Source organism: Chlorocebus sabaeus, chromosome 17 (assembly GCF_047675955.1).
Source record: "Chlorocebus sabaeus isolate Y175 chromosome 17, mChlSab1.0.hap1, whole genome shotgun sequence".
Lineage (NCBI taxonomy): Eukaryota > Metazoa > Chordata > Mammalia > Primates > Cercopithecidae > Chlorocebus > Chlorocebus sabaeus.
The window spans coordinates 53,190,997-53,335,175 of record NC_132920.1 but is presented as its reverse complement, the minus strand read 5'-3'; the positions used below and the strand labels follow the sequence as shown (position 1 = coordinate 53,335,175).

At 41.1% G+C, this 144,179-nt stretch overlaps 1 protein-coding gene, 1 long non-coding RNA gene and 2 pseudogenes across 5 annotated transcripts; 1 reads left to right on the top strand and 3 right to left on the bottom strand.

Annotated features, from left to right (window-relative positions):
• Window positions 1-25,314: 25,314 nt before the first annotated feature.
• LOC103221341 (uncharacterized) lies at window positions 25,315-27,539 on the bottom strand (annotated as a pseudogene).
• A 1,110-nt stretch (window positions 27,540-28,649) lies between these two features.
• Window positions 28,650-29,176, bottom strand: LOC119626749 (replication protein A 14 kDa subunit pseudogene; annotated as a pseudogene).
• Window positions 29,177-32,401: 3,225 nt separating this feature from the next.
• LOC140708945 (uncharacterized) lies at window positions 32,402-47,914 on the bottom strand. The gene is made up of 3 exons (XR_012089257.1): window positions 47,822-47,914; window positions 39,523-39,757; window positions 32,402-32,866 (listed from the first exon to the last, which is right to left on the bottom strand). It is a non-coding gene; the product is annotated as an uncharacterized lncRNA (long non-coding RNA).
• Window positions 47,915-58,055: 10,141 nt separating this feature from the next.
• Window positions 58,056-135,594, top strand: ELOVL5 (ELOVL fatty acid elongase 5). Of its 4 annotated transcripts, none has more exons than XM_007972230.3 (8): window positions 58,056-58,158; window positions 107,403-107,468; window positions 111,152-111,339; window positions 126,745-126,822; window positions 127,734-127,905; window positions 129,652-129,776; window positions 132,254-132,388; window positions 133,727-135,594. In XM_007972230.3, the coding sequence occupies exons 2-8, from the start codon at window positions 107,411-107,413 to the stop codon at window positions 133,868-133,870; spliced, it is 900 nt and encodes a 299-aa protein (XP_007970421.1). In that variant the 5' UTR covers window positions 58,056-58,158; window positions 107,403-107,410; the 3' UTR covers window positions 133,871-135,594. The 4 variants fall into 4 exon arrangements, with proteins under 4 accessions (XP_007970421.1, XP_007970422.1, XP_007970420.3 ...); XM_007972231.3 differs by having other exon boundaries at window positions 58,154-58,619; XM_007972229.3 differs by lacking the exon at window positions 58,056-58,158 and adding an exon at window positions 102,731-102,778.
• Window positions 135,595-144,179: the final 8,585 nt, after the last annotated feature.

Below are 144,179 nucleotides of genomic sequence, written 5' to 3'. Positions count from 1 at the left end.
GGAATGTTAGGGGCAGGCACAGAACATCCTAAAGACTGAGATAAGGCAGATCCCAAAATTATTACTACTTTTAGAATAAAATAGTAAAATAGATAAGACGAAACAAATGAAACTAAACATATTTTACTTAGATCCATTATCTCATTAAAAGTTGCAAAATGGATGTAATCTAATTATTTTATTCCTTTTTCATTTATTAGTTAGAATTTTTCTATAAAGAACTTTTCTTCATCCACTCCTTGTGTATCTTGAGGTACAGTTCATACAAGAAAGATAGAGAAATTCTATGTTTATCTGCTTTCCCGCTCCATACCTGGACTGTTCATTTCTCCAAGGAGCTTGGGGATTTTTTTGATGAGAAACAACGTTTAGAGACTACAGTCTGGCCTTAAAGGTGCCATTGCTCCTGAATTAATTATTTTGTATAAGCCTTTTCTGTGAACAGTTAAGAAATATGAATTTTTTTAGAGAAGAAAATGCAGACAGTCCCCGACTTGGTTCTCAACTTTAGAATGGTGCAAATGCTGTATGCATTCAGTAGGAAATGTCTTTGAGTTCTGAATTTTGATCTTTTTCCTGTGAGCAATATGTGGTACAATTCTCACTCGCAATGCTGGGTGGCGGCAGCGAGCCACAGCTCCCAGCCAACTACATGGTCACAGGAGTAAACAGCCGATACTCTACAGTGCACTATTGTGTTGACAGCATTTTTTGAATATTGAATCTTGTGCTTCCAAATCTTATCATGTCTACAAAATGCCCATCCGTATTCTCCTGCTTCTGATGAGAAGAAGAGGAAGGCAAATTGCTTCTAAGTTTCTCAAGATAAAACTCAAGAGTAATTGCCCAGCATGAAGGTGGCAAGCCAGTAATAACCATTGCATTTGAATTAGGACTTTCACATCCACAATCTCAACCATCTCAAAGGATAAGAAGTGAATCAGTGATGCAGTGAAATCGTCCATATTGGTTAAATTCACTGTTGTTAGGAAGAAAAGAGCTGGGCCAACTGATTATATGGAAAAATACTTGTCACATGGATGGAAGACCAGATACAGAAGTACCAGATATAGTTTAAGTACCACTTAAACTGCAGACAATCCAGGCTAAGGCAAGAACTCTTTTTTTTTTTTTTTTTTTTTTTTTTTTTTTTTTGAGACAGAATCTTGCTCTGTCACCAGGCTGGAGGGCAGTGGCACGATCTCAGCTCACTGCAATCTCCGCCTCCCAGGTTTAAGCCATTCTCCTGCCTCAGCCTCCTGAGTAGCTGGGATTACAAGCGCCCACCACCATGCCCAGCTAATTTTTATATTTTTAACAAAGACGGGGTTTCACCATGTTAGCCAGGATGGTCTCGATCTCCTGACCTCGAGATCCGCCCACCTGGTCCTCCCAAAGTGCTGGGATTACTGGCGTGAGCCGATGCACCCAGCCCCCACTCTTTTTTACACACTAAAAAACATTCTGATGATCCCACCTATATGCAAATATTTATAGCAAGTCATGGGCCGTTCCAATGCTTCAAATGGCTCATAATTTTCATAATGTGAAGATCAACAGTGAGGAAGCAAGTGCCATATTGAATGTCCTAAAGCTTAAAAGAAAAAAAAAAAAAAAAAAACTGCTGCATAGGATAATTGTGGATGAGAAATATTTACCAGAACAAATGTTTAATGCCAGTGAAACAAACTTTTTTCTGAAAGTGTATGCTGGAGCATACATACATTCATCGTACATCCAAGACAATGCCAAGATTCAAGGCATACAAAGACCATGTAATGCTGCTTTTGGCTGGAAATGTTTCAGAGTTCAAATTAAAGCATTTTCTAACCTACAACTCGGAGAACCCTATAGCATTCAAGAATGTGAACAGGCAAATGCTTCCCGTTTCTTGTCACCAGTAAAGAAAGCCTGGATGACCAGGTTTTCTTTTTTTGTTTAAAAAAAAAAAAAAAAAAGAGTAAGGAGGAACCTATAGATTAAAAGAAATGTAAGAGACATGTTAACGAAATGCAGCATATGGATACTACTTGGACCTAAACAAAACAACAGCAAAACCTTTTTATAATATAATTGAGGGTCGGGCGCAGTGGCTCACACCTGTAATCCCACCACTTCGGGAGGCCGAGGCGGGCGGATAATTTGAGGTCAGGAGTTGGAGACCAGCCTGGCCAACATGGTGAAACCCCATCTCTACTAAAAATACAAAAATTAGCCAGGTGTGATGGCATGCCCCTGTAATCCCAGCTACTCAGGAAGGTGAGACAGGAAAATCACTTGAACCCGGGAGGCAGAGGTTGCAGTGAGCAGAGATCACACCACTACACTCCCGCCTGGGCCACAGAGCGAGACTCAGTCTCAAAAAAAAAAAAAAAAAAGACAACTGAGGAAATTTGACAACTGGCAGTTTATTGGTGACATAAGCAATTTTATTTATTGTTTTAGGTATGATCAAGATATTGCATTTTGAAAACAATTTCTAAAGCTACATATCAAAGTTATAAAAAATGAGATTATATACTTTTTTACTTTTTAAATCATTTTATTCCACAAAATAATTTAACAGTTGGAGTGAGGGAGGGAAGTTATAAAAGAAATAAGATTGGTCATGATTTGATCATTGTTCAATCTGGGTGACATGTTCATTGGGGAAAGGCCATCATTATACTGTTTTATCTTTATATACTCTTGACTTTTAGTAAAAAGGTTTTTTAAAAACTTCTAGTGTTGAAACTCTACCCCAGGGATTTGGATTTAATAGATCTAGAGTGCGGCCCAGGCACTAGGATGTTTTTAAAGTTCTAGATGATTCTAGAGTGCAGTCGGCATTGAGAAGTCCTATTCCAAGCTGAATTTCTTAAGAACAAGAGCTGTATCTTGGTCATTTTTACATCCCAAGCACATACAACAGTACTAGGCACATAGTAAGATCCCAATAAAGTTGAATGTTTAATGAAATTGTACGGATAGAACTCTTTTATTTTTATCTAACTCCAGAACAATGAGAAAAAGACTGAAAAAAAATTATGACCTCAAATGAAGACCAGGTTAAACAAATCGAGAAGCTGTGGTCTGCCCGAAGGACCTCTGCACCAGCTTCCCTCCCCTCTCTCTGTGCTGCTCAATCTCCTCCTTCAATCAAGAGAGAAATTGTCTTTATTTAGGTCCACTTTATTCAGCCTCCAGACAGGCTGGATAAATTATAATAAACAAGTTTCAGGGGCAAAAAGCATCAGAAATAAGCATCAGAAAGTTTGTTATATGAAAAGAAGTCTTAAGACATCGTTTATATTTTTAACTTACTGTCTTCCTAGAGTTCAAGTTATCAGAATCATCAACGAAAATCCACTCTTAACTAGCCAACAGATCTGTCATTTTTGCAGGAGTAGACGGAAGAGCAAGAATTACGGAGCTAGGTTTTAAATCCACAGAGGGGCTTCCAGAGAACTGGCACTACTTTCACTTTGCACCTGTCCACCCAGGGCTGCATCTGCCACCAGTTGGCGCCTTAGTGGGACAGCCAGCTGCAGGTGACTGATGACTGCTGGCAGGGACATCTGAAGCCAGGTCCCTTCCTTTTCAGATATTTTTTTTTTCCAGCTGCCTGCTGGACATCCCACAACCACTTCATCCTCATCCAAAAGTGACTTCATCATTTTCTCCACCAAATTTGCACATCTTCTCACTTTCTCTAGCTCTAAGATGGCACCTCCACACACCCAACCTAGAAAACCATGTTTCCCTCACTATTCTCCCTTCCTCAGAACAAGACATTGAATCAATTGCCAGGTCCTGCTGGTTTTACTGCCTGTATATTTCCCACCTCTATGCCCACTTCTATTTTAGTTCAGGTTCTATTCTACATCTATTTGCAGATATTTCTGCAAATCTGTCCTCCACATTGTTACCAGAATAATCTACCTAAAATGATAACATGTCCATGTTATCATTTTAGAAGGATCTGCTTGCATAGATCCTTCAAAGGAACTCCTGTATTCTCCAGATCAAGTATAAACTTCTTAATGCAAGGCCCTCTGTGATCTGGTCTTTGCCTACTTATACAGTCTCATCTCTCACCACTTCTACTAGGCACTTTATATGCCAGAATATAAAAATACTTGCATATCCTCATACACATCATGTTGTTCCTTGCTCTTGTGGTTTGGCTAGAATCGTTCCTCGGCCCATAATGTCCTTCTCCTCTGATTTCTCTTCCTCTCCTCAGTCTTCACGACCTCACCCACACCTTCCTCCTCCCCTAAATCCCAGCCAAGCCACCTTATAGAAAGTCTTTGCTCATCGGAACATACACACGTACATATACATATATATCACCCAAGCTGGATCCTGTGCCCTTCCATATGTGTCCATAATATGCTGGGCATATTTTTATCACTGTAATTATGATAATTCTATTGATTCTCCAGTCATTTGTTTGTAGATCTACCCTTTGCATTCGATGAGGAGCCCTTTGAGGGCCAGGACTGTGTGTGAGTGCTCCTGATATCTCCAGGGCCTGCCCCACTTCTTGGCATCCAACAAGCACCACATATTTTTGGTTTTGAATGAATGAAGGTGGGTAGGATTAGGGCAAAGCATGCATGCCAGTGAGGAAAGTATTGCAACTAAATGATTAAACCCTGGATTAAGGCAGGAGAAACAGGAAAGGAGACAAAGAGAAAAGGCTAAGTGAATTTAGGAATCAACTCAATAGACTCCATAGCAGAGGAAGAGATCAAATGGTGTCTTTCATTGGTGACCCCTGGGGAGATGGAAATACAGAAAGAGATGGATTTTGGGGGAGCGGATACAAAACAGTTAGCTCTGTTTTGAACACATTTAATCTGAGATATCTGAGAGACAGCTGGTCTGAGAGATGGGAGTTGTCAACATTGAATGGTACTGAAGCCATGAACATGAGTTGGTTTGCCCAGAAAAAGTATAAAGACCGAGGATAAAAGACCATCAGTTGTTTTTGATCTTCATTTAAACCTTCTGTTCTCCCCCCTTTAATGTTCTCCTTGATATTCATTTTAATCTGATTTCATTTGTACCAAAACTGATGTGTACTAGAAGGAAGAAGAATTCAGTATGATTTGCCTATCTGTATTCACCAGCGATAGTTTAACAAGGGAACATCTCCTGAGACAAATGTATCAAGAATGAGATCAGACAGCAGAACTTTGTGTTTGCAAAGGAAGACAGGTAGTCCTTCACAGACATTATCTTGGATGGCTGATATTAAAAAGTCCTGAAATTAAAAAATAATTATTCATCTCTCTGTAAAAGTATGTCCTCAAACTATTCATATACATAACCTTGAGTTATTTACCATTTCTAAATCAGTATTACAAGATTTTTTTTAAAAATGTGTACCACTTTTATGTAGGGCTACGCTAGACACTAAAGTATACTTAGGTTCATAAAAAATAATCTCTGGCCCCAATCTAGCCCAGATAAAATTAAAACTCATGAAGTGTGACTTGAACTTTAAGAGATAAGGTAGGAAAGGAGATGTATATTTTAGATTTTGTTTTTCCTTTATTGCTTTATTCACCCAGGATTTCCTATGAATCTACCATTTGTCAGTATTTGCTAGGTAGAACCTGGTCACATGGTTATGGTTGTTTCTCTCAAAGAACTTGCAGTCTACTAGAGGAGAAAACATTATGGTTTGTAAGATAAAAATTATGGAATTAAATCCCAGCTATTCAGGAGGCTGAGGCAGCAGAATCGCTTGAATCTGGGAGGCGGAGGTTGCAGTGAGCTGAGATCGCACCACTGCACTCCTGCCTTGGAAACAGAGCAAGACTCCGTTTCAAAAAAAAAAAAAATTAGGGGATTAAAATAGAGTACTAACAGGAAAAAAGTTAGATGGTTGAAAGAACAATATCAATGATGACAGAAGTCAAAGAGAAGGATAAAGGGTAGGTAAGTGAGAAATTATACAAGATATAAATAGAAACAGGAAAGGCACAGCCACATTTAACAGTATGAAAACACAGGTATAAAGTTTCAAACATTAAGTGGTCTTTTGGACTCTGGCATGTTCCCTTTGGTGGATTTGTGGAGGGCTTAACTGACTGTATGGGGTTGTATTATTATTGAAGATTATAATCTATGAACTGCCTGGAAGTCTTTTTTTCTCTTTTCTTCTTTTTTCCTTTTCTCCCTCTCATTGTTCTTTCTCAATCCATATGTCAAAGATTATTCTTGTTCTGTAGTTCATACTTTTAAAAAATTTTAACCCTTTGTTTAGAACACAAATGCCTACTATTTTATGAGCTACATGGGAAAGACCGATAACTGCATATGATAATTGCATTATTGATGTTCAAGATTATTGTAAATGGAAAGTTCATACAGATTCTAAATTGCCCATTGAAATCTCCGCTGAACCTTTAAAGAAGTTAGAAAATATGACAAAGTCTGATAATCATTTACTCATCTTGTTTGTCCTCCTTGTCCATCATAATAAATTGTAACTGGCACACAGATGTCCAGCTAAACTACATTGACCAGTCTCACTTGCAGCTAATGTGGCTTAGAAGCGATGTGTGCCACATCTGAAACTGGTAATCAACATGCATTTCTCTATGCTTCCCCTTCATCTCATAGGCTGGAACATGTATTTGTCTATGACCAACTTCAACCATACAAATGAGGACAATGTCTTGAGAATGGCAAGATAAGATAGAAAGAACCCGGATCCCTGAATGACTATGTGGAACAGAGGCACCTTGTTGATCTGAACCCCACACCTTGAGTCTAATATATGAGAGAGAAACAAACCTTTAATAATTAAGCCATAGGATTGTTGAGTCTCTCTTACAGCAACTTAGCCATTAATTTAATGTAAGAACTGACCAAATATGCGAAGTGTTATTAATTGCACAGTCACTTGAAGGGGCAAATGAGTCCAATATGAGAATAAAGATATGCTGTTGGTAACAGAAGGCAAACTTTAATCACTTCACCTCAATCTTAATTGGTTCCACATTAAATGTTTTGTTGTGCTAAGAGAAAAGTGAAGTGACTGCTTCACACGATGGAAGATACAATGCCTAATCTGTGATTTAGTTTCAGGATATAAAATAGTGATTATCTACATGTACCAAAGACTGTTGTTAGATTAAAGAGAATTATTGAAGTCAGAGAAATGCTTGTCCCAATTGGTCTGTGAAATTTTGTTGCCCTTTGAAAAGCAACTATGATACTAATGTGAGAAGTAAACATTCTGGAGGTACATAGTATGTGTCAAGGGAACAACACAAGTTTAAAGAGAGGAAGTAAATGGAATGTTTGCAAATTTTATTCGAAAGTTGTCTCTTTTCTATGGTCTTTAAACTAACTTCCAACACTTCTGTCTATACTTTTAGACTGGGTCAGAGAGGAGTGTTGAAATATTAAAATCTTTTCAATGACTTTCACATTTTCTGTGTAATATTGGTATGCTGGTGTAGTGAGAACCTATCTGTTAAGATTACCTACTGGTCATTTTAACATACTTCATTGAAAAAGCAGGAACTGGGAGATGGAACCCACAAAACATTCTCATCCCCCAAAAGAAGTTCAGCCCTCATCAGCTGCTTCATTCTGTACTTCCACAATCTTTTCCCCATCTGTTTTCCCAACAGCTTAACGTCGAAGTCTTTAAATATTTCCAAGGCGAATGAATTGTTGCTTTGAAGTCTATCAAGGCTTCATGGTTTTTCGTAGATATTGATAAACTGAGTCTAAAAGTTATATAGAAATGCAAAGGACCTAGAACAGCCAACACAAAATCAAGTTAAAGGAATTGCACTACCTGATTTTAAGACTTATCACAAAGTTACAGTTAGTGTAGTATTAGCAAAGGGATAAACAGTATAGCCAATAGGACAGAATAGAGCCTAGATGTAGAGCTACACATATGCCAGAGTCGAATGATTTTTAATAAGATATTAAGTCACTCAGTGGAGAAAGGAAAGTCTTTTCAATATATGGTACTGAAATAAGCATCAAAATTAGGGCCCTGGTAGGGGTTGGGGGAGCACTTTACCTCTTTATTAAGCCACATGCAAAAGTTAATTCAGGATGTATCATAAACATAAATATAAGAGCTAAAACTATAAAGCTTCTAGAAGATAATATTTTTAAAATCTTCACAACTTTGTGTGGGCAATAGTTTCTTTAGAGAGGATGCGAGTATTAACCATAAAAGGAAATAATAAATTATGACTTCATCAAAATTTAAAACTTTTATTCATCAAAAGACACTTTTAAGATTAATAGACAAGTCAAAGTTCAGGAGAAAGTATTTACAACATATAAATCTGGCAAAGGACTTTTGACTGGAATATATAAAGAAGCCCTGTAATACAACAATAAAAAGACAACTCAGCTTTTAAATGAGCAAATATTTGAATGGACACTTCACAAAAGAAGATACATGAATACCCATTGAGCACGTGAAAAAGTGCTTAAGAGTATTAGTCACTAGGGAAAAGTAAATTAAAACTGCAGTAAAATGTCATTACAAACTCACTAGAATGGTTAAAACATAAAAGACTAAAAACACCAGTGTTAATGAGGATGTGGAGCAAGCAGAAATTTTGTTGTTACTGGTGGAAATGTAAACTGTTTGGCACATTCTTCAAGAGTTAAACGTATATCTGTCCTATGATCCAACAATTCTAATCCTAGTTTCAAAAGAAATGAAAACATTTGTCCAAATAAACCCTGAATAAGAATGCTCATAGCAGTTGTATTCATCAGAGCCGAAGACTGGAAACAGCCCAGGTGTCCATGAGTGGAATAAAATGTAGTATTTTCATACAATGCAATGCTATTCAATAATGAAAAGTGACAAACTACTGATACATGTAAAAATCTGAATGAATCTCAGAAATTTTATATTGAGTGAAAAAAAGTCAGATACAAAACAGTACATACTGTGTGATTTCAGATATATGAAGTTCTACAGCAGAAAAAAAATCATGATGAAATCAGAACAGCGGTGGCTTCTAGAAGTAACAAGGATTGACTGGGAAGGGCATGAGAGAACTTCTTAGTTGATGAAATACATCCATATCTTGAGAGGGGTGTGAGCTGTATGGACATGTGCATTTGTTAACACTGGTTTAACTACGCACCTCAGATCTCCTTTACTTCACTGTCTTTAAATAATATCTCAACTTTTAAAAAAAAAATCGTTTCCTGTAAACCACAATATCATACATTCTCTCCTTCTTTTATCCTTATATTTTCATTAAAAAGTACATTAAGCCTTGAAGTTTATTCCCATGCATATCTACCTCCTCTTTTGGCCTTTTGGACCATGGAAAGAGTTATGATGAACATCATATGAGAAAAGAGGGTCACTATGTCACTAGTCACAAATAACAGCTGACCAGAACACCAAGTAAATAAGTCAAATTACCAATTTCAAATAGAAAGAGGCAAAAAATCAAAAGGGAACCTACTACATTTACAAAGTGCAAATAATAAAGGCTAATGGACTATTATTTAACTATTTTTAAATGATAAAGCTAAATATTTGGAAGAAACAGTCTCTTTTTTCATTCTAAGGAAACAGTGTATTAAATGACAAGTCAATCTGAATCACTACTTCTAGGCTTCATTAGGAACCAGTTAATAATGTACAAGATATTTAAACAAAAATTCAATGTGCAACATCAATTTTTGTTTATCCTGAGAGACCAGATATGTACAAGGTACATAGTTTTTTGTTTAGATTTTAGCAGCACATAGTATGGAGGATGCACCTAGTTTTTGGTGGATGAAATTTAGCAGCCTTCTCAGTGGGCAGAGTATTTAAAAGTATTCCTTAACTCGTTTCCTTATAATGTTCCTTTCCTTTTATCAGGATCTTCTATTCAGACCACAGTGGATATTTTCCCAGTTGTTCTTGATTTTCATAACTTATTGTGGCATGAATTCTCTTCTTGCCCAAACTTGAGCCGGGATCCTTTGAGCCTTCCTCTCGACTAAGGCCCAAACTTGACCTATAAAGACTTGAACAAACACTAACATAGCTTCTAACAGCTCCAGCTTTCCTTAAAGTGCCTGCTGAGAACACTAGAGATTTGCAAAAAAAATCTACTGTTTGTTCCAGTCAACACCCAAAGATAGGGCCTCTGTCCACCAGTCATTGTGGGAGGGTAGGAGCCTAACTTCAGTAAGCACCAGTTAGAAAACTCAGATGAATTTCACATGGACAACCTCCCTTTCCTGCTTTTTGTAAGTTTCTTCACTTCCCACATTCTACTGACCCCCTGCTTACTCACTCCCTATTTCCTTATTCTCCATTTAACTTACACAGTCACCTCTGGACAAATCAAAGTTGAGTTCAATCCACACTGTACTGTTCTTCCTATTGCAATAGTATATTACTGATTAAAATCTGTCTTTACCACTTTAACTGGTTTTTAGCTTTGTTTATCTTTAACACATTTAGTAGTCACCAAAAAGGAATTGAGCAGAGCAGAGCCTGCAAGAGACTTACAATCAAATCAGAGATAGGGCACATATACAATAAATACAAACACCTACTACAGCATACCAACAAGAGGTAGGCAAGAGATTTTGTAGCAGAATCATAGAATTTGATCAAGAACATCTTCTGGAAAGGAGAAATTTTGAGAAAACAACAAGAGGACATGTACAGTTTAGAAAAGAGCAAAAGGTCACATCCAACTAGTCTCAGCCTTATCAGCACTGGAAATCAATGGTGTGCATAGGTATGGTTTGAGCAGAAGACAAGGTTAGTGAGAGTGACAGGGTGAGGGCTATAAAGAAAAGAGGGAATAGTGAGAGCAAACCCAAGGCTGTGAGAAAGTCTGTAACCCAGGGAATGCCAGAGCATCCCTTAAGGATTGCCATCCTGAACTGCAATGGCCTCTTTCCCAACATGGCCATGAAAAGTTTTTGCCCAGTCCACTGGAGGATTATGTGCAAACTGGGAAAGGCCTTTTGGATTCAGGCAGAGACTTTTCGGAGTAACTTCTGAGAAGGGTGCCAGGGGATGAGGACAATGGAGTTCAGAAACAATGAATTAGCAGATCTGGGCATTTCAAAGTGCAGCTTTTTTGTTAGGGTCCTAGAAATGTGTTGGGGATTCTTACGACTTGATGGCATAGTTAGTACTCATCTTACTTGTAAACATTCCTAGCACTTTCATTAGTCCCCAAGTCCTTCCACTCAGTTTGCTTCAGAATTATCTCTACAACCATCTCTTCATTTCCAGGGAGCTCTCTAATTTAGATCTTCACTAGCTCACTCTGTAACCATCAACTGCAGAGGTTTCCTAAGCATTTCACTCTTTCTCGCTCTCCTCCCACCCCATCCCAATATGTCATTCACCCTGCTGTCAGAATCATCTAAGACACAGATCTGATCTTGTCACATCCCTAATAAAACACCTTCAGTGTCTCCCTATTACTCGACTGATACAGTCCAAACCGTCAGCACAGTTATAATCTGGCCCAACCCCTCCTCTCCTCTCAGGCCAGCCCTCTTCATCCTTTTGCATCCCCTATATCCCTCACTCCCTGTCTTCTAGGTGCAGGACGATTGCCATTTTTCAAACATGCCAAATGTTTTCATTGGCCATACCTTTACTTGCATAGTTCCCTCTGTCTGTAATGACTTCATCCTCACAACCCTACCTCTAACCAGCACTATTTAGACTCCTTGTCACCAGCTTAAATGTCCCTTCCTCCATGAAACCATCTCAAGTCCTCCAGACAAAATGAGATTCCTCTGGTCTGTTCCCAAATCCCTTGGCTTTGCAATTCTCCCTTTATAGCAATTCTTATTGCTTCTGTCTTTATTTAACATTGTAAATATATCCTTTGTTTAAATAGTATTTTACAAGATTATAAAATTTGTGAAGGTAGAAACAGAGTCACACACACAATTTGACACACAGAGATATGCGGCCTCAAATTATCATTTTCTCAAGTGTCTTAATCTTTTCTTTCCATCTAGGTTGTCAATTGCTTGAGGAGTTAAATACTTTTATTCTTCGCTACCCTCGTTGCTGCAACCATCACTATTGTGCTGAGCCTAAATTGTTCTAGCATCTATAAAAGGATGGATTAGATCACCTACTGGGTCCCATATCTAGGTCTAACATTTGGTAATTCTAACAGCAAACAACAGGGACCCAAGAAATACTTCATACTGGTTTTACAAGGGCTTCTTAGACAGTGTTTAGACTTAGGAATTGAGTAGCAATTCCCTTTTTTAATAGAAAAGAGGAATAGAAGCAATGAAGATCCTCCATCCTTTATGCCCAAATGTATTGACAATCTACTGTGAATTTGACACTGATCTAGGCACAGGGTATACAGTAGAGAACAAAATCACACCACGGCCCTGCTGTCATGGAGCTCACAGTCCAGGTGGGAAGACAGATGATAAATGAAAACATAGACGGCATGATCAGGTAGACCAGTGTAGAAGACAATGACTACATTACCACTACTGCTATTAAAAACAGCAGCAAGAATAATACAAAGCTAAGTAAAGAGCTAGAGTAATGAAGGGCAATGCTATTTTAGAAATAGCCATCAGGGGAGGTCACGCTAAAGGGATACTACCACAGCAGGTAGAGCTGCGTGCCAGGCAGTCTCCAAGGTCATCCTCATCATTATCTTAGGAGGAAGACACCGCAGTACGTAGAGCCCAGTGTTTTGCCAAGGACAGGCATGCTTGATTAACCAATGAAGGAAAAGAGCTTCAGAAGATAAGTAAAAGAAATAGATAAATGTGCAAACAAATTATGATATAGCTACAGAATAGAATGTTATGTAGTCACCAAAAAATGGTATTTTATTTTGCTTTTATTTTTATCTCGAGATAGGGTCCTGCTCTGTCACCCGGACTGGAATGCAGTGGTGTGATCATAGCTCACTGTAACTCCAGAGTCCTGGGTCTGGAGGGATTCTGCCACCTCAGCCTCCCAATTAGCTGGGACTACCCACCATGTCCAGCTAGTTTTTAAAACTTTTTGTAGAGATGAGGTCTCACTGTGTTGCCTACGCTGGTCTCCAACTCCTGGCCTCAAGCAATTGTCCCGCCTCAGCCTCTCAAAGTGCTGAGATTATAAGAGTTAGCTGCTGCCCCCGGCCAAAATGGGAAAACGCTGACTCAATAAAATATTGAGTGACAAATGATACATATGTATGATCTCATCCCAATTAAAAGTATACATTTATGTGTACAAAATGTACACTAGAGGGAACATCATGAAATATTTTTAAGCTTTCTTTTTTCTCTTTTTTTCTTTTTGAGGCAGTCTCGCTCCTTCACACAGGCTGGAGTGCAATGGTGCCATCTCTTCTCACTGCAACGTCTGCCTCCCGGCTTCAAGCAATTCTCCCATCTCAGCCTCCCCAGTAGATGGGATTACGGGCCTGTGCCACCACGCCTGGCTGTTTTTATTTTTATTTTTGTATTTTTAGTAGAGACAGGGTTTCACCATGTTGGTCAGGCTGGTCTCAAACTCCTGACCTCAAGTGATCCACCCACCTCGGCCCCCCAAAGTACTGGGGTTGCAGGCATGAGCCACTGCGCCTGGCCAGGCTTTCTTATTTTTCCCAGTTTTACTGAGGTATAATTGGCATACGAAAAACAAGGAACATAATTAAAGTCTTCAAGTTTGGACATACGTATATACTCAAGTTACCATTACCAAAATCAAGGTAATATATCCATCACCTCCAAAAGTTTCCTTTTTTTTTTTTTTTTTAATAGTTCTTGGCTTTTGTTTGTTTGTGGTGTGTGTGTTAAGATTTAACACGAGGTCTACCCTCTTAAAAAATTTGCACAATACTGTGTTGTTAACTATAGGCACTAAGTTACACAGCAGATCCCTGGAACTTACTCATCTTGTATATCTATAACTTTATACACAATGAACAACAACTCCACGTATCCCCCTCCCCACATCCCCTTGTAATCACTATTCTATTGTCTGTCTCTTTAGATTTGACTGTTTCAGATGCTTTAATAAGAGGAATCATGCAGCATTTGTCCTCATGTGCCTGGCTTACTTCACTTACCATAATGCCTTCCAGTTGCATTCATGTTGTCACAAATAGTAAGATTTCTTTCTTTTTAAAGCCTGAACAATATTCCATTGAATGTATATGCCATATTTTCTTTATTCATCCATTGACGGACATTTGTGTGTTTCCATATTTTGGCTATTGTGAATAATGCTGTAATGAATATGGGAGTGCAAATTTTCTGTGAAATCCTGATTTCAGTTCTTTTGGATATATATCCAGAACTGGGATTGCTGGATCAAAAGGATATTCAATGTTTAATTTTTTGAGGAACACTGTGATTTTATGAGAGAGAGAGGTTTTCCTCCATAGTTCCCAGCTCATAACTCTCACAGCCTTTATTAGAATGTCAGAGTACTTTAGGCCTCAAAAAACAGAATATTTCTCTCTCTCTCTCTCTCTCTCTCTCTCTCTCTCTCTGTCTCTGAATTTCTCCAGAACCTCCTTTTACCTGCCCAAAGCAGGACTCTAATCTTCACTGCCTTTCTGATCGTGGAGCATAATAACTTCATTCCAGAAGGGATCCTGCCCCCTACACTGGCGGAAAAAAATGCTGCAAAGAAGCCAAGAAGAATCTAATACAGACAGGCCTTGCTGGGTTTCCTCACTCCAACTAACACCAGATCACATCCTTTTTGCCCAATCATATTTTGGCACCATTGTCCGTACTTCAGTTATGCATATCCAATTAAGTCTCCATCAAGAGGATAGGATTTGGAGAAATTCTGGGTAGCTGAACGCGTGGAGGTTTGTGGAGAGTGGTGCACCCAGGGAGGGCATGGAAGCTCCACGCCCTTTCCTCATACCTCACCGTACATATCTCTTTATCTGTATCCTTTGTAATATCCTTTATAATAAACCAGCAGATCTACATGTTTCCCTGAGTTCTGTAAGCCACTCTAGCAAATTAATAAAACCCAGAGAGGAGGTCCGGGGAGCCCCAACTTGAAGCCAGTCGGCCAGAAGTTCTGGAGGCACAGACTTGCGACTGGTGTCTGAAGGGGAGGGAACCCTGGGGACAGAGCCCACCACCTGCAGGATCTGATGTTATCTCCAGGTAGATAGTGTCAGGATTGAATTGGAGGACACCCAGCTGGTGTCTGCTGAAGAACTGATTGCTTGGTGTGCGGGAATAAACCCACACGTATTTGGTCATAGAAGTCTTCTGTGTTGATTGGTGTGGTAGAAAAACAGAAAAATACACAGTTTGAGTTGGTTTTTCCACAAATAAACTTCAATACTGTTTTCTGTGTTAGCTGTACCATTTTACACCCCCACCAATAGTGCACAGGGTTTCAGTTTCTCCACAGCCTCACCAACACTTGCTATCTTTGGGAGGGTGTGTGTGTGTGTGTGTGTGTGTGTTTTCATTGTAGTCACCCTAACAAGTGTGGGGTGATATCTCGTTGTGGCTTTGATTTGCATTTTCCTAATGATTGTTGATGCTGAACATCTTTTCATACACCTGTTAGCCTTTTGTGTATCTTCACTGGAGAACATCACAAAATATTAATAGTCGTCTCTAGTTAGTAGAATCTCAGGTGGATTTTATTCTCCACCTTAGACTTTTAAAAATATTTTAAGCGTTTCTATTTTTAGTATGTTGCAGTTATACTTTTTCATTTTGCTTCTTATTTTCATTTTTAGAATAATATGTGTGCATTAAAAATAACCCAAATTGCATAGATGTCCATAAGGTAAAAAGATCTCCTGTACCCTTGTCCCCTGGTTTCCTCAGACCTTTCATGCTAATGATATTTTCCAACATGTTTTTCTGTACCCTTAGATAATTTTTTAATGCATGTACAAGCATATATAATATTTATATAATATTATCTCTTCCCTCCACAATTAGAATTATTATGTAATCTGATTTTTTTAGTGTATTTTAAAAAGACAACTATATTCGTGTGTCAGAACATAAATACCTCATTCTTTTTCAGCCACTAGGTAGAATGTTCTTGTTTGAATAGTCTACAATTTATTTAAACAGATTGTTTCCAAGTTTTTGCTATTGCAAACAGGGCTGCAAACAGCAGCTCTACAAGCCTCTCAACAGCCAGCAGAGTTGGCGGACATGCTGGGCATCAGAAAGAAAACCAGTTCACTAGCTGCATGCTGACCTGCATTCACTGAGGCCAAATACTCCTAACTGAAAGTGTCTTTATAGCTCGGTTTCTCCACTGATTTCTAGGTTAAGAGATTATTTCTCAGGCCGAGCACAGTGGCTCATGCCTGTAATCCCAGCACTTTGGGAGTCCGAGGCCAGTGAATCACCTGAGGTCAGGAGTTCGAGACCAGCCTGAGCAACATGGTGAAACTCCATCTCTACTAAAAATACAAAAATTAGCCAGGCCTGGTGGTGCATGCCAGTAATTCCAGCTACTCGGGAGGCTGAGGAGGAGAATCACTTGAACCTGGGAGGCAGAGGTTGCAGTGAGCTGAGATCATGCCTTTGCACTCCAGTCTGGGTGACACAATAAGACTCCGTCTCAAAAAAAAAAAAAAAAAGATTATTTCTCAGAGCCCTTCAGCTACAGAGCAATTTCTGAGATAGGCCAGAGGGTTCGCTGTTATCAGAAGCAACACCTGCATGCCCAAGGCAGGTGTATTCTAGTCTGCATTGGAAACAGACCTCGTTTGCCTTCTCGGAGGCTCTTAATAGCCTCCTTCTTTCTCTAGGTTGAAACCAACCACTAGGTTGGCCTCCACTTTCAGACTTGAAACATCACACCCTGGGGCATGGGATTTGGCTTCTTGAGGAGCCACTGAAGAGCCAGATGACACAACCCAGAAGTGTGGGGGAGTCCTGGCAGAGCAAACCTTCACCCATGAGAAATGAGAAATGAGAAATGAGAGACAAAGGGCAGCTGGGAAGAAAATTGTCTTGGATTTTGAAAATTCTTGGAAATTTGAGAGAAAATTCCTGCTTTTCTCTCTTTTGTGGACTACTTGGAGATGCAGTTCTTCCTTCTAACTCCTTCAGAGAAATCTTGCATACTGGGTGAAAGTGCTCGCCCAGCCACCTGCTGAGTCTCTGCATTTTGTTGTAAAGCAGTAGCCAGTGAGGAACCACTGCATTGCTTCACAATTTTTTTTGCCTTACTTCTTTTCATTGCTCACCCTCGAATCCTTAGATTTGGACATTCCAAAGAAAGTATTAGCACTTGGTTCTTGCCTCAGGCTCTGCCTTCTAGAGAACCTGGGTTCAGACATACTTTAACAGGAAAAATACCAGGTGGAATGGTGTGCACCTGCAGTCCCAACTACTTGGGAGACTAAGAAAGGAGGACCACTTGAGACTGAATAGCCAGTGCACTCTAGCCTGTCTCTAAAAGCAAAATACTGCTCTGTGTTTCTCAGGAAGAATGTTCAGAAATAGAGAAGGTCTTGTGTATGTGTATGTGTATGTGTTTGTGTTTGTGTATGTGTGCATGTTTGTGACAAATTTTTATGCCTTTTTTTCATTAAAATGTAATAAATGAGGCTGGGCACGGTGGCTCATGCCTGTAATCCCAGCAATTAGGAAGCCTGAGGCAGCCAGATCACCAGCCTGTGCAACATGGTGAAACCCTGTCTCTACTAAAAATACAAAAATTAGCCAGATGTGGTAGTGCACTCCTGTGGTCTCAGCTACTCTGAAGGCTGAGGCAGGAGAGTCATTGACCCAGGAGGCAGAGGTTGCAGTGAGCCGAGATCACGCCATTGCAGCTTGGGCGACAGGAATAAAACCCTGTCAAAAAAAAAAAACTCTAACAAATGCTAGTCTTGATTGTTCAAGCAATAAAATATCAATGCTACAAAAATAAACCCCTTGTACGTACATATATACACTATCTTATGAATGTGTATGCGTAGTTACATACCTATTTACATTTGCACACTTAGAGAATTATCTGGAAGATGAATTTCTAAAAGTGAAAATATGAGGTCAATTTTATTTTGATAGGTATTGCCAAATTGGCCTTTAATTTTTTCACTTAATTTACCTTTTGCCACAGAGGGCATGTTTCCCGAATCCCTTATTAAACTTTTTAATCAACTGGGTGGTTTTAAAATTTCCTATTGGCATTTCTATTAACATCTATTAATGTTAGGTTTAGAACTGATGTTGTAACAATTGCAAAGGACAGAGTGTGCATGTTTGGATATCCTCAGCAGAATTTTCAGGTTTTCTTCATTTAAGTCAGGTGTACTTCTTACTATTGTAGTTAGTTCTGTAATTAGAAAAAAGGGATCATACGAGGTCAGGAGATCGAGACCACCCTGGTTAACACGGTGAAACCCCGTCTCTACTAAAAATACAAAAAATTAGCCAGGCGTAGTGGTGGGCGTCTGTAGTCCCAGCTACCCGGGAGGCTGGGCTGAGGCAGGAGAATGGCGTGAACCCGGGAGGCGGAGCTTGCAGTGAGCCGAGATTGGACCACTGTACTCCAGCCTGGGTGACGGAGCAAGACTCTATCTCAAAAAAAAGAAAAAAAAGAAAAAGAAAAAAGGGATCATTTCTTCCATTACACTGTCTAGGTTTTTTTATCTTTTTTTTTTTTTTTCCAATTTTTAAAAAATTTTAAGTTCTAGGGTACATGTACACAACGTGCAGGTTTGTTACATATGCATACATGTGCCATGTTGGTGTGCTGCACCCATTAACTCATCATTTACATTAGGTATTTCTCCTAATGCTATCCCTCCCCCATCCCCCACCCTATAACAGATCCTGGTATGTGATATTCCCTGCCCTGTGTCCAGGTGTTCTCATTGTTCAATTCCCACCTATGAGTGAGAACTTGTGGTGTTTGGTTTTCTGCCCTTGTGATAGTTTGCTCAGAATGATGGTTTCCAGCTTCATCCATGTCCCTGCAAAGGACATGAACTCATCCTTTTTTATGGCTGCATAGTATTCCATGGTGTATATGTGCCACATTTTCTTAATCCAGTCTATCACTGATGGACATTTGGGTTGGTTCCAAATCTTTGCTATTGTGAATAGTGTCACAATAAATATACATGTGCATGTGTCTTTATAGTAGCATGATTTATAATTTTTTGAGTATATAACCAGTAATGGGATCGCTGGGTCAAATGGTATTTCTAGTTCTAGATCCTTGAGGAATCACCACACTGTCTTCCACAATGTTTGAACTAGTTTACACTCCCACCAACAGTGTAAAAGCATTCCTATTTCTCCACATCCTCTCCAGCACCTGTTGTTTCCTGACTTTTTAATGATCACCATTCTAACTGGTGTGAGATGGTATCTCATTGTGGTTTTGATCTGCATTTCTCTGATGACCAGTGATGATGAGCATTTTTTCATGTGTCTGTTGGCTGCATAAATGTCTTCTTTTGAAAAGTGTCTGTTCATATCCTTTGCCCACTTTTTGATGGGGTTGTGTGATTTTTTCCTTGTAAATTTGTTTAAGTTCTTTGAAGATTCTGGATATTAGCCCTTTGTCAGATGGGTAGATTGCAAAAATGTTCTCCCATTTTGTAGGTTGCCTGTTCACTCTGATGATAGTTTATTTTGCTCTGCAGAAGCTCTTTAGTTTAATTAGATCCCATTTATCTACTTTGGCTTTTATTGCCATTGCTTTTGGTGTTTTAGTCATGAAGTCCTTGCCCATGCCTATGTCCTGAATGGTACTGCCTAGATTTTCTTCTAGGGTTTTTATGGTTTTAGGTCTAATGTTTAAGTCTTTAATCCATCTTGAATTAATTTTTGTATAAGGTGTAAGGAAGGGATCCAGTTTCAGCTTTCTACATATGGCTAGCCAGTTTTCCCAGCACTGTGTATTAAAAAGGGAATCCTTTCCCCATTTCTTGTGTTTGTCAGGTTTGTCAAAGATCAGATGATTATAGATGTGTGGTGTTATTTCTGAGGCCTCTGTTCTGTTCCATTGGTCTATATCTCTGTTTTGGTACCAGTACCATGCTGTTTTGGTTACTGTAGCCTTGTAGTATAGTTTGAAGTCAGGTTGTGTGATGCCTCCAGCTTTGTTCTTTTTGCTTAGAATTGTCTTGGCAATGTAGACTCTTTTTTGGTTCCATATGAACTTTAAAATTTTTTCCAATTCTGTAAAGAAAGTCATTGGTAGCTTGATGGGGATGGCATTGAATCTATAAATTACCTTGGGCAGTATGGCCATTTTCATGATATTGATTCTTCCTATCCATGAGCATGGAATGTTCCTCCATTTGTTTGTGTCCTCTTTTATTTCATTGAGCAGAAATGGTTTGTAACTCTCCTTGAAGAAGTCCTTCACATCTCTTGTAAATTGGATTCCTAGGTATTTTATTCTCTTTGTAGCAATTGCGAACGGGAGTTCACTCATGATTTGGCTCTCTGTTTGTTATTGGTGTATAAGAATGCTTGTGATTTTTGCACATTGATTTTGTATCCTGAGACTGCTGAAGTTGCTTATCAGCTTAAGGAGATTTGGGGCTAAGATGATGGGGTTTTCTAAATATACAATCATGTCATCTGCAAACAGGGACAATTTGACTTCCTCTTTTCCTAATGGAATACCCTTTATTTCTTTCTCTTGCCTGATTGTCCTAGCCAGAACTTCCAACACTGTTGAATAGGAGTGGTGAGAGAGGGCATCCCTGTCTTGTGCCAGTTTTAAGGGGAATGCTTCCCTTTTTGCCCGTTCAGTATGATACTGGCTATGGGTTTGTCATAAATAGCTCTTATTATTTTGAGATACATTCCATCAATACCTAGTTTATTGAGAGTTTTTTGCATGAAGGACTGTTGAATTTTGTCAAAGGCCTTTTATGTATCTATTGAGATAATCATCTGGTTTTTGTCATTGGTTCTGTTTATGTGATGGATTATGTTTATTGATTTGTGTGTGTTGAGCCAGCCTTGCATCCCAGGGACGAAGTCAACCTGATTTTGGTGGATAAGCTTTTTGATGTGCCACTGGATTCGGTTTTCCAGAATTTTATTGAGGATTTTTGCATCGATGTTCATCAGGGATATTGGTCTAAAATTCTCTTTTTTTGTTGTGTCTCTGCCAGGCTTAGGTATCAGGATGATGTTGGCCTCATAAAATGAGTTAGGGAGGATTCTCTTTTTCTATTGATTGGAATAGTTTCAGAAGGAATGGTACCAGCTCCTCTTTGTACCTCTGGTAGAATTCGGCTGTGAATCTGTCTGGTCCCAGACTTTTTTTGGTTGGTAGGCTATTAATTATTGCCTCAATTTCAGAGCCTGTTACTGGTCTGTTCAGTGATTCAAGTTCTTCCTGGTTTAGTCTTGGGAGGGTGTACGTGTCCAGGAATTTACTCATTTCTTCTAGATTTTCTAGTTTATTTGCATAGAGGTGTTTATAGTATTGTCTGATAGTAGTTTTATTTCTGTGGGATTGGTGGTGATATCCTCTTTATCATTTTTCATTGCATCTATTTGATTCTCCTCTCTTTTCTTCTTAATTAGTTTTGCTAGCAATCTATCAATTTTGTCGATCTTTTCAAAAAACCAGCTCCTAGATTCATTGATTATTTGAAGGGTTTTTTTGTGTCTCTATCTCCTTCAGTTCTGCTCTGATCTTAGTTGTTTCTTGCCTTCTGCTAGCTTTTGAATGTGTTTGCTCTTGCTTCTCTAGTTCTTTTCATTGCGATGTTAAGGTGTCGATTTTAGATCTTTCCCACTTTCTCTTGTGGGCATTTAGTGCTATAAATTTCCCTCTACCTACTGCTTTAAATGTGTCCCAGAGATTCTGGTATGTTGTGTCTTTGTTCTCACTGGTTTCAAAGAATATCTTCATTTCTGCCTTCATTTCGTTATTTACCCAGTAGTCATTCAGGAGCAGGTTGTTCAGTTTACATGTAGTTGTGCAGTTTTGAGTGAGTTTCTTAATCCTCAGTTCTAATTTGATTGCACTGTGGTCTGAGAGACAGTTTGTTGTGATTTCTGTTCTTTTATGTTTGCTGAGGTATGCTTTACTCCCAACTATGTGGTCAATCTTGGAATAAGTGTGATGTGGTGCTGAGAAGAATGTATATTCTGTTGACTTGGGGTGGAGAGTTCTGTAGATGTCTATTAGGTCTGCTTGGTGCAGAGCTGAGTTCAAGTCCTGGATATCCTTGTTAACCTTCTGTCTCATCGATCTGTCTAAGAGTGGGGTGACAGTGGGGTGTTAAAGTCTCCCATTATTATGTATTATCATAAAGACTTAGACAGTGGGAGTCCAAGTCTCTTTGTAGGTCTCTAAGGACTTGCTTTATGAATCTGGGTGCTCCTGTGTTGGGTGCATATATATTTAGGATAGTTAGCTCTTCTTGATGAATTGATCCCTTTACCACTATGTAATGCCCTTCTTTTTCTCTTTTGATCTTTGTTGGTTTAAAGTCTGTTTTATCAGAGACTAGGATTGCAACCCCTGCTTTTTTTTTTTTTTTTTTTTTTTTTTTTTTGCTTTCCATTTCTTTGGTAGATCTTCCCGCATCCCTTTATTTTGAGCCTATGTGTGTCTCTGCATGTGAGATGGGTCTCCTGAATACAGCACACTGATGGGTCTTGACTCTTTATCCAATTTGCCAGTCTGTGTCTTTTAATTGTGGCATTTAGCCCATTTACATTTAAGGTTAATATTGTTATGTGTGAACTTGATCCTGTCATTATGATGTTAGCTGGTTATTTTGCCCATCAGTTGATGCAGTTTCTTCCTAGCATCAATGGCCTTTACAGTTTGGCATGTTTTTGCAGTGGCTGGTACTTGTTGTTCCTTTCCGTGTTTAGTGCTTCCTTCAGGAGCTCTTGTAGGGCAGGTCTGGTGGTGACAAAATCTCTTGACATTTGCTTGTCTATAAAGGATTGTATTTCTCCTTCACTTATGAAGCTTAGTTTGGCTGGATATGAAATTCTGGGTTGAAAATTCTTTTCTTTAAAAATGTGCAATATTAGCCCCCACTCTCTTCTGGCGTATAGAGTTTCTGCCGAGAGATTCACTGTTAGTCTGATGGGCTTCCCTTTGTGGATAACCTGACTTTTCTCTTTGGCTGTCCTTAACATTTTTTCCTTCATTTCAAGTTTGGTGAATCTGACAATTATGGATCTTGGAGTTGCTCTTCTTGAGGAGTATCTTTGTGGTGTTCTCTATATTTCCTGATTTTGAATGTTGGCCTGCCTTGGTAGGTTGGGGAAGTTCTCCTGGATAATATCCTGAAGAGTGTTTTCCAACTTGGTTCCATGCTCCCCATCACTTTCAGGTACACCAATCAAAGGTAGACTGGTCTTTTCACATAGTCCTACAGTTTTTGGAGGTTTTGGTCATTTCTTTTTTTTACTCTTTTTTATCTAAACTTCTCACTTCATGTTATTAATTTGATCTTCAATCACTGATACCCTTTCTTCCACTTGATCGAATTGGCCACTGAAGCTTGTGCATGCATCACATAGTTCTCATGCCATGGTTTTCAGCTCCATCAGGTCATTTAAGGTCTTCTCTACACTGTTTATTCTAGTTAGCCATTTGTCTAATCTCTTTTCAAGGTTTTTAGCTTCCTCATGATGGGTTCGAACATGCTCCTTTAGCTCGGAGAAGTTTGTTATTACCAATGTTCTGAAGCCTACTTCTGTCAACTCGTCAAAGTCATTCTCCATCCAGCTTTGTTCTATTGCTGGTGAGGAGCTGCAATCCTTTGGAGGAGAAGGAGCACTCTACTTTTTAGAATTTTCAGCTCTTCTGCTCTGGTTTCTCCCCATCTTTGTGGTTATATCTTCCTTTGGTCTTTGATGATGGTGACCTACAGATGGGGTTTTGGTATGGATATCCTTTTTGTTGATGTTGATGCTATTCCTTTCTGTTTGTTAATTTTCCTTCTAACAGTCAGATCCCTTAGCTGCAGGTCTGTTGGAGTTTGCTGGAGGTCCACTCCAGACCCTGTTTGCCTGGGTATCACCAGTAGAGGCTGCAGAACAGCAAATATTGCAGAACAGCAATATTGCTCCCTGATCCTTCCTCTGAAGCTTTGTCTCAGAGGGGCACCCAGCTGTATGAGGTGTCAGTCGGCCCCTACTGGGAGGTGTCTCCAAATTAGGCTACACGGGGGTCAGGGACCCACTTGAGGAGGCAGTCTGTCTGTTCTCAGAGCCCAAACACTGTGCTGGGAGAACCACTGCTCTCTTCAGAGCTGTCAGACAGGGACGTTTAAGTCTGCAGAAATTTCTGCTGCCTTTTGTTCAGCTATGCGCTGTCCCCAGAGATGGAGTCTACAGAGGCAGGCAGGCCTTGTCGAGCTGCAGTGGGCTCCACCCAGTTCAAGCTTCCCCGACCGCTTTGTTTACCTACTCAAGCCTCAGCAGTGGTGGATGCCCATCCCCCAGCCAGGCTTGCCACCTTGGAGTTCGATCTCAGACTGCTGCACTAGCAGTGAGCAAGGCTCTGTGGGCATGGGACCTACTGAGCTCAGCGTGGGATATAATCTCCCAGTGTGCCATTTGCAAAAACTATTGGAAAAGCACAGTATTTAGGTGACAGTGTACTGATTTCCCTGGTACAGTCTGTCACGGCTTCCCTTGGCTAGGAAAGGGGAATCCCCCGACCCCTTGTGCTTCCCAGGTAAGGCAATGCCCTGCCCTGCTTTAGCTCACCCTCCGTGGGCTGCACCCACTGTCCTACCAGTCCCAATGAGATGAACCAGGTACCTCAGTTGGAAATGCAGAAATCACCTGTCTTCTGCGTCAATCACACTGGGAGCTGCAGACCAGAGCTGTTCCTATTTGGCTGTCTTCTTTTTTTCTTGATTTGGAACATTTACTTATTTTTCCCATAAAACACTCCAAGTTTAGCCCAAAGAAAGTATCGGCACTTTGTTCTTGCCTCAGGCTCTGCTTGGGAAATAATTTTAATCAGAGAACTGTACGTTTTCTTCTGACAGATCCAGGTTTGTATCAGAAAATGACATTGTGATCCATTTCACTACAAGTAGAATACTACAAAATATTTACAGGAAAATATCAAAAATAACTCAAAAACAAAAGTCAAGTTAAAATAAACTTGTTTTTCAGAAATCTCTGCTCCAGTGCCCACAGCACACAAGAAGAGAGTCAAAACAAACAAGTAACTGAGATCCTCAATCACAAATCTCTAAATAACTGGAAAAAGGGAAGAAACAGGATGAAAATGGTGGTATGAAAGGGAATGGATGTGGCAGCACTGTTTCAATAGCCAATCTATTCTGAATGAGACACCCTCTCTTATATGCAGTAAACTTTGAGCAAAGCTAAACTTTAGGATAGCCCTGAACTGAAATAAGGTGTCATAATAACCCTTCCAGCTTTCATGAAAGCCCCATAAACATCATCGTTGGTCTATACTGAGACAGGAATTAGAAGGACCAGATTTGAGAGCTGCTTTGGCAAGAGACACAGCAGAATCATCCACTAACTTTTCTTGGAGGAGTGGCAGTAGCCCCTTCATTCTCTTTATCTACTCTCAGTGCAGCAGGCACAAATCAAGTAACCTCTGCCTTGGAATTAGCAGTGATCTGTGGCTTGGCACTGATGGTTGTCGTGGCTTTCTTCTCAATGGTGGCTGCACTCATATCATCCACCTTGGGTTGCCGAATCAAGTTGGGTGGGGCACTGAAAATCGCAGGGTTTGGCAAGGGAACTGGTGGGAAAAGCCAGGGATGGACGGGGGCAAGTCTATGTGGAGGCATCCAAGGTCATCATTCCAGGATGAGAAAGAGCAATACCTTGAGATGCAGGAGGAGGTCGCTTTGATGGGGGTTCCCAAGAGGAAGACTTGGAGGTGGGCCTGCGAGAGGGCCAGGGAGTCAGCCCAGTGGTGGTCCTGCAGGTAAATGTTGGGGTAAAAGCCCTCAGAGGCCTGGCATTCCAGATGGTCTCAGTGGTCCAGGAGGAGGACTTATATAGGTGGTCCAGGAGGCCACAAAGGTGGAGCAGGTGGTGGTATATTAATTTTGAACCTAGCCACTATTCTGAATGTTCCTATTATTTCTAGTCATTTTTAAATTAATTCTATTGAAACAAAACTGTATTATCTGCAAATAATAATTTCACCTCCTCTATTCCAGAATTTATACCTCTTGTTTCAATGTCACTAATTCATTTAACAAATAAATTGAGTTTCTATTGTGTGCCAGGCACTTTGCTAAGCCCTGAATCTAAGAAATTTGAACACTATATTGAGAACTGTGCTCTCTGTACAGTACAATAATATATATCTTTGTCTTTCTTGCTTAATTTTTATAGAAAAAAACTAGTGTTATTGTGTTTCATTATTATCATTATTATTATTATTACTATTATTATTTGAGATGGAGTTTTGCTCTTGTTTCCCATGCTGGAGTACGATGATTTGATCTCAGCTCACCGCAACCTCCACCTCCCAGGTTCAAGCAATTCTCCTGCCTCAGCCTCCCGAGGAACTGTGATTACAGGCATGCACCACCATGCTCGGCTAATTTTGTATTTTTAGTAGAGACAGGGTTTCTCCATGTTGGTCATGCTGGTCTCAAACTCCCGACCTCAGGTGATCTGCCCGCCTTGGCCTCCCAAAGGTTTGGGATTATAGCTGTTCACCTGGCAGTGTTTCATTATTAAATGTGATACTAAGGCCTGGCACAATGACTCACACCTGTAATCCCAACACTTTAGGAGGCCAGGCGGGAGGATCACTTGAGGTCAGGAGTTTGAGACCAGCCTGGCCAACATGGTGAAACCCCGTCTCTACTAAAAACACAAAAATTAGGAAGGTCTGATGGTGCACGCCTGTAATACCAGCTACTCAAGAGGCTGAGGCAAGAGAAATGCTTGAACCCGAGAGGGAGAGGTTATGGTGAGCTGACATTGCACCACTGTACTCCAGCCTGGGCAAAAGAATGAACTCTGTCTCAAAAAAATAAAAAAATAATAAAAATAAAGGGATACTAGTATTTGCTTTGAAATATACATATTTTTTATCAAGTGAAGAATATTAATCTAGGCCTCTTTTACTATGAGAACTTTTTCATAGTAAAATGGTATGTTGAATAGTAAAAACGGATGTTGAATTTTGTCAAATACCTTTTAACCATTTATTAGGATGAAAGTAGGCTTTTAAATCTATTTGTTTGACTGACTATATACTATTAATCCCATTTTAAAGCTATTTTTGCATTTCTACAAAAAACTTGCTTTGCTGAAATGTTCTGCTGGATTCCATTTACCAATATTTCAAATCCCATTTTAATGTAGTCCTTTATTCTATTTGCTAATATTTTATTCAGGATTTAAGCATAAGTGAGATTTGTCTGTAATGTTTTAAAATTATTTAAATGATCAGAAAAACATGCACACCCTGGGACTAAAAGATACATCATTTTGTGTTTTTGTGCCTACAGAATCCTGAATTGAAAAGAAAACAAGAATAAGAGCAGAAGAAGGCTCATACCCTCTGCTTTAAATTTTGACTTGTGTTGCTTTATGAGAACGTCAATGAATCCGAGCATGGTAAAATGGCCTCGCCTTTGATTTGCCAAGATGTAAAGGCTAATCACCAACAAGAAATGCACAAAGCTTACAGTTGAAGAGTATGTGTTTGTAGAGTATGTGTTTGTATTTGAGCAGATCTGAGTTCAAGTTTCAGCTCTGGCATTAGTAGCTCCATAACCTTGGAGAAGCCACTAACCTCTCTGTGTTCTACAGAATGGGAATTATCACTCTAACTACCTTGTGAGGTTGTGATGAAGATGAAAGAAGACAACACGTTAAAGTGGTCAACACAGTACCCAGTACGTTGGACATGTTTAATCAATTTAGCTATGATTACTGTTTATTATCGCCACTCTTCTCTTAGACCTTCTAAAGTTAAGGTAAAGGGCTCTGAAGTCCCTATGCTGTAGCTGCTCCTAAACTGAAAATGCCCTCATCCTCTGACCCACCTTGGTTAACAATATCTTGAGTAGTGCATCACGACTTCACTAAAAGGTTCTGACTTTTCAAGTTTATAAATTTAGAGAATGTTGATATTTACTATGCTGTATTTTTAGTGTGTACTCTTTTAGTTTTTATTAATAAAATAGAAACCTAAACTCAGACAACTTCTTTATTCTTGCATCTAATCTGACCATATATTGTAGAAGCAATTCTTTATAATGGGACTTAGGTGAGAACTGTCAATATATCAGTTCGGCCAAAAACTCTAGATTGGAATATCTAAAGCTAGACAAATAAAATTTTAAAAAAAGCAAATTGACCAGGTGCGGTGGCTTAAGCCTGTAATCCCAGCCCTTTGGGAGGCCGAGGTGGGCAGATTGCTTGAAGCCAGGAGTTCGAAACCAGCCTGGCCAACATGGCGAAACACTGTCTCTAATAAAAATACAAAAAGTAGCCAGACATGGTGGCAGGTGCCTGTAATTACAGCTACTTGGGAGGCTGAGGCATAAGAATCGCTTGAACCCAGGAGGTGGAGGTCAGAGTGAGCCAAGATTGTGCCACTTTACTCCAGCCTGGGCAACAGAGTAAGACTCCGTCTCAAAAAAAAAAAAAAAAAAGCAAATTGAATATGAGAAAGCATAGAAATGTCTCCCTCAAACAAGAAGGGTCTCCTCTAATAGTATTTAATGTAGCTCATTTGCAATCATATGAAAATTCATCGAGATCGAATCATGTTGCACAGTCCCTAAAGGATAAAACTGAGGGAACTCATGGACAACTTTCACGGCTTCATTGTAAAGTCTAAGATCAAAAGGATGGTTATCTTCTTTAAACTGGACATAAGATGCACACATGATGGTTGACTTGGCAGTTACTCTTCCAACACTTCCAAGATTCCAGAGATTTCTTCACGAAGGGGCTCCATTAATGTCTAATGAAGTTAGACATTCAGGACACAGAACTGAACTTCCTGATCTATCTCAATCTACAGTCAATAATCAATGTGCCTTTGGAAACCAGCCTCACAATTATTTAGTAAAACCTCACAATAGTATGATTTCATTCTTCCCTTCTTCATCTGAAAGAATAAATATTTTTCCCATGGGATGAGTCTTTTCCAGCCTCCCTTTGAAGCAAATGGATTGCTCGATGAACCAACTAGCATGCTGGCATTGATGCGCGACCTGGGTAACTCCATTACGTCCATCATGGCTATGGTCCAAGATTGCTGTTGTGGAGAAACTGACTGATGACTGAAAGTATGCGGCACACGGGTGTCTATCCGCTGTGCTCTATTACGGTGTCTTCCTCTGTCAGAAGTCTTTAATCCGAGACTATACAGTCAGACAAAAATCACTGAAACATGAAATATCTTAGAAATTGTGAAAGTACATAATGCCTGTAACTGGCAATTTAATTGACATGAGGTATGAATTTGGCAATAGTGGTAGCTGACATCACAGTCAGTTTCTGCTAACCCGACTATTCTTTAAGGGACTGAGACAAAAATGGAATAGTCTCTGAATTTTCAGAATTGTCTTTAACTACTGAGAGACCTTGGAATTCTAGTGAACTCCACTTAAATCAGTGAGGTTCAGAAATGTTATTTATCTCTTTCCAGCTTAGCCTGATAAGAACTTACTTTAGTGCCCACTTACTTATGGTTTCTAGAAACAAAATCACACAATTGAGATTCTAGGTCTAGGCTCCACTGATGCAGACATGAGCAAAGTTCCAAAAAAGGAAAGAATGTGGAGGAGGTGGTGGCAGATTCTCTCCCCTAATTTCAAGCTCCCTGAATACTTGTCTCTGATTCTCTCTCCTAATTTCTAGCTTCCTGAATGAACTAGTCTCCACCCATAACTGCAGCCAACCATGAGCCCTAGAGACCATCAGGTCATCGATTTGTATAAATAGGGCCACATCAACTGGGGATTCTGAGCATTTGACCAAATGATCATAAATTCTCTGAAAATCATGTTTAAGGACTGCATATAGACCATTCCATGAGTAACTTTAATGGAATGACCCCAGATAAGGTTCAGGTCTTTTAAGAAACTCACAGCCCCTGGCGCAAACTAGAATTGCTACTTTCTATCCTATCTTGCATAAGAGTAATCAGGTTATACCTTAGGCTATTCAAATGAAAACATATGTCCTAGGATATTCTAACCTAGTACATATTGGAAACATGGTATAATCCCCTGTCCTGGGCATTTGCTGTATAAATGAAATGTGGCCAAAGGTCCCATGCTGACCTGACACAAGGGTTCTTGTTGTCAAGTAAATGTGTAACAGACAGAAAAAAGACAAGTCCAGAGGTTACTAAAGTGCAAAATGATTTGTTGTTCAAACATAAAGCACACAAAATTTGCTAGCAAAATTAAAGTAAAAAACTAAGAATACACATATATGTTTATATATGCATAATAACTAAGATAAATCTATAAATTGTGTTTTATAAAGAAAGACAAGATGGCAATAAAATAAAACATTAACAGTGAGTTGTGATATGATGGGTTATTTTCTTCAAACTTTTGTATTTTCGAATTTTCTACAAACTATATTACTTTCATAAAACAGAAACACACAAAAAAATAGGTTTTCTAAAAAACTAAACAGACTCTCAGTGCAAACATCTGGAATCAGAGCATACTTTAAGGTATACTTAAAATTTCTAGGTGTGGTGACATGTGCCTGTTGTCCCAGCTACTCAGGAGGCTTCGGAATAAGAACCTCTTGAACCCAGGAGACAGAGGTTGCTGTGAGCCAAGATCATGCCACTTTACTCCTGCCTGGGTGTCAGAGCAAAACTCTGTCTCCAAAAAAAAACACCAAGATACTTAAAATCAACACTCCCTGCTAAGGAGACCAGATAATAATTCTTAGCTGAGTCTACCTCTAGCATCCTGTCTGGAATGGGGCAAAGGCTAAGAAATGCTGAGACGTCTGCTTTGGCTGGTGGTTCCAATTGCCCTCCTAATCCTGTGACAAAAGGCAAGAGAGTACAAGGTGTTCCTGTTTGGTGGTCAGATATCACTCAAATAGAAAATGATGATTTGTCAACTCTGTTAAGAGGACACAGAACTGAACCTCCTATCTATCTCAGTCTGCAGTCAATAATCAACGTGCCTTTGGAAACCAGCCTCACAATTATTCAATGAAACCTCACAAATAGTACGATAAAACTAAGTGTATTGTTTACAACAAAGCAGAAGAGCCAATATAATCATGCACAATACTCCTAACTTTTGATACTAGAAATTTTTGCCCAGCTGGAAGACAGGAAGCAACTACTTATGCAAAGAAAAGGGCAAACTTACAAAAATGAATGAGGAGAAGTGAAGACACATGGATTGAAACATTTTCCCGGTCAGAAAAAGCAGGGGCAAATATGATACTTGATACTCAGGCCAAAGTGTTTGTCTCTTTTGAGGCAATGGTTGGAAATTTTAAGGAAAAATAAATTATGCTATACTGGACTCAACCAAACATGAATTTTCAGAGACATCTATGCATGCTGAAGAAGTTAGACATCCACCAGTTTGCAGTACAATTTGGCTACGATTTATCACTTAACTAAAAGAACTTACTATTGATGGTTTGGAAGAACAGTTTTTATCAAATCAACTCAGGAAAGTAGTGCTGAAAAACCCATGAGTTTCACAATCTCACAAAGAGGTTTGCTCAGCTGCTTATGCTTACAAGGTCTACTGCAGTGCCACAGAAGCTGCTCTCATTAGCCAAGTTGCCTGGGAACTGACCAGCCCATCAAAATCCTAGGCTGTGGTATTTCAAAGTGCTCAGGCATACAGTCAACAGACTGCCAAAGTGTGAGAGCTCGAGTCTATAATGATAATCTACAGTAAGTTAAAATATCTCAAATCATCTTTGCTAATCTCTTTTTCTTAGCCGTTTATAGGCATAGATTTTACCTTGCACATCTTGTACCATCCCCTAAGAAGGAATTCACTAAGATTATCACAGTATATCCATTACATTTGGTTGCACACTGAGTCCATTTTTATTTGATCTCTCTGAATTTGATATTTTAATAGATATTTTTTGAAAAATATCTATTTTATATGTTTATTGAAAATATTGCTTTTGAATTTTAAAAAATGTGTTTTCCATCTTATCCTGTTCTAAACATTACAGCTTGCCCCTAAATAACTATATTCTTTTCCTTCTTCAGGTCTTAATGGATCTTATATCTCTCATAGCATATCATACAGTATTTTACCTTTTGTTATTGTTCATGCTTATATTTACTTCCTTCATTATACTGAAGGCCATTTACAGCAGGATTTCTCTTCTCATGCTTATATCATTTCTACCACTTAGCAGGTGGTGTCATGCGCATCGGTGTGAAGAGACCACCAAACAGGCTTTGTGTGAGCAATAAAGCTTTTTAATCACCTGGGTGCAGGCGGGCTGAGTCCGAAAAGAGGGTCAGCGAAGGGAGATAAGGGTGAGGCCGTTTTGTAGGATTTGGGTAGGTAAAGGAAAATTACAGTCAAAGGGGGGTTGTTCTCTGGCGGGCAGGAGTGGGGGTCACAAGGTGCTCAGTGGGGGAGATTTTTGAGCCAGGATGAGCCAGGAAAGGGAATTTCACAAGGTAATGTCATCACTTAAGGCAAGGACCAGCCATTTTCACTCCTTTTGTGGTGGAATGTCATTGGTTAAGGCAGGGGCAGGGCATTTTCACTTCTTTTGTGGTGGAATGTCATCGGTTAAGGCAAGCACCGGCCATTTTCACTTCTTTTGTGGTGGAATGTCATCAGTTAAGGCAGGGGCAGGGCATTTTCACTTCTTTTGTGATTCTTCAGTTACTTCAGGCCATCTGGGTGTTTACGTGCAAGTCACAGGGGATGTGATGGCTTGGCTTGGGCTCAGAGGCCTGACAGGACAACAGAAATATGTGTTGAGTTGGATTGAACTACTTGATATAAATGATATAAATTATGCTGTCCTAGATAGTTGGTATGAAATATCTAAATTGCATTTATAGTATCACTCACATTCATCAATCAAAGACCTCCTCATTGCCTTACATTTTTAATGATTGATGTCACCAACAACCTATCATCAACAACTTCTCGATCACCTTCAAGAATTCTCTCCTCTAGCCCATCAGCCATCATGAACTCATGTTGTTTTCACTTCTGCAGTCTCTCATCCCTCCTCTCCTTCCTACTGTCTTGCTATAACTCCATTATCTCATAACACGCTTGTGTAAAACCCTCCTAATTTGTCTTGCCCCACCTGGTGCATCCTTCTCACCCCTGCCACAGTAACCTTCCTAAACACAGGTAAGTTCATATTTGTTTTCTTTATCAAAAAGCTCAAAACACTCTCAGTTACCCAAAATCTAAATGGCTTCTCCCAAGGCCCTCTACTGTGGTGTCGAGCTAACTCACCTCCAACTAAAGGCTCTATGAGCCCTACACTCTGGCCACGTGGTTCATTTACCAGCTTTTTTTACACACTTTCACCACTCTATGTCTTTGCCTTGACAGCTCTCTAAAATTTCAAAAATTTTATAGGAACCTCAGATTTATGTAGAGTTGAGATTAAGAGAAGGAGGTAAAGGAGATATTCCTGAAACTTCTTCAGCTGTTAGAAGTCATGTGCCTCTTTAGCACTAAGTGTATAGAACTAAAGCTAGAAGCAAAGACACTCTGACCATTACCTCTATGATGTAGTGTACCATATAGGTATCAAACTCCTGCAAGGCAAAAGATCGATTATACCTTTTGACTTTGGAAGAGCAGGGAGTATTTTCTGTTTTGTTCCCCTGATCTCCCAAGTGCCTAAAAAGTGCATGCCACATAATGGAAACTAAGTAAATACCTGTTGCATAAAGAAAAATATCATGAGGCATATTCCATTTGGAAGAAATTGAGGTGAAGATGCATCAAATGTGTGCCCACTCTGTACCTGCCCATGCACAAACACCAGAGTGTAGCAACGGGCATAAGGAAGCCATGCCCTGCCCTAGAGGAGCTTGCAGTCCAGAGCAGGAGACCAGCATGGAAGGATTATTTGCGGTAACTCAAGTGGGGAATCCTTGATGCCAGACCTGTTTCCTCAACTGTAAAGGAAGAAATTAGAAAATCCTGTATAGTCCTTGGTTCTGTCTTGTTTTAAACATGCTGTTTACATTTCCCAGATCAAAGTTCCCAAAAGCCCAGGGCTGTGCCCTCTCATTTTTTGTATTCCCTGGAGTACCTTGCAACTAAATGTTGCTTATTATCTGGGTTTCCAATTGAGCTGTTGGAACTGTAATTGCCTAATTTTTAAAACAGCAGTAAAATTAGATATAGAAGAAAAGTTCTCTGGATATTATATTAAGAAAAAGGCATCCCCAATAAATAGGTACTTGAGTATGATGCAAGGCAGAAAATCTTCCACATTCAAACAATTACTAGTTGTTCAGGGCAAATTGTTGAGCAATCTTGAGCCTTGGTTTCCTCATAAATACAATGGGAATAATCATACTTACAGAGTGGGGAGAACCTCATCAGGTAATGAATGTGAAGTGGCTCTCTAAGTGTAAAGAACATTCACGAACATTAGTTAATGCTACAGTACGACCACTTACCAGTTCCTCACTAGTGGCTGCAGATCCACTGCACCTTTGCTGCCTTCTTCCCCATTCTGGTTAGTCTGCTAGGCAGCGTATGGAAGAATTTGATCTTTTCTGTTAACTTTGTCAAATTTAAACTATTGACTGTCTCATATTTACAATTTAAAATGTAGCTCAAATCAGGTTTACCATTGTTGGAGATATTTGTTGATAAATTAATCAGGGAAGAGAATATAAGAAAGTCAAGAAAGCATATTAAAATTCTGCATACTTTTGGTTCTTCCTATTTAGGAAGAAATATGACATAGTCCAAAAAAAGGACATTATTCAAAGAAGGAAGAAGATATGTTCACAACAATATTCATGGCAATATTATTTACAATGGGGGAAATGATGACTTTCCTATTCAGCAGTACAGGCACTCCTAAGGCCACTCCTATCTTTGAATCTCAGGCTTTACCTCTGATAAAACAGAAGAATTTATTTAATGGAGGTTCTTGAGTCTACTCTCAGTATTTTTGATTCAATAGGTTTGGTTCAAGGCCAAGAAATTTGAATTGAACACCAATGGTTAAAGCAATGGCTGTAGTATGATTATTTAATGGACATTTTTAAAAGATAATGTAGCAACATGGAAAAATATTATAATTAACTATTAAGTTAAAAAAGCAGAAACAAAATTACACAACCATGGAAAAGATGTACATTCAAGTAGACAAGAAATATATGGGATATATTTTTTAAAACAGTTTGAGCTATTAATCTAGAATACTGAGAGTCAATTGCCTTCCTTTTATTTTGAGAGCTAAATGCTATAATGTTGCTTAGATGATTTTGAAATCTGTATTCATTCAGAACAAGCAGTAGGTGGATTTGGGATTTTATGCATACTTTAGAAAAAAGAAACAGCCAATAGTGTGGTTTTTGCCCCTCCTATAATTCATTTTATGTTAGTGAGTAAATATTAATACTTGGCTTTATGAAAATACCTTATTATTGTTCAATAGACAAGGAGGTGGGACTCATAATTTCATAAATTCAGAATCATAATTTAACTCTGTCAGAAAAAAACAAACCAATAACTATAGCAACTGCTACCACAAATTTAGAACCCAGAAATGTTACACCATGACAATTTAGGGTCAGACATTATAGCCACATATATAAAACACTGCTGTGGCTCCCCTGGAACCATCCAAAAGATTAAAGAGCTTTGACATCTATTGAAAAATAGGTATTCCTAGATTAAAGGTTTAGGTACCTTTTAATCCCTTAACGCCTTTAGCTGAAATGCATTCTCTGGCATCACATAGGAAAAAAATGACTCAAGAAGCTTGCTAACCTATAAAATAGTGACTAGTAATAGTCTGCTGGCAGGCAAATTTTTTTTTTTTTTTTTTTTTTTTTTTTTGGAGACAGAGTCTTGCTCTGTCACCCAGGCTGGAGTACAATGGCGCAGTCTCAGCTCACTGCAACCTCCACCTCCCGGATTCAAGCGATTCTCCTGCCTCAGCCTCCCAAGTAGCTGGGATTACAGGTGCCTGCCACCACACCTGGCTAATTTTTGTATTTTCAGTAGAGACAGGGTTTCACCATGTTGTCCAGGCTGGTCTCGAACTGCTGACCTCGTGATCCGCCCACCTCGTCCTCCCAAAGTGCTGGGATTACAGGCGTGAGCCACTGTGCCCGGCCACATCTTTTTTTTTTTTTTTTTTTGAGACAGGATCTCACTACTTTGCCCAGGCTGGTCTCAAAGTCCTGGGTTCAAGGGATCCTCCAACCTCTGCCTCTCAAGTAGCTGGGATCACAGGTGAACGCCACCGTGGCTAGCAGAAGCCAAATCGTAACAGTTATTTTCAGACAATTAAAGCATTTAAGGGGTGAGCACCTCTTCCCCATGCCTCATTCATTTCCCTGGGAAACTGTGTAATGCTCATATTTCTCATTAAAGTGGATGGCAGATGCTAGAATCATTATCAGGTTAAGTTAAACCAATTGTTACTTAAGAGACTCAGGCCAAAATGGACCTTCTCCTTTTTTGTAGATAATCATCTCTAATTCCTACTTTGTCAAGAAGAAACATAGCCACAGATTGCCTTAGACATAGTGGAGCACAGAAATCTTTCTTCTCAGTCTAATAAAAAGGAATAATTTACTCTAGTAACTCCGTTACCTGTGATATCTAGGAACATAATGCAAAGTCCTCACCATGATGAGGCCATCACAGTGGAAGCTACAGAGAAAGTCTCATCAAAGGCACTATTGAACTATCCAGGGATAGGATGTAGGAATTTAGATGGTTTTTAAAATGTACATCTCTCATCGCAGACCAGCAGCAATGCTATAAAGATGTGTGTGCAGAAACGCATTTTTGATTATTACTAGAGTGGTGAGGCCAGGACACAATCTTGGGCCTTACAGGGAATTTTTGTTTGTTTGTTTTTTGAGATGGAGTTTTGCTGTTGTCCCCCATACTGGAGTGCAATGGCATGATCTTGGCTCACTGCAACCTCTGCCTCCCGGTTCAAGGGATTTTCCTGCCTCAGCCTCCCAAGTAGCTGGGATTACAGGTGTGCACCACCATGCTTGGCTAATTTTGTATTTTTAGTAGAGACGAAGTTTCACCATGTTGGTAAGGCTGGTCTCGAACTCCTGACATCAAGTGATCCACTCACCTCGGCCTTCCAAAATGCTGGAATTACAGGCATGAGCCACCACACCTGGCCTGGAATCTTTAAAAAAAACTAAGCTACACTAAATTAATCAAAACCAGTAATAAATGCAAATATCTAAATAGATAAATGATAGATAAATCAAGATAAATAAAAAAGTATTCAGTGCAAACTTTTCAGCACTTCCTATGTTCCTGATTTCATTTAGGCAGAGAACACCCCAGCATTATTTTGAAGAGTGTTAAACTTATATTCTCATTTTTCTCCAGCGAACATTTGTTTTCCCTGATACTCCCAGAGTAAGAGCCAGTTTTAGCCCACTCAAGCGAAATTTTATTTCTGAAGAGGCATAAGTCATTCTGACCATAAGCCATCCTTAATCTGGGCAGGCCTGAAGAACTGGACTGTTTCCTCAACTGTGTGGAGGATTGTAAGGATGTTTAGGGGCCGGGGCCAGGGGTCCAATGTCGTTGAAACCTCTGAGAACCCACAAGATCAGCTCTGTAACAGTCCTGGGTCGTGTATGACATTGGCTTCCCTGAGCATCAGACTAAGTTGAACAATCAAATTTGTCTCCAATCATTGTCCATCCACCTTTTCCCACAGCCTTTTGGTCCCTGGACCCAGAGCATATTTCTGAGTTTGAGTCGGTACTAGCTTGGCTTCCGGGTGGTTGAAAATCTCACAAATAGCAGGACAATGTTGAACACATAAAGATAATCATTCTCTAAGGGCAACATTCTTAACATAGTTGATGGTGCAGTTTTGGAGGAGTTGAGGTAACATGCAGTCATAATGGATAATCCTTCAAACAGTTTTATGTAAAATAGAAAATATGTCACTGGCAGAAAATCCCCCAAAAGCTAAGGTTTCTCTGCAAAATCCAGAGCAGACAGGACAAATCATCATGAAAACACTGAAGAAATCTCGTACTTGTGATTAACCATACCTGACACCTTATCTCTACCTCTCAGCTCAGATTAAAGAGTCCTTTCACACATATTAATGCATTTGATCCCACAACAAATAAGGAACATCACACTGGGCTTATTGCCAAGTTATCCCATTACAGCAGAGAAAACATTATCTCTAGAAGGTTTTTATTGCAGCCACAAGGAAAGCCCTGCCCAGATTAAATCCTACTGTGTTTCCCTTTCCACCAGGTTTTTCCCCATATGCGTTTTCATACACGACATATTTTACCAAACCCTAAATTCTTGGGTTTATCATTATCTTCTGCCTTCTTTCCCTCCCTATAAGCAGCCTTCCTGGTGCCACAGACATTAGTGAAAAACTTCATCACAGAAATTTACTCATCCTCTCCCAGAGTTCCCCATTGTCTAACCCAGTGCTACCAACAGAAATACAATGAGAAGGCCGGGTGCGGTGGCTCACACCTATAATCCCAGCACTTTGGGAGGCTGAGGTGGGCCAATCACTTAAGCTCAGGAGTTCAAGACTAGCCTGGACAATATGGCAAAACCCCGTCTCTACAAAAGAATACAAAAATTAGTGGAGCATGGTGGTGCACCCATGTAGTTCCAACTACTTGGGAGGCTGAGACAGAAAAATCACTTGAACCTGGGAGGCAGAGGTTTCAGTGACCTGAGATGGTGCCATTGCACTCCAGCCTGGGTGACAGAGCGAGACTCTGTCAAGAAAGAAAGAGAGGGAGAGAGGGAGAGAGGGAGAGAGGGAGGGAAGGAGGGAGAGAGGGAGGGAAGGAGGGAGAGAGGGAGGGAAGGAGGGAGGGAGGGAAAAAGGAAAAAAGGAAGGAAGGAAGGAAGGAAGAGAAAGAAAGAAAGAAAGAAAGAAAGAAAGAAAGAAAGAAAGAAAGAAAGAAAGAAAGAAAGAAAGAAAGAAAGAAAGAAAGGAAGGAAGGAAGGAAGGAAGGAAGGAAGGAAGGAAGGAAGGAAGGAAGGAAGGAAAGAAGGAAAAGGAAAGAGAGGAAGGAAGGAAGGGAAAGAAAGAAGGAAAGAAAGAGAAAAGAAGGGAAAGAAAGAGAGAGAGAAAGAGTACAATGAAAGAGCCATATTACTTATTTATTCATTTTTGCAGTGCTACCTTATTTGACAATCAGCAGTTAGTTCTCATCCATATTGACTGTCTGTAGATTTTTTTAAAGGCTGTGACAGGTATATAGCTACCAAAATACAGAACTTATTTGGTGATTCTTCATCCTCATTACTTTTTTGTGGACAACTGCATATGGATATGGTATGGGACATTCCTTAATCTTTTGGGCCAGACAGCTTTGTGGAGCCTGATACTAATAGGCACACTTGGAGTTCTCACCTCCTTCATGGAAAATTTCCAGATTTCTCTGAGTTCTGGAGGCGCATGCTTTTTGAAGTTCACTCCCCAGGTGCCCCTGTGAATGTTGATGATGTGTTCTTGGGTCACCACCTCATTGACAGTAAAATGGACCTTCTTCTTCTTGCTACCTGTCAGGTCCAGGGTGGAAAGCCACACACGTAATTTAAATTTTGCACCCTCTGAAGCAATGGCTTGAGTTGAACCTTGGCAGTGGCTATAGTTTTTAAAAATAAAAAGAAATAAATGAATTAAAAAGTTTGTTCATTGTGGTAAAATGTATATAACATAAAATTTACCATTTTAACCGTTTTAAAATGTATAATTTGGTGGACTAAGTACATTCACAATGTTATGCAACTGTCACCACTATTCATTTCCAGAACTTTATCACCATCCCAACAGAAATTCTATACTTATTAAACAATAACTACCTATTCCCTCCTCCCTCCAGCCCTTGGTAACCACTATACTTTCTGGTTCTACAAATTTGCTTATCTAGGTTCTTCATATAAGTGGAATCACAATACGTGATCTTTTGCATCTGGCTTATTTCACTTAATGTTTTCAAGGTTCATCATGTTGCAACATGTGTCAGAATTTCATTCCTTTTTAAGGCTGAATAATATGCCATTGTATATTTGCCCATTTTGTTTATCCACTGATATGGTTTGACTCTGTGTCTCTACACAAGTCTCATCTCAAATCCCCACGTGTCAAGGGAGGGACTTGGTAGGAGATGATTGGATCATGAGGGTGGTTCCCTCATGCTGTTCTTGTGATAGTGAGTAAGTTCCCATGAGATCTGATGGTTTAAAGGTGTGGCACTTCCCCCCTTTACACACACACACTCTCTCTCATACACACACTCACTCCTGCTGTCATGTAAGACGTGCCTTGCTTCCTATTCACCTTTTGCCATGATTTTAAGTTTCATGAGGGCTCCCCAGCCACGCAGAACTATGAATCAATTAAGCCTCTTTATAAATTACCTAGTCTCAGGCAGTTCTTCATAGCAGTATGAAAATAGACTAATACAGGCCAGGGGCAGTGGCTCACTCCTCTAATCGCAGCACTTTGGGAGGCTGAGGCAGGCAGATCATAAGGTCAGGAGATCGAGATCATCCTGACTAACATGGTGAAACCCTGTCTCTACTAAAAATACAAAGAATTAGCTGAGTGTGGTGGTGGGCACCTGTATTTTCCAGCTACTCGGGAGGCTGAGGCAGGAGAATGGCGTGAAACTGGGAGATGGAGCTTGCAGTGAGCCGAGATTGCGCCACTGCACTCCAGCCTGGGTGACAGAGCAAGACTCTCTCTCAAAAAAAAAGAAAAGAAAATAGACTAATACAGAAAATTTGTATCAGGAGTAGAGTACTGCTATAAAGATATCTCATAATGTGGAAGTGACTTTGGAACTGGGCAATGGTCAGAGGTTGGGACAGTTTGGATGACTCAGAAGACAGGAAGATGAAGGAAAGCTTGAAACTTTCTAGAGACTTGTTGAATGGTTTTGACCAAAATGCTGATAGTGATATGTACAATGAAGTCCAGGCTGAGGTGGTCTCAGATGGAGATTAGGAACTGATTGGGAACTAGAGTAAAGATCACTCTTGCTATGCTTTAGTAAAGAGACTGGTAGAATTTTACTCCTGCCCCAGAGATCTGTGGAACTTTGAACTTGAGAGAGATGATTTAGGGTATCCGGCAGGAGAAATTTTTAAGCAGCAAAGCATTCAAGAGGTGACCTTTCTGATTCTGAAAGCATTCAGTCATACACATTCACAAAGAGATTGTCTGAAATTGAAACTTATGTTTAAAAGGGAGGCAGAGGCCAGGCACAGCGGCTCATGCCTGTAATCCCAGCACTTTGGGAGGCCGAGGTGGACAGATCACCTGAGGTCAGGAGTTTGAGACCAGCCTGGTTAACATGGTGAAACCCTGTTTCTACTAAAAATACAAAAAATTAGCCAGGTATAGTGGCACACACCTGTAATCCCAGCTATTTGGGAGGCTGAGGCAGGAGAATCGCCTGAACCCAGTAGGCAGAGGTTGCAGTGATCCGAAATTGTGCCATTGCACTCCAGCTTGAGCAACAAGAGTGAAATTCCATTTCAAAAAAAAAAAGAGAGAGGGAAGTAGAGCATAAAAATTTGGAAATTTTCAGCCATACCATGCGGTAGAATAGAAAAACCCATTTTCTGTGGAGAAATTCAAACAAACGGCAGAATTTGCATAAGTAACAAGCAGCTGAATGCGAATAGCCAAGAGAATGGGGAAAATGTGTCCAGGGCATGTTAGAGATCTTTGCAGCAGCCCCTCCCATCACAGGCCCAGAGGCCTAGGAGAGAAAAATGGTTTGATGGGCCAAGCCCAGGGCCCTGCTGCTCTGTATAGCCTCAGGACTTGGTGCTCTGCATCCCAGCCACTCCAGCTCTAGCCATCGCTACAAGGGGCCAAGGTACAGCTTGGGCCATTGCTCCAGAGGGTGCAAGTCCCAAGACTTGGCAGCTTCCATATGAAGTTGGGTGGGCCTGCTGGCATGCAGAAGATAAGAATTGAGCTTTAGGGGTCTCCACCTAGATTTCAGGGGATATACAGAAATGCCTGAATGTCTAGGCAGAAGTCTGTTGCAGGGGCAGAGCCCTCATGGAGATCCTCTACTAGGGTAATGCAGAAAGGAAATGTGGGGTTGGAGACCCCACACACAGTTCCCACTGGGGCACTGCCTAGTGGAGCTGTGAGAAGAGGACCACCGCCCTCCAGAACCCAGAATGGTAGATCCACAAGTAGCCTGCACCATGTGCTTGGAAAAGCCACAGGCACTCAATGCCAGCCCATAAAAGCAGTCAGAAGGAGGGCTGTACCCTGCAGAACCACAGGAGTGGAGTTGCCCAAGGCCCTGGGTGCGCATCCCTTGCATCAGCATGCCCTGGATGTAAGACGTGGAGTCAAAAGAGATTATTTTGGAACTTTAAGATTTAATGAATGTCCTGCTGGGTTTCAGACATATGGGGCCCATGGCCCCTTTGCTTCTGCCAATTTTTTCCCACTTGGAATGGGAACATTTACCCGATGCCTGTACCCCCTATTGTGTCTTGGAAGTAACTAACTTGCTTTTAATTTCACAGGTTCATAAGCAGAAGGGACTTGTCTGGTCTCAGATGAGTCTTTGGACTTGAACTTTTGAGTTAATACTGGAATGAGTTAAGACTCTGAGGGGCTGTTGGGAAGGTATAATTGGTTTTGAAATGTGAAAAGTACATGAGATTTGGGAGGAGTCAGGGTTGGAATAACATGGTTTGGCTCTGTGTCTCCACTCAAATCTCATCTCAAATTGTAGCCCCCACATGTCAAGGGAGGGACCTGATGGAAGGTAATTGTATCATAGGGGCAGTTTCTCCCATGTTGTTCTCATGATAGTGAGTTCTCATGAGATCTGATGGTTTTAAAGTGTGGCACTTCCCCTCCTTTGCTCTCTCGCTCTCTCTTGCTGCCATGTGAGATGTGCCTTGCTTCTCCTTTGCCTTCTGCCATGATTGTAAGTATCCTGAGGCTTCCCCAGCCATGCAGAACTGTGAGTTAATTAAACCTGTTTCCTTTACAGATTACCCAGTCTCAGGCAGTGCTTTATAGCAGTGTGAAAATGGACTAGTACATCTATTCAGCTGTTAATGGACATTTGAGTATTACCACCTTTGGGCTATTATGAAAAATGTTACTATGAACATTACTGTACCAGTATTTGTTTGAGTCCCTGCTTTCAATTATTTTGAGTATACACTTAGAATAAGTAAAAGTAATGTAAAAATATATTGTACTTAACCCAATATATCCAAACTATTACCATGTCAACATACAATTAACAGAAACAATTACAAGAGGTTTTACATTTTTTTCCTAAGGTCTCAAATTTCAGTGTATTTATAGTACTTCTCAATTCAGACACTAAATTTTCACCAGAAACACTTGATCTGTATTGTGATTTCATAAAATTATAGTTGAAAAAGTAGATTCACATACCTAAGTTAGAACATGTAAACTAATTAAAATTAAATAAAATGTAAAATTCCATTCCTCAGTCCTTAGCTACATTTCAAGTGCTCAAGAGCTGCATGTGGGGCTAGTGGCTGCTGTATGAACAGCACAGGTCTAACCAATTGGGTAGAAAAAATACTCTGTCTGAGCCAGGTGCAGTGGCTTATGCCTGTAATCCCAGCCCTTTGAGAGGCCGAGGCAGGAGGATATTTTGAGCCCAGGAGTTTGAGATTAGCCTACACAACACGGTGAGACCCCATACCTACAAAAAAAAAAAAAAAGAAAGAAAGAAAGAAAAGAAAAAAAAAAAAGAAAGAAAGAAAGAAAAAGAGAAAAGCCTCTGTCTGGCCCCTCACAATCTGGCTCCATCCTACTTTACTCAGCCTGTTCCCCACTGTTCCCCAGCATGTGTCTTAGATCGACTGATCTGGCACATTAATTTGACAAGTATTTATCAAGCATTGACCATATGCCAAGCATTGTGCTAAACACTGGATATAATGGGAAATGAAACGATGTCTGCATACAGCCAAAAAACAGGTGTGGCCAGCAGACATAAACATAGATAACTGCATAAATAAATGTATATTATAAATTGTTATATGCCCTATCGGGAAAGAGTGTCATTATGGAACAGGTGGATTTAAAGAGGTAATCAATAATCACACAAATAACAGTATCTTACACATTTCGATAAGTACATGGGGAACAAAGCAAAGGATCTGATGATAGTGGACCTTATTCTGAAGGGAAGCTTCTCAGATGAAGTAATTTGAAGGCAAGATGGGAAGACAGATGAGCTGGATAAAGGGGTACAAAAGTGGGGTAGTGTGGTAAAGTGACTGGGCAGAGCATGCGTAAAAGGCCTAGATGAGAGAAACTCACAGAGAGGAACAGTATGGTACAAGTGTAGAGAGTGGTGCCAGTGAGGCTGGGCAGGTAAGCAAGGACCCAGTTCAGGCAGGTCTTTAGGCCATAGCAATGATTTGGGATTTTGTACCAAGTGCAATGGGAAAGCTATTAAAGGTTGTTTAAGGATTTGGGATTGGCATTTCTTTTTAAAGGCCACTCTGGCAGCTTGATGCAGAAAAGTTCTAAATCCTCAACTTGTAGCCTAAAGGGATCTCCTTTCTTTGCTTTGAATTTTGACCTCAGTCGCTCTGTCAAAACTGATTGCATCCACCGTAATTCTTACTTTGTGCTTACTTACATTGTTACTTTATATGCTGCCTTCCTTTACTAGTTATTCATAGACTTGACTCACTGATGCACCCTACCCCAACTGTAACCTTCTCCTGTGGGCAGAAAAGATTTCTCAGTCATCCTTGTGTGCCCACAGCATGGAGCATGGAGCAGATACGCTTGGCTAATCTGTTAAACCAGATTGAGCTAAAAGTCCCATCATAGTTTGCTGCTCTCCCCTCATCAAAAAGCATTCTGTGACCTTATTAACTCAGTCTTTAATCCAACTGCTCTATACTCTACTTGCCACAAAGACTGAAGTCCCTGAACAAGACCTGGGCAGCCCTCCAGCATCCTAGCAGGCAATACCTAGCAACCAAAAGAGGTCTTGTTTCATTTCAGGTCAGCCTAGGGTTACAAAAGTCATCAACTCATGTGGTCTGGCACTTCAGAATCTCAAAGAACTCTCCTTCTATCTTTCATAATACCGGCATGAAAACTATGTACTTAACAGAGTTCTCAAAAAACACAACCCATCTCCAAGAGGTGCTAGTACTTGGCTAGATGAAGTTTTTAGTTAAGGACTCCAAAATCATTAGATTCTTTTCACCTTCCATTTATTGTGGGTTGAAATGTCATGATCTAAGGGAAAGAAGTATGGAAAGGGCCTGAGGCAGCAGAATAGGATCTGGAGGCAGGGAACCTAAAGCTGTTTCACACCAACTTTCTAGAACTAAATTGAAAGGAGGCCGGGTGCTGTGGCTCACGCCTGTAATCCCAGCCCTTTGGGAGGCCAAGGTGGGCGGATCACGAAGTCAGGAGCTCGAGATCAGCCTGGCCAACATAGTGAAACCCCATCTCTACTGAAAATACAAAAATTAGCCAGGCATGGTGGCGTGCGCCTGTAGTCCTAGCTACTTGGGAGGCTGAGGCAGGAGAATCACTGGAACCCAGGAAGCGGAGGTTGCAGTGAACCGAGATTGTACCACTGCACTCCAGCTTGGGTGACAGAGCGAGACTTTCGTCAAAAAAAAGAAAAGAAAACCCTAACTTTCCACGCCGAAGTAACAAAAGGACCGGAGGTTACTCCCCTTGACCTTTTCTGCCGGGCAGACGGAAAATTGGAGGTCCGCAACAAATCAGACCGATTGCGGGTCCAGTCTTCCTTTGCAACTCTGTAACTTCACTCCAGCCTCTGAATGGTTGTCGTCCACAACCAATCAGACTGATTGCAGGCTACCACTTCATTTACATGAGGTGAGCATGAAGTGGCCAAAGGGAAACAAACCAGAGTATTTGAACCCAAGAAGATTCTGTATTCGGGTCCTTGAGCCGCTGCCCCGGTAGCTCCCACACTGTGGAGTGTACTTTAGTTTTCAATAAATCCCTGCTTTCGTTCTTTCGTTGCTTCGTTCTTTCTTTGCTTTGCTGGGCGCTTTGTTCAATTATTTGTTCAAAATGTCAAGAACCTGGACAACTTGCAGTCACGACCTTCTACCGGTGACAGGCCCACACTTTGTCACTTACAAACTATGACCTTGGCCAGATGAATCTCCACCTGTTTCAACATCTGCAACTGGTGGTAATACCCATCTTTTCCTACAGACTCGTTAAAATGATTAAGTGAGAAGGAAAAATATCTAGCAAAAAATTACAATCAAGCCAAACTGCTTTCTGTGCCTTTAAGGGTTTTTCTGGTTGTTTTGTTTTGTTTTGTTTGAGAGTCTCGCTTTGTGGCCCAGGCTGGAGAGGAGTGGCTCGATCTTGGCTCACTGCAAGCTCCACCTCCCGGGTTCACGCCATTCTCCTGCCTCAGCCTCCCGAGTAGCTCGGACTACAGGAGCCCGCCACCACGACCGGCTAATTTTTTTGTATTTTTAGTACAGACGGGGTTTCACTGTGTTAGCCAGGATGGTCTCAATCTCCTGACCTCGTGATCCGCTCGCCTCGGCCCCCCAAAGTGCTGGGATTACAGGTGTGGGCCACCGCGCGCCCGGCCTTTTTTGTTTTTATTTGTTTGTTTGTTTTTTTGGTTTTTTTGGTGAGGAAGGGAGGGAGTAACCTTTGGAGTCAACAGAAAAGCCACTAGGTTTCCTCTTCTTATCTTCCCTGGTGAGTGATACTTTTTGGAAGATATCTCAGAATTTTTTTAAAAGTTCATTTATGAAATATAACAAGAAACATTTTCAATATCATGAAACTTATGAGGATACAAAAAGCAAATATAATTCTAATCACAACAGGAGCAGTCTTTTATTGTTTTACCCCCACTCTCGGGCATCCTGGACACGCATTAACCGTCTACAACGGAGGGCTCATTGCTGATTATAAAAGACTGTGAAAGATGAGTAATGATTTAAGGCTTCTCTCCAGAGGCCCTTCTCCAACTCCAGGTTTAGGCTGAACTGCCTACGGGGACCGTTTTCTTGCTGCCCAATCTCCCCCTCTTCTCCCGCCCCACGCGGTTCCACCCACTCGCGCGTCTCGGGACTCTGAACGTCCAAAGCTCCAGCCTGGACGCTCTGGGCTCTGGATCTGAAGGGCGTGGGAGCACAAGGAGTCAAGACTGCCTTCCATTCTTCCCTCAAGGCCTCGACCACCCTCCGATCCCAAGGCTGCGTGGTCCGGGCCGCACAACTCTCCTCTCCCTAGCTCAGCGCCTCCTCCGCCCCCACCCGACGTCCCCAGGCAGGGTCAGCGCGGGGACGAGGTCTGGTCATTGCCCGGGAATGACCCGAACCGGGCGCGAGCTCAAGGAGGGGAGGGGGCGAGCGCGCCTCGCGAGGCCCCGCCCCATCGCCAGATGCGGCGCTGTTGGTGCGAGGTGATTGGTGGGTGCGGCCGCGGGATGAATGGGGTGACCGCCGCGGGGGAGCGGGGCGGGGCCGCTGAGGGCGCGGGGCGGGCCAGAGGAGCCCAGTGGCGCAGGGCTGGCGAGTTCCGCCGGGGTGATGGCGGCACCGCCCTAAGCCCCGGGCAGTTAACGGTCCCCACGCCGCGCGAGTGGAGGAGGGGCCCCCGGGCAGGCCCTGGTACCCGCGCCTGGTGCGAGTGTGCCTACCGCGTTCCGGGAACCCAGAAGTGATGCTGGCCCCCAAGGGCCTGCAGTCCAGACTGAGGGAAGGGATCGCAAAGGGAAGCCACGCCCGCTCCTCAGGCCGGCGACAAAGGGCGTCCCCGCCTTTGTGGATCCCTACCGGGTTCTCGGAGCGCGACGTGCCAAGAAGGCCTGGCTCCTTTGACTGGAATTCATGTCTGGACACCGTTTTTTTCTGTCCCTACACTAGTACCCCTTTTTGACCCTATATTTTAGATTGAGTCACTCAGGCCAGGTGGCTCACACCCCTGATCCCAGCGCTTTGGGAGGTCAAGGAGGAGAATCGCTTGAGCCCAGGACTTCGAGGCTGCAGTGAGCGGCGATCGCGCCACTGCTCTCCAGCTTGGGCGACAGAGCGAGACCCTATCTCTAAAAACAGGAAGGAAAAAAAGTGTGCGCACGCTTTATGCCCGGCATACCCCAGTGACAAGGCAAACTTGTTTCTGCCATCCTGAAGTGTAATAGGGAAGGTAGGAGGTAAAAATAAGTAAGCAAAACAATTACGGATTGTGCTAAGTGCGGTGGACAAAGTAAAATAATGGCTGAGGAAGAGGAAATAGGGGAGAAACTGATTTTAACCAGGTATGGGAAAGACTAAAACGATGACTTCTCAGTTGAGACTGGGAAGGGGAGAGGTGAGCAGTTTTAAAGAGAGGGTGTACAGCCTTTGCAAAGGCCTTGCTGCTACAATGCTCTTTCCTCATCCTCTTTGACATCTGGATTCCCATAGCAAGTTTTTTGCACTTCCTAAGGCACACCGCCTTTTACCATATATTAGTAAACAGTTTTATCACCTCAATTCCTAGCACATACCAAGTCCCCAAAGAATAGTCAGTAAATATGTACTTAGCATCCACTGACTTCCAGATTTCTCGCTATGTGCGGAGGATAATTTAACAAGTGAATTCATTCATGAATGAATGTTTTCTGAAAAGTAATTCTGTCTTTTTATGCCTGTTCTATGCATTCACCGCGCCCCACTTTATCCCTACTGTGTGGGAATTTTTCTTAACCACAACACAATTTTCCAGGCTTTCAGACTTTCAGAGTCTAGTTACTCCTTGCTTGGCTGATCTAATAAACTAATTGGGTCTACCCATTAGTGGATGAAAATTCAATGCATTCTCCTCCCCATATAATGTCTGTGTTTTGGTTTGTGTTATAGTAAGCTACAATACCTTAATTCAAAATAATAAATGAAGTGAGAAATTGAGGCACTTGACTATCCCCGAGTTGAGAAAATGTTTACTGATATTTGGGGGATATGGGTTGAGGAATGACGTTTCCTTACCAGTAAGTTCCCTAATCAGTGAAGAAGCAGCTTAATTTGTTTTCAAAGTTGCCTGCCTTGACCTCTTCTTTTTGAAATTGGGCAACCTATACCCATATGTGTATATGTTTTTCATGATATGAGAAAACCATTTTAGGAAAGGTAAATTCTTGTGACCGGTATATTGACATAGTTATCAAACACTAGGCATACCTTGATTGTTTTGATAAGTAAAGTAAATAAACTTTATTTCAATTTGTCTGTGTCTGATTCTGTTTTAAAAAGTATTATCTATTCCTACATTACAGATTATCCCAAAATCTAGTGGTTTGGAACAACATTTTTTGCCTCAAACTTTCTGCAGATGAGGAACTGGGCCATTGTTTGCCTTAGCAGGGTTCTCTACCTCAAGATATCCATTGGGCCCGGAGTAATCTCAAGACTTTTCTTGGGAAGGATCCACTTCCAAGTTCACTCATGTGGTGATTGGCAGGATTAGTTCCTCAAGGGCTGTTAGATTCAGAATCTCAGTTCCTAGCTCCCTGTTGACAGGAGACCAACTTTAGTTCCTTGACATGTAGACAGTTCCATAGCACCTTCCTTCATCAAAATATGCAAAGCCAAGAACTTACAGAGGGAGTGCCAATAAGATAGAGGTCACACCATCTTTTCTAACAATCTAGGAGGTGACATTCCATCGTTTTTGCCATGTTCTATCTGTTAGGAACAAGTTACTAGGTCCAACCCACCAGCATGACTATCAGGTGGCAAAGATTATTGGGAGCCATGTCAGAAACTGCCTACCTTGTCATTAAAGTATAATAAACTGTGATATGAATTGGGGGCTCCAATGTTTTTTCTTGCACATGCTGAAACAACCTGTGTTTTATTTGCTATCTTTATCATGAGGAAAGTAAATGGTCTTCTGAGAGTCTAGCTCAATAAACATTTCTTGAATGCCTACTCTGTACCTGTCACAGCCTGCTAGAGGTGCAAAGATGAATGACACATATTCTTCATTTGACTTGGGGAGGAGAGGTAATAAGCAAACAATTATAATATTAATATTATAAATGATAAAAAGCCTGCACAGAATGCTTTGGTCATGGGGAAAGAAGGAGGGAACATTTTGGTCTAAGTCACATTCAAGGAAGTAAAAGAGGTCAGGGGAGGTGAAGAGAAAAATGAAAAGATTATGTTTAGATTAAGACTCAGTAAAAGCCGGGCATGGTGGCTTACGCCTGTAATCCCAGCACTTTTGGAGGCTGAGGCAGGCAGATTACCTGAGATCAGGAGTTGGAGACCAGCCTGGCCAACATAGTGAAACCCCATCTCCACTAGAAAAACAAAAATTAGCCAGGCGTGGTGGCTCACACCTGTAGTCCCAGCTACTCGGGAGGCTGAGGCACAAGAATCACTTGAACCTGGGAGGTGTGGGTTACAGTGAGCTGAGATCACAGCATTGCACTCCAGCCTGGGCAACAGAGTGAGACTCGGTCTCAAAACAAACAAACAAACAAACAAACGAGCAACAATAAACTCAGTAGAAGTTGGCCAGGCGTAGCTCCGGGCTATAATCCCAGCACTTTGGGAGGGTGAGGCAGGTGCATCCCTTGACCTCAGGAGTTTGAGACCAACCTTGCAAACATTTTCTACTAAACACACACACACACACAAAATAGCTGGGCATAGTGGAATACCCCTGTGCTGCCAGCTATTCGAGAGGCTGAGGTGGGAGGATCACTTGAGCCTGGAGGTTGGAGGCTACAGTGAGCCGAAATGGTGCCACTGCACTACAGTCTGGATAACAGAATGACATCGTGTCTCAGAAAAAAAAAAAAAGTAGTTAATCTCATTCTGTATTTTCTAGATTTTAAACCATCTAAAATTGTCCTGATTTTATGCTCATAGGGTATTTGAAAACTTTTACGTTTTATACCCTAATTCATTCTATTGAAATACATCTTATAGAGAAGACTTTAACAGTCAAAGCATGTCATTTAACCGTTCAGATTAGAAGGCAACACTGCAATGCTATTTAACTCAAAAGAGAATTGACTGAGTGAACTTGACACAAACTTGAATTTGGGAAGAAAAAAGTGCTTTACAATCAAAGGTCAAGAAATAGTTTTCAAAAATAATTAAACTGCAACACAAACTTGTAGAATTTCACTTGAGCCTTAACATGCCACATTCACTCTTGGCAAAAACTGAATTTGAGGCTGTGAAAATAAATTGTACTACCAGTTTTTGACAAGCAAAATCATGTCTAATATTGCAGGTAGACAAAAGCAAGGCCTTTTATGACACATTATACTGACAACTAAAACATCACATAACTTAGAATGACTAATTCACTTACGGCTAAGTTTTAAAAAACTTTTGTTTTACAAAAGATAGAATTAGCACCAAGCATATTCTGTACTGTATCACCAGCTCCAAAAAATCTCATAGAGCACTTTCAGAACATACTACTTAACAAGAACATATTCCTTAACAATAGAAACCACATTGCTGTTTTTTGTCAGTTGTTCACAGGTAGTTTTTTGGTTAAAAGCTTATTTATCTTATACTTTTGTTTACATCCTGGAAATCTTTAGCTATTTAATACGTTACAGAATAAAATAAATCAATTGTGAAATGTATCTTTTAATAACCAGCAAAGACACATTGACCATCTATCTTAGATTAAAATCTTACCTTATCTTCAGCATATTTTAGCATATGAAGAAGTTGAGAACTGAGAATCTTTTTTTTGCAATTGTATAACTTTATTTGATGTATTTGATGATCAGTGATTAGTTCTCATCCACATTGACTGTAGATTTTTGAAAGTGGTAACAGGTACACAAGTAACCAAAGTATAGAGATTATTTGGTGAATCTTCATTTTCATTACATTTTCTGGACAACCATACACAGATTCGGTATGGGACATTCCTTATTCCTTTGGCCCAGACAGCTTTGTTGAGCCTGCTATCAATGTGCACATCTGGAGTTCCCATCTCCTTCACGGCAAATTTCTGAATCTCTTTGAGTGCCCACAGGGCATGCTTCTTGAAGCCCACTCCATGGATGCGCTTGTGAGTGTTGATGGTGTATTCTCAGGTCACCACCTCGTTGATGGCAGAATGGCCCTTTTTCTTCTTGCCACCCTTCTTTGTGGGAGCTGTTCTGCTGGGTCCAAGTTGGAAAGGGAGAACTGAGACTTTAATTTAAATCCTAATTCTGCACTAACTGACTGTGCAGCCTTGGTCATGTCACTTAACTCTTCTGTGGTTCAATTTGCTTGTCTCATTATAACGTTGAAAGCATAAGGGAAAGAATTGTTACAAAACTGGATTCATCATTGAAATAAATATAACAGTTTTTATTTCAAGAGAAAGTGCTTGATATTCAAGATAACTGATACATGCATAGAAAGGGTAAGATATCCCAAATTCATTGCAATTTAAGAACAAATAATGTTTCTTTTTCATTAAAACTACAGTTACAGTCTTCTTTCTTTATAGCACTTTTAAAATGTTAAATATTCCTTTGGAGCATGTTAATTTTTCAGATTTTAAAATTTCAGAAAGGCAAAATGAGAAATTTATTACATCTACTGTAACAGGGAACAGAAAAATTATGCTCATAGATAATATTTTTAAAACTATTGTAATTAGTGTTTTCTTTCTCTTTGACTTAATTTTTGACCAAATAATATCTAGTAAAAACATATATTATTGACTTGCATTTCAATTTTACATTAATTCATTAGTTCCTTTACCAATTCAATAAATATTTATTGAGCTCCTACCAAGTGCCAGGCAGTGTTCTAAGGGCTGGGCAAACAGTGGTGAAGAGAAAAAAGTCTGTGTTCTCAGTGAGCTTACGGGGCTATGGGGATAATACACAAATATTAAAAAGTAAATCTATAGTATGCGAGTGTTAAGTGCTAAGGAGAAACATAAAGTGTTCCAGAGTGTGAGAGGCAGGGAGGGAGGTGTTGCAAATTTAAAGGGAGTGATCCAGGGGAACTCTGAGAAAATGACAGTGATGTAGCAACCAGCATGAAGCAAGGATGTAAGTCTTGGAGATTTCTGGGTTATATCATTCTAGGCATGAGGGAAAGAGTAAATGCAAAGGCCCTGAGGCAGTCTAGTGCTTGGTATGCTCAAGATATTTCTTGAGGCCATTGTGGGTGGAAAACAGAGTAGCTGTTGAAGGTCAGAGAAATGGCAAGGTGCAAAATCATGAAGGATCTTACAAGCCGTTGAAAAGATTTTGACTTTTACTCTTAAGGAGATGAGAAGTTGCTAGATGACACTGAGCATACACGTGACATGATTTGGCTTTTGCTTTAAAAGGATCACTCTGGCACCTGCTTTGGGAATAGACTATAGGCAGCAAAGGCAGAGATAGAGGTCTGGTTAAGGGACCATTACAACATTTTAGGCAATGGATGATAGTGACTTAAACCAGGTGGTCATGGTAGAGATGGTAAAAAGCAAACACATTCTGGATATGTTTCAAAGGTCAAGTAGTAGAGTGTTGCTGATGCATTGGATGTAGTAGGTAGAAAAAAAGAGGAGCTAAAGGCAACTCTAAGGTGTCTGATCTGAGAAACTGGGTCCATAGAATTGTCATTTACAAATCTGGGGACTACTGTGGGAAGATCAGGTTTGAGGGCCAGTTAAGAGTTCATTTTTTGTTCTGCTTAATTTGAGATGTCTTTTGGATATCTCATTTATGAATATATCTCATTTAGAGAAGTCATTAACAAGTAGTTAAATATGTAAGTCTGGAATTCAGGGAAAATGTGTGGGCTGGAGAAATACATTTGGGAGTCAGCAGACTATAAATGAAATCCAAATGCATGAAAGGGGATGATATTACCTGCAAAGCAAACGTGGATACAGAAGACTGAGGATGCAGATCTCTTTCATCGCCCAGTCACTCCTGGAGAGAGTACTAAAGAGTGTAAAAGGAAGTGGAGAAGAAAAAGCTAGAGAATCCACAAATTGTACAAATTGTTCATTCATTAATCAAATATTTATGAAAATTTGTGATTTGCCAGAAATTCTGCTAGCCATTAAGAAAACAACATAGCAGACCAGGCATGGGCAGTGTCTTCAACTAGTTCATATTCATCAAGATGAACACTCAAGGACAAGGATAGAGATAAACTGCAGTACATATTGTTGAACAGCAATGAAAAGAAGGAACAGCAAAGTAACAATAGAAGTATGGAACTGACTCCAAGGTCTAAGGAGGACAAGAAACTGCCTTTAATCTACCTCTGCCTTCAACAAAGACAAGCCAGGCCTGTGGGAATTCTGGGCAGCAAGATAACAGAAAACACAAATTAGAACAGAAGAAAAAAAGATTGGTGGGGGAAGAGTGGGAATGTAGGAACCAACAGAGACTGCAGTGTCATCTTTAGCATAAAATAGCGGTTACTTGGCCTATATTTTAGTCAACTTTGATACGTCTAGAGGCAAACATTGGCTTATATCTTTTCTGAAAGGGTATGTTTCATTACGTAATGCAAATATTTCCTAATGAAACAACAGTTTCACTACTCAGAATTGTATTCTAATGAAAGTTCTAATTGTATTTTTAAATTCAACTGCAGCTGCTGTAACTATAAAACAAATTGCCTAGGATGTTAAATACTTTCCTTCTCAAAAGCAATACTGAAGCAACCTTGTAATACACTTCGAAGTGTGTGATTTGAGGTGATTTGCGCTCAATTATGAAAACTAAGAGCAAAAGGAAAAATGTCACCAGAATTTAAAAACAAATAGAAGGCCAGGCATGGTGGCTCATGCCTGTAATCCCAGCACTTTGGGAGGCCGAGGTGGGTGGATCACCTGAGGTCAGGAGTTCAAGACCAGCCTGGCCAACATGGTGAAACTCCATCTCTACTAAAAATACAAAAAAATTAGCCAGGTGTGGTGGTGGGTGCTCCCAGCTACTTGGGAGGCTGAGGCAGGAGAATTGCTTGAACCTGGGAGGTGGAGGTTGCAGTGAGCCAGGATTGCGCCATTGCACTCCAGCCTGGGCAACAAGACTGAAACTCCATCTCAAAAATAAATAAATAAATGAAGGAGAAAGAAGAAAATATTAATAGTTAGCTATTGAATAAAGATAATTCGACAATCATTTCTTGGGGGACTACCATGTGGATGCCATGAAGAAATAGGTAATAGTTACAGGGTTTTGTTGACTGTACCTTATCTGGGCTCACATTGTTGGATAGCTGGGTTAAAAGGGAAAGGATGGCTTCAGCACAGTTTCCAGAACCCAGTTGGCCAGGAATCTGATTCTGATGCTACCTAAAACAGGTTCCTTGAACCCTGTTATTTAGTAAGCCTGGCATTGGATCCTAGGTATTCTTTTGATTTATTTGGAAAAAAATCCCACAGTTAAGTTGGGGAGTCGTTTCGGCTCCACCATTTTTCTTACAGCTTTACTCATGAGTGCAATGATGCAGAAATATGAAGTAATTGTTAGGGTGGGAGGAAGCTTTCCCCAGAGATATATGACACATGATAAACATTACACTGTAATATGTAAAATAATACATCTGTGTATATATATGTGTACTGGGAACTCTAAGTCTCTGGCTGGAGAACTAATGAGAACATGACCTTACCAACATGCTTGAGAGGAGTTAATAATCTAATAATCCTGGGATGTGACTATCTGATAGAGGATTGGAATTCTGGAGCTGAAAAGGGATGGTGATGGTGAGGGGGAATAAGAGTTCACAGATTCACTCATCTAAAACATATTTATTGAGCTCTTATATGCCAGGGATTGTACTAAGATCTACAGATCAATAAGAAGCAAAATTCAACATGTTTTCCCCTTCAACGGAGTTTACAACCTAAAGTGGTGGTCTTTAAAGTAGGGTACATACACCCCAGGGACTGAGTGAGATGATGCCATCAGAAAGCAACTACAATACAGGGTGGTGATGCTATAATGGAAACCAAGAAACACGTCAACAAAGAACTGTGTAAAAAGGCAGCCTTTGGGAGATGGGAAGAAATAGTAAAACGTCATACTTAATCACACAATAAGAAAAATCACTTGATATTTAATGCATAGCTTGACAGTTATATAAGCCTGAATTTAAAATAAAGATATTTTGGTCAAATGGGCTTAAAACATTTTATTGATGGGTAAGTACAATACAAACAAGTGTAGCGTAAAACAAGATTTTTGGAATCTCAAGTTAAATTAGGAAATTTTAAAACCTGGAAAGGCAAAACTTAGATGGGATGACAGAGATGAGCCCTGGCCTTGGGCTACTGGCAGAAGAGTGAGGAATGGAGATATCTCACCAAAACCGTCTATGCCACCAGCATATGCTTTCTGTGTGCCCCTTGATGTTCATAGCAGCATTTACCACTCTGCATTGTAGTTGCTTTCTGACTGTATCATTTTCCAGGCCCAAGAAGTCTTTGAAGGTTTTAAATTTCAAATACCTAACATGGTATCTAGTAAATTGAAGCCATTCAGGGTTTGTGGAGCTGAATGGCAACTGACAATCTGGATTATTTGTATATGTTTAATTTACTTAATTTGTACATGGTTTGTATACTTGCGTTCCTATTGCAATGGCCCACTGCCTGGAACACAGCTGGCACGTGATAAACATTACATTGTAAATATGTAAAAGAATAAGTTTGTGGGCCAGGCTTGATGGCTAACGCCTGTAATCCCAGCACTTTGGGAAGTCGAGGCGAGCGGATTATCTGAGGTCAGGAGTTCAAGACCAGCCTGGCCAACATGGCAAAACCTCATCTCTACTAAAAATGCAAAAATTAGGTAGGTGTGGTGCCGCGTGCCTGTAATCCCAGCTACTTGGGAGGCTGAGGCAGGAGAATTGCTTGAACCCGGGAGGTGGAGGGTGCAGTGAACAGAGATTGCGCCACTGCACTCCAGCCTGGGCGACAGAGCGAGACTCTGTCTCAAAAAAGAAAAAAGAATAAATTTGCCTACATTAAATGGTCAACTGTTAGGTGGATGGACATAGAGGAGTAAGAATACAGCAAGAGGGGCACACGAAGAAAGGCTAAATATCTGGGGTTTGAATGGGGAGGCAGTAGGTTACAAGGCTAATGAAGGTCTTTAATTATCCAAATATCGGTGAAAAACAGCAAGGATTTTCCGTTTATGCCCTGAACCCCTTTTGTCTTTAGTGCTTAAATTTGTTTAGCTGAAAAGACACTTACTCCATCTTTCCTTATTTAACAATCCTTTAGAATAATTTCTAGAGTAGGAATGGAGTTGATAGCGGCCTCCAAACAAAAATCAGAATCCCTAAGAAAAATACACGGTAAATCCTTTGCCAGCGAGTTAAGGTTACAACAGTTCTGAGTCATTTTGTTCTTGTTGCTTTATCTTGTTCAACTGCAGACCTTCACTCCGGCGGTCTCCGTGGGCATTTAACCCTTTCAGCTTTAACCAAGAAGTGGATCCCCCTTCAGAATGACATGAGTCATAGAGGAGACCGTAACGAGGGTGCGCTTCTGCCACTCAAATGCGGCCACAGACTCCTGCCACGCCTGGCAGTAAAAAAACCAGAGTTCAGGGCATCGAGAACTTCACTGGGGCTATTGCGCAGGCTCTGCGTTCCACGCAGGCTTATTAGGAAGAAAGGAGAAAAAAATTTCCCAGAGACACGTGAAACCGAGGAGGCCAACCCCGGCCTAGGCTCTGCACCGCATCGGATTCTGGAATTTACAATCACGAAAGTTCTATTGTCCCGCGATTGGCTCCGGGGCCGCATGACATCATAGCGCTTGATTCATCCCTCGGGTCCCGATTGGCTGGCCGCGCCATTGTGACGTCACGGTCAGCCCACGTTCTGATTGTAGACAGCCGGCGCCTTCCTCTTCCCATCGCGGCGGGTCCTAGCCACCGGTGCCTCTTTCTACATCCTCCTCTGCTCCGGCTGCCACCCGCGCTCCCGCCGCCGCCGCCGCCGCCGTCGCCTTGCTGTTGCTCAAAGCTGCTGCCGCCCCTCGGGCTAAAAGGTAAAGCCGTCAGCTCCGGGAAACTTCGCCGGGGACCGCCGCTCGGCCATGACACCCGCGCGAGCGCGCGGCCGGCAAGCGGTCAGAGAGAACTGCCGTTAGGTCTCGGACCTGGTGCCGAGAAAGAGCTGCTGGGGCGGCCGCCGCTTCGCCCGCGGCCTCCAGCTCCGCCGGCTGTGGGGTACAGCCTGGCTCCTCGGGCGCGGGGAAAGGGGTGCGGGCGCGGGCGGCTCGCCCCACGCCGAGGCTGAGGCAGGCGCTCGGGAGCGTTCTCTCTGCTGCGGTCGCACCTGTGCGCGCTGACAGGCGCCGCGGGGCACGACACCGTGCCCAGAGCAGACGCGGGAGGGATGGGTCTGTCCGCCTGGGTCCTCCCGCCCTGTCGGCCGGAGCGCGCGGCGGGAGATCCGGGGGAGCGCTCTCGAAGGGAGCGCGCTTTCTTTGGAGGCGGCGAAACCCGGGTGAGTCGGAAGAGCCTGTGCGAGGGTCCGCGGGCACCGGGCGCCGCTGGGGGGACCCTCCAGCCTTTTCTTTTTTTCCTGTTCTCTCCGCCTCCGTTAACCCTTCGGACCTTCCCTCCTCCCCTCGGAGGGAAGCCTGCTAGCTCTGGAGCACTTCAGTTTTTATTAAAACCAGACAACGGCAGCCCTCGGTATCTGGGAGGGATGAGGCTGGTGAAAAGGCGAGAGGGCGGGGGCTCGGGGGCGACCGGGGCGGCCCTTTCTGGGAGCCTGATCGCTGGAGAGGCGGGAGCGGTTGGCGGCGAGGGAGGCGCGCGGCGCGGGGGCGGTTCTGCCCTGGGCTGGGGGAGCTGGAGTGTGTGTTGTGTTGCGAGTTGTAAGGAAAAGTGCCTTTTTACTGTTTCCACGCCAGTAAGACTCTCCCATCCCACTACCTCGGATGGAGGGAGTAATGCCTAGAGCAAGAGTTCTTGCTGTACCGTGTCTGGCAACCGTTCCGTGTTCTTGCACTTGGCGGTTCCCCCCGCCCCATCCACAATTGTGAATTAAGTTCCTTGATTGCAAATTTGGAGAATGCATTTGGCCAAGTTATGCAAAGTGGCGGGGGTGGCGGTGTGGGGGTGGGGTGGGGAGTTCTCTTTTGGAAGAATCCAGTGCGTCGTTTATTAGCTGGACCGAGGAACCGAGAGGTGCTGGATGGCATTTGTGGGGAGCGAGCAGCCTAATTTGTTTTAAATAGCGGGACCCGTGGCAGGAAGTGCTTCATAGAATTGTACGGAAGAGCTGATGTTGCTTGTCAGGTTTTGTAACTCGTTCTCTTAACCGCTTGGCAGATAACCTGTTGGTCTGCACTTGTTTTGCTTGCACGTCTCAGCCAAAAGCATTTGGTGCAGAATCTACAGATGGAGACAGGCGGTTTTGCATTAGATGGCCGTGGACAAACGTTTTAGCCTTACATCTGTGGTTTGGGACAAGCGGGTTACTTTTCTGGTAGCTCAGACAACTTCCTGGGATTCTCCAGAAAACTCTGCACTTGAAAGGGAGATGTTACTCATTTTCCTTTTAGATTTTTATCCTAGATTCTAACTTTTTATTGCCAGAACTTCTTCTGTACTGTTTCTCTTTTTGCATTTTCGCTTCTATTTCTAATTGAAGACAAAGGGAAAATTTTTATTGATACAGATAGGTAATGTTACAGAATGTAATACAGAACTTTGCTGAAAAGTGACAGTAGAAGGTATACTAAAATTTGATAAGTTTTTCAAGAAAAATATCTTGTAACTTTAGATGTTGACCTCACCTTGACTCAATTTCCTTGTCTATAAATGGGGGTTTTATGTGGCAGAATCATTGTGGATTTCAAGAGATAATACAAATGAGAGCCCAGCATTGGGTCTGCCAAATGGTGGTTTGAAAATGTTTCCTTCTCCTTCCCTGAAATCAACAGAGCTTCTTGGTTACAGACCTTAATTTTTGAATGTTCGATGTTTGCAAGAATCTTTTTTTTCACTATCTCCTCTTTTGCTCGCTGCATAATCGTTGCTTGTCTTCCTTCTTCTAGAGGTGAGCATCCATCCTTGGGTGTCTTATTTCCAGCTTGAATTACACAAATCAAAGCAAAACTGTTTTCTTTTTTTAAGGGTAACTTTGGTGCCTAGGTGGGTAGTTAGTAGAGAGTGTGAAAAGAGAGTTTTACCTCTTTCTTTCCTGGCTACATTCTTCTCTCCTAAAACATTTTGTAATTTTTCTTTTATTCCTCCTCTTTGCCTGCCAGCTCTTCTGTTATCAGAAGGATAATCCTCTCATTAGTTACCCATAAATAAATATTTCCTTGAATGCTTTCTGTGTCAGGTACTTATTAATACACACATGTACCTAAATGGTTGCTTTCCACACGTAATTCTTGTAACACCCCTGTGAGGTTTTATCCCCTAGTTGTTTTTTAAGAATTGAGGGGTACTATGAAGACACATGCACACATATGTTTATTGCAGCACCATTTACAGTAGCAAAGACTTGGAACCAACCCAAATGCCCATCAATGATAGACTGGATAAAGAAAATGTGGCACTTACCATGGAATACTATGCAGCTGTAAAAATGAATGAGTTCATGTCCTTTGCAGGGACATGGATGAAGCTGGAAACCATCATCCTCAGCAAACTAACACAGGAACAGAAAACCAAACTCTGCATGTTCTCACTCATAAATGGGAGTTGAACAATGAGAACACATGGGCACAGGGAGGGGAACATCACACACCCGGGCCTGTCGTTGGGAGGGAGAGCATTAGGACAAATACCTAATACACGCAGGGCTTAAAAACTAGATGATGGGCCAGGTGCGGTGGCTCTTGCCTGTAATCCCAGCACTTTGGGAGGCTGAGGCGGGAGGATCTGGAGGTCAGGAGATGGAGACCATCCTGGCTAACATGGTGAAACTCCATCTCCACTAAAAATACAAAAAAAAAAAAAAAAAAAAAAAAAAAAAAAAAGGCCGGGTGTGGTGGCAGGCACCTGTAGTGTCTCCCAGCTGCTTGGGAGGCTGAGGCAGGAGAATGGCCTGAACCCGGGAGGCGGAGCTTGCAGTGAGCCGAGATTGTGCCACTGTACTCCAGCCTGGGCGACAGAGTGAAACTCCCTTTCAAAAAAAAAAAAAAAAAAACCTAGATGATGGGTTGATAGGTGCCAGAAACCACCATGGCACATGTATACCTATGTAACGAACCTGCACGTTCAACACATGTATTCCAGAACTTTAAAGTGGAAAAAAAAACCAAAAAGAATCTCAAAAGAATCTCTAGGATTAAGGCCTAGAGATGACAAGTGACTCGTCCAAATTCCTGTAGCTGTGTCTCCGGCAACATCTCTGCTCCTTCATATATCCCTGTGCTGCCAGGATTATTTGTCCAGTGGGCTCTGTGCCATTATGTAACACGGTTACTCCATAACTTAGATTTTTATCTAACCCGTGTTTAAAGGTTCTTGTTAATCCATCCAAGACTAACAATTTATTGTCTCTTAAATCTGTCTAAAATCTGTTCCCTTCCTTGTAGCCCACACTCGATTCATTTTTTAAATTAACTCCTTGACTTCTCAGTTACTGATTATGGATGTGAGGGGCTAGATACAAAAATGAATGACAACAGTTCGTGATTCCAGAGGGTTTCCTGATTTAACATATACTTTAAGCCCTGTATACACATATTTAATCTACACCTTGGACCAAAAGAGAGTCAGAAGCAGATTTCTGGGAAACTTGTGTCTTTATATCTGATAAAGCTTCATGGCAGAGCTATCCATGTTAGATGTATCAGGGCCTAGCACTCCTGAATTGGTCAGGATGCTTTTGGTGCAAGAAACGGAAAACGCAACTCAGACTTACCTGTGCATCTGACCTGAAAAGTCCTGAGGGCAGGACTTTTGCTCCATTTCTCTGAAGTCCCCTCACATGTCTGTTATGTCCCAGGCTGATTTTCCAAGATGACCGACAGCAGCTGCCACCATAATCTCACGTGGGGATTTCCTGACTTCCTACCACCCTCCAAAGAGGGTGCCTTAAGGTGATTGACTTAGGCCTTGGTTACTTGAAGCAGTAACTGTAACAGTGGACATTTGATAAGCTGATAAGCTGAAGGCCCATCCCAGAATCAGGGAAGTGGAGTTAAATCTCCTCAGCTAGCTGCTTCACCTTTAAGAAGGGCCTGCAGAACACAGGAAGTCAGCTACAGCTACGGTCCTCTATTGTAAGGACCGAACGGATGATTGGATTAAATGAAATTGATTTGAGTTAAAATTAGAATTTAGCCTTATGTTTCATAAAGGACTCTTAGTTGATAGGCAGGAATAGGAGGACATGCATTCTAGGCAAGAGGGAGTTTGGAGAGTAAGCTAGTGTGGAATCATTGGGCAAAAAGCAAATAGCACAATTGGCAGAAGCTGGTTTAGGAGGCAGGAGTGGAAGAAAAGGCAAGAAGGGCAAGTTATTGATGTAATAATAATAATGGCTAACTTTTACTGAGCTATTGTATGTTAGACCTTGCACTGAGCCCCTCACAAGGACTTATTTCTATTATTAATGAATGCTACAGCATTCCCATTTTACAGGTGGAAAGAGGCCCAGAGTTTAGACATTTGATTTGAGGTCACGAAACATTCCAACTTAGATCACTTTGACACCCTGGCCTGCTCCTTCTCCAAAGGTATTTGGTAGAATACCACTAATAAGCTTTTGAATGACAGTGAGGACATTCTGAGTGCTATGCTCCAGAAAGACAGGTTAGAGTGTAGGGTGGATTGGTGTGGATTTGTTAGAGATGGCCAGGACATTGAAAAGGCCTGACCTGAAGCCACAGCCATGAGCACAGACTGGAGAGAGGTAATTGTGGGAGACTGTTTCCAGGATAAGACCTGAAGACCAATTAGATTTGAGGGACAGCAAGAGGAGGGGTACTCTTTCAAGAGAAGAGGGAGCTTTGTAATCAGATGGAAATAGCCCCACAGCCTAGATAGATATCCAGACTAGCCATTTCTTCCAATTCCTCCTCTTCACAGCCAACCTTTGTCTTTTTTGGTTGCCTTTCTGCAAGAACGTGTTTCCACCACATTTCATCTATTGTCAGCTTTTCACATTTCACATCTGGGTAGAGGTGGAGCTTATAATCAGTGGCATCTTAAAATCACTGCAGGTAACTTTCCACATTTTAATATTACAGAATTGGGATGCCTCCTACACTTGTCCCTGGTGAGAAGAGGAAAGCCGCAATATTACCAAAGGTGGTGCAGCCAGATGCTGGCAGAGCCAGGCTTCTGGGCTTCTTCCACCAACTGGGTTACCTCTGCTCACATAATAGATGTTAAAACACATGTAGCTTCACGTGATAGGTTTATAGTAAAGCACATACATGTTTGTGTGTTTATTAAAACTGAAGTAATTTGAGAAGATTGGAAGGCATGATTGTTTAAGTAGGGTCCCTCATTCTTGTATAGAATCTGGCTGCCTTGGTTTCTTGTCCTAACTTGAAGAAAATCAACTCTGAGCATTTGTCTCTTTTCCTTTAAAAATGAAAGATTAAATTTTATTTTCATTTTGCCTAGAGCAAATTTTTATTTTTTTATTTTATTTTTTATTTTTTCTTTGTTTCTGTTTGGCCAGGGATAGAGAATAAAAGTGAGATCATTTAGATCTTAGAAAGATAGATGTTGGCTGGGCACAGTGGCTCAAACCTGTAATCCCAGCACTTTGGGAAGCCATGGTGGGCAGATCACTTGAGCTCAGGAGTTTGCGACCAACCTGGGGAATATGGTAAGACCCCATCTGTACAGAAAACACAAAAATTAGTTGGATGTGGTGGTACATGCCTGTAGTCCCAGCTCCTTGGGAGGCTGAGGTGGGAGGATGACTTGAGTCCAGGAGGCGGAGGTTACAGTGAGCTGTGATTGCGCCACTGCCCTCCAGCCTGGGTGGCAGAGCCAGACCCTGTCCCAAAATAAAGAAAGAAAGGAGGAAAGGAGGGCAGGAGAATGTCGGAATTTGTGATGGAGATTGCAGCGACAGCAAGCTGCTGGCTTTCTCTTTATGAGATTAAAACATAACTGCTGGAGATGTTTTGGCCTATCCTGACCTGATTTTCAGTTTCTACAATAGGAACCCTCACCCCCAACCCCAGTTTCAACCCGTAAATGTAATTACCACCCTTTTTGGTTCCTACTGTCATGTTTGCTCCATGGTAACATTTTTAGTTGACTTGTAGGCATTCACTTTGAGAATTGTGTAGCCCCTGGATTTAAAATATTCATACTTGGTGACCTTTTAGAAAGACTAAATTCCCACTCTTCTCCTCCATCCTCTTCTGCCAGTTCTGTGTGAAGTACAGTTGTAATTGCATTCAGGCATGAGTATGTCTTAGTATTCCTTATTATTAGGTTGGACTTTTGTGCCTTTTATTTGATGTCTGCTTGCTGACTGGGATTTAGGAAATAATTTCTGATTTATTTTAAGAGTTTTAGTGTTGATACTGGCATGCTTTCTCTAATTGGGAGAATAACAATTTTATTGAAATATACCTGTGATTTTAAACTGTAATCTTTATGGTTATATTAGGTAGGCACCGTCTTGTGAGCACAGACTAATTATAGGTTCCATCTCTGTTAAGTTCCACATTTACCTCATCCTTTTCCTCATGTCAACAATTTCATCCTGTCAGAATTAATCTCTTATAAGCCCATGCTGAACAGGCCTAATTAAAGCCATGCTGGCGAGTTGGCCACTCGGGTCTGTGTTTTATGAGTTTCTGAACCCCAGAGTACTTGCTCCTCTTTGGTCTTGGCACAGCAAATGCTACAACAAAGTGAGTGTTATGAATTTCTCCTTCCCCAAAGAATAGTTCTTATGGTACCAAATTCAGTAATTATTCATTTGCTTCCCTGAGAGTTTGAAAATGTGGTGTATCTCCCTAGGGGTAGTATTCAGGGTACTTTTGCTTCAGTCTTTGGCAGAAGAAATAATACTTCAATATTTACAGAAGTCGTTGATGCCTCCATCAGCTGTATTTGTTACAAGCATCTCTGTGAAAATTTGAGTTTGCTTCTGTCTGAACTTCTGCATATTTATCTCTGTTATGAATCTGAGGTTCGTTTAAAAGAATACCTCCTGTACTTCTTTTAAGTAAGGACAGTTGTAGGAAGCAGATTGGGTTGGCAGCCATGCACCTATGCGGGGTTCCATCTCTGCCACTTAACGGCTATGTGGGCTTCAGCAGGTAAGTCACTCTACCTCTTTGAGACCCTAGGATCTATCTAGAACTTGGAAGGTGATAATCCTGTTCCTACTGTGGAGGGTGTTAAAACTATCAGTATTGTACATGAAAGTTAGGTGGGGCACTGACTTAATTTGATTAGCATAGTAAAAACATCTGTTTTATAGGATGTTTATTGAAGCATTGTTTTTAATAGCAAAAGATTGGAAGAGTTAGTAGACTAAATGTCCTTGAGAAGAGTAAATTGTGCCACAGCTGGGCAACGGAATATTCTACAAATTTTAAAGAGAACAAAGCTGTTCTGTGGATAGTGAATATAGGTGCTTGGTACCACATAATAGACACTTTTTTGAAGTGTTCGACTTGCATTAATTCACTGTGGCTTCACAAAAGCCCACGAGTTTGGGACCCCAATTTTACAGATGAGGAAAGTAAGATAAAGGTTAAGTCACTTGTTCAGATATCCACAGCTAGCAAGTGGCAGAGCCAGGATTCAAACCCAGGCAGACTGGCTTAGAGACACTAATCTTGGCCACACTGCTATGCTGTACACCTGTCAGATCTAAGTAGTGATCTTTGTATTTGAAGCTTTAGATACATGAGAGGAAACAAGGTTGAGTTTCTTATTCATCATTATATTCTGGGAGGTTGACGGTATAATCAACATATAGCTTCTGTTGACAGTAACTAAATAAAGGTTTAGATAAAGAAAGCTAATAGGGAATAACATTTATGATCAGTACTTGAAAGGGTGACCATTTGTTTCTTCCATTACTCCTTATTTTAGATAATTTGAACTTAAACCTCTTTTTGGGGGAAAATCAGAAGTGTAAACACTGAATGGCTTGTAATTGTTAGTATAAGAAATCAGTGTTCACTAGCCTGACTGGTCTAGTGTGACTGGTCAAGGGCATCCAGCACTGGTTTCCTTACCTGGTCCTAGCCCCATCGGGGTTTGATTTACAAGGTATATATGCTCAGAGAAATGCAGACCGGAAGGGAAGGACACCCAGATTCTCTAGGGAGCCTCTTTCTCCAGATTGCCTGATCTCCCTTGGGTGAAAATGTAAGTCAGGTGTACAAGTTGTACAAGTCATATATAGCTTGACAATGGGAATACTTTTTGAGAAATGTATCCTTAGGCAATTTTGTTGTTGTGTGGTCATCATAGAGTGTTCTTTTATTCTTATACAAACCTAGATGGTTACCACATACATAGGGCGTATGATATACCACATTGCTCTTAGGCTACAAACCTGTACAGTAAGTTACTGTACTGAATACTGTAGCCAGCTGTAACACAGTGGCAAGTATCTGTATATCTAAACAATGAAAAGTTACAGTAAAAATACAAAAGATAAAAAATGGTACAACTAACTAAGTAGGGCACTTGCTGTGAATGGAGCTTGCAGGACTGGAAGTTGCTCTGGGTAAGTCAGTGAGTGGGGAGTGAATGTGAAGGCCTAGGACTTTACTGTACGCTCTAGACTTTATAAACACTGTTCACTTAGGGTACATTAGGTTTATAAAAAATATTTTTCGATTAAGCGTGGTGGCTCATGTCTAATCTCAGCACTTTGTGAGGCTGAGGTGGGGCCAGGCATTTAAGACCAGCCTGGGCAATATTACAAGACCCCATCTCTACTTATTTATAATAAAAGTTTTTTTAAAAAATATATATTATTTTAATATATATTTTTCCTTAATACATAAACTGTAGCTTATTGTAACATTTTTATTTTATAAACTTAAATTTTTTAAACTTTTTGACTCTTGTAATAATACTTAGCTTAAAACATAGGCTGTATGGCTGTACAAAAAATACTTTCTTTCTTTGTATCCTTATTCTTCAACCTTTTTTTCTCCTTTTAAAGTTTTTAAAATTTTTTTTTGCTAAAAACTGAAACATACACATTAGCCTAGGCCTATACAGGGGCAGGATGATCAATGTCACTGTCTTCCATCTCCACATCTTGTCCCACTGGAAGGTCTGTAGGGGCAGTAACATGCACAGAGCTGTCATCTCCTATGACAACAATGCCTTCTTCTGGAATACCTCCTGAAGGACCTATCTGAAGCTGTTTCATAGTTAACTTTTAAAAATGCATAATTAGAAGGAATACACTCTAAATTAATGATAAAAAGATATAGTATACTAAATACATAAACCAATCACTTAGTTGTTTATCATCAGCATCATGTATAATGTACTGTACATAGTTTTATGTGTGATACTGTTACAGGTCTAGCTATGCGGTCGGTTTATTTACACCAGCATCACCACAAATGTGTTATTGTGCTATGGTGTCACTAGGCAATAGGAATTTTTCAGCTCCATTATAATCTTAGAGGACTACATTTTTGTGTATGTGGTCCGTTGTTGATTTAAAGGTCATTATGCGATGCGTTACTATATTTTGAAAACATTCTGATAGAGAATCACATTAAGTCATTTTGATACAAGGCCCCATTAAGGGCCGCTGTGCTAGGCCATGGTGTTCAGGCTATAGACAAGTCTTCCACCACCTTCAGTTCTCCGAGGATCCTTAGACTCTTTCAGAACTGAGTTTTCTTTCTGGATGTGGGAGATTAGGTTTGGCAACATTGTAATGGCTTTAAGTATCAGCATTCCTAAAATAAGAGAATCACAAAATTCGTGGGGTGGCTTATATATTCACATGGAACCTGAACGGGTGATAAAACTGTTGGTTTCAGAGACACGCTATAGAGGAGATGAATACACAATTGCTAGACTGTGTGTCCCTTTAAAAAATGCTATATTGTAGCAGGATTTTCCCCCATTTTTTACACATTTAACTCTACTTTTCCCTCTCCTCACTCACCCTCACACCCAAACAACAGTTATAAAATGTGGGTGTGTAGATTGAGTTTTAAAAAAGAAATGTGTTTTTGTGTTACATGCCTTATTTATGTTGCACAGGCTTGAATTAAAATATTTTAAGACATTTTCGTTTGGGGGGTTGCATAACTAATCTTTATTATGTTTCTCTACTGTCTTTTAATTTCAGCTGAAGGTATCACTGCCTTTATATACTTTGCACAAATTGAATTGGGGAATTCAATTGATAATTTCCTCAAATGATAGTTTATTTTGAATATTCAAGTAATCACGTAAGTTAAGAGACTGCACTCAGATAAGAATCATCAACAGTTGCCCATAGCAGAAAATGTTGCTTAAAAGCCTTTTGAATATTTGTTTCCCTGTTATTTGCAATTGCAGTCTTTTGGTTTACATGTTTAGAATATGATTGAAGTAGAGCCCAGACTGCTTAAGCTCAGGCTTTAAGGGAACCATGAGACTTGTGTGTACTATCTTGGTGTTTGTTACCTGTCTTGGCCATTGATTGTCTTCTCTATAAGGATGCTTCATCCAAAAAGGAAGTTGCCCTTTGAAACAGGTGCCCTTTGAGCTTCTCCAGAGAGCCCCATAAAGACATTATCCCGGGACCTCATGTTTCTAGGAGAATGTGATACTGTGATGGTTTCATTTTCAGAGCAGCTCCCTTTTCTTCCCTTTGCAAGGAGTAGGAACAAAAAGCAGCTTCTTTTTGTTCCCTTTGTTCCCTTTGCAAGGCCTTAGAATAGACTCAGCGTGACCCAAGGGAAGTTGAATGTGACTAGTGACAGTAAAGTAAGTACTTTTCGCTGATCCTCTGGTACAGAGTTCATGCTTGAACTTATCATCTTTTTAAGAAGTGGAACTGGCATATTTTAAAAGGTCTCTTAAAATTTAAAATGTGGGTGAACAGTTGCAAAGTACTGTCAGAAGACCACGTCTCATTGCATGATCTACTTGCCCCATGGATTCAAATATCCATCCACCCACCCACCATCCACTCTTAGATATTTATTTCTAGCCCATCTATTTCTTCTGAGCTCCACACTCACAACTTTTCATCATTGGGTGCCCCACATACCTCCCCTGTTAGCCAACATAGTCTGGAGCACCGTCCTCCACCAGTTTGCCCAAACTATTAAGCTGGAAGCAATGCTTGTGTTCTTGTCTCTCATCAACCATGCTCTTACCAAACTTTGCGCAGCTGTCAGTCACCAAGTATTACTCATTCATACTCTCTGTCTTTCTTAGCTTATTCCCCTTCCTCACATTGCCCCAGCCTTCCGTAGCACATCACATCCTTCCTGGACAACAACAATTTCTCCTTGGCTCCTTGCCTCTGTTTTCTTGATTCCTGAAAATTAGATGAGGCAGTACCTGTATAGTGCTGTGCATAGTGTCTAGCATGTTTATCTGGCACATAGTGTAGGTATTTAGCAATTATTTGCCTGAATGTGTCTCTAAATACATATGTACCTTTCAAATATAACCAGTCCTATAATATGTGCTAATGGCTGTGTGAAACTGAGTATGCCTTGATAGCCTGAGAATACATAATGTTTCACAAATGAAGAGCCTGTTTGGGCAGGAGACTTTAGAAGGCCAGTTGCCTTGCTTCCAGCTGAAGGAGTAGAATACCAACAGCACTCAGACCATACAGATTGCTAGACACCTTTTCCTGTTGTGACGTGCAATGAGGAGCTCTTACCCATGCCTGGAGACATGCCGTCTAAGGACTCGTTGGCTGCAGTCTGTGCAGATCTTCAGATACAAGGAGATGGCCATAGCTGTGGTGCTCTGCAGATGTGGCAGTGGCTTCATCAAGATGAACGAGGGGCCCCTGGAGATGATCAAGCTGCTCACATTGCAGTACAAGCTACTGGAATTAGGTCTGCTTCTGGACAAGGAACAGCTTGCTGGAATGGACATTCATGTTTGTGTGAAGGGTAGTGGTCATATGGTTCAGATTTATGCTGTCCTTCAGTACATCTCCAAAGCCCTGGTGCCCTGTTACCCAGAATATGTAGATGAGGCTTCCGAGGAGATGAAAGACACCCTCACCGGACCTTGCTGGTGGTTTCCCTGTTGCTGTGAATCCAAGAAATTTGCAGACCCTGGTGCCTGTGCTCATTACCAGAAATCCTACCAGTAAGCCCATCACAAAGATCAAGCTTTACCTTTATAGTAAACAATGGTTGAAGGTCTTTAAGGTTAAAAAAAAAATTGCTAGACATCTCACCTGCCCTAGAAGCAGAGTTGACATGTGCTGTTATTTTAAAGGGCCTTGCTTACCTGCATATTACCTCTTAGGGCTTTCAGGTGCAGTATGCCAATGATAGACCAGTGTGGGTGGCACTGTTCCCAAGGACAGAATAGAGTGAACTTTGATGTCTAGGCACTGAAATACTCCATAATAAAATGATAGTGGAAACCGGCACTCTTCTTTTTTTTTCTTTATTTCTTCTTTTTTTTTGAGACGGAGTCTTGCTCTGTCACCCAGGCTGGAGTGCAGTGGCACGGTCTCGGCTCACTGCAAGCTCTGTCTCCCGGGTTCACGCCATTCTCCTGCCTTAGCCTCCCGAGTAGCTGGGACTACAGGCACCCGCCACTATGCCTGGCTAATTTTTTTTATATTTTTAGTAGAGACAGGGTTTCACCTGTGTAGCCAGGATGGTCTTGATCTCCTGACCTCGTGATCCACCCGCCTCGGCCTCCCAAAGTGCTGGGATTACAGGCGTGAGCCACCGCACTCGGCTGAAACCGGCACTTATTCCCATTGCCCAGGATGGAGTGCAGTGGCACCATCTCAGCTCATTGCAGCCTCAAATTTCCCTGGCCCAGGTGTTCGTCCTACCTCAGCCTCCTGAATAGCTGGGACTACAGGCAAGCACCACCATGCCCAGCTAAGTTTTTATATTTTTGGTAGAGATGGGGTTTCACTGTGTTGCCCAGGCTGGTCTTGAATTCCTGGGCTCAAGCAATCTGCCTGCCTCAGTCTCCCGAAATCCTGAGATTACAAGTGTGAGCCATTGTGCCTGGCCTGGCCCTCTTATTTAACCTTGTTTTGGTTGGCAGCAACATTAAGCCCAGGCTAAAGTAGACCATACATGTCGGACAGAGCTTATCTGCTTCAACAGCCACTTGGTCAGTATTTGTTGATCACTCAAACCCACTCAGTGTTGATCATTTGCCTGTGTTTGCCTCTGCTAAGGAATGTGGACCCTACAGAGACACGTGACAATACAGTTACCAGTAAAAAAACCCAGTAGGAATTATGAGGTGTATATGCGAATCAACAGGTAGTTTATTATTATACCATGGGTATGGCTGTGTATGTTGCAGTTAGGTTCAGCTGCAGTGATGGACATGCCAAAATAATAGTGGTTTGAATAATGGGATCCCAAAACAAGGTAGAAGTGTGTATCTTTCATGAAAGGCAGGATGGATGGGTCAGGGCTAGTATGACCCTGCGTAAATTCCTTGCTCATCATACGTCTGTCAGGCTTAGTGTGGCTTCCATCTTCCAAGCAGCAGGATGGAAGAAGAAACGGAAAGTAGAAGCGCGGATGGTGCTTTCTTTTATGGGAAGTTCCCAGAAACAGCCTCCAGATAACTTTGCTTATGTCTCATTGACTAGAATATCAACCCGTGGCTGCAGGTGGCTGGAAAATCTCATCTTGATTCTGGGTGGCCATGTGCAGCTACAAGTGCTGCTACTGTGTATAGAGTTTGGGCAAGAACCGACTGTCTGTGCCATAAGTGGTGGACGAGACCAGCAGTCCCCACTCACTTGGAACTGAGAGTCTGGCGGAAGGATAGTGACAAACAGATATTTACAGTGGCAAAGCCTCTGAGAGGTCTGCGAAACAGGAAGAACACCTAAATCAGACTTGGGGGGTGGGGGAGGGGGTCAGGAAACGTTGCCTGGAGACTAAGCAAGAATTTCTGGACTGAAGAAATGGGCAGAGCATTGAAGCAAAGGCTCGGAGGCAAAGGGGGGCAGGTAGTTGGGCGTTGGAGGAGCATATGAGGAACAGAAAGTAGACCAGGAAAGCCAGAGGGAAACAGGGTTCTGATCACGTGGGCCCTGGGGCCACAGGGACAGGTTTGGTCATTTTCCCCAGAGTCTTTAACTGGTTTCTGGAGGTGAGTAACCTAGACAGGTGCTTTAAAGGGGTGAGGAGCAGCACAAGACTAGAGGTGGGAAAGATCCACTAGGAGAGAGTGTACTAATCTGGTTGGGAAATGATGGTGGTTTCAACTACATAGTGACTTTGGGGATCAAGAGAAGTGGATGCAAATCCTGTAAATCCCATAGAGCTTGGAATTTAGAAATAATTTGGCTTTTTCACGTTATAGGTGATGAAACCAAAAACGAGAATTTAAATGGCTCGCCCAGAGTCACACAGCTAGCTGTGGAGCAGCACCAGATATCATTTCTCTATCTAACCCTTTCCTTTATGTCACTGTTGAATGTACTAATTTGGGAGAACAGGGAGGGCATTGTGGGCATTTTGGAGCCAGCAACAGGACCTGAATCCTGGTGTCCATTGCAGAGGGAGGAGTCCACCCTGCTTTGGCGGCTAGATTCCTGGGAGGGTTATGGGGCAGGTCACAGAAATGAGGGAGTTGGAAAAACGAGGTGTGAGAGGATGATGGATTCAATTTTTGGTTTGTTGATTTTGAGATTCAGGACCGCCATCTGTAGGTGGAGAGAGATCAGATGGAAACTGGTCCTTGAGATTGGAATTGGGGATGCAGGATTGGGTGGAATTGGTCAAAACTTTTCTATACCCTTTCTTTAAATTTCTCCAGTGAAAGGGACTCAGCACCTCTGTTTTTGAGTCCAATGTGTCATATGTCTTAGAATTAAGAGATTTTTCCAGTGTTTAACCATGAATCACTTTTGCTGCAATTTGAATTCTGTGTACCCTCAAAAATTTAATAAAAATAAAATAGGTTAATACTTAAAAGTAAATTAAAATAAATTAAGTAAAGACAAAGTTATATGGCCCTCCCTTGCATATTTTACCCTGTGTTACAGATCTTCTCAGGAGCCTCTCTGGCTCTGGTTGGTCTCTTGGTCCAGACTGTGGCCTCTGTCTCCTGGGTTTTCATACTGTAAGATTTCTCCAACTGAGTTTGGCAGACTGGAGCCCCAAACAGAACTTGATGGCTTGTGCTGGAAAAGGGGAAATGGATGCTACTTGCTATAACATGTTAACTTCTGTTTTTAAAATGTCATTTTGGCATCAAACACTTTTTTGGACTTGTTTACATCTTAAGAGTTTTGGTTTCAGAAGTTTTTTGTCCTTTGCAATTAACTTGGTTGCAGTGATTAAAGTATAGCCTATTTCCTGGGAAATGGGAGAGAAATAATTTCAGAGCAACTGTAGAACATATTGACATTAGAGATTGTTTTCTAGGATACCATAGACAGGGAAGTCAATAGACAGGCAACGTGGTATCATAGTTGTTTTCTCTCTCCCTGGTCACTGTCTTTCTACCTAATGTTGTTTCACCATGGAATTTGAGCTTACAGGTGAAAAGACTTTGGATGAATACTGCACCAAGTATAAATTAAAATTAATTTTTAAATCCTATATAGGTATGGGGCATGACTAATAGAGTAATGACTTCCATAAACCACACATGAAAACTGCTTTAATTATCATTATCATTACTTTTATTCTCCAGAAAGGGAAATAAGGTTAAAACAAGAGATCCCATTCATTTTAAGTTGACCAGTTAAATTTCTTGTTCTCCCTTCCCTTTGTCCTTTGATTTGATAAAAATAAGATTTATGTGTGCTAAATTGTGAGTATTCATTTACATTATTCAGTATCCCTATAAGACAAAGCCTGTGAAAACATAAACCAAGTGCAGCACGATTTAAAACAGAGAGGGAGGAGACAGTCTTGGTCCTGTTCTTGATGCCCTGCCCGTTACTAACGTCTCAGCTGTACTGTCCACTATAAAGTCATGATTTTTTTTCCCCATTCTTCAGATCAAGTTGGTTTCCTCTAATGAGACAGTCTACCTCGTTTCATAGGCATTTATCTGTAATGTTTTCCAAACTGAGAAAGCAAACAGCAAGCATTTTGTTGGGAGAAACCTGCAAGTGTCTGTTCTGTGGCTGTGAACTAATGATCTTTCAGAGGTCTAGTTTAAAAGCACTGAGTTTCTTCATGACACATGAGGATATGTAATGCACCTTTATAGCAGGTAAGTGTTGAGGTTCACACGGGATTAACACTCTCTTTAACACTGTTCTCTTGCAAAGCGATACCCTTCCTAACCCTGAGAGGCATGCTGGGAGAGGTGGAATGTCACTCCCAGATTCTTATTTTAGAGAAGGGAGTGTCATGTAATTTTCTCCCTACCTTACTTATTCATTCTCTCCCCTCTCCCCCTTGCTGACCTGCTTTTCTTCCTTCAGCCAGGTCTTTGCTTTAAGGAGTCAGCTGAGCTTCAGCCACTGATGCTAAGGGCACATAGTGGCCCAGGCCACCCTGTAGCTGTACCCTTTTGGGGAGGGCAGCTTTTGTGTTTTTGTAAAGTTTTGAAGAACCTCTTCCATGATAAAGTTTGAACTGATTAGCAAACAGAGCCAGAGAAACTAGTACCTGATGAAAACTGATTGACATGGTAGGCAAATGGAAAGTTTGGTTTCCAAAAAGCGTGTGTTGTGGCAAGTTGAAGTCAGAAAAATGAATTTTTGACTTTCATTCTGAGTGATCACTCTTCTACGCACTCCCTTTTCTCTTTCTCTCCTTGTCCTCTGCATTTCACTCTCTCTCCCTTCTCTCTTCACCTCTTTTCCCTCCTCCTCCTTTCTATGTGTATGTTTGTATGTATAACAACACTTCAGCATTTATGTAGTGGTTGATAATTGAATACGTTCTATTTGCGGTACTACCTAATGTGATTTAACCACAAGAAACTTGCTTCTCTCATTATTTATGATTTTAAATTTTAGTTTTTGGTGATTAAGTCTCCATGAGGAGTGTCCTCATTTGGAAGGAGAGTTAGTATCATGCTGTGACTAAAGAAACTCTGTTTTTATGCCTACCAATAATGTGAAAATCAGCTCACCCCTGTTTGGCTGATTGGGTCGAATTTCTCTTAATACCATACTAAATGCAACTTGACGAGTTACTAGGGAACTGGTAACAGCTTATTGCACAGAGTACTTCTAGTTATTGATGTAGTTTGGGTGTTTGTCCCCTCCAGATCTCACGTTGAAATTTTATCCCGTGTTTGAGGTGGGGCCTACTCGGAGGTGTTTGGGTCATGGAGACGAATCCCTCATGAGTGACTTCGTGTCCTCTCATGGTAAAGAGTTCATGTGAGATCTGGTTGTGTAAAAGAGCCTGGTATCTCTCTCTTGCTCTTCTTTCTCTTGCTTCCTCTCTCACCATGTGACACTCTTGCTCCCCCTTCACCTTTCACAGTGCATAAAAGCTTCCTGAGGCCCCACCAGAAGCAGATGCTGGCACTGCTGCTTGTGCAGTCTGCAGAACTGTGAGCTACAATAAACCGCTTTATAAATTACCCTGTCTCAGGGATTCCTTTATAGCAACACCAAACAGACTAATACAGTTACAATATATTTAGTGTAAGATTTATTCATTATTATTAGCTTATTTCCAAAATGACCATTTTAACAAACTTCACATATTTGAGTGTTAGGTTTTTAAACTCTGTGTACTCCAAGTTTCATTTAACTGCTGAAGGACAAGTTTAGTCATACACTGCATAACCACATTTTGGTCAGTGATGAACTGCATATATAATGGTGGGTTTCTGTAAGATTATAATGGAACTGAAAAATTCCTCTTGTCTAGTGAAGTAGGGGTCATCTTAATGTCCTGGGGCAGTGTATTAGTCATGTGTTTGTGGAGATGTTGGTGTAAACCTACTGCACTGCTAATTCTATAAAAGTATCACACATACAATTACGTACCATATACGGTGCTTGATATGGATAATAAATAACTGTTACTGGTTTATGTATTTACTATACTTTTATCATTTTAAAAATGTTTATTTATTTTGGAAATGGGATCTCACTCTGTCATTCATCTGGAGTGCAGTGGTGTAATTACAGCTCACTGCAGGCTTGATTTCCTGGGCTCATGCAGTCCTCCTCCCTCAGCCTCCAAGTAGCTGGGACCACAGGTATGTACCACCATGCCTAGCTTTTTAAATTTTTTGTTGAGATGGGGTCTCACTGTGTTGCCCAGGCAGATCTTCAATTCCTGGGCTCCAGCAGTCCTTCCACCTTGGTCTCCCAAAGTGTTGGTATTAACAGGCATGAGCCACTATCTGTCATTATTTTAAAGAGTACTCCTTCTACTTACCAAAAAAATGAAGTAATTGTGAACCAGCTTCAGGCAGGTCTTTCAGGAGGTATTCCTGAAGAAAGCATTGTTATCACATATTATTGCCCCTGAAGGCCTTCCAGTGGTACAAGATGTAGAAGGGAACGAAGACAGTGATATTGAAGACCCTGCGTAGGCCTAGGCTCATGTGTGTGTTTCTGTCTTAGTTTTTAAGGAAAAGTTTTAAAAGAAAAATTTACGGAATGAGTATAAAGAAAATAATTTTTTTTGCAGCTGTGCCATGTATTTGTGTTATGTTATTACGAAAGAGTCAAAAGTTAAAATGTAAAGGTCTGTAAAAGCCATGAACAGTCGCATGCACCTGTAGTCCCAGCTACTCGGGAGGCTGAAGAGTCAGGATCACTTGAGGTCAGGAGTTCGAGGCTGCAGTGAGCTGTGATTACACCTGTGGATAGCCCTGCTGGGCAACATAGACCGTGTCCCTAAAAAAAAAGTTTACAAAGAAAAAAATGTTACCATAAGCTAAGGTTAATTTATTATTGAGGAAGAAAAAATTTTGAAATAAATTTAGTGTAGCCTCAGTGTAGTGTTTAGCCTCATTGTAGTATTTATAATGTCTACAGTGTGCAGTAAAGTTCTAGGCCTTCACAGTCATTCACCACTCACTGACTCACCCAGGGCAACGTCTGTTCATGGTAAGTGCCCTGTACAAGTGTATCGGTTTTTATTTTTTATATTCTACTTTTATTATACCTTTTCTTTGTTGAGCTATACAAATACTTGCCACGTGTTATGGTTGCCTACAGTATTCAGTATAATAATGTGCTGAACAAGTTTGTAGCCTCCTAGGAGCAATGGGTTGTACCACATAGCCTGCATATGTGGTAGGCCGTACATCTAGGTTTGTATAAATACACTCTGTGATGTTCTCATGATGAAATCGCCCAGTGACACGTTTCTAAGAATGTATTGCCATTGTTAAGTGACACATCTATAGAGACTCTATTTTTAAAGTGTATTTGGGATATTTGCCATTAAGAAGCTAAATATGTAATTTTTTTTAGAAATAAAATTTACAGAGGAGGAAAATTCTATGTGCAGTTTTTAATACAGCAGCTCTCAAACTTTTTGGTCTGAAGACATACTATTCTCTATCTTTTTTTTTTTTTTTCTGAGACAAAGTCTTGCTCTTGTCCCCCTGGCTAGAGTGTGATGGCCTGATCTCGGCTCACTGCAACCTCTGTTTCCTGGGTTCCAGCAATTCTCCTGCCTGAGCCTCTAGAGTAGCTGGGATTACAGATACCTACTACCACACCTGGCTCATTTTTCTATTTGTAGTAGAGATGGGAGTTCACCATTTTGGCCGAGCTGGTCTTGAACTCCTGACCTCAGGTGATCCGCCTGCCTCAGCCTCCCAAAGTGCTGGGATTACAGGCGTGAGCCACTGCACCCGGCCAATGAACTATTCTTAGACAAAATGGCCTGAGAGAAAAACATTTGAAAAAGCAAAAGGAAAAAAAGATAAGATTTGTACTATTAAATGTTACTGAGAAACTCAAAGAGCTTTTGTTTATGTGGATTACATCTATTGGTATTTACCTTATTAGAAATCAATTTTAAATTGTTTTAAAACAATTATGAAAACATTTAAAAATAACCTATTGTATAATAAAGTATATATTTTTCAAAATATATTTCAAAATATAAAAACGTATTTTTCAAAACTTTTGGTGACAGTGAAGAAGTAATCCCTTAGTAGTAGTAGTATGAAAATAGTTTCCATCTTACAGAACTCCTGAAAAGGGCGTGGGGACTTTCAGGGATGTTTGGACTACTCTTTGGGAATCCCTGTAGTAAGTCCTGTTTGTAGCTTTTTTTTTTTTTTTTTTTTTCTTTTGAGGTAGAGTCTCGCTCTGTCACCCAAGCTGTAGTGCAGTGGTCTGATCTCCCCTCCCTGCAAGCTCCACCTCCCAGGTTCACGCCATTTTCCGGCCTCAGTCTCCTGAGTAGCTGGGACTACAGGTGCCCACCATCATGCCCGGCTAACTTTTTAAATATTTTTTGTAACTTTTTTGTATGGAGTTTCACCATGTTAGCCAGGATGGTCTCGATCTCCTGACATCATGATCCGCCCGTCTTGACCTCCCAAAGTGCTGGGATTACAGGCGTGAGCCACCATGCCCAGCCATTTATTGCATTTTTGAAGAAGGACCACCTTTCTCCTTAGTTATAAAAACATTTTTCCTTCTTGCTTCAGCAGCCATTGCCTTCTGTTTCCTTCTGCCTGAATAAATTTCGTGATTTATGCCACAGGCTCTATGTGTGTCAACTTCGCTTGTGAACTTCACCAGGTGGACTGGTTTTGGTCTTTTTATCAAATGAACGTATCTGTAAGGTACTCTGTGTAGATAGGACAGTATTTAAAAGCAAGCTCATGTCCTCTTAACAACACTGGTCGCTTGCTTTAATGCCCTATGAGAAGACTGTAGTGGTCAATTTTTAAAATAAAAACCCACAACAGCAAGGAGTAAATGAAGAGACTAAGGTCTCAGTGTAGCATTAACAGCTTTTTAGATGTTCATTTTATTTTTTTAATTCATCCATTTTTCTTTGTTATCTATACATTACAGTATTTAGGCTTCCAGACTAGCAGCCTTTTGGAATAGTTTTAAAATAGCTGATTTCTTTTTTGTTCCTGTCTGTTGTATAGATACTACTTGACCTTTTTTTTTAACTGTTGATTTTGGATAATGCCTTTGTTTTAATAAAAAATTGTGCATCATGTCCCACATCTCCATCTTGTTTTATGTAACCATTTAACCTTTAATTCTATGTGTTACAAAAAGATTTCCTCTGGCCTTTTTTGTATAATGTCAGATCAACTAGATCTTTACTTTGGGGACTGTAAATAGAGCAATAGCCTCCTCTTGATTTTACTCTAAGGAATTCTTTTAAGATTTTTATAACCTTAGATTCTTTGATACCTGAATTGGGTACCAGTACAGTTGAGCAACTCTATTTCCAGATGCTCAGATTTTTTTTAATGGAGTATATTTTGCACTATCCAATATAGTAGTCACTAACTACTACTAGTTTTTGAGCATTTGAAGTGTGGTTAATATGACTAAGAAACAATTTTTAGTTTTTCATTTCAGTTTACTTAAATAACTATTTGTGCCCTTGTCTATCTCATTGAGCAGTGCAATGCCAAGGGTATCTGGCAGTTTGTTTTTATATTTGTAGGTTCATTCATTCATTTTAACAAGTGGAGGCTATTGATAATTGGCTGACTTTTATGGGGTCTTGGGATTGTTGTAGATGAGATTTGAGGGGAAAATAAAGTTCAGGGAAGGATTTTTAGGTTGAACACTGGAGCAGATTTGTCAGCAGAAAAAAAGGATCCAGTCGAGAGAGGAAATGGAAGGTAAAAGGCAAATGGGAGATGAATAAATTCTTGAAAGAAACGGGAAAAGATCCAGAGTATAAGCAGAGGGATGGAAAGATCTCTGTGAATTGGGAGGGTGAAGAAGGACTTTTTAAAAAGTTATTTGAAATTTTTCAATGGAAGTGTAATTTACATAATATAAAATGAGCCATTTTTAAGTGTTCAGCTCAGTGGCATTTAGTACATCCACAGTGCTGTTTGCAGCAGTCACCTCTAATTCCAAAACATTTTCACATCCCCAAAGGAGACCACTGCCAGTTAGCAGCCACTTGCCATTCTCCCCTCTCCTAAGACCCTGGCAACCACCAATCTGCTTTCTGTCTCTATAGATTTGCCTATTCTGAATATTTCCTATAAATGGAGTCATACAATATGTGACTTCTTGTATCTGGCTTCTGTCACTTAGCATAATGTTTTCAAGTTTCATCCACTCCTGTTGTAGCATGTGAAGAGTGACCATTGAAGGAGGAGGACTTTTAAGGGATTCATAGGGACTGTCCAGATCTCAGCAAAACATCAATTCTGCTTGTTGGATTTACGTAGCGGAGGTGCCACAGGGGTGGGTTGGGCATCAAGAGTATTTGTGATTGTAGGTTCCAGCCTGAGCAAGGAGGGTGGGAACAAAGATCTGCTTTGGTGATGGCAGATTGCCTGCTAGGGAAGGCAGATAGGAGGAGTGAGTGGATAGAAACTTGTCATAAGAGGGAGCAGAATGTCCTGTTTCAAAGGATTTGGGTTCATTTGGGGTCCTAAGTTAGAGAATGCATGTGGAAACATGAGCTTGTCTAAAGTAGGGTCATCTCATTTGTCACCCATAACTGTCTGCTACAGTAGTGGTAGACACAGTTTCTAAAGTTGCAAGCAAGGTGAAAAGCTCTGTAATCTTGCCCTGCTGGGTAATGATGCTGAGGGCCTGTTGTGAGTGCCTCCTGCTCTGCTGGAAGCAGGGTGGGGGAAAGCAGATCTTGGGTTTTTTTTGCTTTCTCGTGAAGGCCAGTATGGCTGAGTCACCATACTTTCTGGTGCTTAGGGCAAAGCTGCTTTTCAGCCTCACAGTCATCCCAGAGATATATAATGCCTCAAGGACTTAGATGTTAACCACAGGTTAAATAATTTGTATTTGGGGTATGATTAGAATGTACACAGAGGGACCTAACCTAGTCTGGGGCTCTACGGGGGGAATCAGGGAAGATTTCTCTGGTGTGCACAGATAAGGGGGAAGTAGGACAGGAGGGGAAGGGAGTTTTCTCTGCTAGGGAGCTGCTGGAATCAAGGACACACTGCAGAATGTGAAAAGGAAACAGGTGGGGTTGGGGGCAGTGAGCAGGAGGGGAGGGCAGAAGTTGGGCTAGGGAAAGCAGGTGTGGGCCTGGGTGTGAAAGGGCCTCTAAGCCAGGTGAGGAATTGTAGGCTGTATCCAGAGAGCAAGATGACAAAAGGCTTCAGGCAAGAGTGGCCCCACTGGTTTTGGTGGTTAAAAAGAACTCAGTTGCAATGTGGAGGTGGATAGAAGTGGGCAAGAATGAGTGCCTGAAAGCCAGCTGAGAGTCCACAGGAAAGAAAATGGGCCTTGGTGGTGCAGCTAGGAAGACGTGGGTATTTGTAAGATGCTCAAGACAATAGCTTCAACAGGCTAAGAGATGACTGAGTTATTCTGATACCCTACCCCTTCTGTCTACTGTGCCCTTTCACACCTCCATATCTCTTCATGCTGTGCCTTCTGCTTGAAATATCCATCAGTCATTCTGCCTCCTAGGACTTCCACCCTGCAAAGTCCTTAATAACCTGGCCAGATGCCACTTGCATGAAGTCTTCCCTGATGCTGTGTCCAGAGTTAATTCATTTAACAAATATTTATGGAGCATCCACGTTTTAATGTGCCTTAAATCATTGCTGACTTGGTTTTCTGGTCAAGCAACGAGTGGAATGTTTTAACACATGCCAGCCAATTAACATGGCTGCTTAGTAAAGTTGAGGTAAAATTTGAGACACTTTTCAGGCCTACCAAGTGTCACAGTTCTTCCCAGATTGTGGCAGCCCACTCCTGCTTCCAATTCTTGAGTAGCAATTTCCTTATTTCTTTCCCCTGCTCCTTGGCCTACCCAAACCTACCAGTCTCTTAAGTGACACTGGAAGTCCCCTTCCTCTGGTGAAGCCTCTCCCTGGGTCCCAAGCCTGGATCTCCCTCCTGAGTACAGCCCTCGGCCCTGTGACTCTCCGTCTCTGACTGGGTTCTAGTGAGATATTAACTTCTCATGTGAGTCTAGTTGTTTTGGACGGTCAGAAACTCAGGCTCACTCCATCCAGAAGAGTGCTTCTGAATACTTGACAGGCATAAATATCTACGGGGTGGGGTATCACATCACTTTCATGGTTTTCCATAAATGATAGGTAAAATACGGGCACTTTTTAAAAAAACATTTGTACATAAGTATCAGATATTTGGCTTACGACACACAGTAATGGGTATCTTAAGCCTAGAAGTTGTGTTTTAGATCTAAGAATCATACATAATTCTCTTTGGCTATATTTAACCATAAATTGTCCTGTCCTTGGATAGGACATCTAGACACATGTGAAGTGGTCATTAGTAAATCGAGTGTGAAACATGGCAATTTGGAGAATAAATTGTGAAGCAACCTCCCTGAAAACTTACCGGTAGGATAGGACGTTCATGTTAGCAAGTGAGCCTAGAGTGTTGGACAGAGTCAGGGAGACCAGGTGACTTTTAGCACAGTGCTTTTCTACCTTGTTTCAGTCAAGATGGAACAGGGTTATCAGTGTCCAGAAAAAAAAGTCCTTGGCCTCAGGTTAATCTGTACGACCCAGCCATTGAAGAGAGTGGGGTGCTTATTTATGCAATATCTCCCTAGGCCTTTTCTAGTGTTTGCATATCTCTCCACAAGTTTCTTCTGTCAGACCTCAAGCTAATTCTTTTCCTTTTTGATACACTTTGGAGATGAAGAAATTCTGATTTTTTTTTGGTATGATAGCCCATTCCTCTGCTTTCTCTCTCAAACTAAGACTAGTTATCCCAGAGTCATTGCTATAGACCAGTTCTGCCCTCCTTTGTGATTCTATTTCTTTTTTCCTTTTTTTTTTTTTGAGACATGATCTCCCTCTTGTCCCCAGGCTGGAATGCAGTGGTACCATCTTGGCTTACTGCAGCCTCACCTCATGGGCTCAAGCCATCCTCCTGCCTCAGCCTCCTGAGTAGCTGGGACGACAGGCACACACCACCACACCCAGCTAATTTTCCTATTTTTTGTAGAGGTGGGGTTTCTCCATGTTGCCCAGGCTGGTCTCAAACTCGGGGGCTCAAATGATCTGCTTGCCTCGGCCTCCCAAAGTGTTGGGATTACAGGTGTAAGCCACTGTGCCCGGTCCCCGATTCTTTTAACTCTACTTAATCCATGTTTTTAAATGCTATTTGTAGTTATATAAACTTATGTAATCACTATCCTTAGAGATCTGTAACTGTTTTTCTTTTTCTTTTTTTTTTTTTTTTGAGACAGAGTCTCGTTCTGTCTTCCAGGCTGGGGTGCAGTAGAACAATCTCAGCTCACTGCAACCTCCACCTTCCAAGTTAAAGCAATTCTCCTGCTTCAGCCACCTGAGTAGCTGGGATTACAAGCGTGTGCCACCATGCCGGGCTAGTTTTTGTATTTTTAGTAGAGACAAGGTTTCACTATGTTGACCAGGCTGGTCTTGAACTCCTGACCTCAAATGATCAGCCTGCCTCAGTCTCCCAGAGTGCTAGGATTATAGGCGTGAGCCACTGTGCCCGACCCATAACTGATTTTCTTAAATGCTGCATATCCATATTTTAAAAGGCATATGGGAAAAGCTTGTTGCTTATCCTGGCTTTAGAAACTGACTAGTATTGGGCTAGGTGCAGTGGTTCATGCCTGTAATCCCAGTACTTTGGGAGGCCAAGGCGAGTGGATCAGCTGAGGTCAGGAGTTCGAGGCCAGCCTGACCAACATGGAGAAACCCCATCTCTACTAAAAACACAAAAATTAGCCAGGTGTGGTGGCGGGTGCCTGTAAGCCCAGCTACTCTGGAGGCTGAGGCAGGAGAATTGCTTGAACTCGGGAGGCGGAGGTTGCCGTGAGCCGATATCATGCCACTGCACTCCAGCCTGGGCAACAAGAGCAAACTCCATCTCCAAAAAAAAAAAAAAGAAACTGGACTAGTATTGGACATGGTACAGCCATTTCTCATTCCATGAAGTTTCTATTTGAGATTTTTTTAGTCATAGCTTCACTGAGGTTATGTTATCACTGTATTTGCTTTTATGTCATGTCTAGGCAGGCCTACTACCTGAGAATTAACATGACCTTGTTTATCCTGTTTCTAGGATACCAGAATCTGATGATTCATTTGAATGGGGAAGAAAAACCAAATTAAGTGTCACATAAGCATTGTAATTCATGTAACCATAGACTCACTGACGTTCTATTTTTTACACCATTGTTTTGGTGTTAGGTTGTCTTGGACATAAACTGTTCCTCACCTAAATCTTAGACTTCTACTTGGGACCCAGTAGTGTGTTACAGGTATCTGTAGGTTGCTAGTTTGATGCATTTTTGTATTTTCCTAATAGAGTTAAATTTAGTCTAATCTCAATGTGATTGACAGTTAAAAGTGCAGGTTGTGGAGTCAGCACCCAGGGTTCGAATCCCATTTTCCAACAAGTGCAGGCTCGGTAACTGAGCTTATTGAGAAGATTAAATTAAATAGTGCATGTGAAGTGCATGGTATGATGCTTAGCACACATTAAGTGTTCAGTGTTAGCTACTATGATTATTATCCTTGGTGTGTTTTCTATTTTTAATGGTATTATGGTCCTGCAGCAAGGGACTCAATAAAGGAAGAATATTATGGTTTCATAATGAAATCCTTTTAACTCATTAGTGAAGCATTACAATCTGTAATGATGCAAGCTTTGTTTGATGCTGTAACAAATTAGGCCAGAGTTAATGCCATTTCATCCTGTTAAACCTTGGATAGCTTATCTTAGTACTTGCCCAATGTTTTGCTGGTGAAATCTTCTTATTCAGTGTGACATAATTCCCAGATAGTGGGCTGGTTGTCCTCCTGAGGATTTTAATGCCCAGGTAGGAGTTGGTTGATTCTAAATGGAAGCGGTTGTGTTTTATGCTGTTTGTTTATTCTGGATGTGGTGATTGAACTGAAAAGTGCAGGCAAGAGAACTCTTTGGGGTTTCTCATTTGTGTCCTGTGACATGAATATGAAATCTCTCTGTGAGCAAGTAAAAATATTTTTCCAACTGCTCACTTAGTACCTCCACATGGGATTGGAAAAATCAAGCTGTTTTATGCTGCTTTATTGACAATAATAATAACAACATAAACCAAATTTGGCTGACTCAGCTACTGAGTAACAAAAATAGCCTGTCTTCTGTGAAATGTTGTATATATAATTGAACAACAGGAAGAGTCTTCTTACTTCAAGTTCTCAAATACTTTAAAATTTGGCTTTTTTAAAGGTAGTTTTGTGCCTCTCTCACCAGAAGTGAATTTTTCCATAGTTTACAGGGTTCCTGTAAAGCTGTGGATGGGTTTGTAGGTTCAGTTTTTTAAATGACAGTCCATGTCCCCAGACAGAATAGATATTTAACACATGCTTGAACTGTGCTTTCTAAAATCCATACTTGTTTGCAGGGATTGCTATTGTTTATGTGAAGCATAATACTTCTTAGAGGTTTTAAAAGTTGGTAACTAGACTTAGCTCCTTGGATTGAGGGGGAGTTTTTGTGGAATGCAGACAGTTGTATTTACTATGTATTAATAACCTGAGAGAAAGAAAGGCTCCTAACATATGTGACCTGTTAACAAATACCAGCCTATGTTCACAGATTAATCCTTAGGCAAGCAGAGCACACACAGAATTTGCCATTTCACTTTTCTCTTACCAGTGTTAGCCAAAATGGCTCTTTATTTACATAGATTTTCAGTGTATGTATTTAGTGTTTGTTTATTCAGCTGTTGGAATTTCTGTATGATTTATATTTCCAACATACTTGTATAGTGTTTTACATTAGACTAAATTAATGAAGAATTTTTTTCTTCATGAGGTTGTCCAGTTATGGCAATGGTGCAGTTATATAGGCTGTTTACATAGCCCTTGCTTGTGGAAACATTAATAGATAAAAATGTTTTGAAAAGGAATTTTGCAATGCATTCTAAGACTCTTTGACCTAATTGGCCAATTTCTGGGAGTCTCACTATGGAGATACTTTAATATACAGCTAAAGTTTTATGTGTAAAGATGTTTATTGCAATATTATTTAAAAATAGTGAAACCTTGGAAACATTAAATGTCTAATATTGGAGGAATAAATAAAAATATTTGTATAAATGTTGCTTCAGAAGTCAAATTAGGTTCATGAAAATGATTGCTGGCAGCCTTCGTGCAGGTAGATGATCCAAATGCGGAACCGTGGATGGTGAGGCGCATGATACCTGCAGGACTGACCCTGCTCGTGGGATTTAACCCTCTTGTCACAGGTAACGTTATTTGGAAATGTCTCTGCAGTACACATACTCTTTGGTATGGCATAGGCTGTCAACTCCGAGTATGACCTCTTGCTTCATACCCAACAGAATATCTTACGTAAGGAAGAAGGCAGGGATCTCTTGTCTGGTGATTATCACAAACATGGATGAGCTTCTGCAGCAGTTCGTCAAAGAATCCAGTTGGTGGAAGGATTCAGTTGGCTATTGCCATTGTAATTGCTCTTTCCCCATTTTTCTCTTGGGTTTCCATATACATAAATAAGGAGAGGTGATCCTTCTGGCCACCTTACTGCAAGACAGTAGTTTAAATGAATTCAAGAATCCTGTTTTTAAAGTGAATGTTTTCAATCATTTAAAAAAAATAAACATTAGGATAATAAGCTGGTTTCTAAGGAGTTAATTTCTGATAATTACAGCGAATACTACAGGTGATTTGTTTTTTCAGTCCTAAGAACTTTTTAAGGCTGCCTGCAATTCAATGTGTGATTGGGTGGGACTAGCAAGAGGTGGGGCCTGATAGTCTGGAAGGAAACCTTTTCTGAGAGGTGTCCTAGCATAGTAGAAAAGACACTAGGACAAAAGTTAAGAAATGTGGGGTTTTTTGGTTTTGTTTTTGTGGTTTTTTGTTGGTTTTTTTGTTGGTTTGTTTTGAGACAGAGTCTCATTCCGTCACCCGGGCTATAATTTTTGTAGAGATGGGGCAGGGTCTCACTGTTTTGCCCAGGCTGGAATTATGTGCTTTTTTAAAGCATAGAAAAAGGTAGAAGAAATAAAATTATACTTACTTATGTAAATATATTTATGTCAGTTTATATATGGTAATAGCAAAGTTCCATGCTAAATGCTGTACATGAACCGTCTCATCTGATTAGGTATTCATGTTATTCCCATTTGAAGAGAATATTCCAGGTGAGGAGATTGAGGTTTTCAGACATGCATTCGCCCAAGTTCACTCCACTTAATTATAGATGGTAGAAGGATTAACATGGATTCAGCTATACTCTTGGTAGCATTTTGTTTTTACTTCAAAATGAAACAAATATTTTTTTCTCTACTTTCCATATTTTCTATAGTAAACATCATTTTACTATAGAAAAAAAATTTATTGTAACGTGGGGAGGCAGTAGAATGTAGTGGTTCAAAGAGTAGGCTGTGGAGTTAGTTGGCCTCCTCTCAGTGTAACCTTGGGCAAGGGATAGTGGCTGTGTGCCTGGGTGTACTCATCTGTGAGAGGGCTGGCATGAGGACTGAGATTACCCTTGTAAATATACAGCCAAAAGACTGGCACATAATAAGGATGGAGTGAGTGTTAGTTGCTATTATCATTATTATGTTCTGCAAAGAAAAGGACTTGAAAATAAGGGAGAAAAAACATCATTTGAAATAGTGGGCTGGATTAGGTTTTTAAATGGTTATCTGGTTCTCTTGGAGAAACGTTAATGTGATGAGAGAAATCACTTTGGAAAGCTTCTTTATAAGCATTCGGTCATTAGCAGACTATTTAGTGAAGGAAATAGCAATTTGCTAAATAATTCAGCCTCCTGAAGTGTGTAATTCATGTTTGAGTATAGCTGGCTTAATGTTTTCTTAGGACAGTGGGAATACGTAAGTCCCTAAACAAATGTGTGGGTTAGGTCCTAGCTTAAGGATGAACTTCTTACATTTAACACTATGAACTTAATATACAATTTATCTTTCTTACTTTACCCTATAAGAGAACATGTCAGTACAGTGAATTTCCACTAATTTGCACTCCGCTAATTCAAAATATATGGCATGCCTCCTAATCCAACAGGTTATGAAACATACACATTAGACTATAATCAATTTATTAATAAAATTAGTAAAGTGGTGAAGTTCTAGGTGAACAGAACTTTCCATATTCTCTTCTTGCAGTCTGCTTACCACCCCTCCATACACCCACAGCCCCCATGCTTCCTCACTCACTACATGGCACCTGCTCCAGCGTGAGAAGCCAGGAGCTTGGACTCCCTCCTCTCCCTCACCTTGCCCACCCTGGACATCTCTCCTGTGTGGCCCCTGCATTGCCTCTCCTGCCTTGCCTTTGGAGGGCCCCATCTCTCATCTGGACTCCTGCAGTCCTTTTTTAACCAACTTGATGCTGATGTCACCCTCTTTTCAGCCTCTCGCCCCCACTTTCATCCCTTCTTTACCAACCCCCCAGTTTAAAAACAAACTCGAGCTCTTACCTCCTTCTCCAACATCATTTTTCACTTTTTCGCCTCTGCCTTCTGTCTGATCCCCACTAGCAAGCCTTAAATATTACTCTCTTTGCAGAGCTTCACCTGACCTACTGGTCCCCATACAGAATTGACTGCTCTCTATTAATTCCCCCACCCCCACCCATCCTTTTCTTCTGTACATACTTTGTCGTGGCACATAGATCACTTTATTATGGTTATTTACTGTTTCTCCTTCCCTTGCTAGAGACTTTTGACCTCTCTGAAGGCAGATTTGTTGTCTTGTGGATTTCTGTGTCTCCAGTGCCTATCACAGTGTTAAATGTATGTTTGATGAATGTGTGCTTCTGATGATGATAAAAATAGCTGCCACGAATTGAGGTGTTTATGCATTATGCCAAGTACTTCATACAATTTTATTATCTCATTTAATCCTCACAGCAACTCCATGAAGTATAAGCATTATTGTCCCCATGTTTATGAGTTGGGAAACTGACATCTATATAGTTTTAGCAGCTTGCCCAAGGTAATATTACAGTGTATGCTGTTACAGTATAGTTTCAGAGCCTAGAGAACTCGAACTGAAATTACACATATTACATATTACATCTTTCTCATAGAAATGGTGAGACTCTAGTCCTATTGCTGCCACTTCATTCATTATGAGTTAAGTAGTTTAGAGCTGGTCTGGAGATCTGTCCACCACTGACAGCTAGGGTTTTTAACTTGGAGACTACTGGGATTTGGGGGAACGCTGTAAATGTCAGTTTAATTCAAGCTCTGTCATTTTGAGATGGAGAGAATTTCCCTTTTGCTTTAATCAGATTTTCACAATTGATATGGAATCCCCAGAAGTTTAAGAACAACTAATAAAACATTTCTCCAAAAAATTATTTTCCAAAGGCTGGATGACTAATTTATAACAGTACAACCCTTTCATAAAGTGGAGATTATGTGTTTTGATAACTTGACTATGTGAATGAAAATGATTCACCTTAGAGACTAGGTTTTTTAAAAGTGTCAATTTTCTTTAGATTCTGTAAACAGTCATTCCTTTATCTCTTAAATGGAAAACTACTTCTCTGTTAGGGACTGAAGGTTTGTGTCCCGCCACTCTCAATTCATGTTTTGAAACCCTAACCCCCAAAGTGATGCTATTAGAAGGGTGGGGCCTTTGGGAGGTAATTAAGTTTAAATGAGGCCATGAGGGCTGAGTCCCTATGACGGGATTAGTATTTTTATAGGAGGAAGAGGGACCAGTACTCTCTCCACCCGTCCCCATGTCCCCAAGTCATCTGAAGCCAGGAAGAGGACCCTTATCAGGAGCCTAATTTGCTGGCACCTTGATCGTGGACTTCCTAGCCTCCAGAACCCTGAGAAGTAAATGTTGTTTAATCTAGCAGTATGTGGTATTTTCTTTATAGCAGCACAAGCTGGCCAAGACCCTCTCCTTTTGTTCGCCAACCCAGTTGCAATTTTTAAAATTGTTCATGTATATGAAAAAAATCATTGCAGAAAAACATAATACATTTTAAACATGTCACTGCTTCTATAGTTTCATTAATTTTCTTCAAATAATTGTTTTCTTTGGATTTTGTGTAGGAAGTATGTGATAGCTTTTCCAAATCAAGGTAGGATATTATGTCCTATTTTATATCCATCCCCTAGCCCCGACCAGTAAAATGTTCTTTCCTTTCAAGGGTGGGTGTGTGTTAAGCTGTTGTTAATTTGTGGTGATTTTTTTTTTCTTTTTATTTTTTTTCACTCAAATTATGACATAAGACATCAATTTCTGTGTTTTGAAATGAACTGAAAATATGAGTCATGACTGGAGGAATAGCTAGATTTCTGAGCTGAAGGGAAAGGACCAGGTTCTCTGTCCCTACTACTTGCAATAGTGCCTTACACATTTGTTGCTCAGTAAAGGCATATTGTTAAATGATTATATATGCCATTTTACAATCTCAGTTCTGTTTCTAAAATTTTCACGTGATTTCTCCAGGAATGCATTTTCTGTAATTTCTGTGCAGGAATAGGTATTTGTTTCTCCTTCACTATGTCCTTAATTTTCATTTTGGAACCCATTGGTGTCTCTCCCTCGGTGTGCTGGCTGTAGGTGGGCACCTAATTGACTTCATGTTAATTTGATCACTGGCTTTCCTTCATTTTGTTACAGCTAAATGGCTCTATGACAGCCTAGAGTTGAATACTGGTACTTGCAGAGAATTGAAATTAAGGAAAAATCGTATTAGCCAGTCAGAATATTCAGTTACATTAATGTGACTTGCTAAAATCCTACAGTTCCACTAAAATGTAATCATCTTAGGACCTAATTCTCAATATTTCACCTTTAGTGATTGTCAAGGAGGTTTTAAACACAGTGGCTCGTTTGTTGAATGTAGCACTTGGTGAAAAGAGGAAAAGCATTGCCAAGAAGAGATCTAATCTTGCTGGATAATTTCCAAGGAGGGTTACAGAAGACGTCACCTCAGCCTTTTCTGGGAAACATCCTCTGTGCTCTGAAGAGCTGTGGAGATTGAACAGCTGTTTGCTGATGACAGGCAGCAAAAGGCCCAGAGCAGAGCACAAGCGTGGTGGCATCACTCTTTAGCAAGCTATAGTCATGTAGTGACTGCACCTTGTAAAAGTGCTGCTTAACCCTTTTTTGCTTCTCAGTGCATTGACAAGAAAGTGATCCAAAAGATGGAAGAAAGCATAGTTTTTTTGTTTTTATAGTATGGTAAACTTTTATTATTTTTCATTTTCAAAAACATTTGGAGTCTGACAGTCTAAAACTAAGTTACCAGCCGAGCGTGGTGGCTCATGCCTGTAATCCCAGCACTTTGGGAGGCTGAGGCAAGAGGATTGCTCGAGCCCAGGAGTTCAAGGCCAGCCTGGGCAACATAGTGAGACTCCTTCTCTACATTTTTTTTTCTTTAATTAGCTGGGAGCGGTGGCACATGCCTGTAGTCCCAAGCGCCTCAGGAGGCTGAGGTGGGAGGATTGCAAGAGCCTGGGAGGTCAAGGCTGCGGTGAGCCATCATTGTGCCTCTGCACTCTAGCCTGGGAGACAGAGTGACATCGTATCTTAGAAATGAAATAAAACTAAGTTTTCTATGTACCATATATTAGAAAGGGAAATGGCCAGGAAACTAACTGCAGGAACTTATATAAAGCAGTGGAGTCTTAATACATTTATAGACTTTTATCTCAATTATCTGTGCCTACTCATCTACAGTACTGTAAAGTGAGATTTGGCATTTATAATTCTGACTCTGAAATACCTCAAGATAACAAAATGCCTCTGAATCATCAAAGATTACATTTTAATCAGGAGGATTTTATTTGGTATCTTTCATAATTTTCTTACTGTTTGACAGCAGGCCTCTTTATGAGATGTATGATTCCTTGAAGTGAATTAGATCATTGGGTTGATCAAAACAGTACCCCCATCACCTGAGTAGTCTGGATAAATAAATGTGTACTGGGAAGCTTCATCAGACCACTGTGAAAATGAGTAGTTGAAACACCAACATTTAGGTAAAGCCTTACACAAACCTTCCTTTACAGTTACAGGTGCCAAAAAAGTCACCACCACATGTGATTGGGTTGGGGAAGTTGAATTTTTAAAAAATCAAATGCTCAGCGTTGTTGGTTTTTCTCGTGGTCGTAAATTTTTTTAAAAAACTGAACTTTTTGAGAGAATTGTAGATTCTTATGCAGTTGTAAGAAATAATACAGAGATCCCAAGTACTCTTTACCCTGTTTCCCCCAGTGGTGACGTTGTACAGGACTGTAGCACAATATCACTACCAGCATACTGACATTAGTGCAGTCCAGATACAGAACATTTCTATCAGCACATGTGGCGTTTATAACCACATCCTCTTCCATCCTGCCTTCACACCCTCTGTAACCCCGGGCAACTTGTTAATCTCTTTTCCATCTTTATAGTTCTGCCATTTCAAAAGTGTTTTATAAATGGATGACCCTTTTCACTTAGCTTAATTTCTTTAGAGATTCATTCAGGTTGTTGTATGTATCAAGTTTGTTCCTTATTGCTGAGTAGGGTTTCATGGTGTGGATATACCATGGTTTGTTTTAACAGTTCACCTGTTGGAGAGTATCTTGGTTGTTTCTAGTTTTTAACTATTATGAATAAAGCTGCTGTGAATATTCGTGTACAGGTTTTTATGTGAACATAAAGTTTTCATTTCTCAAAAATAAATGCCCAATAACTTCATTTGAATTATGACATGATATTTAATTATATTCCTGTACTATAATTTCTGTAGCAGAAGGTTACTTCTAAAAGGTTGCAAAAGGTTTCATCTAGAAGGTTACTTCTAGATGGATACTTGAAGGCTAACCACCTTTCAGTTTTTGTTACAAATATCATTGATGACAATCATAAGTCAATCTTAGTGCACATCTGCTTTTATTTCCTTAGCGTAGATTGTTAAAAGTGGGCTTGAATGTATAAAATACTAAACCTTTTTTTAAAGTACCTCTCCTTTTCTTATTTTTAATTTTTAAGTATATCTAATTCCAGAGCAATGTCATTACCTTAGAAAGAAACATCATAAACAGTATCAGTCACTTCTCATTCCTTCGTTTCCCCAGCCCCTGGCAACCACTGATGGATCTGCCTATTCTGGACATTTCATGTAAATTGAATCATCTGTGGCCTTTTGTGTCTGGCATCTTCCACTTTGCGTAATGTTTTCCAGATTCATTCATGGTATAGCAAATGTCAGTACTGTATTCTTTTTAATGGCCGAATAACATTCCATTGTATGAATGTACTACATTTTGTTTATTAATTCATCAGTTGATCAACTTTTGGGTTTTTACTTTTTGACTATTACAAATAATGTTACTATGAATATTTGTGTACAGTTTTTGGAATGAATGTATGTTTTCATTTCTTTGGGTATATACCTAGGAGTGGAATTGCTGGGTCATATGGTAATTCTGTTTTTCAGTTTTTGAAGACTTGCCATACTATTTTCCACAGCAGATGTACCATTTGACAGTCCCACCAGCAGCAAGCGCCTGAGTATTTCAGTTTCTCCATATACTCGCTAGTATTTGCTATTTTCTGTTTTTATGATTATAGCCACTCCAATGGTTACTACATGGGTCTTTTTTAAAAAAGAACTGTTTTGGCAACACTGCCTCGCTTACCTACCAGGTATGACAGCCACAGGAACACTGTTTATGTTGAAGTTTCCAGTGGTGTCAATTGGCTGTCTCTAGGCTTCTGTAGAAGAGGAAATTGTTTAACTGCCTACCTCTCCTGCCAGAGCACCAGACTTGATGTGAAGTTCTGTGAAGAGCCCACCCAGTCACCTGTCAGCTCATTTAGCCACACTGGAGAGTCTGTTGAGGTACAGAGGGGAGTTACCAGTGTCGTTTTTGGACTCAGTTGCTATTTTGGAACAGAAATTTGCGGAATCCTTTAAGCTGAAAAATTTCCATGCTAGTATGTATCATATGAATAGCAATTACTTACCCTTTCACAGAAAAAAACCCAACAGTCTTTTCTGTGTGTAATGTGAGATAAAGCCTGGAGGGGTTTGTGGTTTTCTTTTTAATAGGTGACAGTTGGAAATTTGTTGCAGATCACAAGCTGCCAAATAATAGCTTTAAGATGTACTTTTTAAAATCAGCTGTGTGATTGGCTGGGTGCAGTGACTCACTCCTGTAACCCTAGCACTTTGACTTTGGGAGGCCGAGGCAGGCAGATTGCTTGAGCCTTGGAGTTCAAGACCAGACCAGCCTAGGAACAGAGTGAGACCCTGTCTCCAAATTAACAACATCAACCAAAAAATCAACTTGTGATAATTGTAAAGAGCACAAGTTTTGGACCAGCTACAAATTTAAGTAACTTAACTTTGTGAGCTACTTAACAGTAAGTAATGTGATTAACTCTTAACTCTTCCTGGTGTGCCCGAAAATTTTTTGATTTTATCACTGAAAACCTTATATCCCGGGAAATCCCCCCAGAAAAACAGGACAGTTGCCTACCCTAAGCCATATAAACCTAGAGTTAACTAACTGGCTCAGTTTGTTATTTGAGCAAGTTACTTAAGATCTGTGAACTTTAGTTTCCTCATCTAGAAAATAGGGATAATTCCTTATTGAGTCTTTGAAAAGATGGCTACATAGTAGGCTCTTCGTAAATGTTAGATCCCTTGTCTCAGACTAGTAACAAAGTGTTGTATTGTTTTCATAACTAAATTCTATACTTTAGATAATAAGCCTTTTCACTTCTCTTCCCAGTTCCAGTTAAATCAAGGGGGGGGGGGGGCGTTTATATTTTATTAGGCCATGCTTGTAATTGGTGCCTTAATTATGTGTAGTAACCAAAAGGAAGGCTCGCAAGAGGAAGTAGAATTGACTTGTAAGAACGTCTTCTTCCAACCCCACTGACCTTGTTAATTTCTAAGCCTTTTATCTATTGTTAACAAATTACCCCCAAATTTGCCACCTTAAAATGCAGAAACATTTACTATCACACGTGTTTTCTGAGGGTCAGGAGTCCCAGCAAGGCCTAGCTGGTTGGTTTTGTCTCAGGGTCTTTCATGAGGCTGCATTCATCTGAAGCTGACCAGGCCAGAGGATCTGCTTCTGAGCTCATTCAGGTGGCTGTTGGCAGGCGGCCTGTTTCTTGCCACATTGTCCTCTCCCTAGAGGGAGAAGCCACAACATCTGTTAGCACCTAATCTCAGAAACGACATACCATCCCTTTTGCTTTATTCTGTTGGTCACACACCCAACCCTGGTTCATCGGGGAAGGGTACTACATAAGGGTGTGAGTATCAGGTGTACCAAAATCTTTGGGGGCATCTTAGACTCTGCCTCCCATAGATACCATATTTACTTGAAGAAAGCTTCAAGTAGTCTAGGTCATGTAGTCTAGGTAATGAAACGAATATAATAGGAAGCAGCTCAGCTTAGGACTGATGATAATAGAGCCAGAGCCCACATTTCTCAACTAGTGTTCAGGTTCTTCCTATCACCCATTTTGCCTCCTTCCAAGGAGTGTATGAAATTACCCTTGGCCAAGCGTCTGATTTGGCGGCAGCAGCAGCCTGTCAGCAGTGTTCCATACTGCCCCAGTTCAATATGATGAAACAGAGAGTTACTAAATTCCTTCTGTGTCCCAACAACAGCTACTAGGGATTACAGGGAGCAAGGCAGATGTGTTCCTTGTTCTCACAGAGCTTTATAGACTTGGCCACTGTTGACCCCTGGTAGTAATGGTGTTAAGGATCTCCTCTACTGATAGTAATATTTCTACAACAGGATCCCCCAAAAAGAGCTTACCAGTAAAAAAAATCCGTCAGGTGCAGGATGGATTAATGCATGCTTATTATGTGTGATGTGTACCATGTCACACAGTGTTTGAAAAATATGAGAACTGATCTCTACCTTGGTATGAGGTTTTATTTCAGCGTGAGAGATGGTTTGAGAAAATATGATTACTGTCCCCCCGCCCACACATCCCCTCCCCCCAGCTGGTGGAATTAGAGGAAACGGGGAATTGCTGCAGAATTTGTTGGAATAAAAAATAACTTGTCCTCGAGATCATCATCCTAGTCTAAGCTCTACCTCTGTAATACAGTACATGGATACCGTCTGGGTGATAAAAATTAAAGGGCGGCAGGGGATTTTAGTAAGCATCCAAAAGCTAAATTTATATATGTAGAATTGGTTCCCAAAGCAGGCTGTTCCCCAGAATTACCTAAGGATCTTTTCAAAAAGATATTTCCTAGCGTCTATTGAATTAGAATTTCTAGGAGTGGATCCCAGAAACCTGTTTTTAAAGCTGTTAGGTGATTTTAAGATGCAGCTAGATTTGAGAGCCCATTGATATGAAACTCTAGAAAGTCATTCATTCATTGATCCATTCATTATTCATTCATTCACTCATAGTTTCAGTGAGCAATCAACAATTGGTCAGGCACAGATCCAGACACTCTAGCGATAAAACGGGAACACCATAGGCTCTGCCCCTGAAGAGCTTAGAGCCTAAAGGGATGTGGACAGATGAACAGATAATTATAGTGTAACTGATAATCACAGCACTTAAAAAATAAGCCTGTAATTTTATCACTGATTGAGATACAGTAGAAGTGATGATGAGAGTATGAAAATGAGGTCAGGGAGGATTGCTGCCCCTTTACTTCCCATCTGGGTCTTAATTACAGAGATCTTAAAGGACTCTGTTACCAAACATCTTGTTCCAAACAACTTTTTTTTTTAACTTGATAATGTTATTTTAAAACTACATAGTTCTGTATCTTTTTCTCATAAAACTATATGAATTCAGGCAATACTAACACATGTTGTCACCATCTTTTATGTAAATACGTGAAGATGTCCTCTTGAGAGACTGCATGGGGTATTTTAAGAATGGTAGGCAACAGAGTTGGAGACGTGGTTCAAATTCTGACTCTACCCAACCTCTGTGACCTTTGACAACTCAGCCCCCTTTTCAGTTATGGTAAATGAATAAGTTTATTGGCCATCTATTATATGCTAGTTGCCAGGAGTACCAAAAAAAAAAAGGCTTATCAGATGCAGATTTATTTCTGCTCTGTAATAAGGTTGGGATAAACACTGGTCTGCTAGAGAAGTCAATGACCAGCATCTCCTTGACATTTCAGAGGAATTTATCTAGAGTCTTTTACAAATCCCCAGATTCACAAGTGTCATTATGGTGTGTGAGTCCATGCCAAATAGAGAATAACAGAGCTGTGAGGTATGGATGTGAGCACGTTTCACTGCCCATGGACCTTGCAGGGAACTCCAGTTTATGCCTTAGCAAAATTCTTCCATAAACATTGAATATGAAATTGATCATTGTCAAAGGTCTCTGTAATGATGATAATAATAGAAACATTTTTACAGCACTTGCTGTGCCACACACTAAACATTTCACATATCTTAACTCATTTAATCACATGAGGAAGTTAATGTAATTACCCTCATTTTACAGTCTAGTAAACTAAGGCACAGAATGTTAAGTAACTTGCCCAAGGTTACGCAGCTAGTAAGTGGTGAAGCAGGGATTTGAACCCAGGCTCTGTGGCTCCAGATTGTGTGTTCCTAACCACTACCACCCAAAAGTGGTTGAGCCACAGATGTCTTTGCACACTGCTTACTAATTTGTACTGTGTCAGAGGTCATGTCTGTCTCTGTCACCGTCCTGTTCCTCACAAGCAATACTGCTTGACAGAAAGTAGACACTAATTAAACAGTTGTTAACTCAGTGAGTCAACTGCCTTTCAAATGGCTGGTAGCCTGAAGAGCAGTCATTCTGAGAATCACTGGACACACAGAAATAAAATCAGTCACGAGGATGACTGACTCCTGCACCTGATGGATTTTTTACCTTGCTTCACTGCAGCGTTGTGGACATTAATTAGTTACTGTCAGCAAAGTTCTATGTGAAAGTGGAGTTCTGAGTCCACCTGCAGCAATCTGGCCTTCACCCACCAGCAAGGAGCATTGTGTGTGAATTATCGTTGTCTTCTTCCAAATAACAGTGCTTCACCCAAGTAAAAGTTATCACCACTTCTTCTAGTTTCAAAAGAAAATTAAGTTGGCAGCTTTAAGATGGTAAAACTTTAAAAGAGTAATTTTCTACAGTCATGAACCCTTTTCTGAATGCTCGTTTGTTTTGTGAATTGTTGTAAGTGGTCCTTGTCTTGACTCTGCTGAGAACTGGGGGAAGAACTTTGAACTTGACTACCTTTGGTCTTTAGCTGTGAATAAGAATTCCCCTAGAATAAAGTTCTAAAATCATGTTACCCTCCCTCTACCAACTGCTGAAAAAATTTTCTGTATCTGAGTTTTTTAAGATCAAGTGTATTTGTGTATTGCCTTTCAAAACTAGAATACATCTTTATCTCCCAGTGGAAAAGAAATTCCCTTGAATGTTTAAGAGGTGTGTGTGTGTGTGTGTGTGTGTACATGTTTTTGTTTTTGTTTTTTATGGGTGCGCACTTTACAAAGTGCCTTTACTGATCATGTAGTAGATGAGAAGAGAGCATCTCTGTTAGAGTTCCAGATAACTAGCACTGAGAAAGTTTTCCCCGAGGAAATGTCATCTGTAACTAGGATTTAGTGCGTGTTTTAGGATGCTGCCATTGTGGAGTCAGTTGTGCCATTTTCTTTTTATTTTGTAATAACAGGTGTATCTCCTCATTTATACTGTCATCAGTAGATAATTATTATACTCATAGGACAGCTTGGAGTACTTGCTGTTAAAGAGTTTGGACTCTAAGGAGTTGCAGTTTGTTCCCATAATAACTGAACACAGAAGTATCTAGCTCATATAAAAGTTGAAGTTGTTGTATACTAAATGAGTTGTCTAGACAGCAACAAGAGGGGCAGTGGAGTGGAGGTAGGCTTTGTAACACTTCATCTGGGCCTTGGAGAAAAGGTTGGAAATGAAGGCAAGAGGACAGGGAGGAAGGACCACAGATAACAGCCACTGGTGTGACTCTTCCGCCGTGTTAGAAGGATGTTCTTCTCCAGCGATGGTTAAAAAGTGCTTTTTAATTAACTGGTGGCAGCCAAGGAGCAGGAAGTGGAGGCTTCTGTCTTGACCCTAAACTTATTTTTGTACAACAATTTGACTGTTGCAACATTTAAAAGTTTCCCCTCCAATTATCCATTATACCAGAATGAAGTTGTTCTGCCTTCTTCAGCTGTGGAGCTAACCTGTGGCAGTGCTTTGTAGAACCTATCAGTGCCCCAGTTTTGCAGTTACTCATCTAAAACCCCAAATAGGGCTGTGTTTTTTTCCTCCATGTATGATATATGGCAGGAAAAATGACTTTATCAGAGAATTACAAGAGTTTGTTGTGTCCTTAGAATGGAGGTTAGAAAGTATAAGAATTCTGTGGGGAAAAGACAGACAATAAGCATAGATTCAGAGTGTTAGGATGATAGTACGCAATCAGATGTACCACTGTTGGTGTGGTAGATCTTTTTGAGCCAAGATTTAATCCAGAGTTATCATTTATTTAAATGCCAACACTTTAACATGAATTGTGTTGTCAAGTTACTTTCATTTCTAAAGCTTGTTAGTACTTGGATGTTCTTTCCTTTATGGTCTTCATGACATTTTGTATTTTAACATTCCTAAGCAAGGTGTGGTTTTATTTGGGAGCTGATTTTCCCAACCTAGAAAAATCTTTTTAAATTCTAGAATCAGGGTTGTGACTACCAAATTAAAGCACCGTTTAATTTTTCATTTTGTGTAACTGGCAGCCAACTTGAAGAATGTTCCCATGCCTCCCTAACACGATTTGACTGATAAAAGTGATGGATGGGAATGAGAGAAGAGAAAATGCAGGGAAATCGCATTCTGATCCCTTGCAGCACATGGGTTTGTAAACTCAGCTGACTCATTTTTAGGTGAACAATAACCATTAAAAAACGTAAAGCAGGATATGATGAAGTTAAGCTAGACAATAGCTAAACTTTTTTAAATCAAAAGGAATGTGACTTGACTGATTTCACAGGAAAGGGAGCTTTCAAAGCAAACTGACTGCTGCCTTAGAAGCCAAACAAACCAAGACTTGGCCCTAAAAAGATCTTTACTGCTTTAGAGTCAGCAAACAGCCTGGTTGTGGGTTTAGGAAATAAACTTTTCTTTAATATAATTATTATACCAACTCTTTACTCTAATACATATTTTTTTAAATCTTGATATCTTTTAAAACAGATTTGCCTTAAGATCCCAGTACTTCTCCTTTGCTGGGCAGTTTTCTCACTCTCTCCTACTCCAGGTAGAAATGGCCAAGATGCTTAATATTTGCACTCTCCTAGAGACATATACTTCACCTTGAGAATTGTGACTGTGCCTTCTCCTCATTAACCCCAACCACCTCCTTCCATTGTTGCCACCTACCCCCATTCCCTCATGTTCTCTTGTCCTTGGGAGCCAAGTGGAAAGGAGGAGGAGAGGGACTGATTTGCTGTAAAGCTTATCGTAGTGTCTTTTTTCAAACATGCTTCTACCAACTAGTTTGATTATTAGTTCAAAGTGAGCACTGATGTTGACTTAACCTCCTACATATGATTCGCCTGGGCATATACTTGCCCCTGGAGGGAGTTGAGCAGTGGACAGATGGCTTTTCCATATGAGCAGGACTCTCTTTAGGGCTTTGGGTTTTGCTCTGTGTTCTGCTCGTGTTAGTATTTCCAGGTTTTTGTATTCCAGGCTGTGGTAGTTCCAGTCTCTCTCTCGAATTCAGGCCCAGGGGTCCGAAAATTCTACAACACTTAGTATAGTACATGGGGAAGGAACTAGCCGGGAGCACAGAACTGATCCATGGTGGTGGGGGTGAGTCAGACGAAGGTGTGCTGAACTCCCTTACACTCTCATGCTCCTTTCAGCTGTATCTTTAAATATAGGGTAGTTTATAAAGAGAATGATCAGCTCCAATCAATTTTTTGTAGTGAGATACTTAAAATGAGACACGATTATAATATAGTTGCATGGTTACCAAAAACACTCCAGAATTTTATAATGGGAAGTGGCTTTTTAAACTAGGAGTGTCTTTTGGAAAATGTGCGCTAAAAAGGAATTCTTTAAAATTGGTTCTAATTTACCTGCCTGTAATCCATTTTTACTGTCATTATTTTGTGTGCATGGCTCTTGAACTAGTGAATAGCTTTGAGAGATCATTTTTGTTGGGATTTGTTTTTCACTGGGCCCTATTATTACTCTCTGTTGTGACCTGTAATTCTGGGAAGCCCCCTAGGTTGAGTGCAGGTCAGAGACTCCTGGTTAAAGAGGATGGGAGTTGATGCTTTGGCTTGGTGTCAGCATGGTCTTGTTCCTGGGACGTGCTGGCCACTCCCAGCCCTGTCCGTTTTCCTGTCAGTGTGTGGGGAACCAGCCAGATCAAAGAATAGCTTATTCTTTTGCTGCATGTAGGACTAAAGCTCCTTTTCCACGGAGCCTAGTGCCTGGGCTTGGTCCCTGCTAGTACAATTGTACAGAGCAGCTGTGTTCCCACTTGACCCAGCTCACCCAGGCTGCCTGTAGTGTGATGTGGGTTATTGAAGTGTTATGTCATTGGCTCATGTAGCTCAGAAGATGGGAAACTGCACCAGTGAGGCCAGCCACAGACCTGGCAGTGTGATTGGGCATCTTTTGTGAAGTAGGTCATACCGTTCCCATAAATCCAGATTACTAGGCAAAATGTCAAGAGTTTTGCATGGCCCTGTGCCTCCCATTCCTTTAGTACAAAAGAGTATAACTCAGCCCACAGACCACTCAGCAAGTGCCCAATTTACTTAACAGGGCAGGCCAGCCTTGCCTGGTGATGAAGAATTCATTTGCTGAGACCTTTGTACTGTTCATGTGGCATAGCAGATGAGGCTCAGCAAGGAAGATGGGAATGAAAAGGGCATGTTGCTGGCAGGAGGGCTGCAGGAAGGAGGGTTAGGAGATGGTGGCAGTGTGAGCAGATAAGGATTGGCACCGTCTTCTGTTCCTACCCCGTTGGCCACATGCTCTCTGCAAGGTGTATATCGTGACTGACCTCTGTCTACTGCTGAGCAAGGCCTAGGCACCAGGCAGAGAGTGGAGGACAGAAGGCCTCCCATGGTGCTGCCCACTCCTGTCGTGGCCTCTGGTCCTTGTGCCTGCCAGCCTAGCCATGGCCCCAGGGCTATTGTGCTCATTTGTGCCTCTAAATGGAACACCCTTTCCCTTGGTAGGCATGTGGCTTGGTGTCACTATTCAGGCTCTGCTCTGTAGCTACCTTCTCAGGCAGCCTTCTCTATGTTTTCAAAAATAAATTCCCACTCCATGATTCCAGCCCCTTTATTCTGCTTTATTTTTTCTTGCTAACAGTTATTTTGCATATCATATTGTACATGTGTTTCTGTCTGTAATTAGTATATGTTTATGGTCTTTCTCACCAGGCTGCAATCCCAGGGCCTTCGGGCCTCCATGCCTGGCGGGTGGCAGGCACTTGGTAAGTGTGTGGTATGATTGAAAAGTGAGTACATGGTATTGAGGGACACTAGTTATGGGGCTGCCTTGGCAAACATGACGTTGTATTGAGTAAATGATGAAGCTTTTGGTGAAGATGTCTCTTAGTAACCTGTGCAGAAACAAACAGCCTTGCCTGAGAAGATTACAGTATATATCCAATTGTGGGTGTGATAGGGGAGAGTTTGGGGGAAATATTAAACATGCCAGAGTCCAGCCCAGAATCAAGCTTGGGATCCACGGATCAGGACTCTCCTGATAGGGCCCGTTGTCCAGGGGCTACCTCTACCTACCCCTTCTCCCTTTTCACTGTAGTCATTTCAGAAACAATAAGCAGGAACAATAATTTGAAAATTATCATTTCCTCCCATGTATCTGTTCTTTTAGAGAATGTTTTGCTGGCTATTTCAGTATATTCCTAAGTTTGATTGTGAAAAGTTCTGCAAACCTAGGAGAAAAATTCTCAAGCCGAGAAGAAATGCAGTCTAAGAACAGATGTACTGTTTTTGACAAAAATTGTTTCTTGCATGTGCTTTTGTAGAGAACACGTTTCATTTTATAAAGTCGAAAGAGTGCTCCTGTGCCTGCCAGCTTCCGCAGGGCCTCTGTTCAAGATGGTTTAGACTCAGATTATTTGGGACAGATGGCTTGTAACAGGATTCTTCAATATCTCCAAATACTAAATTCCACAGTCTCTTTTGGTAGCCTGCTGCTGGTTCAGTACTCTTGGACTGAAATTTTACCTTATGTTTAATCAAGCTGCTTTTCTGTTGCCATGATGTTAGCCTAGATTCTCAAACTGGACTATGTCCTAGGCATTTGTCCTTATGGTAATAGGTCATTTATCGCAATTCCTGGGCTTCATATTTTTCCGGGGCCACTGCTGTTATCCCTCTCCACTCCTGCCCCACCAATCTGTATTTTCACTTTGAAACATTTCTTCACTCTTGTTTCCAGCTTCTCTATTTCCTCCTTACATAGAAACTGACCCTGGCTACAGCCCTCTGAAAGATCTCTTAATTAAAAAGTGAAATGATTGATTCCCTTATTTTTGTTAGACATATTCCTCCTGTTTGATCTCAGAATACTGTCGTTTGAATTTTGTTACAGCATGGTTTTAAACATATATTCAGCTTATATTCGCATGCATCATTCTACTGTCTGCTCATTTGCAAACTGGATTTTGTTTTTGCTTTACTGTATCTGACTTCTTTTCCCCGTTATGAATGTCTGATTTTTTCTAGGTCACCAGGTATGCTCCTTTATGTTTATCCCTATTTTGGCAATCCTTTGTATTAATATACAGTAGGTGCTAGATATTTGTGTATTTAATTAGTACATTCCTTTTAGTTTTGTCTTTCGTGTTTGGGTAATATCTGTTTCTGACAAGTTCCTCTCTTGATATATTATCAGCTCCCCCCCACCCCTGCCTTGCCCCCACCTTCTCTTGCTGTCTCTCTAGGGGTGTGTTAGGACATACAAGTGGACATTGTGGGTTGTCAGAATGGTTGGGGCTCACTGATGGACAGGGACCAAGGACAATTAATGATCCACAATGCACAGGACATTGATTGTTTCCACTGGAATGCCAGCAGTGCCCCTGCTGAGAAGCAGAGACAGCCGTGGGTGGTTGACAGTATTCATCATGGAGCCAATCCTGTGGCAGACATACATTCAGAAACATCTATTGAGGGCTTCCTACATGCCAGACGCTGCTGTAAGGGCCTTATTTATATTACCTTATTTAATCTTCTTAAAGGCAGTTACTTTGGTCTTTTCCCCATTTTTCAGAAAGATTAAATAACTTGTCCAAGGTCACGTTGCTAATAAGTGAAAAAAAATGGGGGGGTTTCAAACCCTAGTTTCTTATAAAGAGTCTAGCATTCAACCTGCTTAAAGTCCCTTCATGCTTAATACCTGATTATTGTACATTTAATATGACCCATAAGTAAGTAAGTTAATATTACCCATTAGGTAATAGAATCTAGGTTTTAAAATGCCTTGGAGGAACGTATCTGTCCCCAGTGAGCAGCTTGTCCATCAGTTATTCAGTCCATTAGTCACAGCCTTTATGACCTTGTTCCTTCTGACTTCCTTTCATTTGGCTGTTTGGGATGCAGCCAGTGGGGAGCAGGGAACCCTGTGACCTTGATATACATGGCCCACCATACATCATAGATGAAATTAAATTGTGTTAGTGTGATTTCATTGTCACAAAATCATGATGATTGTCTTCCAAAACTTGGATTTTTCTAGATGATTTTCAATAGATGTTGAAAAAATAGACATAGCCAAATTATCTTTTAGCCAGTGCCCTTCCTGAACCCACCTCGGGCAGAACTTTTATAGCCTTTAAAAGATAAAACATTTCTTATTTAACTGTGTTTTAAAGAGGAATTCTCTTTACGAAACGTAAGGCTAAACCTGTTCTCTTCAGCACCAGGATTTTCTAGAATTTCTTGTCTCTCCTGAAGTGGTTCAATCTAGGGCAGGAAGATGGCTTAGGACAAAAATGGCCTTTCTTAGGAATACAGTACATTAGTACCCCCTCATCGTCAGGGAGTACATTCTAAGACCCCTAGAATGAAAGCCTAAATCTGCAGATAGTACCAAACACTATATTGTATATAGTGGGTTTTTTCCTATGCATATATACCTGTAATAAAGTTTACTTTATAAATTAGGCAAAGTAAGAGATTAACAACAACAATAATAAAATAGAACAATTAAGTAAAATAAAAATTATCTGAACATGAGCACTGCGATCCTGAGGCAGTTGATTTGATAACCCAGAAGGTTACAAAATGACTCAAGGGTGAAGAAGTGTCTACAGTGAGGATACGCTGGACAAAGAGATGATTCCCTTCCCAGGCAGGATGGAGTGGGACTGCAGGAGATTTCATCACGTTACTCAGAACAGTGTGCAATCTATAACTTATGAATTGTTTATTTCTGGCATTTCCCACCTAGTATTTTCAGGCTGTGGTTGATTGCAGGTAATTGAAATCTCAGAAGGCAAAACCGTGGACTAAGAGGGGACTACTGTATGTTAAAATTTTAATTGTTGGATTGCAGAAGTGACCTTGTGCTAAGGTTGTGTAACTATTGAGAGGCAAAGGTGGCTGACCTGGTTATTGGCAGATGGGACACATGGGGAGCTGGTGCCTTCATTTCCAGCCATGAATTGGTGTCAGCACCCTCCCCAGTCCCCCTTGGGCAGGAAAGCTGTCAGGAGAGAACCCTGTTAACTACTTTGAAAGTGTCATTGATGGTTCCTCCCGTCTCTACCTCCCTTCTTATCTGGATTGACTTAATTGTAACTACTACAACCATTAGATAATTTCATGGATAAAGTAATTTAAAATTAGCCAGAGAATACATACGCTTCAGTGTCGCAAGCCAAGGAAGACAAATGTTGCTAAATGATTAAGAGCTTAGTTAATAAAATCAATTCTGCCTTTGCCCTTGGAAGTTATAATATTGATGATTATTCCTGTAAGAAGAATGGCCAGGAAAGTTGAAAATGTATGTCTTTAATATAGAAAATCTAGTCAGTATGCTTATGAAAAGTTGATTAGCTACCCTCTAAATATAAATCTTAAATTGGGAAAGGTTGGGAGCTACAGAATCTTAGAAGATGGAGGTAAATCTTTAACTGATATCTCCAAGATGTTTTATTAAGTGAAAATAAGCAAGTAATATATACACACTTCTATATATAATAGTGTTTTTTTAAGTTTTTTTAACTGTCATCCCCACAGTAAGAATATATTTTACATCACAGCTGAGTATATTATACTTATAAATATGATATAATAAAACTAAAGTTTTATGAAACTATATTCATTGTCACTAAGAGCAAAGCATTCTGATTCTTTATTATGATCAATTATTATTTTTAATGCTAATTGACATGATCATCTACTAATGGGTTGCAACCCACAATTGTGAAAACATCCATTTAGCATGACCTCTTTGTGCTCAAAAGAGGAGAAATCGCTGGAAGTATGCTGAAGAAATGTTACCATTAGGTTCCTTGTGATGCATGGCTTGGTGATTGGTTGAGGGAAGTAATGAGATTTTTGCCCCTTTTTTCATTTTTAATATTTGAAGTTTTTTACTGTAGACATGAAGTACTGTAAAATAATAATCGATAAAAGTAACAAGCGGAAAAAACTGTCTCGTCACTGTGGCATTCTGTTCCCTGATATGGCTCTTTCTTGTCTTACCTCAAGTCCTCAGTTGTTGCCCAGACAGGATCTTTTCCTGTCTGCCACTTCTCGTTCCAGTTAGTTCCACTTTTTTCCCCACTGAGATTTCAGCTTCACGGCAAGAGTTTTTATGGAACTGAGAAAAGAAATTCAGAAAACTGGCACTTCATTTATAAAGTGAATTCACAGAATCATGTCTTTCCTTTTATTCTTCAACTGAGATCTAGCACAGAAGTCACTTTTGTGAATCAAAAAAATTCTTTTAACCTATGGAACTGAACTGAACTTTGTCCGTGGCATATTCGTTGAAAAGAATTTTTTCTTTTGTGAAAAAAATATTGTATAAAAAACATTTTGAGTAGAGATTAATCAGTATCTTTTTTTTTTTCTTAATAGGTTTTAAAATGGAACATTTTGATGCATCACTTAGTACCTATTTCAAGGCATTGCTTGGCCCCCGAGGTAAGGTGGTTTTTGGCTTTGCTTACCTTCTGCGGCCTCACTCCCTGCCTGTAGTCACTTGTAAATATTGCATGAGGAGATACTAGAACATGTTAGTATTTTCTATGATAAGTCCAAAACTTTATCCTGGATAACAAGGGATTTGGAGAAGTCTCTGACAGAGACACCTGCTGTGGCTGGTCCTCTGTTGACTTTAACTGGAGTTTAAAAATATGCTGTAAAGCTTGTAGCCGGAGAATACTATAGATTTCACCATTATTGGTGGCATGTTTTTCTCAATTCTTGGCAGTCTCTAAGAAAAACTAATTTCCAAAATGCAGAGGTGCAATAGGAGTTTAAAACTCGTCCGCTTTTACAATTTTAATTTACGCTTTTTAAGGTCTTCTCATTTCATATCGTGTTAACTCACTGGTAAATATGAACTTTACTTGCTGTATCTTTCAAAAAGTAAATCAGCTCCATATTGCCTTCTTTTGATGTCATCTGTAAATGTCTTTAAAGTCTTTTCTGTAAGAAAGAACTTCTTAGGCTCACAGAAAGATTCACAGAAAAACTAGAAATGGCTTTTAAACAGACAAAAAGAATCTCAGTTTCTCATGATTTTTAAAATACAAAAGAAATAACAAAAGGACTTAATCTATTAGTATGGCAGAGATGAAATAATAGGTTTCATGCCACCTGTGGTAATAGTGAAGGCATGGAGAAAGAGTCAAAATGGGTACAACCTCTCTGAAAGGCTGTTTTGCCTTCTGTTGGAATTAAAATGCACATGTCCTTTTACCTAATCATTCTACTCCTCATACTTTATCCTATGGCTAGCCTTGATCAGTTATGCAGTGATGCGTATCAGGATGCTCAGTACAGCATTGTTTTTCAAGGAATCATCTGGATGCCTGTCAGTAGGGGACAGGTTATGTAAATTAGTGTATGGCCAGTTGAACAAAAAAGAATAAGTTCTAAATCCATCTGTGTGTGCTTGGTTTGAGATAGTGCCTTACTTTAGCGGTAAGGGACAAAAAATCCAACTCTAAATGGCTAAAATAATAATGAAAAGTATTAGCTTGCATTACCAGGTGGGGCAATTCCATAGTTATTTCAGGGACTGTATGATGTAACCAAGGATCCTTGTTCTTGTCATTTTCTACTTTGCCACTTCCAGGTATCAGCAGCTCTGTCCTCAGAATGGGTCCCCCACCTCACACAGTTGTAGGATGGCTGCAGCAGCTCCAAGCAGCACATTCAGAGGAAGAAGAAAAAACGTTTCATTTGTGTGGTTTTAAGCATAAGGAAGCCGTTTCCCAGAGCTCTTTGCCAGCTGTCATCCCTCAAAACTCACTGGCCACAATTGCTTTATATGCCCCTGCCTGAACCAGTCACCAGAGAGGGAGTTAGGACCACCACAGATTGACTAGATCCTAAGGATTCTCTACGTGGGGCTGGAATTCGGATCAGGTGCCTAGGAAGCACTCTTCAGTGTGGGAGGATGAATATGTGCCAGTTTGGAAAGATGAATATTTGTGGGAAAATGAATAAAGCAAAGTGTAAATCAGAGGTTTAAGTTTTAAAAAGAGGGAGATTTGTGTGTATTTATTGTTCGTGATATATATGTTCATACAAAATATGTAACAGTCTCATGTTAGTTGCTAAGTGAGAACTGGTTTTCTTAAAATTGACAGCCAAGGCCCAAAGCTGAGAACAAAAGGTGTTAAACATCCCCTTAAAGTCCCTGGGGCCAGCCATTTCCCTGAATGACTTCTAAGAACAACCAGTTCTGCCGGACTGACAGTAACACCCTCTGTTACCATAGCATAACTAGTGGGGAGGGTGTGGAGGACATGTCCCTCTGATGCCAAAGAAAGCAAGCCATGAGAGAAACGCTGGGTAAGTTTAGTGTGTACAGTGCAAGAAAGGAAGACTGACTGACAGTTCCCCATGTGGACATATGCTTTATTGAGCCTGTTCTTGTTCTGTGAAATCAAGGCAAAAACAACCGGAGGGAGTAGCAAGATGGTCCAGCCTGGGAGGGGTCAAAGGGCAGAGCTGGGCTCACTCCTGTAATCCCAGTACTTTGGGAGGCCGAGGCAGGTGGGTCACCTGAGTTCAGGAGTTCGAGACCAGCCTGACCAATATGGTGAAACCTGGTCTCTACTAAAATTACAAAAATTAGCCGGGGGTGGTGCTGTGCGCCTGTAGTCCCAGCTACTCTGGAGGCTGAATCACATTCTCCTGGAGGAGAATCGCTTGAACCCTAGAGGCAGAGGTTGCAGTGAGCCGAGATCACGCCACTGCACTGCAGCCTGGGCGACAGAGTGAGATTGTCTCAAAATAAATAAATAAATGAATAATAAAAAAAATAAAGGGCAAAGGCTGTCCTCCCAACTGCTGCTTCTCTGAAGACATAGCAGGTGAATGCTACATGTGTCTCAAGCTCTGGAGTTGTGAGCCTTGGTGGGTAGTTAAGATTGAGGAGCCACAGGCTTTCGGGGATCATCATAACAGGGTTCAAAGGGGAGCATGCTTCAGAGGTAGCTTCCTGGGGTCAGCCAGAGTATGATACTGAATCAGGGAACACATAACACCTAGGGGGTCTGGCTGCCAAGGAGTTTCCCGCCATCCAAGAAGAGGTTGTCAGTTTGCTGCTGGCGGCTGACCTGTTTCCCTCTCCGTCCTCCCTGCCTAAGAAAAGAAATGGGGACAGAAGAGACCCTTCCTGTACCAGTAGCTCCTCTGGATCTGCCTAGGTCTTCTCTCTCATGCTACTACTCCTCAGTTTGTTAAATACTACACTTTAAATAGGCACTTATCTGATGATTGCTGCTTCACCTTCATGTTTTGTTTTGGTTTTTTTTTTTCATTTTTGATATGAAGTCTCACTCTGTTGCCCAGGCTGGGGTGCAGTGATATGATCTCAGCTCACTGCAGCCTCCGCCTCCCAATTTCAAGCGATTCTCCCACCTCAGCCTCCCAAGTAGCTGGGATTTCAGGTGTGCACCACCATGCCTGGCTAATTTTTGTATTTTTAGTAGAGACAGGGTTTTGCCATGTTGACCAGGCTGGTCTCGAAGTCCTGACTTCAGGTAATCTGCTCTCCCCGGTCTACCAAAGTGCTGGGATTACAGGCATGAACCACCACACCCAGCTCTTGTTTTGTTTTTAAATCGTTGTCCTCTCTGCTGTTGACCATTACACTCATAGCAAAGACTGCCTTCCTAATTAGTGCCAGTTTCACTAACCTGGCTAAGCAGCACGTTTTCTGAGTCTGCGTATGCTGGCCACACTTGCTGACTGACATGTGGCTGAGATGGAGGACTGGAGTTCAATGACTGCCATTTCTTGGGTTTCATTACCCTATGTGTAATCTGGTAAACCTGGTTAATAAATCCAGTTAATGGGAAATGTAGCCTTCTCCTTGTTTTCTTCTTAAATTCTTTGGAAAGAATATTTTTATTATGATTTTACTTAGCAAAAATCATGAATAATACATTGTTATTCAGAGCATATAACAAGGAGCTTCACCTTGTTTGATATGTATTGAAAATCCATGCCTTCTCTCCTGATTGCTTTATTGGAATTAGGAACATGAATACTAGGTAACTTTTATATCATCATGGTTAGATAAATGTTTTCAACGTTTGAAAAGTTGTGATTATTTTTATATATCATTAATTTTTTTTATTTTTCAGATACTAGAGTAAAAGGATGGTTTCTTCTGGACAATTATATACCCACATTTATCTGCTCTGTCATATATTTACTAATTGTATGGCTGGGACCAAAATACATGAGGAATAAACAGCCATTCTCTTGCCGGGGGATTTTAGTGGTGTATAACCTTGGACTCACACTGCTGTCTCTCTATATGTTCTGTGAGGTAAGTCAAAGGTTACCACAGTCTTCCTCTCACTTAAATGCACTCATCTTACTGTCCTAAATTGTATTCCTAAATGAGGAAAGGTGGCCCCTCGGGGTATAGAGACAACTGGGCAAGCAAGTATCTTAATGCATTTTGAGTGTGTTTCAAAATCGATTTTTCAAAATGTCAGAATTGTTTGTACAAGTATGCCTTCTAGAATATCGAAAATAGAAACCTTTGTTATTGTTTTGTTGTGTTTCGTATGATATTCAAAATTAAAATATTTTCAGAAATACTGTTATGCAAGCAAAATACAGATTGGAAAATGAACGAAATGTGAAGAAAAACACATGTGAAAGCGTTTTATTATTAAGCATTTAATAAATGCCTGCTTCTTGTTTGAAGGTAGGGGAGGAAGGAAGTGGGTGGTACTTGTGTTTGGTATGTTTTGTGGCACATCACCCTCTGTGAACGAATAACTTGTCAAATCTCAGTTGTTTTTTAAAAGCTCGGAGTGTGACTGTTGAGATCTGCATTTAGGTTTTGAATTGTCTGTGTGAGTTCAGGCCCAGTTATTTCTTTTATATCACTGCAATGTTGAAAATCACATTTGATAATCTCAAAGGCAAATGTTATAGCATAAAAATGAAAGAAAAATCAGAATCAACCCTTCTCTTCTCCCTGTTTTGAAGGGGTAACACTATAGCCTTTAAAGCTAAAAGCGGGAGGAAAGCTGCCCATGGTAAGCAGTTTGTGTACATTTTTCTGGGAAGGCCTACTCACTTTTCATTCTTACAACACCAACCTATTTCTAACTCTTCCAGAGAATTAAGCCCTGTATAAAACAAATGTTCAGGCACTCCTGTATACTGTTTCATTTTGGTTTTAGTTCTTCAAGCAGTAGTAAAGAAGAAGGTAGATGCAGGAGGAAAAGGAGAGATATAAACATGAATCTTAGAGTTCAGGGGACAAAATGAATTCTCCATCAGCCTCAGGCTGTGATGGTGTCTCCCTGGCCACATGTGGTGGTGTGCAGGAGTGTGGGCATGTGCAGGCATAAATATTTGATTATCAGAGGTGTTGCAGCTGTGGGATATCTGTGTCTTGTTCTCCCATGTATGTTTCATAAGCCAAGGTACAGATATTCTGACTAGAATGGTAGATGCTCCTAGCATTGCTTTTATACTTGACACTCCAAGAAATGCTTACAACTCCTTTTTTGCTTTTTTTTCTGTCCTATTCTAGAATGAAGGCAGTTTAATTAGCCTCCAAGATGGAGAGTTCAGGACTGGAGGCAGGGGAAGTGCACAGGAATGACTCCTGGCCCCAGCACTGTGCACATCTCTGTGTTCAAGGGACAAAACCAAAGCAAGCTGTCAGGTTTCTCCGAGTGAACTGTTTACTTTTCCATAATTGATAGATAATAGAGCCATGTCTTTAAGAGAACTCTTAATAGAGTTTATTATTATACATAACAATATTATAGAGAAAAATATTTCATATGATTGTTAGAGAACTTAAGCATTTGCCTTATATGTTTCTTAAGCCCTAGAAATATAGCTATAATTTCATTATTTATCCTCTCTTAAACAGATGATTTCCTGCTAAAGAGAAGAAGGAAAATGCTGTATCAATTACAGCTGTGTGCATCTGAGTGGATGTGGGAGGTTCTGAACACATCGTAATAGAAAGTATAGATTTTCCTCTGATAGCTTGGTGAGAACAGAAGACTTTGAGCAGTGACTAAGCACTGAATACAGAAATTTAAGAAATATACAGAATAGGGAAACTACATTTTTAACTCACAGTTTAGAGCACATAGGTAATAGGCGAAGAGGCAGTGTTTCCTTAAATTAAATCAAGTTTACAAAAAGCTATCCAGATCAGATACGCCCAAGTTGATGTTACTCACATTTGATTTTTGTCCGAGTTTTCTCCTGTACATATGTAAAACCCATCAGTAATTCCATTATTATGTGTCGTTTTTCAAGCTTTGAATATCATTTTAGCTACACATTTTTCTGTTTGTTTTGAGACTGAGTTTCACTCTTGTCGCCTAGGCTGGAGTGCAGTGGCGCCATCTCGGCTCACTGCAACCTCCACTTCCCGGGTTCAAGTGATTCTGTTGCCTCAGCCTCCCTAGTAGTTGGAACTACAGGCATGCACCACCACTTCTGTCTAATTTTTTGTATTTTTAGTAGAGACGGGGTTTCACCATGTTGGCCAGTCTGGTGTTGAACTCCTGACCTCAGGTGATCCACCCCCCTCAGCCTCCCAAAGTGCAGGGATTACAGGCATGAGTCACTGTGCCTGGCCATTTTTCTTTTTATACTTAGCATTTCTACTCCATTGAATGTTAAGACACAGAAGGGCAGTCATGGAGTTTTACAATGAAACAAACTGAGGGTATCATGAAGCCCCAGGGGGTTCCTCATTTTAGATAAATGTCCCGGGAGATAGAGCCATTCTTCTGTGGTCCCACACCTATAATGGTCATTATTGTAGTTTTTATTTACCTTCCTGCTTATCTGCATATTCGGAGCTTGGAAGAATTTTTTAAATAAGCAGTCTTTTGTATTTTTGTTTATTCTGTGGCATAATTTCACAGCTGCTTTAGCAAGTTCTAGATTAATACAAATAAAATTAACTGTCACTTAAAGGAGACAGGAAGAAGCAGGGGTTTTTTTGTTCGTTTGAGACTGGGCCTCACTGTTGCCCAGGCTGGAGTGCATTGGTGCTCACTGCATCTCGCCTCCTGGGCTCAAGTGATCTCCCACCTCAGCCTCCCAAGTGGTTGGGACTACAGGAGCATGCCACCACGTCTAGCTAATTTTCGTATTTTTCATAAAGACAAGGTTTCATCATGTTGTCCAGGCTGGTCTTGAACTCCTAGGCTCAAGCAATCCACCTACCTCTGCCTCCCAAAGTGCTGGGATTACAGACTTGAGCCACTACATCTGGCCAATAGGAAGAAGTCTTGAAAGAAGGGAGATGATCAGAAGGAAATGAAAGGGGGTCACTGAAACTTTAAATTTACTGGAAGGAAAATAACTAAATCACAGTTTTAAAACTGTGAAACTGAGTTTAAACTGTAGAAGGAATATAGACTTGCTCGTAGTTTGTGCACTTGATAGAAACAAAATTAAAAGGAGAGAAGAGGTATTACTTCTCATTATCTCATTAACTTTCGTGTTTATTTCCAGGAAAATGTCATAGATCCCTGATTTGGAGCATATTTGAATTAGTGGTATATTTTAATTTGAAAGTATTGGACTTTATAGCAATCCTTTTTGCTTTTGCTTAATAGGGGTTGTCTAATATCACAGTCCATGGTGAAGGCTGGGAAATGAAATTCCAAGTTATAGAAGAGAAACAACTTAGTTTGCATTAGTTACTCAGCTTTGTAAAACGATGCCCTTACAGCAAACATAAAAATCTTGTGTGCCTTTCAACCGCCCAAGATTCAGGGCATTTGTCCTCTGAAGAGAAGCCTGATTTTTCACACTATCCATGTGTCTTTTCTCTTGTCTCCAGTCCCAAAATTGAGAACCTCCACATACATGATGCCAAACGGTACCTTTCCCTCACTTTGCCTTATCTACCTGGCTGGATCAGGTTTCCCTTGACCCACCCAGTGAGCTATCAAAGCCACTTTCAACTCCTTTGTTAGAGTGTTACAGGTGGTTTCCCTTTTAGGCAGCTGTTGTGTCCTCATGTGAAGCCATTTAATGTGTCTACTCTTCTCCTGCTGTGCCTCTGACCTCTTAGACCCTAAGCAGAGAGGATCTAATTGTGTTTGTTACAGTCCAAAAGGGAGCACCCCCATCAGTCTGCCTGTGCCTCACGCATTGATCCTTGGATTCAGCAGCAGCTGCCAGGAAACACGGTCAGTGTTGTGCAGTGCACATGGCTTTGAATCCCCCAGGAACACTGTGTTGAAAGGGCGGCTGGCTCCTTTCCTCAGAAGGAGGCACTCTGGCCTTCCTTAGCCGATCTGTTATGCTCAGCTCTACTCAAACCACAGCAACACCAGGCTCTTTCATTCTTCTGGGCTCTACCACTTAAAACTCCCTCTCCTGCCTGTCAGTCTCCTTCTTTCTTTTGAGGACTATGTGCAAGGATCCAATTCCTCTGTGAAGCCATGAGCCTACTAAGGGACAGGATTCAACTCTAGAGAGTGATTCCCTCGCCTCCCCCCCCAACCCCAACCACTTTGACTATCCCATTGTTCCCAAGGACTATGATGCATTCCTTTCAAAGTACTCTCATGATGTGCCCCTTAGCATCCCATCCTTGCCCCACCGACACTCACTGGCTTAGGCTAGAATGAAAAGGTGTTTTCCCCATCTTTTTCATCCCGTTGTTACTATAGCTGATTACTCCACCAAATGTATCCTCAGTATTAGAATATACACACACACAAAAGGCAAATGTCAGAACCACATTTTCAAGTTATTTAGCAGTCAAAGATAAATCATGAGTTACACACAAGATTGTTTTTTGAATATCTATGTATGTTTCCTCCCTTGCAGTTAGAACTGTATGTTGTGAATAGTGTGAGAGAATGTGCTTTAAAATATTCAGAACATTTAAAATGTAATTTTGAAAAAAAAATTTTTGTAATTTTGAAAAACAAATAGCTGGATGGATGCATCTGGCTTGGCATAAATCCAAACTTACCTTTCTTCCCCTTTTCAATTTTTATTTTAAATTGTAATTTTGGAACTATTTGAAAATATTTAAAATAAAATTATATAGATGATATCTGTGCACCTAACAAGTGCTTGATTTTTTTGTTTGTTTGTTTAAATAAGAAAACATTACAAAAATGCATCTAAAGTACAGTCCCTTTCCAGACTTCTTCAGAAGTTTGTACAGTTTTTCTCGGATATATTTTTACTACATATATATGTATACATGACAATACATAGTACGTTCTAAGATAGTTTTTAAAAACCATACATGAATGGTATACTAATTAAACTTTCTCAAATAGATTTTTTCCAGCCCGTATATTTTGACAAATTCATCTTGAGTCATATAGATGTAATTCATTAATTATAATTACGCTAATTTTAGTTAATTAGAAATTAATTCATTTTAACTGCTTTGTATTACTTCAGTGTTGGAATTTATTACACCATTTTGCAAGCGTTTCTTTGGATGGATATGTAGGTTGTTAGATTGTTTTTTGTTGTCGTTTTTTGAGACAGAATCCGGCCCTGTTACCCGGGCTAGAGTACAGTGGCACAATCATACCTCACCCACTGCAGCCTAGAACTCCTGGCCTTAAGCCATCCTCCCACCTCAGCCTCCTGACTAGCTGGGACTACAGGCATGTGCCACCACGCCTGGCTGATTTATTTTTGGTAGAAACATTGTCTCACAATGTTGCCTGGGCTAATCTCAAACTCTGGAGTTAAAGTGATCCTCCCACTTCAGCCTCCCAAAGTGCTGGGATTACAGGTGTGAGCCACTGTGCCCAGCTCTGTAGGTTTATGCAGGTTATTCAATTAGCAGTGTGCGAAGTATCTTCTAAGACATATCTCCTTATGCAAATACGGTAAGTATTTTGACCAGATAAGTGCATAGGGGTATAGTGACTGAATCTGACAGTCTCTTGTCTTTTAATAGGAAAATTTAATTCATTTTCATTTAGCATATTAATAGTTATTTTATACCTCAGATGTTATAGGTTTAGTTGTAGATCACTGCAATAAAATGAGTACTGTAATAAAGTAAGTCACACTATTTTTTTTTGCTTTCCCAGTGCATATAAAAGTTACGTTTACATTATATTATAGTCTATTAAATGTGCAATCGCATTAAATCTAAAAAAAAAAGTAGACATACCTAAATTTTAAAATGCTGGCCAGGCACAGTGGTATATACCTGTAATCCCAGCACTTTGGGGGGCTGAGGCAAGAGAATTGCTTGAGGCCAGGAGTGTGAGACCAGCCTGGGCAACATAGCAAGATCCTATCTCTACAAAAAAGTTTAAAACTAGCCAGGCATGGCTTGAGCTTGTTGTCCTAGCTACTTGGGAGGCCAAGGTGGGAGGATGGCTTGTGCCCAGGAGCTCAAGGTTACAGTGAGCTATGACCACACCACTGCACTCCAGCCTGGGTGACAGAGTGAGACCCTATTCGTAAGAAAAAAAAGGTAAATTAAAAATAAAAATGCTGCCGGGCGCAGTGGTGTGTGCTACAGTTTAGTGTAGCCATGTTCATCAGTGATCTTAGTTAAATCTTCCAGATAACTGGCAGCAGCTTCTATAGCAGCACTTGCTGCTACACCTTGCCCTTTTGTGTTTGGAGATGACTTCTTCCTTTAAACCTTACGAGCCATCCTCTGCTAGTTTCCAGCTTTTCTTCTGCAGCTTCGTCACCTCTCCCAGCCTTCATAGAATTGAAGTGAGTTGCGGCTTGCTCTGGATTAGATTTTGGCTTAAGGGAATGTTATGGCTGGTTTGATCTTCTACCTAGACCATGCAAACTTTAAGCAATAAGGCTATTAATGCTTTCTCATCATTTTTGTGTTCATATGAGTAGCACTTTTAATTTCCTTCAATAACTTTTCCTTTGCATTCACAACGTGGCTAACCTGGTAGAAGAGGCCCAGCTTTCATCCTGTCTCAGCTTTCCACCTGCCTTCCTCACTAAGCTTAATCATTTCTAGCTTTTGATGTAAAGTGAGAGACATGCTACTCTTCCTTTCACTTCAGCACTTAGAGGCCATTGTAGGATTATTAACCCAATTTCAACATTGTATCTCAGGGAATAAGGAGGCCAGAGAAGAAGATGGTTGGCTGGAACAGCAAGTCTGTGGAGCAGCTAAAATACACACAATATTTATTGAGTTTACTGTCTTATATAGGTGCGGTTCATGGCACCTAAAAACAATTACAATGGTAACATCAAAGTTCAGTAACCACACACAGATCACCGCAACAGATATAATAATAGTGAAAAAATTTGAAATATTTTGAGAAATATTTTATAATTATGAGAGTTACAAAAATGTGACACAGTAACACATAGTGAACACATGCTGTTGGAAAAATGGTACCAATAGAGTTGCTCAGTGCAGAGTTGCCACAAACCTCAGTTCAGAAAACCTGTAATATATACAAAGTGCGATAAAGCAAAGGTGAGGTATGCCTGTACTTTCCGTCACCTTTTTTGTGTGTGTTTTTTCTTTGGCCTTCTTTTCTCCTTTACTGCTTTGTAGAATTTTTATAATCATTTTTTATTTTGCTTATTCAAAAGTTATTCATTCTCTTATTTGAGTGGTTACCTATAGATGTTTACCATGCATTTTTAACTTATGAAAGTTTCAGTTGAGTCAGTATTTCTGTTCTCCTAAACAATACCAGGGACCTTAGAGGATTCTAGCTCTGACCCCTCATCTTTCATGTTACTATTGTCAGGACTTACTTCTACCTTTTTTTTTTCTTTAAAAAAAAAAAAAGATGGTCTTGCTCTGTTGCCCAGAATGAAGTGCATTGACATGATCATAGCTCATTGTAACCTCAAACTCCTGGGCACAAGTGATCCTCCTGCCTCAGCCTCCCAGGCAGCTGGGACTACAGGAGCATGCCACTGTGCCCAGCTAATATTTTTATTTTTTGTAGAGATGGAGTCTCACTTTGTTGCCCAAGCTGGTCTCAAATTCCTGGGCTCTGGCAGTCCTCCCACCCTGGCCTCCCAAAGCACTAGGATTACAGGCGTGAGCCACCACATCTGGCCTCACTTTTTTTTTTTTTTTTTTTTAAGGTCCTAAATAATCACCATTATTGACATCAGTGTTTACTGATTTTCTTTGCTCTGTAAAATTTATTCTTTCCCTTTTGATTCAATTTTTTCGTAAGTAGTACTTTCTATGAAGAGCAATATCTTAGTCTGAGTGTGATGTTATTTGCCTTTACACTTGAATAATATTCTATCAAGGCATAGGATTCTAGACTAATAGTTATTTTTCCTTAGCACTTTGAAGATTTATTCCAGAGAAGTCTGCTGTGGTACAACTTTTGCTCATTTGTAGGGTAATCTTTTTTCTTTCGAGGCACTTTGAAAATTTTGCATTCTTCCATTCACTCCTACTTGCTTCATTTGTTTCTAATCTAGTGTTTCATCCATCTATTGTGTTTTTAGTTTAAATGGCTGTGTATCTTTTACTTCTGAAAATTCACTGCTTGTTCTTTTTTTTTCCATAACATGGAAGTATTATCCCCCCCCCAATGATATAGATTAGATGACAGTGATCTCCAGATTTAACCATTTGCTGTGTTGCCTTTTTAAGTATTCTGTTAAAAGTTTGCTTACAGATATATCTGTGAGGTTATGCCTCTGGAATAATTATTGTCTGTGTTAAATTTCTTTACCTCCTAAAACAGAAATGAAGGTTTGCCTAGTGTTCTGTGTAAGCATCCCAAACTAGTATTGTTGGGGTCATCTCAGGTAAACATGCCTTTTCCACATAAAAGAAAGATTTTGGAAGGAGTTGAATTTAAGCTGACTTCTCTTTTCTAAAGAATAATTTGTTGTGGGGACCTCACATTATAGGTAAGAATTGATCGTGTTGGAGTTTTTGCTGTGTTTTATACCACATTTCTACCTGTGTTTTTAGTGAGAGAGTTGGTTCTGCTGTTGTTCAGTTTGCCACGTTGCTAGAACCAGAAGTCAGTTTTTTTTCCTTTGAATTACTTTTGAAAATGTGTGATGCTTTTTTATTGGAAAGATGAAAGAAGTTGAGCATTTGGTGACTGGATGCTTTGTTTGTGCTTTCTAACCTCTGTAATTGTGGGCCATGAAAGCATCTCCCTGGGCTCTGGCTTTGAAGGCCATCTGATGGAACCACAGAGCAGTTGCTTTGGAAACATAATATTCTAAACTGTCTCGTTGTTTTTCTTTCCCTTCAGGCTTTCCTAAAATAGATATGTTATTGTGGGAAAATAGGATTTGGAAAAACACTTAAGCAACCTGGCAATTGATTATTGAATTTTATTTGAAAAATTACTTTGTTTACCAAAATACTTCGAAAAGGCTATTTGCTGTTCTTTTTCCCATTTAGCAGAGGTATACAGCAGTTGAAACATCTGGTGAGATTAGTACTTACAAGAAATGCCTGATCATTGCCTAAAATACTTTTCACTCTTAGTTTCCTTACAACTAAAATTCCTTGCTGAGAAATAAACTTCTCTCAGGGCCTGAAAGGAAACAGTTAGTTGTCCCTTGTGTATCTGACACTCCCTTGAGAGAATGCCTCACAGTAGGGAGAACGGAGAGAAGGATGCAGCCCAGACGCCCTTCATTCCTCACCCACACCCAGGGGAGGGGAAGGGAATGCTTTCTACAGAGAAGAAGCCTTCCAACTTGTCCAGAGCCAGGCCTCACTCTTCTAAACTTGTTCCTGCAACCCCTGGAGAGCTTGGCTCTGCAGTTGGTGTAGCTAGGAGCTTATCACTCTACAGATCCTCAACTAAAATGCACTTAACTCTGCAAAGGAGGAGTCAGTTGGTAGGCTGGAGACCTTCCTTTAAATGACACAAATTATGCTTTGGCTGGGACATCCAGCACCACCTTAGCCCTAGTTGGAAGCAAAAATACTTAACATTTGCCTAAGATCATAGGAAAGACAGATAGTGCCTACCTTATGCCAGGTATTGGGCTAACTCATCTAATGCTCATTACATTCTTACCATCCGCTTTCCACAGAGGGAAAGTTCTGGGAGGGCTGAACAGGGAGAACTGCTAGCGTAAGAGGGCAGGGCTTGAGGATTCAGGGAAAATGCCAGACATACCTGTTTCAGCTTGGACTGAGGACAGGCTGTTTCTTTGTGCTTTGTTTTAAAGACTTCTCAAGTGTACAGAACCTGTCCTTTTGACTTAGCCAAGAGTATTACATTCAGCTGTAACCCAGGGGTGTTCCTGTTCACAAGGAGAAGGAAAAAAAAAAAAAACACCTGTGGAGATCATGGGTATGAAATTATCTTAATGGTCATCTTTATGCTCTGGACATGAAAGATTTGAAATTTAAAAACCACATGCTTTGACCTGGCACTCCCTAGTAGCACTGCCAAAAGTGGCCAACTAAACCCTAGACGAAGTAGTTGCTTTCAGTTTTGAGTAGTTCATGGTTAATTTTAAACCAGACATCTGCGGAAGAAAAAGACGCAGCTGAAGGTCTACTTTTCCACAGAATTCTTCATGGACAGAGTATCCCTACCTGTTCTTACTAAGAATTCAAAAACAGATGAAGGACAAAGATGCTTGGAACTGCGTTTTGAGGTGCATTTGGACTGAGAGTCAGGATTCCTTTGTGCTAATCCCAGTGGTACCAAGATCTGGGCCATCCTTATCACTTCTCATTCTCTGTTTACTCATTAAAAATATGAACTTGTACCAGACCTAAAAAATACACACTTGAGGACTCATACAGAAACAAAGCTATGAAAAGGGTCAACCCTACATATTCTCGGAGATTTTGCTTAGAAAAGCACCTTAAGTCCTGTGATGTAGTTGAACTTGAGTATGGATAATCTATTTTCCATTACTTTTTACTCCATTTCTGCTTAGGAGGTAGTAAACATACAGCTTTATCAATCTCTTATCACCAAAAGCAGCCAGCCTTCTTTGGAAAGGGATTATCTTGTTGCTCTGACATCTTGGGATGCTGATGTTAGTGGCTGATAAAGGCCACCTAAGATGATGTTTTCCTACTTTTTCTTTAAGTGTTTCAAGTGACCTTGTTTCCTGAGATGTTTCAGTAGCATTCTAGAAGGTGCCATGAAAATGGTTATTATGCTAAAGGTTACAAGTCGTTCGTGGTTAAATGTGTTATTAGATGGGAAAAGTCAACTCACCATTAAAAATTATTCACTCCTAGCTGGGTGTGGGGGCTCACGCCTGGAATCCCAGCACTTTGGGTGGCCAAGGCGAGCAGATCGCTGGAGCTCAGGAGTTTGAGACCAGCCTGCGCAACATGGTGAAACCCCGTCTCTACAAAAAATACAAAAATTAACCGGGCATGACAGCGTGCACCTGTAGTCTCAGCTGCTTGGGAGGCTGAGGTGGGAGGATGGCTTGAGCCCAGGAAGTGGAGGTTGCAGTGAGCTGAGATTGTGCCACTGCACACCAGCCTGAGCAACATAGCCAGGCCCTGTCTCAAGAAAAAAGATCCACTCCACGAATTATGTCATCCAGAACCAGGTGTGAAACTCACCTAAATTTTTTTCTTTCATTGAAAAGTTGCATGAAACCATTAGGGTTATTGACTTTTATCTCATACGGAGAAAAGAAAGCTTGTAGCTAGGTTTTAATTATAGCTCTGCACATCCTTGTGCGCATCCTCTTGGCCTAATTAAAGTTTGCTTTACTCTAAGGAAGGAGGAAGCATGTAAAGCTTTGCAGTGGTACTGTTTGTATCTCAGTATCTTTTTCTCTTTTTCTTTGGAAAAAGCCATGCAAATAATGCCCCTGGGTGGTTCTTGGCCTGCTTTTTTATTGTAGTATAGTTTTGCCCTCTTTTGATCTGATTCTCAGACACCTGCCCTTATTTTCAGCACTTCACCTTCTCCAACCTACGAGGTCCTCTCACCCTGTGGTGTCTACTTACATGCAGCTTGAAGAATTTCCGGGAAATTGACCAAAACAGCTCTTTGGAAGGAAGCCAGGCCTAAGCCCTGAAGGGAAAGGTGGCTAATGTGACTTTGACTAGAGGATTTTCTCCTGTGATGTGCTTCTAGTGGGGCTAGAGGGGTCAGTCCTTTGCTTTGAGCACCTCTGGCGTCCACTACCCATGGACACATTGCTATCCTCTGAGGGGGATGGAGGGAGCAGAGCCCTCTACTACTAGCCCATTTTATGGAGGTTTGATGAGGGTCTTAGGTGAATAAGCTTCAACTCAGGTCCTTGGTCTTGGTTTGTTAAATTATTCTATCCTTTCTGATGCCAGGGAGATTTGAGAATTTCCACGTCCCCATTATGAAATTGATGATGAAGAGTTTTCATCTTGTGAACAGGGTTCAGATGAATATCATCACAAAACCAAGCCTCATTTAAAATACTATGAAGTTCTCTTTTGCTGCACATGAAACATTAAGCCTAGATTTAGGGGGAAGAAATGGCAGTCTTGAACTCTTTGTCATTCGTTTAGCAAATATTTGTTTGACATCTCTGGTGCACTAATCCCTGTGCTGGAATATGTTGATGCGGATGCAGGAGCCACAGTCACCACCCTTCGAAATCTTACAGCTTACAGAAGAGCGCACAACAGGCCCGTTAACAAAGGGAGCATGTGAGCAAACAGCTATAGGTCACGGCAAAGTGAGGGTAGAGGAAGGAGAATAGACTTCAGGCTTTAGTGCTCAAGGGAGTAATCATGAAGAAAATAGAATTTTAACTGAACTTTGAAGGATAGATAGGATTTTGAGAGCCGGAGATGGGGTACATGGGTGCAGAGGATATTCTAGTTGAAAAGAATAAAACAGTGGTCACTGCCAACACTTATGTTTAATCCTATGTACCACATTGGGTGAGACAGGCATTATGTACTTCATGGTGGGAGCCTTATGTTTATCCCATTTGAGGACTGAGGAAACTGAAGTTTAAAATGTCGGAATAGCTTACCCAAGGTCACCTAGCAAAAGTAAGAAAGCTAGGGGTTTAATGGGCTAATGCCCAAACCCATGTTCTTTCCCCTTGGCCACTGTGTAGTGGTTAAGGAAGGGCATGTTTGGAGAACGGGAAGAGGTCCAGTTTGCATGCAGGTAGGAGAGGAGTGAAAGATAAGCTTGGGACCACGTTGTGGAAGACACCTGGACACTGCACCTAGGATTCGGGGTTTCATTCTGAAGGCAATGATGAATCACTGGAGGGTTTTAAATACGGAAATATGGAATTCAGTGGTTTGAGGGGCACAGCGGCCCCAGTAGAAGTGGTAGGTGTGAGTAGCAATGGAGGGAGTGTTGCATTGAAGCATGACAGAGCTTCTACAGGGAGCCTCAACAGGTGAAAGAGGAATGGTGGGCCTCGGTCAAGTGGAGTGGCACCAAGTGAGCAGCTTACCTGGTTTATGCTTTAGGAGTGAAAAAAGTTCACCACCCAACACCGAGGTTTGAGTTCTTTAACTAAACTCCAAAGACAGTGGGCGTTTTATACATGGATTCCCCTGCCTGATTTATGGGTAGGGAGAGGGCAAATGGAATTTTAGGTTAACTAGTTTAAAGAGTCGAGGCAATCCCACCTGGATCCCTTCTTAAAAAGGAAGCGTGTGTCCAAGAATCCCTTCTGCTGAGTTAACAAGACCCCTTCAACCCGTACTCATCCTTGAAATTGAGGCACCTGCAGAATTACAAGAGAGGATTTATCTTCCTCTTCTCCAGAGAGATCCTTTGATTTTCCCCACCCCTGCCAAGGTAGACATTCATGAATGCAGTCATCCACACCTCCAAGCGTGCGCACACACCAGCCATCCTGTTTTAAAACAGACAAAAGCAAAACCAACCTAGGATGTCTCAGGACACTATAAACCAAAATAGTCGCTGGAAAAAACAGTGATGGTAGGTTCCTGATTTAAGATTCATAAAATGATAACATTTCCAAAAATATCTCTGATGAAGACAGTCATATGTTAGTAGGTTTTTAATTTTGCCAAGAAAGGCTGCTGTTTTAAAAAAGAGTATCTTTTACATTGCACGAATTTATCTTCATGAAAACTTTACTGCATTGTCCTTATTTTTCTCATTCGCGGTTGTCCCGTGAACATTTCATCAAGAAGCACCAGTTCCCTTTCTGTACCCTCAAGCCACAGGTGGTAGTTCCTTGGTTCCCTCCTGGGGTAGAAAGAAGGGCAGAGAAAAGAGCTCTGTACTAAGCTGGCCCTTCCCTCCCCACCCCAGGTCTCAAGAGTGCATGCCAGCTTCCTCCCCCGACCTCCACCCCACTTTGGATTCAGGCTTTGTGTCTTGCTTCTTAGGACTTCTGATCAGCCTGCATGGATCCTGCTTGACTGACCATGACTTTAGAGAGTGGAATAAGACCAAAAAGTTAATACACTTTCTAATGAATTACCGTGTGGATACTGTTCTTTCAAAGATAGTATAGAATAGTTTATTGTGTGGTCTGATTTTAAAGTCTGTTAACATGAAGCTACAGAAAATTGGAATAAACCCTTTAGAGATAATGTAGTCCAACTTCATCCTTTTACAGTAAAAACAAGAGCCCACAGGAATTAGCCGGCTTGCCCCATTTGCTGGGCCTGGCACTCAAGCCTTCCTCCTAATCCATGGCTCTTCATCGTGAACTGGTGCTTCCCCCATGCTAAATCCTTGTGCTCTTGTTTGGCCATGAAAAGCCTGTTAAGTCTCAGTGCTTTTTTATGTGTAGAAGGTGACAAAGCAGAAGGAAAATGGCAAGAAAAAGATAACCAAAGAAAAATCAGATAGAACGCAGGATACGCAGTGTGAGTATGGCGGTGCACCCATTTTTGGCATTTATTTCTGAGGTCAGACCGGGTGGAACTATCACAAGGTGTCTTCAGATCCTCGTAATCACCTCTTGTTCCCTGCGGGGAATCTGTTGCTCACCAAGCTAAACTCTTGTGTTCAAGGACAGGGAACACAAGAATCGGGGTGCAGGCTCTACATCACAGCCATGGGCCTGTGATAACTGCAGGGCTGTGATGTAGAGCCTGCACCCCGAATTCTGGGGTCCTCTCTGTCAGCACAGTGCCTACTGCACTGCAAGTGACTCTGAGGCATGGGCACAATTTCTTCAGGCTGTGAAGCCTAATTCATGGATCCAGAGGATTGTACATACAACAACAGGAAATAATGAAGATAAAGCTGGACTGAATTATCCCTGGGCCTACAGCAGTGGTTCTCAAAGTATGGTTTCCATATCAGCAGCATCAGTATCACCTGGACCCTGTTAGACATACAAATTCTAGGCCCCCAGACCTACTGGAACAGAAGCACCCCCAGGGACCCATATTTTAATAACTCGCCCCTCAGGTAATTCTGATGCTGCACGCTCAAGTTTGAGGAGCACTGGCTTAGGGAAAGCAGCCAGAGGCCTCTGTGGGGCAGAGCAGGGAGCCTGTGATTGGCTTGGTCTGGGCACTTGTGCTAGGACCAAGGGGGTGATGGGCTGAGCGTTCTGCAGAGAGGCAGTGTGGTAAAGGAGGGTCTCTGAGGGCAGCAGCCTGGGAGTGACTTTTAAGTGAATTTCCCTTAGGAAATTGAGGCTCAAGTCATTAACACTTTCCTTTTGTTTACACTTCCCTACAATTGTTTTTTCTCAGAGCAAACTTGGCTCAGCACAGCCCAAGGTAAATTATCACAGATTCTGCAACTGATAAAGTTCAAACAGGACTTTACATGGCTCAGATGCTGTTGGTGACTGACTTTTTCTTCTTTTTTAGTTAGTAACAGGAGTATGGGAAGGCAAATACAACTTCTTCTGTCAGGGCACACGCACCGCAGGAGAATCAGATATGAAGGTACTGTCTCTTTTTCAGAAACTTTATTGTAAGTGTTGAGGTTTTTAAAAATAAATCGTATAAAATACAAAATGGCCCATAACCTCACTTCTCAGGCAATCCCTGTTGATATTTTTAAAAGAATAAAAAAGGCAATATATATACATGGTATTAAAATTTGAACGTGAAAGGTATAGAATAAAACCTAAAGCATCCCCCTCTGTAAAAATAACTCCTGTTAACAGTTGGCGGGAAAAATCACATGCATTTGTCAGCATATTTACACAAACAGGATCATGAGAGCAATGTCTTAAATTTTTAAAATCATTGATTTAAGTACTTTCTTTCCGAGTAGTGGTGTTAAAAATAAAATCTGACTTCCACTCGTGAGGTTTATTTTAAATCACAGGCCAACAGTCGCAGCTCAGCATGGGCAGTCATCTCCTTAGAGCGCCTGTTTGATATGTGTAATTAGGCAGAGACCTGACACTGCAGGTTCTGATTCCTTCTGTGTCTCTTGTCAGGTCAGTTGCCCCATGCTAGTCCCTGAAATCAAAAGCATTTTTTCAGATGGTTTTCCTTTGCTAGTGGCTGTGCAGGCTGCTTCCAGAGGGAATAGTCAGACTTCAAGGTTTTGAACCTTGAGCCTCATGTTTTTATTAGTCTCAGAGAGTGTCAGGGACCCTTTCAAAACATTTCCTGTAGTCATTTCAAACCCCTCCAGCTGTCCTAGTCCAGTCATGTTCTTCGGTTAAAGGTACTTGGAGAGTGACCATAGCTCCCAACCACTGATGGACATTAAGAGCTATTGGGACACTCAGGCTTCTCTGAGTTGACATCAGATTTTTGGATATTAGTGAAACATTATAGAGGTGATATTCCAGAGAAGCCGTGAGGATAAGCCTATTAAATCTTTGACCCTTTCCTCTTAGATTATCCGTGTCCTCTGGTGGTACTACTTCTCCAAACTCATAGAATTTATGGACACCTTCTTCTTCATCCTGCGCAAGAACAACCACCAGATCACGGTCCTGCACGTCTACCACCATGCCTCAATGCTGAACATCTGGTGGTTTGTGATGAACTGGGTCCCCTGCGGCCACTGTAAGTGTTAGAGACGGGGACTTGGGGAACAGGTGTGAGCAGGGAGGAGAGTTCAAACTAAGGCTTTCAGAAAAGGTGCTGTTGCTGTAAATGTCTAGGTCAGGCTTTCAACTTTGTGTTCAAGTTGCTTTTAATGATAGTTTATGTACCTATGCAAACAAAACCCTTTTTTAGTTAAGTGAACTTTCTGTGCTGATTGGGCAAGATGAGGGAGATACCACTGGGGACATATTAAGGAATAGGTATAGTATTCTGTCTTAGAGGGCAACTGTCCAGGTTCTTTCTGGTCCTTCTGTACGATGTGGAAGTGTTTGACAGGGGCAAGTGAGGAAAATAGGATCACACTGTTGCATGAGTACAGGGAGGAAGGTTCCTTTTGAAATACAGCTTTAGCTGTCATGCATTAGGAAGTCTCCACATGTTCTAACAACCCTCATATTCCCTGAAGTATGGTGATCAGGGTGTCTTCCATAACAAGCACCAAAACTTGAGACAAATTTTCTAAGGTTGTACTTGGTTTTTGGAAAGGTTGTAGTCCAGAGTTTCTTAAAATTTTCAAAGATTGCCACCTTGAGATTCAGCCTGGGAGTTTTAGCAAATGTCTCAGTCAAAAGTCCTGTCATGCCAACACTGAAGAATTTAACTGAGAACCTATGGGTCTATTTACCATACTTTTTCTCTGGGATAGCACTGCCCTTGATTACCTGAGCCTACCAAGATTCACAGTATCATGGAATTCCAGAGCTAGGAGATAAAAAAAAAAACTTTCCAAATACAGATCCTTTGGGTTTGGGAGGAAACTGAGACCACAGAAAGGTGGGTAGAGCTGGGACTTTCTGCTCCCTCTTCCTCCCACGGTCAGAGTTCATGATAGTGGATTAGCTGACCAACTTTCTAATAGAAACAGCCCCTCCCTACATTTGAAGAATGCTTTAAATTTTCAGAGAACTTTCAGGAGGACAGATTTAATTAACTCCACTTGGCCCATGAGAAACCGAACCAGGGAATGGATGTGACATGTCCAAAGTCAAACAACCAGTTCCTGTCATAGCCAGGAGTAGAAACTTCCCTAAAACCAGGCACCTCCAACTGCACAGGGAAAAGCCATATGGCTTGGTTTGGTTGCTGACTGTCGGGGAGGAGAACAGAGTCTGGAAAAAAAACTAATGGTCCTACTGGACATTGAAAATGATGTGATAAGATGGCTCTTTTATCTCTGAGGAACTAGACTCTTGACTCTATTATTAATAAAAATGTATGACCTCAGCACTGCAGTCCTGTGGAATAATTAGAAGGTGGCTTCAGAGACCTCTCCACACCCCAGCAAATGTGTAGAAACAGCCATTTTTGAGCATGTTGCCCATCAGCTGTCTTCCACAGCCTTCAGAGAGCATATCTGAGGCAGTTGTGCATGCAAAGAAAAACAGCTGCCTCTGGGAGTTGGTGGGCATCTGCAACAAAGCCGGTAGGTGCCGGAATGGCGTCATGGCTTCTGTGTCAGGTGGGCCCCTAGCAGCTACAGCCGACCCCTGGGCTCGGAGCCTCTTGGTGGCTGCCTGCCCAAGTGGAAATTGAATTCTTGTTACACATCCATGCAGTGTTTGCTGTTGCAGTGTTTGTCAGCCCTGTTGGAAATCATCTCTCTTTCTGATTCAAAAAGAATCTTGGATTTTTTTTTTTTTTTAACCACCTATTCTGTTTAAAACACTAATACATTCTCCTTCCCAAATCCCTCTGTTCCTGCAGCTTATTTTGGTGCCACACTTAATAGCTTCATCCACGTGCTCATGTACTCTTACTATGGTTTGTCGTCGGTCCCTTCCATGCGTCCATACCTCTGGTGGAAGAAGTACATCACTCAGGGGCAGCTGGTGAGTGACTTGGCCTCTTTCCCCAGGACTTGCTTCCTGGTGGATACAGACCTCTTCCTGGTTTTAGTGTTGTGTAATAGCATCTAAGATGCCCCTTCTCCACCCTTTTTCATTTGATATAATTAAATTCCTTGAAGTGGGTAGATTAGGGCATTTTCTTATTTTGAATTGATAGTGAACTGTGACCATGGGCATACAGCTAGTTGAATTGTAGAAAGAGGGCTAGAATCTAATTTGCCAACTTCAAGTTCAGCTCTTCTGAGTTTTTGCACATAAGCACATATGCATGTATGTGTGTATATATATATGTGTATGTGTGTGTGTTTTCTAATTATAGTCCAAAATCCAAAATGAAAGTTCTGTGTTTCTGGGGTTTTAGAAGGAGCTAGAGAGTAGTATGGAGTCCAGGGTATGTGTAGCCCATTACTAGGCAGCAAGGATATTTGTCTGGCAGGTATGGGTGACCCCTCAGCCCCCATGCAGAGGAGTACCTGTTGGTGAGGATGGCAGCTGTTTGCTTCAGTTAACAGCTCCCTCCCCTGGTTTACTGCCAGGGCCAGGCCACTTCACCTGATACTTCTCACCATCCTTGATTAAGCCTTCTCCATTTATCAGTATATTGTAGTTAACCTCTTTCTCTCCTCTTATGAATTCTTCTATGAACTAATTAATACTACTACTGCTCATGTTAAACACTGACATTTCCTATGTGTTGAGCACATGTTGGGCACTCATACCAAGTACGTGATTTTACATAGATTGTTCCAGTAGCCTGATTTCATATTATTGTCCCCAGGCCAGGCACAGTGGCTCACACATGTAATCACAGCATTTTTGGGAGGTCAAGGCAGGAGGATCACTTGAGGCCAGGAGTTTAAGACCAGCCTACGGAACATAGTGAAACCCTGTCTCTACCAAAAAATAAATAAATTATTGTCCCTATTTTATAGATGACACTGAGACAATAAGCCAAAGCTAGCTGACTGAGGGGTGTGGACATTAAATCTTTTGCCCTTTCCTTGTCTTATTAACACATTTTTCTAAACAGACCAAGCTGATTCAGACCCCTTCAAGTCAATTAGGATTTTTCAATCTTTAAAAATAACAATCTGAAAAAAAAGTCTTGAGAAAATCTTCTGAGAGACTAAAGTGTTTAATATTTCATTTTCACCTCCCTGTCAACTGCAATGTTTTCTCACCCACCTGTGAAAAAGGAAAATTGTTGATTAACCTCCTTGTTATACTTGAGGAGAAACGATGCAGAAATTGATTTATACCACAGTTTTGGGTCTGGTGGAAGCAGAATTTAAAAGAAAAGACTGACAAAGTTGGTCTCCCATTAGGCTCTGTACTTTGAGGTGGAAGATTAAACCTACCCAGGTTGTCAGGATTTATTTTAAGCACCACTCCTAGTTATTCCTCAGTCTGCAGTACTAACCTTAAAAAGAGAAGGCAAACAGCCAGGCACAGTGGGTCATGGCTTGGAGTCCCAGTTACTTAGGAGGCTGAGATGGAAGGATCTCTTGAACCTAGGAGTTTGAGGCCACCCTGGGCAACATAGAAATACCTTGTCTCAAAAATTAAAAACAAAAACCTCTACATAGAAACACTGGAGCTGCCAGAAATACAGTGCGCAGAGCCTAGCCCTTTTTTGGTTTGAGACGGAGTCCCGCTCTGTCACCAAGCTGGAGTACAGTGGCGCCATCTTGGTTCACTGCAACCTCTGCCTCCTGGGTTCAAGCGACTCTCCTATCTCAGCCTCCCAAGTAGCTGGGACTACAGGCACGTGCCACCATGCCCGGCTAATTTTTGTATTTCTAGTAGAGACAGGGTTTCACCATTTTGGCCAGGATGGTGTTGATCTCTTGACCTTGTGATCCATCAGCCTTGGCCTCCCAAAGTGCTGGGATAACAGGTGTAAGCCACCGTGCCCAGCCTGAGCCTAATCCTTTTTAAAACATCTTTCCACCATTTCTCTAACCAGTTCACATGCGTTTCAAGATTTATTCATCAGAATTAATCAATGCACTTACTGTTGTTTGCCAGTAAAGGTTTAAATCTACTCATCAGCCTTCACTAAACTAGAAGGGTCCGTGGATAAGGAGTCGGAAGAATGTCCAGCCAGGTGGCACATCCTGCAGTGATGTTATCAGTGCCCTTTCAACATACACACTCACTCTTCCTTCTCAAAAAACAAAAACAAAGTCTTGCATCTCTCTATAGTGTGTCCTTGAATTTTGGAGAAGGTAGTTTAAATAGCTTGGAGGGCAGAGGAAGAATGTGTATAAGACAAACACACCTAGAGTTTAGGATGAGTGTTGTGTATGTGTTGTGTTCATGAAGTGACTGCTGTACCTGCAGAAAGGGTAGTGAGTGGTAATTCAGAAATTTAGGTGATGCTGGGTAAAAAGTCTGCCTGGTGTGGGGCCTCTTCCATGCACTGTCCCTGCTCAGCTGCATCCCCTCTGTTCCCCTAGCTTCAGTTTGTGCTGACAATCATCCAGACCAGCTGCGGGGTCATCTGGCCGTGCACATTCCCTCTTGGTTGGTTGTATTTCCAGATTGGATACATGATTTCCCTGATTGCTCTCTTCACAAATTTCTACATTCAGGTAAATCTCACTCTTCTCTGGGACTTGGTGTCTGGGGCCTTTACCAACAAAGGCCCTCATCTGTTAACTTAATGGGCATGTGGAACCTTTGCTGGGTGACAGGCTCTGGCCTCTAATGGAGTCACTATGACAAGAGCAGCCCCTGCCTCTGGGGGGCTCACAGCTCACTGGAAGACACTCTAGAACCCTGTTCTAGAGCCTGGGTGAGGGAGTCTTGGGATTCCCCTGGGAAATGGAAAACTGTGCAGCAGGACCCTGTGTTGCTTCCCTCTGACCTGCAGCAGAGAGACGTGAGAGGTGATTTCAATCAGAAATCTCTCAGTTCACTACCTTGAACGTCATGGCCAAATAAAATTTCAGAGGAGATTTTTATCACAGTCCTCAGATACGGAGATCCGCTTTATGTCCCAGCTTTCTTATACATTTAGTCCTCAGGTGTGAGGATTCGGTTCATTCCTAAGCATATGATGTGGTGACGTAGGTCTTTGCTCACAGAAAGGTCCATTTAGGGCAGATCGTCTCCAGTGGTGCCTGACCACATTGCAGCCACTGCTCATTCTCCTGCCATGTGTCACCCCCCAGATGACATCTGTCCTGCTATTGTTGCCAGTGCCTGGTAGCCATAAGGCCTGCTGATCTGGGCAAAACACAGAGGTCAGGAGCAAGGGCAGAGGCTGCGAGTTCTGTGGCTCAGACATTTGTCCTTTCCTCTTCTGTGCCCATAGGCACCTGTGTGTGGCATGTTGGGTTTGAGTTGAAGTCATATACTTCTGGGCTTCATAGTTTATGGCTGCACTGTGGGACATACACCAGGTACAAGGAAGGTGAAAGGATAGGACCTGATGAAACTGAAATCACATTTATTCTAACTGCTTATAGCAGCATAGCACTTTGTTCATGAAGGCCAAGATAGTCACTGAGGCAGTGAGGAACTTTTGAAGATGAAGAAGGGACGTGGGTGTCAAGAGAGCTACTGCCAGGTGGGAAAGGCTGATTTGGCCACATAACCCCTGTCATCTGCCATCCAGATATTAAAAGGCAAAGCAGAGTAAAATGTAAATTGAATTTTCTGTGTGACATTTTAAATAGTATTTCTGTTGCAGCCTGTGATTCAGTTAACTTACCTCAGGCTAAGCCTCAGAAAAAAAAAGTAAGAATGATTGAAACCAGTGACAAAAGATTTAGTCATGGGGACTTGACCACAGGAGTTTCTCCTTGATAAGATTTGATCTTAAAAGAAAACTAGGCCTAGTGTTAGAGATGCAAGTCCCAGTAAAGTTCCCTGTAAAGAAAACTGTCTATGGTCATTTGGTTCTCATCTGCCCTTACACATTTTAGACCTACAACAAGAAGGGGGCCTCCCGAAGGAAAGACCACCTGAAGGACCACCAGAATGGGTCCGTGGCTGCTGTGAACGGACACACCAACAGCTTTTCACCCCTGGAAAACAATGTGAAGCCAAGGAAACTGCGGAAGGATTGAAGTCAAAGAATTGAAACCCTCCAAACCACGTCATCTGATTGTAAGCACAATATGAGTTGTGCCCCAATGCTCGTTAACAGCTGCTGTAACTAGTCTGGCCTACAATAGTGTGATTCATGTAGGACTTCTTTCATCAATTCAAAACCCCTAGAAAACCTATACAGATTATATAAGTAGGGATAAGATTTCTAACATTTCTGGGCTCTCAATGACCCCTGCGATAGACTGTGGAAAGGGAGTATTATCGTAGTATACAACACTGCTGTTGCCTTATTAGTTATAACATGATAGGTGCTGAATTGTGATTCACAATTTAAAAACACTGTAATCCAAACTTTTTTTTTAACTGTAGATCATGCATGTGATTGTAAATGTAAATTTGTACAATGTTGTTATAGTAGAGAAACACACATGCCTTAAAATTTAAAAAGCAGGGCCCAAAGCTTATTAGTTTAAATTAGGGTATGTTTCAAGTTTGTATTAATTTGTAATAGCTCTGTTTAGAAAAAATCAAAGACCATGATTTATGAAACTAATGTGACATATAGTTTCCAATGACTTGTTGATGTGAAATTAGACACGGCACCTTCAGTTTTGTACTATTGGCTTTGAATCAAGCAGGCTCAAATCTAGCGGAACAGTCAGTTTAACTTTTTAACAGATCTTATTTTTTTATTTTGAGTGCCACTATTAATGTAAAAAGGGGGGGCTCTAAAGCAGTCTTGATGAAACTTAAATATATATTCTTTGTCCTCGCGATTTTAGGAAGGGTGGAGGGTGAGTAGGCCATTTTTAATTTCTGAAGTGCTAAGTGTTTTTATACAGCAAACAAAAAGTCAATTTTGCTTTCCACTAGTGCGAGAGAGGATGTATACTTTTCAAGAGAAAGCCTATTTATCATTTGACAGAGTCCCATAGATGAGCAATGGGGAACTGGTTGCCAGGGTCTAAATTTGGATTGATTTCTGTACTGTTATCTGTTTTGACACAGATTTCCTTGTAAAATGTGCCTAGTTTACCAAAATTAACAAAGGGGGGTGGGGAAAGGACTTTAAAAATGTTCAAGGTAAAATCAAGTATAGCCACAGCATAAGAGAATCGAGAAATTTGATAGAGGTAACTTGTTTAATGTTAATCTAATAGTACTTGTAATTTCTTTCTGCTTAGAATCTAAAGATTTGTTTAGAACCTCTTGTTTAAAAAAAATAGACTGCTTATCATAAAATCACATCTCACACATTTGAGGCAGTGGTCAAACAGATAAAGCCTATGATGTGTGTCATTTTAAAGTATTGGAATTTAGCCTCTGAATACCTTCTCCACTGGGGGAAAGATATTCGTGGAACCACTCATGACATATCTTAGAAGGTCATTGACAATGTATAAACTAATTGTTGGTTTGATATTTATGTAAATATCAGTTTACCATGCTTTAATTTTGCACATTCACACTATAGGGAGCCTATTGGTTCTCTATTAGTCTTGTGGGTTTTCTGTTTGAAAAGGAGTCATGGCATCTGTTTACATTTACCTTACAAACCTAGAATGTGTATATTTATAAATGTATGTCTTCATTCCTAGGTACTAATTTGCAGATGTCTTTACATATTTCAAATACAGAAACTATAACATTCAATAGTGTGCTGTCAAAGTGTGCTTAGCTCACCTGGATATACCCACATTGTTAAATGTCTAAACAGTAATCATTAAAACATTTTTGATTACCTGTGCCTTCGTTTTACATTTTTTGTGCTGGCAATTCTGAAGAACTGGAGAAAAATCCACTTCATTCACTGTCTAGGAGCTTACGCAAATGGATGGTAAATCATTCAGTTTGGAAGGCCATATTATTGCTTAGTTCTCAACGAGGAAGGACCCTGCATAATAACGCATAGTGGTGGTTCCACCCTAATGCTGTCCTCTCTGCCTCCTCCAGGTAATCCCACTAAAGGTTCCAGCTCTAAACATGCTCCTTTATCCTTCCTCCCGTTGGCCCCAATCTCTCGCCTTACCCCGAGAATGTTAGAATTACTCTCCGAGGCCTAGACCATAGGTCTGCAAAATTTTTTTCTGGAAAGAACAAGTTGGAAAATATTTCAGGCTTTGCAGGACATGCAGTCCCTGTTGCAGCCACTTGACTGTGCCATCGTGGAGCGCAAAAACAGCCATAGACAATATGTAAAGGAATATGCATGGCTGTGTTCTAATAAAACTTTATTTACAAGCTTGGACAACATAGCAAGACCCTGTCTCTACAAAAAATTTTTAGAAACTAGCTGGGCATGGTGGTACATACCAGCAGTCCCAGGTTCTCAGGAGGATGAGGCCAAAGATCACTTGAACCCATGAGTTCAAGGTTACGGTGAACAAGGGTCATGTGCCTGCACTCCAGTCTGCAACAGACTGAGACCCCATCTTTTTAAAAAACAAAAAAAAATTTACAAAACAGAAAGCCTGTGCCCATAGTTTGCTGACCTCTACTCTAGAGTAATGAGGTCCCCTCCCCTTTGAACCTAAAGCTCAGTCATTTTCTTTGCCAAAGATCATTTTATGTCCCAGATCATGGCCCTTCCCAGCCTACCCCATTTTGTTTCAATTTACAGGTGCATTCATGTCTACAACAGGAGAGATGACGTGGATGGTCGATCTTCCTTCCATCTGCTTCATGCCATACAGTCCCCAGTATAGGCTCTTAGGTGCTAAACTAGAAAGCACCTAAGAGCCAAGACTGAGCCTATACTGTTTTAAATGAGTGCACATGAAAGACATGTTAGTTGCTGAAACCACCTGTGGATATGACTGCAGAATTGTCAGAACTCCAGAGAAATGTCACCTAAAACTGCATTTAGTACTTGGGATATTATCCAGAAGGCACAAGAGGATTGTTGGGGAGCTGATGGTAATAAATTATATCCCTGTCTTTCCCCTCTAAGTTCAGAACAAATTGAAAAAATACTGGAAATTAGACCAGTAGGAATTAAAATAGCATGTGTCTTACTAAGAAGGCTGGATTGGTGAAACTAAGACCAGAGTGTGGCTCTCTAATTAACCCTTGCTAATAACTCTGTTAACCTAACTTACCCGGGCTCAGTAGCACACCAGTGGTTGCTCTGATGGTTGGTCTGGTGATAAAGTGGTTATTAAAATATATTAAATATCAGTCCTGGAATTTACCTACCTTAAATTGTAAACTCTCCTTGTAGTGGCAGATTCTACACTGATGACCTTACCATGCCAAGGAAGTGTGCTTAGCTGCAACTCTCAAGCAGCAATCCTCCTCCCTTCAGAGAAGTGAGTGGATAAGAGGCAAGAGAGAGGGCAGATGTGTTCTGCTCTTCTTTTTCCTGTATGGAAAAGGGAAGATTCCCATTTCTCCCTCTATTTTTAGCAGCCTTGCTAATCATGTAGAAGGGCGTTGTAGACTAATATGAGAAGTACAGCTTGGAGGCTGCATTGACTGGGTTGAAATCCTCCCTGTGTGACCTTTTGGCAAGAAAACTTTGCCTTAGTTTTTCTCATCTGCCAAATAGGAATAATGTTGGTTTCTATGTTATAGGGTCCTTGTAAGGATTAAATAAATGACTAATGATACTGTATATATATATATAGCCTTTGGAACCCCATCTAGCTCAGAATAAAGTATAAGTGATAACTTACCTTCAGGATTGTAATCTCAACTCACCCCACTGGTCTCTTTCAGCTGTAAGCTATTGTTTCACTGTTATTTCCCTGATTGGCTGCTCTAGTAATCCTATCAAAAAAAAGGGAAGGAAGTTATTTTTTGTATGACATTTTCTTTGTTAAATCAGTGTTGAAAAGAAATAAGCAATTCTTAGGAATCAAATGTTCACCATCTATGTTATTCCTGATTTTGCCAGAGTTTTACATTAAATTCACCATTCTGGAGTTTTTAGAATCTACTTTGGAAAATAGGACAGTGATTATCAGTATCTGGACTTTATTCATTGTTTCTCTGGAGTTCTGACAACAATTCTGAAGTCATCCGCAGGTTGTTTCAGCGACTGACATGTCTTTCATGAGAACTCATTTAAAACAGGTGTCTCCTGCTATCCCGTTATCACTCTTGGACTTCAAATCCTAACCAGGTTTTTCTCTATACTCTTTAATTTGGAAATGATTGTCCTCAGTGGAGCAGATGGAGCCAAATAGTGGTTGCTGTCGGTTTTCTGCTCTGCTCTTTACCATTGCCTCATTGGCCATTAGTTCTTATTCCAGGCATAGATTTTAAACCTGTTTTTGTTATCCTTGACATTTTTGTAATCCTTATCTTCTCTCTTTCTTCAGTATGTTTATGGCTTGCTGAAAAGAGAGTTCCTGGGCCAGTTTTTGCCATAGTTCGCAGAGGATGTCTGGATTCAACTCTTGATCTAAAATCAAGAAAGACTTCTGGGGTGGAAATTGTAGGAATAAGCAGTGCAGGATCCAGTGAATGGATAATGTAATGGTGACAGAGATCCAGTTGTCATGCTTCCCTTTCTCACATAATTAGGACTCTCCTGAACAGCACCTACCACCCTGTCTGTTGCCCCATTTGTGTTACTCTGTTGGCCAGGCCTTTGCAGAATGTTCACTGGGAGAGTGCTTGGTACAGAGGACTGAGCTAGGTGTGTTGAGCAAACGGGGATCGTGAGAAAACCAGCCCTCGCAGAAGCCTCTACTGAATTGGTATCAAACATACACACGTGTGCCTTCTGTGTAAAATGGTTTGTGGTGAGTGCCATGAGATTGGTATAAAGCAGCTACCATGAGAGTCCAGGGAGGGAGAACCCTTCTAGCAAGGGTGGGTAAGAAAAACATTGTAAAGGAGTTAGCTTTTAATCTGAGCCTTCAAAGACCATCTGGGTTTCAGTAGATGGAGCCTGAAGGTGCTGGGAGACAGCATTCCACATACAGGAACCAGTATGAGCAAATGCATAGAAGGCCTGGGGGGAGATGACACATTGCACTCGAATGGATGTGTGGATGAAACTGCTTGCTTTAAAAATGAGGTAAAGTGGGAAGAGAGTGGAATTGTCTGGGTGTTCTCATTGGTGAAATGTGTAGAATGTTGCTCAGAGCTCCCAGAGGCAGTAGTGATTATGTGTAAAGGAACCATTCTGAGCGGAATCTCCTGTCACTGGCCTGTGTGCCCCAGCCCTCCTGCTCCTATCACCAGCAGTGCCAGGGAGGAGCCAAAACATGCTGATAACAAGAACCAGGACTCACATCAGTCTCAGTTACAAGCTGATGGAGTCTTCTGTCAGATAGGGCAGGTTCAAAGGGGACCTCAGACCTTTGCCAGAAAATTGCCCCTCACCAAAGAGATGGCATTTGAAACCTGAAAATGGGGCCCCTGATGGGATGAGTCGGGATTGAAATCCCACATTGGCTAGTAAACAAATACTTCTTAGGTGATTATGTCAACATATTCCTACTGGTGTTCTTTGTTCAAAAAATGGGCATAGATGCAGGTTTCCCTTGGATGAATTTGACAATGTTTTCACCAAGCTACCACTTTTCAGCAAACTGTGTGCTTTCCCCTTGACAATGTTCCCAGTGAAACAGGCGCTTGTTTGTAGGAAAGCATCAGCACCAGATTCCAGCAACCTTGTGCCTTTCCCTGAGCCCCCCCTTTTTTTTTTTAAGACAGAGTCTCACTCTGTCACCCAGGCTGGAGTGCAGTGGCCCAATCTTGGCTCACTGCAAGCTCCACCTCCCGGGTTCATGCCGTTCTGCCTCAGCCTCCCGAGTAGCTGGGACTACAGGCACCCGCCACCACGCCTGGCTAAAATTTTAATTTTTTTTTCCATATTTTTAGTAGAGACAGGGTTTCACTGTGTTTGCCAGGATGGTCTCCATCTCCTGACCTCGTGATCCGCCCACCTCAGCTTCCCAAAGTGCTGGGATTACAGGCATAAGCCACCACACCCAGCCCCCTGCTCCCTTATTAATTGCTGTGGCTCTCAGTCCTCCAGGAAGGCTACGTGGTTAGGGGTTGACCAAGTCGCACCTGCCTGCTACCTATGCCATTCCTGCAGAGCTGGAGTACTGGGTTAAGTGTACTTTAAAACCAAGGCCAGGGCTGGGTGTGGTGGCTCATGCCTGTAATCCCAACAGTTTGGGAGGCCGAGGCAGTTGGATCACTTGAGGTCAGGAGTTCGAAACCAGCCTGGCCAACATGGTGAGACCCCATCTCTACTAAAAATACAAAAATGAGCTGGGTGTGGTGGTGCATACCTGTAATCCCAGCTACTTGGGAGGCTGAGGCAGGAGAATCACTTGAACCCAGGAGGAGGAGGTTGCAGTGAACTGAGATCATACCACTGCACTCCAGCCTGCCTGGGCAACAGAGCAAGACACTGTGTCAAAAAAAAAAAAAAAAAAAAAAACCAAGGCCAAATGTCACCCCATGATCTTACAAGGGAACAGTCAGAATCCAAATCCTAAGCACACAAAGCTACTTTCTTAAGGGCAATGGAAGAGGGAAATTGTGATGGCCCCAAGCTAGAACCTAAATTACACATTTACTTTAGAACTAGGTATAGAAGGTTACATATCCTAGGGCACAGATGGGCGTCTGTGTCCATGCTAGAAGATTCTATGTGTCTTTAGAGGTGGCATAGCATACCTGTTAGAAAGGCTTCGCTATTTACTACTGTGGGATCACAAGCAAGTTACCTCTTTTCTGAACCTCAGTTTCCTAAGCTATAAAAAAGATGCGGATGCTTAGCTAATGTGGCTGGAATTAAATGCAGAAATGAAACAGAAAGCTTTTAGCACAGGGCTTTACCCTAACAGGCACTTACTCTTAAGAGTGGTTTATTACCAGGTAGGTAAGTAAGCAAGGAAAGTATGTGTTAATCAGTTTGTCATCAGATTTAAAATTTTATTACCCAATACATTATTTTCACTAAAGTATCCTTGGTTAAAGCTCAGTTAATACTAGCATTTAGTAAGATAACTCAAATTTCTCAAAAAAAAAAAAATGGACAAATTGGATGTCTTTAATTCAACTGACTTACAAAATGATTTTAATATGAGAATCGTCTAGTCATAAGTTGTCATTCAAGAACAAAAATTATTTGTTCTGGCACTAACTGGCATGTGATTCTGGTGAGGTACATCATGACTCTGGGTCTCCTGTAGAAACGATGGGGTTGTGGGGGCGCCCCGGTTCCTTCCATCCTGAACATTCTGCGATGCCAAAGTAGCACTCCAGCATAGCCCTGATTTACTTCTAATTCCTTTCCTTTTCAGGACATTGACGTAAAGTAGAACATGCTTCCTAAACGCCTTAAAGATTAGACGTTACACACAGCGTACAGTCAATGCAAGGAGGCCTGCACACAGTGAACCTCTGTCTAGAACTGCGGCCGCTAAGGCCTTCCCGTATGGACTGCAGCACTGCTCGGGAAAGCTGCCTGCAGGTGAATAAGTGAATGTGAAATTAAGCGAGACTCTCTGCAACTGTATTCACTATATCACACTTTAATTTGGCCTCTTTTGCATTATTTCCTAGTGTTTGGAGAATACATTTGAGAAAGCATGTTATATATTTTTTTACAACTCATTTTACATTTACCTCAGTTGGAGAAAAAATTGATGGGAGGTGATTTAAATGTGTCTCTATGGAATGAGATCAAGGGATTAAACAGCCTCCCAAGTGTCCACACTGGCCTAGGATCCAAATGAGAATAGACTGTCCCAGGACCTGTGGTGGGACTTGAAGTTTCTGAAGGAAAGGTAGGAGTTGAGGTAGGAATAGAGTAGATCAAAGTACAAAATTTGGATCAAAGTACAAAATTTCCAAAGAAGGAAAAAAAAATGAAAGGTTGATGAAATAACTGTACCAGAGAAGGGTTGCTTTTCTAGAGACAGCCGTTTGTCTCGTGATCTGAATTAAATAGCATGGTGTTCTCAGTGGCCTTCCACATCACTGAGAATCACTAGCAGGCTCACCAGGGATTCACTACTGACTCAGAAGGTGTTCTAGAAAGCAGTTTCCAGAATGTGTTCTAGAAAGAAGTCAGATGCAGAGCGCCTCTCAAGTGTGAGACACCAAGGTGCCTTCCTCCCAGTATCTAGGTATTGGCAGCTCTCTTCCCCGTTTTGCAGATGAGAAAGTTGAAATCCAGAGTCTGCCCAAGGTAAGTGTGACACCAGAGTTCAAATGGGCTTTCCTGGTCCAAAGCTGTTGCCAGGCATTGGCACTCACTAGGCAGGGAGACAGTACAGAAAGTGGCCCCTCAGACCCGCCCCTCTAGACACAATTACAGCTACAGGGACTCACATTGTGCTGGCAACTTCATTTCTAACCAGGACAATAGTCTGTCTACGGTGATATCAATGTGAATGTAAATTATTTATAAAGTGCACATTATCTAATGAGGATGTTCCGCCCGTGAATTAGCAAAGAGATGTAGAGAAAATCCTTCAAATACTATTTCCATCATGCTGTGATGCCATTGAGCAAAAGAAACTGCCAAGTCATAAAAGTAATTACCAAATAATATCTATAAATCTAATAAACTTGGCCAAGCACGGTGGCTCACACCTGTAATCCCAGCACTTTGGGAGGCCAAGGCTGGTGGATCACCTGAGGTCAGCAGTTTAAGACCAGCCTGACCAACATGGTGAAACCCCACCTCTACTAAAAATACAAAACTTAGCTGGGTGTGGTGGTGGGCGCCTGTAATCCCAGCTACTCGGGAGGCTGAGGCAAGAGAATCGCTTGAACCTGGGAGGCAGAGGTTGCAATGAGCCAAGATTGCGCCACTGCACTCTGGCCAGGGCGACAGAGTGAGACTCTATCTCAAAAAAATAACAGTGATAATAAAATAAGTCTGAGATAACATATTACATGTTCATAATTCTGTATTTAAAAACTGAATAGTATCATATGTTTGTACAACTATGTAGCATTTTTGTAATATTACAGTGAAGCTTCTGGGATTAAGCTCCTGCCAGACACTAAAGACAGTTTGAAATCATTTTGGCCATGGTTAGGTCTACAGAATCTCAGAAGCATGCTGCTTTCCCCAACCCCTGCTTGCAATCCTACAGCATTCACCAGGGCCTACGCAGCTGCAGGCATCTTGCCAGTGCTGGAGAGACAACGAATGAAAAGATAACCTCATTTTGGCTGAAAGACAAAGACAAACAAAATAATTACAAATTATGGGAACTATGCTAACGGCAACAATCAGAATTCTGATGTGAGAATAATCTCTTAGGTACTTGTAAAGATAATTTTGAGGCACGTCAAAAGATATTGGAGTTTTACCTATGTGTTTACATGGGTAGTTCCTATTGTCTCAACCAAATAAGATATTTCTGGAAGTTTCACCTCTCTAAAAAATTATCTGGAAACTTTTGATTATCTGAAGCTTCTGTTCTCCACCTAAATGATGGTCCGCCATGCATGAGTCAGGCCTGCACTTGGCTGTAACAATTCTGTGAGCGCTCAGAGACTTAGCAATTTCCACTGCCTTCAGCTGCATTGTCCCTGTGTGATGGGCAACTGATGACTTTTCAGTTTAGTCCTGAATCACAGTGTGATCTCTTTGAAAGTGACAAGGATCATATGTAAGTGAAATGCACAGAATGGTACTACATACCAATGGTAACTAAGGACAGATGGATCAATGGATGATTTTCATGCATGGCAATGGCAGATGCACAGACAATGACACGTATAGACAATATGTCATGTCCTGCCTGGCAACTGGCAAAGTTCCTTTATGAGGATAAGACAAATCTCCATTCAGAAAGTCTAAAATTGGGGTGTAGGGCTGTGTGTTATAATCTCACTTCATCCTGGAAGATACAGTGTACATTCTAGACAACCCACTTGATTCCAAGACACTTGAGGGCAGGAATTGTCTCATGTGTCTCTGCATCCCTGGTGTGTGCCCAGCACAGCACTGAATACGTAGCAGATGCTCAATAAATGTTTTGGTGAATGAATGGAAATATTTGGGAAATATTAGTGTGGTGCATAACAGGGAAAACAAGCTTTCCAGCTGTATCAGTCCATTTTCACACTGCTATAAAGATACTACTCAAGACTGGGTAATTTATAAACAAAAGAGGTTTAATTGACTCACAGTTCTGCATGGCTGTGGAGGCCTCAGGAAACTTACAATCATGGCAGAAGGGGAAGTAGGCATGTCTTACATGGCAGCAGACAAGAGAGCGTGTGAAGGAAGTGAAGGGGGAAGGGACTCTTATGAAACCATCAGATCTCATGAGAAATTATTCACTATCATGAGAACAGCATGGAGGAAACTGACCCCATGATCCAGTCACC

What these genes read in the sequence shown, in the direction of transcription:
- ELOVL5 (XM_007972229.3), top strand. Translation starts at nt 102,754, where the DNA reads ATGCCTGGCGGGTGGCAGGCACTTG. An exon ending in GGCATTGCTTGGCCCCCGAG is followed by an intron (nt 107,469 to 111,151) that starts GTAAGGTGGTTT and finishes TTTATTTTTCAG; the next exon opens with ATACTAGAGTAAAAGGATGG. An exon ending in TCACAAATTTCTACATTCAG is followed by an intron (nt 132,389 to 133,726) that starts GTAAATCTCACT and finishes TACACATTTTAG; the next exon opens with ACCTACAACAAGAAGGGGGC.